At 37.9% G+C, this 144179-nt stretch overlaps 1 long non-coding RNA gene and 1 pseudogene across 2 annotated transcripts; both read left to right on the forward strand.

The window, feature by feature from the left end:
• Positions 1-22293: 22293 nt before the first annotated feature.
• On the forward strand, positions 22294-90621 carry LOC134477355 (uncharacterized). Of its 2 annotated transcripts, none has more exons than XR_010049358.1 (5): positions 22294-22425; positions 48413-48634; positions 54385-54541; positions 82622-82897; positions 90453-90621. It is a non-coding gene; the product is annotated as an uncharacterized LOC134477355 (long non-coding RNA). The 2 variants fall into 2 exon arrangements; XR_010049357.1 differs by lacking the exon at positions 22294-22425 and adding an exon at positions 47232-47363.
• Positions 90622-115875: 25254 nt separating this feature from the next.
• Positions 115876-116911, forward strand: LOC134477475 (cyclin-dependent kinase 4-like; annotated as a pseudogene).
• The last annotated feature ends 27268 nt before the right edge of the window (positions 116912-144179 follow it).

The following is a 144179-nucleotide window of genomic DNA, read 5'->3' on the forward strand; positions in this document are numbered from 1 at the left end:
CAGTTCAGTCTTTGTTGGTTCCTGCTCCATTTAAAAATGCATATATCCTCACGAAGAAAACAATTTAACATTTCACAATAATTCTCCACCAGAGGAACTATGTTAGCCACTTAAGCTATTAAAATGCTTCTTATACTTTTGTTTGTTTTCTTCAATATTTTTAAGGCCCAAGGGACTATTTACATCAAAAAGCAAAGCTAACAAACAACTCAGATGCTCGCCTTCTCACACTGGTGAGGTCACCTTTCTTGGTTAGCACCTGTCCTGTTTTCTAAAACAAACACAGTTAGAGCCACAGCAGTTTCTGTCGATGACTGACCACATCTATCTATCAGAGTGGTCCCAGAAGATTATAAGCGAGCTGAAAAATTCCTATCGACTTGTACATCATAGCCTTCATGATGCAAGTCATTATTCATGTGCTGGCGTTGAAACTGGTGGAAAGAAACCTACCGCACCACCAATAAAAGTACAGCACATACATGGCTCATGCCTGCAGTGCCAGTACTCCGGAGGCTGAAGCACAAGAATCATTGAGAGTTCGAAGCCAGCCCAGTCTAAGTGGTGAATTCAAGGCCACTCTAAACTATGTAATGAGACTTTATCTCAAAAACCAAAGCAAAAAAATATAACATTCAATTACGTCCCCACCTGACACATGGTAATGATAATGAATGATTATGATACTGGCTTATGTTCTTACTATACTATACTTTTATAATTTTAAGTTATATTACTAATTCTAAAACATTAAATATAAAACAGTATGCTGTGTTAGCCAGCAGCAGCCTCAGACAACTCATGGTTACTGTGTCTCATGATGCCATCATTTTCTCTTGTGCTTTAATCCAGTGTTGTTTTGTTTTACTGCAACTCTAGGAGCAATGAAGGATTACATATCACACAGCCTAGGTGTGCAGCAGGCTATAGCATGTAAGTTTGTGTAAGTACATTCTACGCTGTTCACAAGGTGACAAACTTGCCTAATGACCCATTGCTCAGAAAGTATTCCCATCGGTAAGCAACACACGACTGTACGAATAAGAGAGAAAACTGTGCTCCATTTCTGTAAGGGTAACCATTGCTGCGTGCACAAGAGGCAGCACAGATAAACATAACTACATTTTGGATGCAAGGTGACCCTATCAACTTCTTCTGACAGCAGAGTTGTTGAATGACTGCCCCGTGGGCCCCCAAACTCCATCCATCCCCCACTCCTTTCTTACACAGTGGCTGAGATTTTTTTCCCAGCTTCCCCATGGGCCTTTTCCTCCAGGAAAGCTTAAGCTTCAAACCTGAGCCAAGCTCACTCATACAAAATGTGTCAGTGATGGATGGCAGCAAGGATATTACCATTTTAATAAGGATCAAGGATTTTAACTAAGACATGAAACTCTAAAAATAGGTCTCTAGCACCAGTGAGTGACAGGGCTAGTATATATCTGACCACTCTAAAAAGCTCCTGACTATAGATTTGGACTCTGCTGGCCTAACAACCAGCTGATGCAAGGGTTGATAGCTTGATAGCATCAGAGGTTTATACCATGTTTTATACCATGGTCATCATACTGTATGAATTCAGGCTGTTTTCAATGCATTATAGAGTGACACCCTGAACACCTGCTCAACTAAATAATAATAATTATAACTGTAGGTACATGCAATCCATCTTGAGCTATATTGTTTAATAATTTTCTATCTATTGTATTGTTATTAAGAGTTTTGCATGCTAACATTTTTCTCCCTAGGGCAGAGGTTTTCTCATTAATCAGCTTGCAAAAAATACTGTTAGATGGCCTCTTGACTATTAAATATAGATTAATTTTTCTAGGACTTATTTCAAATGTAATTCTGTTCAGAGTGCTTTTCATGTTATTAGTAGTAAAAGTAATAACAGCAATTATGTCTACGGGACACTTGCCACGTACCAGGTGCTCTTTCTACATTTTACTCAGGCTCCTGGCAGCCTCCAGAGTAGTTATTATGACCCCCCTTTCTGAAGTTGTAGAAAACACTGAAGGTCACACAGAGAAACTGCCCTACATTTGCCTGCTTCTTTTGTGAAAGAGCTAAAGAGAATTTATCAAGGTTTTTGCTTCTGGACGGGTTTAGGGACAAGGCAGGCAAGATGCTGTATGTCTTGGCTGTTTCCCAGGACACGTGAAAGCACAAGGTTAAAAGATAGACAACTTTTAAAACCTCTGTTTTCTGGGGGATATTTATGAGTCTGGAGATGAGTCAAGAAGGATGCAGCCAGTTGCAGAGTGTAAGAACTATAATCAACACTATAGAACTCAGCAGAAATGGTTTAAGCGAGGGAACAGCTTTCCAATTTAGACTCACTTTTTCCAAAGCAGGTAATCACAGAGCACAGACCGACTGCCAGCCACAGGCTAAAAGCAGGGATGTCCGGATCAACCCTCTCTGACAAACCCAGCCTCGCCCCAGACTAATTTCTAAGCACTCATGCTCTACTGGATAATATTATTAACCTTGCTGTCACAAGATAAACTGGGATTTTGGTTAGAGAAGGCCTGAGGGTGACTTAACTATAGTTCTCCATCCTCTTCCTCCCTCCCACTCTCTCTCCATCACCCTGCCTGAAAGCCAGCCTGATATTAGTCCTAACTACCATTCCCAGACATCACCTCAGTCTCCAAAGTCCCATTCCATACCGTACTCCGTCTAACTTTGTGACGTAGGTGTTACCATGAAAATAGTTCAGGACAAATGTCATGATTTATTCCAAACTCCCTGCCCCGAAGAATCAGAAACAGAACTGGTTGATACTTTCCAACTGAAGAGTTCAAATCAAAGTTTACCAAAGAAAACAATATGATTATCCTTCACCCCATTTCTCTGTCTTTAGGAATGAAATGATTAATAATTTGGAGGCTTTTTCTGGTGTCTTACCATTAACCCTAACACCTCCAAACAAAAACACACTTCCTTCCCACAGGACTGTCCCTTTAGCATTTTATAGTTTAATTTCATTCAAGAGCATCTAGAGTGTTGCTACCCATTAGTTTCTATTCCACCCACTCAGAGGTTTGGAGACAATGTGCAAGAGTACTAGTGTTAGATGTGCAAATAAGAAAATAAACCTTCCTCCATGTCCTGTGTTTGCCTGAGATTAGTTTGTGTTGCTTTCTGTATGAACTTCTAGAGATAATTTTGACAAGCACACCCAGACACCCGGTCTCTATAGCATAGATGATAGGAGTCATTCTTATCACCAGCACAGAAGCTCATTCACAATAAAAACAGCTCTGCCTTCATTGGAAAAGGGAGGAGGGCATTTTAAAGTACCGCAATGACTATTTAGGTCAGTAGCTATTCAAGAAACGATTATCTAGTTTATGGATTTTCTTTGTTTCTGCATTTACCTCCATCTTATCATCTGCTTAGAGTCTTTAATATTCATTATCATCTTCTGCAGAGGCTGCTGAGGAAAAGATGGAAGATAGGATTCAAAGTACAATTTCAATAAGTGATCAACAAGCGCCTACTTTGTGCCAGGCACTGAGAAGGACCCTGAGCAATCCTTACTTCCTGGTGTAAGGTATAGCTGAGAGACCATGGCAGAGTGACATTATGGCACTGCCAATCCCAAGTCATAAAGACACTGTGACGCTGCCTGTCTGAGGTCACTTGCTGTGGAGGAAACTAGCTGACAGCCTGTGGGAAGGACAGTGAGGAACTGCAGCCAACAGTCATGTGCATGAGTCTAGTTGAGGTAGAACTCCCAGCCCAGTCACATACTGAGATGACTCAAGCCCACATCTACATCTTGACAGCAGCCTCCCCAAAGACCTGTGCCAGAATCACTCAGTGGAGCTACTTTCTGACCCTCAGAAACCATGTGAGACAGAAGCATTTGTTGTTTCAAGTGGCCACATTTTGGAGGCAATTTGTTCCACAGTAACAGACAACTAAAGCATTTAACACAAATGATTTCTTTATGTCCTGCTTGCCTTGACGGCTCATATTAACAGTCTGACTCCCAAGACAGCTGAGGTTATACTCCTGTTTTAGAAGAAAAATTATTATTGAGGGTTTTAAACAAAGTGAGGTCGGATCTGGTTTTAGATATATCATACGGGCACTTTTTTTGAGAAGAAAACATCAGCAAGAGGCTCAAGATCAACCCTGAGGCTCCTGAAAAGCTCCTAAGTAGACTTCACAGCCTGACAGAATGAGGCTGTGATGTATGCCTAAGAAAGCAGGCTCTAGATTCTGTATCAGACTATGTGTATTCAAATCTTCCTGTGATTGAAAGATTATACAAATTTGGCAAGTCACTTAGCCTCTCAGTTCCCTTATCTGAAAACTGGAATGAGTAATGCTTTCGGCTGCAAGTAATCAAATGTCCATCTTTCAAACAGTAGCTTAAGCAAAGTTTCTTTTCTCACATCACTGTAAGTACAGAGATAGGCAGTTTCTAGAGGCGGATTAGCTGTTCAACAAGGGCATCAGATCCCAGGTTTCTCTACCTTTTCACTCAGCATTTTGGCTTACTGCCTAGTGCCTCCAAGATAGCTGCTATAGCTACAACCATCACATTTGTGTCTATAACAGAGGAAGTTGGGCCAGATTGAGAGTTTTCATCTAGCTTCATGTGTCTCCATTTATCAGGAAAGAAAAAGCTTCGCAGAAGCCCAGAGCAGACTTCTGCTCTTGGCTACAACTAGATTACAGAGCCATTTAAGCAACAATAAATGCTGGGAAACTAGTTCGACATGTTAACATACAAGCAAAGTTGGGTTCTATTAATAGACCAAGAAAGAATCAAATTAAGTATTCAATTGCTTCTAATGATGCAAATGACCTAAGAATATCAATATAAGGGTTGAAATAATTTGATGAGTTTATTTAGGCTAACCATACCTACCATGTAGTAAGAGTTCAATAACTGTTGAAATTGCAGTGATCCAGATACAAAATGATTCATCTTGAACTAGAACATGGCAGAAGGAGTGATTGTAATACTCAAGGGAAAGGGTTTTAAAAGAAGGATAGTTGAAACTTGATAAAAAGATTTTTTAAAATGTTTAATTGCTATCATTTCTTTTCCCTTTTAACTACAAAACTATTTCCCATATTATTATCTCTTTTCTTTCCAGTTATTTTATAATTGTGTGCCTTTGTTAAACTTCAAGTACTTTATTATTTTAAAAATCTAACTATAGGAAATATAAACTTCAAGTCCTTACTCTTGCTCAATTAAAATGCCACCCACAGTACTTTAACTCCATCTCCCAATTAGTACCCGGCACAATTATGTAATCACGTAATGTTGCACCACTATGATCCACTCTTCAGAATATATTTGTTTTAGACATAGCTCACTTATGTGAAGTAGAAATATTGCCTGTGGCTACACTAAAAGTAATTTCAGGCTTGTAGTCATGTGACAATAAGCATTTCTGGAACTAGCAGGCAGCATAGCTCCCAGAAACTCAGTTGCACGTTGCAGAGCCGTTTTACTGAGGTCCACTTAGCTTGATTAGACCCTTGGTGGGCCCAGCACCCACTTTTCTACCCACAGATAATGACTCATGGCCATTGGCAACTTGGTGATTGCATGCATAGTATTAAAAGCAGAAAGACAAATAGTGTGGAATATACCTTTAAAACAGAAGGAAAGTTCCAGGCATATACTTAAAGAGGTAGTTGTAAACCCTTGTTCACAGTAGCATCATTCACAATAACCAAAAGGTATAAGTAACCCAACTGCCCATCAAGAAATAGTGCATAAGAAAATATAGTGTAGATATACAGTGAAATATTATTTACTCTTTACATAAGAAGGAAATTCTGACACACAGATGATCTTGAGGACCTGCTGGAAAATGAAGTCAGTCACAAGAACACAAATGTCGTAGGATTCCACATACACAAGGCGCCTAGGATGATCAAATTCATAGAGAAAGAAAGTAGAATAGTGGTTTCCAAGGACTGGGGAGTTACTTTTGCACTGGGACAATTTCAATTGGGGAAAATAGAAAACTTTTGGAGGTGGATGGTGGTGATGGTGGTGATGTATTAAGCAATGTAGATATGCTTAATACATCAAAACTTCAAATTCAAAAACGGTTAAGATTGTAAATGGTTTGAGGCCCTGTCTCAGACAAAAATCAGTGAGGGCTGAGCGTGATGGTGCACTCTTGCAATCCCAGCACTCGGGAGGCTGAGGCAGAAATATGATTGTAAATTTAAGACCAGTCTGGGCTACAAAGTGAGCCCAAGGCCAGCCTGAACCACATAGTGAAACCCTGTCTCAAAAAGAAAAAAATTGTAAATGTATCTTACCATAATTTTTTAAATGGAAAAAAAAAAAAAGAAGGACAGGAAATCCTTGGAGTGTGATACCTGCATTCCACACACTCCTCACTCCCCACCATCACCACCACCACATGCAAAGTCATCTGAAAGGCTGCTCATTTAGGGGAAAAGAAGGGAACACAATTAGGGAAGCACCTTCTAGCCTCTTAAGAGATGCAACAACATCTTTCAGCCATTCAGTATAGTGTTTCATCTTTTTACAATAAATGTGTGCTATTTTTATAATCGGGGAAGAAAGGGGAAGAATACAGCAAAATGAGCAGAAAGGAACAAGTGGCATAAAACTTCCCTCATCTCTGGTCAGCGCAGTCTTAATCCAGCCCATAAGCCTTGCATTTCTGCTTAGCAGTAGCAAAGGGCATTGCCTTGACTTTTCATGACTTGTTTCATGATAAATTAGGGGTCAGCAGTTACCGGCTGACCTGAAAAGATTTTGCTCCGCTGCCTGCAGCACCAGGCTCAGCAGTGAGACCTTGGAGCAGGCACCTGTGTAAGCTTCGGTGACATCAAACCACAGAGCCCCTGCAGACAACCTACTCTCTTTTTGTTGTTTCTCATTATATTCTTGTGGTTGTTGTTTCTTGGAGAAGACAAGGGTGTCTCATTGAAGCTTTAGGGAAACAACTGAATTTTAATGGAATCTAATTGGCTCCTATGGTTATCTCAAAGAAGCTGTGGTCATAAAAGTTAATTAAGTTAGATTCATTTGCATATTCAAGACCATTCCTATGCTCGCTTTAAAAGCAGAGAAAAAGAATATGTGTCCCAACCTCCCGGCTGAGATTAAGACACAAAACAATGTCCAGATCACTGTGCTCCTATGCAGGGACTGAACATGGTGGGTTATTCTTTTAATCCCCTTGCCAAGCTTGTACTCCACTTTTTCTAGGTGAATGTCAACACAAGCATTACATTGGTATGCATCGCAGTTTTCGCTTTGAAATTTAGAGCAGGTCTTTCATAGAGAGAGATTTGCTTTGCATAAAGACTAAAGGTAATTTTCAAAACAAAAGGTGAATCCAGAACATTCAATAGAAAATGCATTAGCAACATTTACAGCTAGAAGCAGTTTGGGTTTGTGTGTGTGCGTGGAAGTTCATTGGCAACCAGAGGATCCGGAGCTTCATTTATTATGGGTCAGAGGAACAGAACAACCGGACCCTAAGAGGATGTCTGGTCTACTGTGCTGCCTGGGGAAGCCTAAAATAACTGACTGAAATGGAACTCTGGCCTCTTTTCTGTAACCCTTAGGGGAGGCATTTTCACAACCTTCCTCTACTATCCGACCCATTTTAGCAATCCTTAATATCATACTGCAAAGTATTCCTTTGTATCAAACTTCTATTCTCTCTGTGGCTGATTTACCATTTATTTGCATAGGTGTGCAATGCGAATGTGAGCACTGGCTCCAGCTCTCCACCTGCTCATTTGTACATTTCATTCGAATAACAATTAGTGCCTGGGTATGTCTGTACAGACCGAAGGCAGCGTCTGCACTACTTCCTCCGGCCACCGCTGCCTGGGAATAAAAGCCAGAGTACATTATCACCTTCATTCTCCTCCTCAGGAGAAGACAGGGTTGATTTCTTGTTTTTGTTTTTGTTTTCTTCAATGAACACAAACACGTCAGATCCTCTGCTGAGTTTTTGGGAGACAGTGGTAACAAGAGAGACCAACCTCCTGCCCTTGTGCACAGAACATAGTCATGTGACAGAGAAGACTGCAAGTGTGACAGTTACAAAGATTACCAAGAATCATGCAACAAACTGAACTAACATAGGATGCGAGGATGAAAGAGCTGTCTGAATAAAGCGATGTTTCATCTGAAAGCTGAAGAGATGAATAGGAATTATTTTTATGTGGGGAAGAAAATTCAAGGCAAAAAGAATAACAAATGCAAAGTCCCTAACGTGACCATGTGCTGTACTGCAGGTTGCAAATGAAATGCAGCCTGCAGGACCAAAGCGACCATGATCAAGCTACAGAATCATCAGACATCATGCACCGATCACACCTGCTTGGCTGTGACTGAAACTCTACGCTTTAGCCCTGCCTTGTACAATTTTAGAGTTCTGAGCACCTTGATTCTTAGCAGCAAGGGCCAGATTTCACCATCTGTAAATGAGGAGGTTAAATCTGGACTCTTCTAACTCACCTTCTGGAATCAGTTAGCAGTGATAGTCCCCGTACAGTTCTTAAGTGGGTCACTTTATTTCTGAGCTGTTATACGTTTGGGAGCAGGAAGAGGCATGTTCAGATGTAGCCGGTAGGCCTCTCTCCAATGTGTTGTTTAAAATTATTTTACAAGGTAGATAACATGAAACTTAGCATTTTAACCCTTCTTAGGTATATGATTCACTATATTTACAACTTTATGCAACAGTCACCACAATTTCTAAAACTTTCTCATTTTAACTGACTTTTAAGTGACTCTGGGCAAGTTCTACAAGTATTCCAACAATCTGACATCTATCATGATTATTAATGGAAACCCTGAGAGAGCAGGTACTACCCTACAGCAAGTGATGTTTCTGATTCCCAGAAAATAGGTAAAAGAGAGGGGAAAACCTTTCCTTCTGCCTCTAAAGTCAAGAACATAGGCTTACTATCCAAATTTTACTGAGTCCTATCTATGTACCTAGCATCAAACTAGCATCATTATACAATAGGTAGGTAATATTATCACCCTTTCATGGATAAAGAAATAGGTTATGGTGGAACCCAACTTCTAACCCAAGCCAATTTGGCTTTCAAATTTGGCTCAATCTCCACATGCAGCTGTTTTTCTGTAAACAGCTATGTAGAAAACTTAAGAGCAGACCTGAAAAAAATTAATGAAAACCAAGGACAACAAAACTGAATGTAAACTCTCACTGTTCATCATGACTCGGATTTGCAATCGGTTTTGCCACCTACTTTCTAGCTTCTCTGCTTCTATCTTTGCTCTCTCACGCCTACGGGACTCGTGGTATTTACTGCTCCATTTTTCAAGGATGGCATGTGACTCCATTGCTTAATTAAGAACATCATTAGAGCATCAGGGAGCTTCGTAGTTAAGAAGGGTTAATAGCCTAAGGAAGGGTTGAGCTCCTGCACCTCAGGTGGTGACAGAAGTCGAGGAATAATGAGACTGGGGAAACATTCAGCCCCTGGAAGCCTTCTCTGTGAGTCAATAGAACAGAAATAAATGCAGAAACAAGGAAACTGTCAGGAAAATTAATGTGAAGAGTCCAGGTTTTGTTTTCCTCTCAACAGGTGAGAATTCAAAGCATAAGGCAGGAGAATGGGTTAAAAATAGTACAGCAGTGGCAGTAGAGGCTTACATAACAAAAGAATTAAAAAGCATTGTGCAGTGCACAGGCCTGGAGGAAAAAGCCAAGAAGCATTTTCAGGAACAAACCCACTAGCACTGTGGAGTATTAGAGACTCCAAAAGCAACCAGGATTTATAAAATCAAAAACTATATAGGGTCCCAAAGCAAGCAGAGGGTTTATGTTTGCTTGTTTGTTTTCACTTTTGTTTTGATTTGGGTGGGGTTTTTTGTTTGGTTTTGTTTGTTGTTGTTTTGTTTTGTTTTTTGAAACAGAGTCTTGCTCTGCAATTCAGGCTGGCCCTGAACTCACTATGTGGCCCAGGATGGCCTTGAACTAACAACAATCCTCCTACCTCAGCTTCCTGAGTGCTAGGATCATAGGCATGCACCACCATGCCCTGCGCCAGGCAGTTTTTAAACAAAATATTGGAGTAAAGTTAGGTATCATTATCTTGACCTGCACAGCCCCCTGCAGTTCACTATCCAGGCCTCTCCTCTCTACCTGCCATGCAGAATTCTGCAGAATCACCTGCCTGCCCTTGTCATGCTTTCTCCCTCCTCCTAAGCCCTCAGTGCTTTCTGTGACAGGGCCTCTTGGTTAGCCCTTCTAAGAACTGGCTCAAGACTCAGTCAAAGTGAAAGTAGATGCAGCTGGGAAGGAAAAGAGTCAAGGCCCAGATGCTGCTTGGCACCAGCAGAACCAATAAACAGATTAGCAATGACAACACGAGAGTTCTTGAATGTAGAATGATTCTACAGCATTCGTTTTCCTGTGGTATTTGGAATCTCTAACATCAGGAAGGGCCTACCTTAGACAATCTTTTTGAAGCTTTTGATTTAATAAGTCATCTCTTTTGACTAATTTATTGTCAGCTTATTAGGGCCTTTATGGCCTCAAAAATCCCTTCATAGCAGCACCTAGATTTGTGTTTGATGAAATCATCAGGAGGTGAGTGTATATACCAAACAGCTGCTCCTCCTTGTCATCCTAGTTGAATTTTTTGCAAGAAAATTTCTTTTGTAGGCAACTCTAGCCAGAAACATAGTAGAAAGGAAATTCTAGGAGATAGCATTCAGCCTAATCAAGTAACAACACAGGTTGTCTCAAAAGACAACTTTCTCCTTAGCCCCCAGTTTGGCCTCGAATGAAAGAAATTAACAGAAGCCAGTAATACTAAGAAGTTGGAAGGGGAAACTTTGCTAGTAGGATAGTACTGACTCTGCAGAGGGAAAGGAAATAAGAAATTGGAGGACTGTCCTCTGAATATGCTCCAAGAAGGAGATAAAGAATGGGGGAGCTCTTAGAGCCAAACAGCAGGTAATCAGCATGTATTTCTATCAAAACCAAGAGGCATGATGGTGCAAGCCTTTAATCCTGGCCCTCAAGAGGCTGAGACAGGAGGATCACTGCAAGTTCAAGGCCAGCCTGAGCTACATAGTGACTTTGAGACCAGTATGAACTACATAGTGAGACCTTGAAAAACAAAATGAGAATCCAGTTCCAGACCTTCCACCAGCTAGAGTATTGGTACTCATCAACGAACCAATCAATAAACACATGAATGAAAGCCAACTTCAAACTCATCTGATAAGAAAAGCACAAGACCCTAGGCTAAACTCTGGGAGTATGGTGGTATCTTTATCTGTTCGAGTTGCTGTAACAAAATATCTTACATTGGGTAACTTATTAAAAATAGAAATTTATTGCCCAGGATTCTGGAGGCTGAGAAGTCTAAAATCAAGGCTCCAGCAGCTTAGGTCTCTGGCAAGAGCTTTCTCTCTGCTTCAGAGCAGGTGCGTCTCGCTGTGTCCAGGTGTGATGGAAGGAGAAAGGCAGCATACTTCGCCCTCTCTTGTAAGGGCACAGCCTCAATTCTGGGCCACTCACTGGCATCACACTGGTTAGTAAGCTCCACCTTCTGAGGAGGCACTAACATATCCTAGCATGTGGTAAATAAAGCATATCATTCTCATTATGAAAAGTCTCTAGGGATGGGACAGTCGAGAGACACACAAGGGTCAAATACTTTAAGCCACAAGTCAGCGATTCTCCCAATAAGGTTCTCTGGCCGAGAGAGCAAATTGAATGCCATGAGGTCTTTAATGAGTGCTAGATACTTCCTTGTTGCCAGTTCTGCATTCACACACACACACACACACACACACACACACACACGACCCAATAAGTTTTGTACCACTGCCTGTACAAAATTAGGAGCAAAATGTCTAATTGACAATGACAATCTGTTGATTACAGAACCTAAGTATGACATGTCTTGAATAATCAATGATTGATTCATGTGCCTTTAAGCTTAGCCTATATCAAATGCCTCAGGGAAAGGTTAGGAGGGGGAAAAAAACCTTAGAATTTGCTCACTGGCTTACAGAGATTGAGTTATGCTGTGGGCTATGGTAAATTCTTTGCAGTACTAAAAATAGATGAAGGGCAGATCAGTCACCCTGGGGAATTTTATCTGCTTCATTCATGCATCTAAAGATGCTGCTTACATAAAGCCAAAATAAGCACAACCAAAAGGGCACTGAGGAAGACAGACAAAAGGTAATGATTCAAATAGAAACCCAGAAAACAAGCAAGCAGTTAATGACGAGTACATACAGCAGCCTCTATTGAAAACATCTGGGCAGGAATTGGGTCTACGGAGGTAATACAATATCTCAAAATTTCTGATAGCTTCTAAGGAGTAAATTTAGAAACATCTTCCTGGAGGAGGCTGCAGCCTTCAGCTGTTCTCTCTCTCTACACATTGAACACAGACCTTGTCACAGGCTCTCGAGGATTTACACTTCACACTGGCAGGCACCCTCATCATCCCTCCAAGAAATACTAGCTCCTCCTTGACCGCCAGGCAGGCGCCAGAAAGTCAGTCAAATACCATGGAACACAGAGATAAGCAAAAGTATCCAGAAGTTTCCAGGAGTTCCCCTTGGCCAAGTTCATCACCAAGTTATTTTCTTATATGAGTGCTTTCTAAAGGAAGTAATTTATCACAAGGTTGCAGGAAAGGTCAGTTCCTTGTCTCCAGCTGCCTGTAGAACTAGTCAAGGATTGGCTGGAAGTGAGTCTAAGAAGTTGAAAATGCAGTTCCTGGTCAAGTGTGTCAGTGTTTTAAAACATTCTCACAAACCCAACAGTACCATCTGTAAGGGCTTCACAATTTACAAAATTTCTCGCTAAATCAGTTGGTCAAATGCAGAACCAATTACTTTGGCTTCTATACAACACCATGTTGCAACCGGGAAGTATTTTAAGTGGATAATGAGTAGATTCTTCTCTCAATGACTATATCCAAATAACATCTTCTGTCTATAATATGCAGTTTCCCATTAAGGCTGACTTACAAAGTCCTGTTCCCTAACTTGGACTTTAATCTTCATGGAAAAAAATACTAGATCCCTCTTCTCTAGTGATATTTAAGAATGCAACTGCCTAGCAATGGCTGATACACTTTGCAGCTCACACAAACACATGTACAACACTGCAAAATGCACACGTCCTACTAGTTCTGAGTTTTGTACAACTCATACCCTGCATCCACGAATGGTGGCCAAGGTTTTTCTTTGTTTAGTTATCTCTCTTCTAAAATTATGGGGAGGAGCATCCCTTTTACTTGAGGAAATAACATATACGAAATATTTCCCTGCCTTTTTCCTCTGAGAAAAATATAGCTATCTATAGAAAATGTGCCCTCTCTCTTTTTTTTTCTCCCTCTCTTGCTCTCTCAGATAAAAGTAACAAAGCAGATGGACGCTCCTTCTGTGAAGAAATGAAATTCGACACTCCTTATACACAACCTCCACTAGTTATTAGCAGAAATGCAACCCATGTGTGATTGTTAGATTTATTAAGTTGTCCTCTTCCCCCAACGTACTTTGGAACTTTGCTGCTAAACACGTAGCACCCAGATAACAACTGGCATCCTGAGCTCAGCAGAAATACAGATTCTCAGACACCACATCAGACTCCAGGGAGCCAGAATCTGCATGATTCTCAGATTTACAAGTAACTAAGTTTTGAGAAATAGCATTTTAGAATATATGTATTCTTTGTAATTGATCTAGTACATTCTATAGCTCTTCAAAATCTCTGTTTTGCTATCGAGAACACTGTTTGAGGAGCTGATGTGTAAAAGCTAACATTATTGGGCACTAATTGTGCACCAGGGGCAGAGAGGGCAGAGAGTTAACAAGAGTTATGCAGCTGGTAAATGGTAGAGCTGGGTTGGAACGCAATCTGGCTTCTGAGTCCACATTTTCTACCATAAGGCTGCTAAGCCAGGTGCTGCCTGGCTCCTGTTGGCATTGGGAACCTGACAATTTAATGGGACTGCCCCATAGCCTGTATGTTGCTTGACATTCCTGACTATCATTCACTGGATGCCACACATCTACAGTATCCTGGTAACCTAAGAAAATTCTCCTCGCTTTGAACACTGGTCACACTAGGAACCATAGTGTTTTCTAGTGTTCATGCAGTAATTTTGAGAAATTAGTTTCCTAAGACTCGCTTCTGTCTTCCAGTGTTCAATCTATTTCAGTGTTCACAATCTTCCAACATTTTACATTTTATTTCATATTTCAACAGAAGGCTATAAGTAGTAAGATCCGCTCTATAGAGACTAAAAGATAAGTTCCCTCCTCCTGGCGGCCAACCATCTGGTTAGGAATCAGGCCCTAGTATATGCAATAGCTGAGAAATGATTCAAGGTACTGTAAGATTAAGTCCAGGATGATTAAAAAAAAATACCTAAAATCCTATTTTGCCTCTGCACCACTTACTAGCTGCGAGCTCACTGGCATCCTCTAAGCTTCTGCTCCCCTTTCTGTACAATGGGGATATCATTGAACAATACCTGCGGGTTGCCAGAACAGTGCCAAAAGCATGACATATGTTAGTACCCCCAGGAATCACCACCTCCCCTCATGCAGCGAAGGAGCAGGGCATAGCTGAGATGGAGAGAGGCCGTGGGCGAGGGAAAGACAGCTCACTGGGCAGGTGGTGCCACCTGAGCAAAAGCCTGGTGTCCAGTGCGAACTCACTGAGCAGAGAAACTGGACAGGACTCCCAAGAACACAGCGAAGGGTCCAGGCAAGCGGTTATGAACATGTAGATGTCTATTCTCCTTGGGATTTTAAACTGTCTTTAAACTGGCTTTCAAACACAGAACTGCAAGCTTACAGGAGAGGTGAAGAGGATCAGTACATCTTCTAGACATTCTCCTTTCTAGCCATTCTCACACTGGGGACCATAGTGCAGCTGTTTATTACCAATGTCTTTAACGTTCTTTATTTATTTATTAGTACATGTTTGCTGTACATACATTCATCTTAGGGAGTAGACAGCTGTACTTAACACATCTTGATTCCTTTTATTCCCCTTCCCTTACCTATCCACTTCTCTCTCTCTCTCTCTCTCTCTCTCTCTCTCTCTCTCTCTCTGAATTGCCTTTCTGCATTTCATTATTATTATTATAGTTCTTGTTTCTGACATATAATGATTACTTTCATTGTGGGTAGTTGGTATATGTACATGACACATCTTAAATCTTTTTAAGTCCCTTTCCCCTTTTCCCCCCTCCCCATTCTCTCTTCCCATGTGCAAAAGATCTATTTCCCTGTTTCCTTTCATCAATCTTCTGTTATTTTGCACTATATATGTACTTTGGATTGTTCAAATGAGATTAAACATATGAGAGTAAACAAATGAGAGTAAACAAGCATTTAAGCTTGTTTTTCTGATTTATTTCACTTAACATTGTTTTCAAACCACATCCACTGTCCTATATATATCTCTAAAGTATCATTCTTTATAGCTGAATAGTATTCCATTATGTATATATATCGTATTTTCTTTACTCATTCATCTGTTGATGGACATACAGACTGCTTCCAAGATTCAGTTATTATAAATTGTGCTGCTATAAACATTGGAAGGCATGTATAGATGTAATGTGATGTCTTTAACTCTTCTGGGAAGATAGCTAGAAAGGGACTATCTGGGTCAAATGGAATTTCTATGTTTAGCTTTTTGAAAAATCTCCACACTGAATTCCACAAAGGTTGTACTAGTTTGCATTTCCACTAACAGTGCAGAAGTGTATCCTTACAACCACAGCCATCCCAACATGTGTTACTATTTGATTTCCTTATGATCGCCATTCTTTCTGAAGTAAAGTGAAATCTCTGTTGTTTCAATCCGCATTTCTAATAGCCAGCAGTTAATGTCTTTAAAAAGCCTTAAGACAGCAGAGCATGGACTACCAAGGGCATATTATTATTTTTTATTTTTTATTGATATTCAAACCTGTCATCTCATTTCCAACTTCATAAAATACTTTTTAAACCCAGACTTGAACCAAGTCATATACACACAAAAGGAGATACTTAATTCTTCAATTTTATAAAGTCTAGAATTTCAGCATAAAAGGCCCCCAAAACACCTTAAATGGCCAAGAAGCTGTTGCTTACTACTGTGTTAAAATACTCCCTATGGCATTTCTGTTTCTGCTGCTCATTTGCAAAAATTCTATCACACCCAGCAGAAAAGAATAATTATCAGATCAATTAACTCGGGCCCTATCAACACTCCTCTTGCCACCTTCAATCACATCTTTGTTGTAAATAAGATTTTTTGCCTACATTAATGTCATTAGCTCCCTGTATATAAATAATAAGGTCCATGAATTTAAACTGATTAAATATCAGAGAACATATTTCAGTCCTCTCTGATCTGCCCCGGATATTGAAAACAAACAGCCATATTACCTTACTCGACCTAGTAAATTCAACACAACCGTATATAACTTCAGAATTCATTAATTTCCAAGTTCACCTTCCCTCCTCAGGACGTTCGCCAACATCTATCTTTAGTTATAACACATACACAAATACTATAGTAATTAAAGAAACCACCCATTTCCTTCCCCTTAAATTCCAGGAAGCCATGTTATTTCTGTAGACCAATTTGTATTTGCTGACTGTTCTCAGGAGCTTTTAATGGCAAAATAAAATGTACCAGAAGCAATTCTCCAAATGACAGCCAATAGCACGGCTAGTCCTGAGTCCTTTCACAGGGCAAATACACACAAAAACGTGTGTGTGTGTGTGTGTGTGTGTGTGTGTGTGTGTGTGTGTGTCTGTCTGTCTCTGTGTGTGTGTGTGTGTTTAAAACACATGCACTTAGCAGCTTTTTAAAACCCGAAAGATTTAAAGCTCTGCAGTCTCCTAAAAGAAAAATTTTTAAAACACTTCAAAGTGTCCAAAGTTAGCTGGATCTTTTGCAAAGTTCACCTCTTAATTTTGCTCCTGTAATTATCCCCTCTAATGCTGTTTATTTTTATATCTCTTCCCATCTTCCCTCATACCACATTGTTTACAGCTGGTTAAAAAAAGGTTTATATGTCACATACATTCTTCACTTTAAGTTTTCAGTGTATCCTTTTCCCTGGATTATTCCAGTGGGTTTTTGTTGAGGCGGGGGAGGGAGGGCTGTTTGGTTAGGGGAATTTTTAGTTTTTTGAGGGGTTGTTTTTTATTTATTGTTTGTTTAGGGGGTGTCTTTTATCATTTTTTTTCAGTCTAAATGGGAATGAATTATCAATATAATGTCTCAACACACATCTTAACTATTTTCCATTCCTCAACCTTCAGCCTTATTAACACAAAGATGGCTCTCAACTAAGAGTCACGTATGTATCACTTCTTCACGGCAGGCCAAGAGATGGAGGGAGGGGAGGAACTCAGACTTGTTTTCTTCTGATTTGGATACCAGGCAGATCTTATGTCACCCAAGAGAGAACTCAGGCAAGACGCTGTCCTGTAGTAATTCCTCATCTGACAATTTCCCCCTCTCTATTCACGTCCCCGGTAAATACCTTCTAGGCCTGGTTAGTTTTCAAGAGAAGCTTTGAGTGCTAAAACCCCAAATAGGACAAAAGCTTTCCACAGGTTTATGTAACCTACACTTTCCTTCTCAGAGGATGCCCCTGACTTCCGGTCCAGGTCACATCCTGTGCAGAGCCCCACCCCACCCCCCACTTCCTGCCCCCTTGTAGCACCCCTCATTTCCTGTGACCTTAACACCCAGTTCTCCCCCTGTGCGCCCCAGCCTGTCACATCATTTTGCTTACCTCTTGCTTGCTTTTACCTTTCCAAATGTACTGTCTCCCAGATCTGGATTCTCTCTCACTTCTCACCTTCCATAAAGCCACCTTTCTTCACTAAGTCATTCAGCAACTAAGGCCAGTCTGGACTTCTTAAAATCCTGTCAGCTCTGCTTTCTCCTTTTAGGTTAAGAGTGGAAATAACCACACTTGTCACAGGATCCTGTCTTTTAAAAGCTTACCACCTCTCACTGAATTAAGGCTATTTAATATCTGAATTGCATTGCTAATCAGCTCCCTCGGTTTAGCAGGGAGGGTCTTTATTTTGTTTGGGGTTGAAGTTTTTGTTTTTTACACTGAGCAAGACTATATCTACTAGCCAGCTCCTCAGACACCCTAGTTTCTCTATTTATTTTTCATAATACCCTCTATTTTTGTTGTGGATGTGACCAATAAAGAGCATTGAGTTATACATATTTTACCACAATTTTTTGAACTGGAGAAATAAATACATACTGAATAAATGAATGGGACCACCTCCCTTCTCCCACTGCCACTCTTCTTTTGGTGCCACACGTAGTTCTCACCAGCAGCCATGTAGCAAGTGGCCCCCTAGGCCTGGAGAAGCCCATGCCCCACCCACCGAGGGCTGTGCGGCTGACACGTTCAGGGCCTTCCTGGAACAGTGCTGGGGGTATGGCAGTGGCAGTAACACTTGGGCTTTAACTGCAGTAGTACGTCTTTTTAAAAATTTTCCATTGAAAAGATCTTCCCTTATAAACGGTATCTGCATTTGTAACATTATATAATCTAGCATCTCTAGGTCCTGTGATAACAGATTTTGACATACATAAGTGAAACTCTACTTCAAACAAGCAGAAGTTGGCAAAAGATTGCTTTTCTGCCCTGCTTTACAAAAAGTCACGCACGTGAAATGGGTTATGCATTTATAAATTATTCAGATTATAAATCTAAAGAAATTAGTTAATCATGATCAATACTCTAAGTGAATTGGTGTGTGGGATTCAATTTTTATACTACAATTAGTTTTGAAATATTCAAATTAAGGAGCAGTAAGATCTTCATAAGAAGCACTGAGTCTCTCGATTTCTAAGCAAGAAAACACTGCATTCTGCTCTTTAAACCAATAAATCTAAATTATATTCTTTTGCCACTTACACAAAAATTGCTATAATTTTTCATCACATCATGTCTGATTGTTGTCCCTAAAAGCCGTGATTGTTGAGAAATAGTCAGTGAATGATAAAAAATCACCTAAGATTATTTGCTGATGAATTGAAACTGTGCCATCATACTAAAATGTTTTAATTAAATCATTAAATTGTCCATGTTGAAAACGGTCCCACTGCCCCCTATAAACCACAAAGAAGTTTTCAAAAACCGACAAATTTTCTTACAAGTTAGAAACTCCAAATTATCATTCTATTCATATGTCCAGCATAAGCTTTGTCATTTCCTGATTTTGTACCCTAAACTGACAAAAATATATTGCTTCTTTATTCTCAAATTCTGTGGTTGGAAAAGTGATGTTTACTCTTTAAAAACGTACACCCCAAAAATTAATGAAATGTATTCAGTGATCCTCTTAATGCAGAGTTTCTCTACCTCGTCTTGTTGGCATTTGGACCAGAAGTTCTGTGTTGGGGGTCTGCCCTGTGTAACATAGGATGGTTAGACTCATCCTCAGCCTCTATAACCAGACAGCAGTGGCAGTTCTCCAGTTATGACAATCAAAACTGTTCCCAGACTTTTCCATCCCCTCCTCTTCTCAACGGGCTAGGTGAAAACTACTGTTTCAGTCTACAGATTCCATCCAAATGAGAGGGCATCTCCAAGTCATTGCTTTTATTTTCTCTTTTATTCTTCATTAATACTACCAACAAACCTTCACAGAAAATACACTGCATACTAGGTCTCACTTAATCCTCACCACCAAGCTATGAGGGAAGTGGCAATAGCCCCATTTCACAGAGTTCGCAGAAGGGAAAACTAAACATTTTTACAATTAAGTAATTTGTAAGGACACCATTGGAAAATAACCCCAGATCCGACTGACACCATGGCCATTCTCTCATCACCCCTCCCCACCTCCAGCTCAGAATCTATAGTAAGAACTCCCAAGCTCAGGTCCCAGTATCATACTTGTGTTTGGGAAAACCATAGTGCACTCCTAAATCATTATTTTCTATCTATAATGGTATCAGTTATTGTTTATGTCTCACTGGGTTGGTAATATTTAAAGAAATAACGTAAGTGTGATCAGCTCATGATTATGAGATATTTTTGGTATTATTATACAAATAAAAGAAAGTTTTTCTGATTTTTTAGTTCAACAATCTAGCTAGAAAGGAAAACATAATTCAAACAACATTCATAAAGAATTACTCTGAGTGTGCTGGCACACATCTGTAATTCTGGTACTTGGGAGGTTGAGGCAGGAGGATAGCTGTGAGATTGAGACCAGCCTGGGCTACATAGTGAGTTCAAGGCCAGCCTGAACTGCAGAGTGAGACCCTGCCTCAAAAAGAAAATATAATAATAATAATAGTGTCCACTGTTATAAAACCTTAGCTTCTTGGTCTGCAGTACTAATGAACTTTAAAGGACTTCATTATTAAATAGAACTCCCACTTAACTCCCATTCTTGTCTCCTTGTATTCCTCTTCCTATAAAACAGATCTAGTACACTTTTGTATTCCTGGAACATAGATTTATGACCACTTAGTACAATATCATGTCCGTTTCTTTCAATGACATTTCTTACAAAAAAAACATAATTTTAAATGACACTTCCTTTGTCTACTCTGATTAAGTCTATTTGCAGCAGAGAAGTATTCATTCTGCTTTCTTGGATGCAGATTACAGTGGTGTGTAAATTTATTCCCTTGGGATTTGATTTCCTCCTATAACAGATGAAATACTTGTAATAAGAATAGATTCTCTATGTTTTTTGAAGTCTGACACAAACATCCTTAAAGCAAATTCAGGAAACCAACATAACTGCAATAATTCCAGAATGGCAGAACGGAATTATGGCGGCAAATTATCAAGATTCTTTTGGGGATGGAAGAACCTTTATTACCCTGAATACCTCAAGCATCCCTGCCTCAGGTTCACTTCTGTATCAGATCATCAGAGTGTTAGCAACATGATGGGCAGCAATTGTCTGTTTTACTCATTTCTTCCAGGGTCTATAACCAGAGTCTACAACCTAATAGATCCCCTCAAACTGGTTAGACTGTTAACACTCTTAGACCCACCACTTGTAAACAGTGATTTTAGACAATGCTCAAAATCCTTCTAATCCTCACTTTCCTCATTATAAACTAGAAGGACAATGGCATCTACTTTAGGGTTATCACAAATACTTATTTAATACTATGGGTACAATGTCAGCATTGTGCCTATTAAGACCTCAGTGTTTAAACTAGTTGTTTGCATTATTGATTCTGCTTACAATCTCTTCTTTCCATTCTCTTCTTCTTGATCTGTCCAGCTCTGTAATCTTTAACTTGGTATCTCAACTTGGTATGACCACTTTCAGAAAGAGGTCTCTGGAGCTCATATGTGTTAGCTGCCATTAATATTTCATAATATCTTGGACATTTCTTCAGAAAGAGAAACTTTTAAAGACTTCTGTAGGCCTCAGGCATTCTGATTTTTGGAAGGCCCTTCCTACATCTTTATCAAAGATAAAATGATGCATCTACATCCTATGTAAAATAAAATTTAGTACAACCACTTGAGTTCAGTTTCAGTAGTTCAAATAATATTTTCTGTAGCATTCAATTAACACATCCTAGTTTTATTTTTATCAGTGTTCTTTTCATCTTTTGGGCCAATATTTTCCCCAGTACTTAAATATTACAAAGTTAATAGACACTGGAATTATATACTCAAAGGGCCTAATGATAAATTGTCTCAGGCCTTTATCCACTCCAATAATAATAATTTGTTTATAGAATACCCTTGTCCTTTATCAGCCTTCATCTTGATTAATCTGCCTAACTTTTGCTCCAAGTGATTCTAGGCTGGCATTTCCCAAATCCTCCAAACTTGGATAAATGAAGAAGGCAGAAAGAGATGTTTAGTGGTTGAGGATAGTAGGTATCCCCCGATCTACACAACCTTGACACCACTGTATCAGTGACTTTTTCCAATACCACCATCTCGCATCTCTATAACAACCAAGATTCTAGGAACCTGCTGGGACACAGCCCTTGATCCTGTCCTCTGCATCTCCCCGTTTTCTTATGAATTATTTTAATGATTGTGATATCAGTAAATTTAAGGAGTAGCTAAGACAGCAAATCCAGTAAACTATACCACGCTGTTCAGTTTTGCAGCAGTAAGATTACATGAGGTACCTGTCATGGTTTCTGTCTGTGGCCCCCAGGCCACATGAGTTTGCATTGTGCATTTGTGATGGTTCATTGTCTAGTGCTTGGATTGATGGTGTCAGTGCTCCACCCACAATAGGGGTGGAGCCAGGATGTGATGTAATGGCAGGAAGAAGGTGTGTCTTGCTCTTTGCTGGTTCCTGCTTGCTGTTTGCAGCCACCATGAACTGCGGCCCAGCCATGCCCACCTGCCTTGGAGCCAACTAAGTATGGACCTCCAAAAACTGTAAGAAATAAATCTTTCCTTTCCCAACTTGGGCTTCAGGTATTTTGTCTCAGCAATAAGTAAAAAGTAACTAAGACAGTACCCATGGAAGAGATTCCTTCTTGCCCATTTACTATGACCTGGGTAACAGACCTATTCTGGGGTGGCTACCTTGGCTGTCATAAAGTAAGTCCCACATGGCTTGCATATGAAACATATTGGTTGCTTTATCCAGGGTGTTCCCTCAAAATTTATAGAGCAATTTCCACTTGAAATTTTTAGACAGAGTTGAACAGTTCCACTTCTCAGGACATACTTTACAGTGACTTGTATCCACAGGCCGGCTGACCCCTCAGGAATAACCTTGTGTCTGCACACCACATAACCATCTGTGATTGTCATCAGTGTTAATCTGAAAATGCCTCTTGCACCCTGCAATCTCCAACTCTTACAATCCATTTTAGTTAGTACAGGATCTTGAAGAAGCAGATGAGACTGAATCTATGAAATGAGACAACTCCACCTTATACCACCCTGGATTTGCTAGTTGGTTTTTGCCTCTGTCCCAAATGGCCTACCTTCTTGGTGACCAGAGAGCTTACAAATACTTTCTATTTTCTCAGCGTAATTTACGCCTCTGGGAGTGGCCTTGAAGCTAGCCACTAAAGTTCAGACTGACCAAAATCTAAATCTGGTCAACTATCAACACTCAATGTTAATGCTTTTCACTTTCACTTTAGCAGTAAAGACAACTAATTAAAGGATTTTCTGTTTAGCAAGTTTATCATTATTTTACATTGCTTTACACATTCTTGTGTGTCAGATCTATCCCCATCTCCAAATTCCGTTTGGTCACTTAGCTTAGTGACAGAGCAGAGCCCACCTGCAGTACTGCTGCAGTGAAGCAGAAGGCGGGGATTAGAGGTTCCTGCTCTGTCCACTGCTCTGTCATATTTCCTGTTTGCCAACACCATGTGTCCATCAGCTGTGGCTGGTCTAGCAGATCCTTTATTTCTTGACATCAAATGAGTGGGACATTTTTCCTCCCGTGCTATCTTTCCCAACAATGTGACTCAGTTTTACTGACTCCTAGAATTAGCATCAGACTTCACAGGTTTAGAACACAATCTCACACAACCAACCGCCACTTCATGTGTCAGCTACAGATGAAGCCTAGACTACCCAAGTTTCCACTTGGCTAACTACAACTCTGCAATTCCTGCCACCCCCTGGACTCAATTTTCTAGAATGACTCACAGAACTCAGGAAAACACTTACAATTACTGGTATATATATGATACAGCTCTGAACAGCCAGATGGAGGAGATTTATAGGCCAAGATATGCGACAAACCACAGGGCTTCCATGCCTTCTCCTGGATGGATGTTTAAATAGAGGAAGGTAGCATGGTGGTACATGCCTAAAAATCCCAGCACTTAGGAGGCTGAGGCAGAAAGATTGCCGCAAGTTCAAGGCCAGCTTGGGCTACAAAGTAAGTTCAAGGCCAACTTGAACTGCACAGTGAAACTCTATCTCAAAAAGGCAAAATTAAAATAAAATCTAATTTAATTTAAAAATAGAATGGTCAGGGGATCTCACAAGCTGGTAACATTTGAACAGTTGTAAGGAGATGGGAGCTATTAGGAGAAAGTATTCCAGACAGAGAGAATAGCTAGTATTATGGGAAAAGCTCAAGATAATCAAAACCCAGCTGGAGGCCAGAGCAACCAAAGCAGAGAGAGCCAGCTACAAATACTAAGAAATGGGTTCAGAGAGATGCTGGAGGCGCCTGGCCATTCAGGGTCTTACAGAGCATTATGAGGGCTTCTGCTAACATCTCATTTTCCAGAATGAGGCCACTCGTTCATCACACTTGAGAGCAGGGGATCATCTCATCACACCTACACATGACCAAGATTGTTAGCAAAGAAAGGGTTAGAGAAACAGGTACCAGGGCAGAGACAGCCTGCAAACCAGTCTGTCCCCAATAACTGGATGAATGGATGAAACTCTCTGAGTATCACAAAGGTACATAATTTTGAAAATGTTATAATAACAAACCTTCTCAGTAGCATATTTAAAGTTGCACAAGAAAAATTCAGGTGGCCACCACTAAAACTAAGGAAGGAAAGCATTCATGAAGAAATAGTTTTCCCTTTTTTCCTGATTGAATAATTTTGTCTCCTGCCTCGAACCCCTACCCTTAGTTTGTCAGTGAATATTTGAGACTTGTTAGTGTGATAAAGGGTGCTTGGGTAAGATGACCGTAAACCCAAGTGAGTGTAGTATCATGATTAGTGCTAGGATCACACTGCTTTGTGCCTGACTTGGCTTAACAACTTTGTGCCTCAGCTTTCTCATCTGACACATGAGAGTAGTGATGATAATAGTACTTAATCCTTGCGTTTATGGCATTATATCAAAAGCACTGAAAACAATGGTGGATGTATAGTGAGTGCTTACTTATTAATTAGTTATAATGAAATAATTTGCCATGTCATCCACAGATTTGCTCTCTTGTCCTCGCTGCTACAGTGAGAACTTCCATCTAAAGCATAGAGGCATCGGCCCTCTGACCTGACACTTGGGGATTGGTGGGCTCTGCCTTCCGGAAGCGCATTATAGATGAATTACTCCCGGCTCTCATAGCTCTAGGGACATGTTCACCACATTTCTGAAAGATGATAGGAACTGATTTTTATCTTTAATTTTTGCTTACAAATAATTCATCTGTTATGAGAAAAAATAACAAGCTCCAGAGGGAAAATGCAGGCACTAGTTTATCCCCACTCTCCCTAGAGGCAAAGATGAGAATTATCTACCACTAATACACTTAATGAGAACCTGCAAGTTGTTATTCAAGTTAGTCTCTTTTATTAAAACATAGTAATTGTACATATTAATGGAATTTAGCATAATATTTCCACACGAGCATGTAACATGCATTAGTCAAATCCAACCTCCCTTTTTCCACACACACTTACTAAATACACACCGTTTCCAAACTCTAGTGATCACCACTCTGCTTTCAAGTCAACTTATTTTAGCTGTCACATGAGAGAGAATATACAGTATTTGTCTGTCTGGCTTATCTCACTTAACATAGTATCCTCCATTTTTTCCCTTATGACTGAATAATGCCCCATTGTGTAGACATACCACACCTTTTTCCACTTACCTGTTGATAACATATTTTATCTATTGTGAATAATGCTGTGGTGAACATGGGTGAGCAAGTGTCTCTTTTGTATGCTAACTTCATGCTCTTTGGATATACACCCAGAAATGGAATGGCTAGACCACATGATACATCTATTTTTAGTCTTTTGAGGAGCTTTCCTATATAATGGCTGTATCAATTTACATTTGCACCAACAATTATGAGTTCTTCCCCCCCACACACATCCTTGCCAGTATTTGTTTTGTTATTGTTGTTGATGTTACTTCTTCTTTGTTTGATGTGGTAATGGCAGTGGTGGTGATGGATGTATGGGGGAGACAGAGACAGATAGAAAGGAGGGATAGAGGGAAGAAAGAATAACCATTTTTTTTTTTGCTTTTTACTTTATTTTAAAGATAGTAAAATATAACTATACAAGACAGAACAAAGCCAATCAAGACAATGCAGTGAAACTGGTACAGAACTTCAGAGCAGGATACTAGGATAACAGCAATAGGTACCATAGCATATCTCGTTATCATCACAATAGTTGTCCATTCAACCAGGTATAGCAAAATCAAACCAAAAACAGAACACTAGAAAACCAATCACAACAGAATATTGACTAGAGCAAAACAATCAGAGCAAAACAAAACAGTGAAAATAATATTGGCCTTCAAAGAGAAGACAGAAGAAAATCCTCCATATTTGTTATATTGCATACAGTTATCCTCCCAAGAGATGCTCAGAGCTCTGGCCCAAGGTCAGCATAATCAACCAAACAATGCAAGCATTTAGTTGCTTAATGTACTTTAGTTGCTATCAACTCCGGCTGACCTCGGAACCGTCTAGTAGGGCAGGGGTTGGGGGGACATAGGACATTTGATTCTCAGCCCGCGTGCTGGTAGGCTCATGGGAGACACTGTCTTATTCTCTCCCCGGCCTGCCTACAGCTCACTGCTTACCAGGCAGGTTGGTTCGTTGCTTTCTTGGTTGGTCCTCCAGATTCCAGCATGGCTGATGTCAGGAGATGCTGACTTGTTTCTTAACTACAGCAAGATGGCATTTCATTGTAGTTTTGATTTGTATTTCCTATTTTAAAAAACAGTCAATGTCATTGGCCATCAAATTAGACTCAGTGGTTTGTAGCTTTTTTCACTGTGGTATTCTTCTAAAATTCACAGTGGTATTCTTCTCAAATTCCAAGCTAAATACAACTAACCCTGTTACCCTGTTATATTAGTTGGCACTCTTATTGATGCAAATGACTGAAATTCAACTAAAACTAACTTAAGAAAAACAAAGCATACTGTTGTCTCCTCCATGTTAGAAGTTCTTTCATACCCTAGCTTTAGATATGGGCTCTAGTACTATGGTCATTTGTCTCCCAAATCCTGCTTCTCTCTGTTGCTCAGGCTTCTTTCAAATATAACAAGGGAAAATAAATGCCAAGAAACCCAAAGCAGTAGCAACTACAGTAGCTAATATCCCAAATTACACATAATTGATAAGTAAATGAGTGAGAAATTGATTTTCTACATTTAAGAATACCAAATTTTGCTCTTTATTCAGAGTCCTAGTAAACTCCATCTCTACCATGAAGCCTTGTCTGATAACCTCAAGTTCCTGGTGATGCTACTTGTTCAAAATGCTGAAGCACTTATTTTCTACTTGGATTTTTTTAATGGAATAGATGTATCATTAACCTGACATGTAAAAAAAAAAAAGAACATGTACTTTTTATACCAGATCAATTCTTTTTTTACAACAACAATTATTTTTCTCATTATAAAAATTTCATGTACTTCAGGTTATATATAGCAGTTTGAATACTCATAATCATAACTTGTCAAATTCATTTGCCTTCTGCCCAAATGAGGAGAAAAGAATTTCATTTAAAATACACAGTACAGACAGGAAGCAATAGCAACAAAATTTTGGAAGCCAAAATTCAATAGTAATTGACTTATCAAAGGCACAGAAGCTTGCACAGCTTTTGGAAGAGCTCAGAAGTGGGCTGGCCTGTGCCATAAAACCCCAGAAAGATCCAAGAAAGAGATCTCAGGTGCCCAGCAGAAATTTTGATTGAGTGGCCATAGAAACACAATTTTCCCTAAAGCAAAACTACCTGATGAAGCAAAGCAACTGCCACTCCTTAACCCAGAAGAAAATTAGTTTCCTTCTTGAGGAAGTGAAGCAGAGAGACCCAGACATCAAGGTCACCAGGCCCAGCTTGGTCCAAGATCAAGGAAACTAGAGATGTAGTCCAGGGGTAAAGTATGTTTCTAACATTGTGAATGGGGCCCTAGGTTTGATCCCCAACACCAAAACAACAACAACAGCTGGGATGGGGATTGTTCAGTACATTCAAATGTATGCAAGTCTATCTCCAACAATTCTGACATACAATGCTCATTTATCATCCTTTATGTACTGACCAGTATGTTAAGCATTTTACCTGAATTATTTCACATCTAATCCTCAAGTAAATCTAATGAAGTAAGAACTATCTTATTGCCACTTAAAAACCAAGGAAATCAAGTCTTAAATTGATAAGTAACTGGTTAAAGAAACTCACAACTAGTAGTTGGAAAAGACCAACTTTGAACTCTAAATCACTACACTAAGTGACTTGCATATATCAATTTGTTCCTTTATTTCTTCAACAAACATTTACTATGTGGCAGATATTACTTAATTAAGGTTTATAAAGACGAATATATGGTCTCTATTCCCAAGAATATTTCAGTGTACGGAAGCAACAAAATAATAAGCAATGTCACTGATACACTGAACAAGTAGATCTTTAAACTGAGACTAGGATTGGAGGTTATATTCTTTCTTTTCTCTCTGCGAGTGGTCTAACCCCATTCTGTGAATTTTATCTTCCCTACATGGCAAGTAGATGAACTTGCAGACAGATTCCATAAATGCTACTGGATACGCTCAGTGCAGAGTCCCTCTGTCTCGGCCAGTCGCAAGAACAGTCTGATTTTAGTTCTATTTAATACTCCAACTGTCATTCCAAGCAGCACTTTTCAGCTCCCAGTTTGGGGCTGCCTCAGGCTACACTGTGAGGAAGAAAGTTCAGGGCCAGTTTCTCCTCTCATCCCCCTGCTCCAAGCTTCTCCTGCCTGTGTTTCCCCTCCCCACTGTGGGCCTGCTCCAGGGCTGGGGCCAGGAAAGACAAATAAACAGGTTCTAACCATCAAGCACCCTTGTCAGCATTATGCTTTCTGGCTTTGGAATGCTAAAGCTTACTTCCTATTGGGGTGCTCCCAGGGGACCCAGGCACTCCCACTGGAGTCTTCTGAAGATGTAGGAAATGCCTATTCCTTGGCTTCTGCTCTGGCCCTTACTCCATAGCCATCCACAGACAAATCTCTACTGGCAAATCTCTCTTCAGGCTGTCTTCTTGGGCAGGGTTCAAAACCAGTTCTAGGTTGTTCTACTCCAACAAGCCCCATTTCTGGTCAATGGGAAACACTCATGCACTCCTGCTGGTCATTATGAATTTTAGTGCAGGTTATTCCCCCCATGAAGACCTGTCATCCTCTGCTGGGCTGGGGCGCAGGTGGCTCCATCCCTCATCTCTCCCTCAGTATTCTCTGGCACAGAATCAATAACTATCCTTGAGATCTATAGGACTTCTGGTTTTCCCCGGTATGGTCCCGTGGAAGCCATCTTGCTCAATTTGAGAAAAGAGGAAATTTCCTCTCTCTACTCCCTCACTGTGGGTAGGGGAGGAGAATCATACAGCACACATTGTCACTACTCAGAAGAAAGCACCTCCCCATCTAACACTTCAAACCTTTTATATCTCAGAAGACGACAATGGACTCACAAAACCTGCCTTCCAGCCTGTCCTTTGCATTTCCACCACTGTGCCCAGCATCCCACATTGGCATATGGTGCTACGTAGTGCTTAGTCTTTCAGCCACAAACTCTGAGGTCTTAGCAGCAACCGAGGAATAGAAAGAAAGTATTCTATTTTGACAAATATTGATGAGGCATTTTGAGAAGTGTTGTTCTAGACAGTCATTATGTATAGACCTCTCCTTTTGCAGGGGGAGTTAGATACAATTTCTTAAAGGAGGTGGCCTTTGAACTGCTTTCTGGACAGAAAATATGTATAGCCATGACAAAAGCAGGAAGACATTATGCATGCATGGCACACTCCAGGAAGGATGCAGTGGGAGAATATGTGGTGTACGCTGGATAGTGATGGAAATGAACCTGAAAAGTCAGGTTATGGAGGCGTGGTGTGCCATGCTAAAGGGTTTGGCTTTGGGCTGGGTGTAACTCAGTGGTGAGGCACTTGCCTAACATGCACAGAGCCTTGACCTACAGCTCTGAAGAAGGAACATTTGGCCTTTACTGAGCTCAGCAGAGAGCCACGAGGGGCTTTAGATAAGAGACTAGTTCAAATAATCTAGGAGGCTTCAAGAAGGCTGAAGTAGGAAGACAGATGGGCAGAATGGCAGGCAGAAAGGGACTGCAGTGTGACTTGAGGGGATGGGTAGGCCCCTTCCTGGATATTTGCATATATTTTGACTTCTAGAGCATTGTACTTAAGAAGAAAACTCATGTTTTTGCTGAAGTTTCCACTGAAATCGTATCATTTTTAGAAATGTATTCTGTGCAAAAAGTATATATATATACATATATATGTATACATATATATGTGTATATATATATATACATATATATGTATACATATATATGTGTGTATATATATATTATATATATATATATATATATATATAATAAGTTCAGAGTAATGGCTTCAAGCACAGGGCCATGTAACTCGGAGAAAATGAATCTTTGGAGTCTTGCTTCTTGCTTCTGATGGTATTTTCACTTATCAAAAAGTTACTTGGGAATTCTTTTCTTATTAAAAAAAAGTGAGAATGTTATCCACATTGCAACTGTTTGTACTTGGAAGGTGATTGGGTCACTGGAGTGCAATAGCTGACTTGCTATAGAAAGGTGGGACCAGAAGGAGGTGGATCACTGGACACCTGATCTGGCTCCTCCACCATCTCTCTGCTTGATGACCATCATGATGTGAGCAGGTTTCCTCAGCTAAATCCTTCCACCATACCTTGGAACCGGCAGACAATGGATTGAATAAATTAAGAGCCAGACTAAACCTCTTCTCCCTTAAGTTGTATGTGCTGTGTATTTTGTCCCAGCAATGACAAAGTAACTAAGAAAAAATTTTCAGACAAACAAAATTTCGTGTAGTCATTAATATCTGAATTAGCACTCACTAATTCATTTGTGTCAAGTTTTTTTTGAAAATTTGAAAATAATGTACGTTTGATGTGAGTTGTTTGTCCCCAAAAACTATAGTTCATATGGACATGTAATATTTTTATAGAAATTTATAACTTGTATCCTGAAAAAAATCCTTTAAAATGCTAAGAAAAAATTTAACTAACCATGTAAGTCTACTCAATCTACTCATCTTTGGAGCACTCAATACGATCCACAGTTTAAGGCTGAAAAGCTCATTTCCTCTGTACGATCTTACCTCTATATTTCTTTAAGTGAATTCCCTATTCCCCATAATGTCAGCTTTTACTCAACATTATAATAATCTCACTTATTCTTTCAAGGTGATTTTGAGATTTTTCTTTTAAAAACTGAAATAAAGGGCCAGGGATGTAGCTTAGCAGCGCAGCATCTGCCTGGCAAGCACAAGGCCCTGAGTTTGATTCCCAGCGCCAAAAAAAAAAAAAAATGTAAATAAATAAATAACATCCTAAACTCACTAGAAAATGTGAAGCTTATTGTACAACTGTTTCTAAATGTCCTTGCTCTCAATTACAAACTCATTGGTGAGACGACCAAAATACTGCAATAAAGGTCATCATCTTATTGGTAGTTTTCACAACTGGATTTAGATTTTCCCTCCCTGGCACCCACCACTTTGAAGGCCAGGTTGTTATCTTTTTCACAGTGTCTCCTGAACCCTCTTTAAGCCCAGGCACTTAGTAGCTATTCAATAAATGTCGATTGAGTTATCCTATTGCATTTTATGCAAAGACCGACAGACCTCTTGGAAACCATGTCATCAGTGTTGAAGCTCTCTTCGCACAATCAACCATTGCTTTACTGCTTCTAAATTTAAAAAAACAAATCAAGGAAGACTCATTTATAGGAGGAAGGAGAGCCTGAATGACTTAAGTTCATTTTAACTTTTCTTACTTTAGCTCAGTTTTCTACTGAGCAACTACCCCTTAGCTTTAAGTGATAGAAAATGAGAGATTAGAGAGTCTGGATCAGCTTGTCAGAGCAAGAAACACTAACATTGTCTTAAACAACAGGAAACGTTTTGTGAGCCTTCTAATTTGGGTGCAACTGTGAGATCAGTGAAGTTATTTGGAAACCTCTGCTTTGGAAATGACAAGCTATAAAGAATAAAGAAGCATCACTCCATGACTTCCAGGAAGATTACAGAGTGATGTGCTGCACAGAAAGAGCCTCTCTGCGATTTAGTGTCCAGACTACCATTTCAGTAGCAATGTGAGAAGGAGAAGCAGGAAGGTCGGTACCCAGGATTCAGGAAGTATCTGAAGTGAGGATGAAGCAAATGAGGAGAAGAAAGAGAGAGACTTGGATAAAGAGGGAGAAAGAGGCAGGCAGCACTTTTTCCCTGAGCCCAAATTCACTGCATGGGAGAGGCAGCTCAAACCTGCAGGCACACAGTGACTACTGGTGACCGCAGAAGCCTCCACAGAGAAACATACCAGTGCAGAGGAGCAATGAACACAGTGGAAGGCACTGGCCGGTGAGTTATTCAGGTTCATATTCCCCCAGGAGAAGGCATTTGGCTGGGAACTATCTTGGAGAGAGGCCAACTGAGCTTGGAACTCAGAGCAACTGCTGGCTCCATCTAGTAGTTCCCATTACTGGAGTAAGGGAGCTGAATTCAAGTTAGCAGGAAGTTGGGGAGCCATGTTCAAACCAGAGGAAGCCCATGGACAAGTCTTGGCCAGAAAGTAGCCTGAAACTAGAGCTAAAGGTACAGGCTCATTGGAATTATTCAGTCCCCCACAGCTGGCTTGCTGGGGTTAGTAAACTGAGATCTGGACTCTGCCCACATTGTCTACCAGTAACAGCAGAAATACATCTTGAAGTAGATTTCCTCTCTCTCTCTCTTCTTGTTTTTGTTGTTGTTGTTGTGTTTCTTGATTGCTTGTTCTTGTTTTTATATGAAAATGAACATGTTTTCCAGGTTTTTGTTACTGTTGTTCTGTTCTCTTGTTTTTATTTCTCCCTTCTCTCTCGTTCCCTCCTATCTTCTTCACCAGCTTCCCCAAAGTTTGCATAACCTTCCTTTGTCCTCCAACTTTACTTCTGATCTCTTCCCCTTCTTCTATTTCTCTATATTTTCCCATAACCCCTTTTACATTTTCTCCCCTGAAGACAAAATCATTTTACTGAGGGCTTATATACTGTGTACAATTTTCTGGTTTGTTTTAGATTTTGTTGTATAACCACAAAGCTAGTTCATATGGTTAAAGGTGACAAATTAGTAGTTACTTCCATTTGTCATTTTCTAGGCTGTGTTTGATGCTGTTATTATCACTGATCATACTACTTTAGCCAGTGGCATAATTTTTTAACCAGTTGCTCTCCTGGTATATCAAGACTGAGACTGTCTAAGGGTCATAAAAATACTATAGGCCTCACAGCGCCTCACAACCAGGGATTGGGCCAAGAAATCAGCAACTGCTCATCTCCAATAAACTGAAGAGTTAAGATCTTGCAATAGACTCAAAACCTAAAAGCTAACTACACCTAGAAGACATTTCCGAGAAGTAGTCATTTTCCAAAGGTTCTAAAGACTAGCAATAAAGCTATAAACCATAGGGAAGTTACAAGCATCAACCTAGTAATTAAACTAAAAACAAAAACACAACAATAACAACAACAGAAAGTGAGAAGATACTTCAACAAGACCAAACCCAGACTTCCAGTTCACCAAAGGAAACCTCAGGGGCAATGAGGTGGAAAAATCCAAATGTGACCCACCTGAAGTGATAACAGCATAAGGAACAAAGCAAATAAATGAGACCCTAGAAAAAATAAAATGAATAATTCTATAGAAATGGTAATGATAGTGAAAGACATGCTTAGTGACTCTGATGCAGATACAGATTTAAAAGAAAGAAGAGCTCGAGCCATGAACACCCAACATAGGAAAGAAATGGAATTCATGAAACAGATTCAAACAGATATCTAGGAGGTTAAAAATTCCATTGAACATACATGCAGCACAGTGAGCCAATGTGAGAACAGAATCTCACATACGAAAGAGAGCATTTCACTTAGTGATCATGAAGAGAAAGATTACTTAAAAATAACAAGGGACCATGAGAAATGAATCCAGTACATTTAGAAGAACAACATAAGATTGATCAGAGTCAATAAAAAAGTAGAAAAATTATATTTTAAAAAACCTGTTCAAGGAAGTCATGACAGAAAACTTCCCAAGCAGGAAAAAGAAGCTAACATACAAATAAGGAGGCGTATAGGACTCCAATTAGCCACAGCCAAAAAAGCTACATAAAGGCACATAATAAAGATTGCAGAAATTCAGCACAAGAACAAAATATTAAAACCTGTTAGAGAAAAGAAACAAATCATCTATAAAAGAAATCCCAGTAGAATCACAGAACACTACTCAACACAGACTCTTAAGTCAAGGAGAGCTTGGAGGGAAGTATTTCAAGTCAAAAAAAAAAAGCCTCCAACTCAGATAAACACACCCTGCAAAACTATCTGTCAAAATTGATGGAAAAATAAGATATTTCCAAAAAAAAAAAAAAGATACTTTCACAACAAAGAACAACTGAAGAAATTTATGACCACAAAACTAGCACTCCAAAATGTTCTGATGGACATTCTAGAAAGAAATAACAAGGATTTCAACTCCATGAACACCAACAGAATGAATCCACCAGGTAGGACAAGTAATTAAGCAGAACGAGTAAAGGGGAGCCAACAAGAAGAAACTAACATGACAAGGATAAATCAACACATATCAGTTATAGCAATCAATGTTAATGGTCTCAATTCACCAATAAAAAGAAACAGACCAGCAAACTTGATTGAGAAGCAATTTTCTGACTACAATAAACACATTTAATTTAAAAAGAAATTCACAGACTGAAACATGCAACAGGAATCTAGAAAAAAAAACAGGAATAGCTATTCTTCTTTTGCAAAAAGCACAATTCAAGAGAAAAAGATAATAATTACAAATATATATTCCCAAATACCAGTGCACTCAACTATATAAAACATGTATTAATAGACACGAAAACTCAAATAAGTACTAATACAATTATAATGGAGGACCTAAATACACCACTATCATAAATAGACAAATCAACTAGACAAAAAATTAACAAAAAAATGTTAGAACTGAAACAAACTTTTGAACAAATGGACTTAGTAGGCGTCTACAGCGTGTTCCACCCCACAACATCAAAATACACATTCTTCTCAGCTGCACATGGACATTCTCCAAAATAGATTTCTACCTCACAGCACATGATTAAATAAATGCAAAGGAATTGAAGTTATGCTTGAATATTATCACACAATAGTGCAATGAAATTGGAAATCACAAGGTAAAAGAAACCACAAGAAGTTCATAAATGCATAAAAAGTGAATAACACCCTCCTAAACAACCAATAAGTTACAGATAAAATTAAAAAAGAAATTATATGGTTTCTACAATTGAATGATAATTCCAGTACAACATACCAGAACTTATGGGACACAATGAAAAAAGTCCTACTAGGGAAATTTGTAGTGTCGAATTTCCATAGCAGAAAAATACACCAAACTCAAACAACCTTATATTGAACCTCAATCTTCTTGAAAAAGAAGAGTGGAGTTGAGCAGGGTGGCACACACCTGTCATTCCAGCATTTGGGAAGCTGGGGCAGGAGGATTGCTGCAAGGCCAAGGCCACCTTGGCTACAAAATGACTTCAAGGCCATCCTGGACTGCAGAATCAAATCTTGTCTCAAAAAGGAAAAAAAAAGAGCAAGTCAATCCCAGAGCTCATATCAGGGAAGAATTTATAAGTATCAGAGCAGAAATTAATGCAATGGAAACAATACAAAAAATCAATAAATTGAGTTCATTTTTTGAAAGATTAAATAAAATTGATAAATCCTTAGCCAACCTTATCAAAGGAAAGAAAAGACTCATATCCATGCAATTAGGAATGAAAAGGGTGAGATCAAAATAGATTCTGTAAAAATCCAGATAATCATCAATTTCTACTTCAAGAACCTATATCCTACTAAGATAAAAAATACAGAAGAAATGGACAGATTCCTAGATACAAATGAATTACCAAATCTGAATCAAGAACATACACAATTCTAAATAACCCAATATCAGTCAATAAAATTGAAAATGTAATTAAAAATCTACCAACAAAAGAAGCCCAAGTCCCGATGGATTCACTGTTGGATTCTATGAGAAATTTAGAAGACACTTAATGCCACTACATCTCAAACTCTTTATTGAAATTAAAAGGGAAGCAATACTTCCAAATTCATTTCTGGAAGCAAGCATTACCTTAGTACCAAAACCAGATAAAGATCCAACCAGAAAAGAGAGCTACAAGTCAATTTCCCTAATAAACACTGACTCAAAAATCCTCAAGATAGTGGCAAATAGAATGCAGCAAATCATCAAGAAAATTAGACACCATGACCAAGTAGGATTTATCCCAGCAATGAAGGATGGTTCAACATACACAAACCAATAAATATAATATATCATATTAACCGAGTCAAGGACAGAAACCATATGATCATCTTAATAAATGCAGAAAAAACATTTGACAAAGTCCAACACCCATTTGTGATAAAAAAATAATAATCCTACCGAAAATTGGAATAGATGGTTTTATCTCACTTTGATAAAAGTCATCTATAATAAAAGAAAAGAACAACCAATATCATATTGAAATGAAAAGAACAGAAAACTTTGACTCTAAAATCAGGAACAAGACAAGGATGTCCATGGTCAGTACTCTTATTCAAAATCGCTCTAGAAACTTTAGGTAGAACAATTAGACAAGTGAAAGAAATAAAAGGAATAAAAATAGGAAAACAAGAAGTTAAATTATCATTATTCCAAATGACCTGATACTCTACATAGAAGACCCCAAAAGATTCTACCAAAAGACTTCTATATTTAATAACCAAATTCAGTTGCACAGTTGGATCCAAAGTCAGCACTCGAAAATCAATACTTTTTCTGTAAAAGAATAATAAACTCCCCAAGAGAGAAATTAGGGAAAAAATACCTATCACAATAGTATCCAAAAAAATGAAATGCCCAGGAATCAATCTAATGAAGAAAATAAAAGACCTTTACATTGAAAACTAGACCACTCTGAAAAAGGAAATTGAAAAGGATATCATGACATGGAAAGACATTTCTTGCTCTTGCATAGGAAGAACCAACGTAGTGAAGATGGTCATACTCCCAAAGTTTTTATACAAATTTAATGCAATCAAATCAAAATTTCAACAGCATACTTCACAGAATTAGAAAAAACAATGTTTAAAATAATTTGAAACTAGAAGAGACCTAGAATAGTAAAGGCAATTCTGGGCAACAAAGGTAAAGCAGGGGGCGTCATAATCCCTGACTTGAAACTGTACTACACAGCTACTGTGATCAAAACAGGATGGTGCTAGCAACAAAACGGACCCGAGGATCAGTGGAACAGGCTCAAAGATGCAGAAACAACTACAGACATACTCAGCCACCTTATCTGTAACGAAAAAGCCAAACACATTCACTGGAAGAAAATAGCCTCTTTAATAACTGGTTCTGTAATAACTGGCTTCCACATGCCAAAGATTAAAACTAGATCCATATCTCTCACTATGCACTAAACTAAAATCAAAGATTTAAATATTAAAGCAAACATTAATCTACTGGAAGATAGAACAGGAAAAACTTTTGAATACATCGGTGTAGGCAAGACTTTAGTAACAAAATTCTAATTTACAAGATAAATTCTAATTTACAGGATTAGAATTTACAAAATTCTAATCAACAACTGGTATCTCTTATTAAAAAACAATGTGGGAAAAAAATTTGCCTCCTGTTCCTCAAAGGATTAATAACTAGAATGCATAAAGAACTCAAAATACCAGAGCCACCAAATTTAAAGACTCAATCTAAAAATGAGACATCTAAAATGAATAGACAGTTATCAAAGGAAGTACAAATAGCAAATAAATACATGAAATAAATACATTGTGGACGAAGACAAAAGTAAAAACATGAGAAAAGAAGGAAAATTGGAAACAAAGCTTTTGCAAATAGGAAGAGGAAGAGGAGCTGACGGGAGGATAGGGAAAATGAGGAAAAAAAGAATCAAGATATGTCATGTACAAGTACAAATTCTCTATGATGAAAGGGACCATTATGTGTACTTAAAATGTACTAATAAACTTAATTAATTAAAACTCCAACTTGCCTGAATTGCTTATTTTAAAAGACCTAAACAATCTTAATAACCTTCCAATATCCCACTTATGCATGAAAAAGAGAACACATAATTGTTATGTGTTAAAAATATTCATCTTAATATGTATATTAATTTTAGGAAAAATTGTAGTAGTATAGGATATAATGTCTTTTTTTACATAAATTTTACATAATTCTAAGTCTCTTGTAGAAGTGTGTGTTCATGGCTATTTTATATAAGCCTTGGCCTTGATGACTATTTTATATAGGCCTTGACTTTATATTATTTTAGAGCACTGTGGTTATAACTTTGTCTTTCTGAAATATTAATGAATATGATTATATTTTGATACTGACAGCTTTCTTGGTCCATAATTTTTCCTTATTAGTACCTCTACCCTCTCCTGATCTCCTCCCCTTCTTTAGGTCTGCCTTCTACTTTCAAGTCATCTCTCTTTTTATTCTAGATTCTTGATGTGAGACAAAACATATGATATTTTACTTTTTTTGTCTGGCCCATTTCTCCTCCCCTCCCCCGGTCTGGCCTATTTCATTTAACAAGATCTGCCTTTAATTTTAACGGCGACATTGTCATTAGAGAAAAGAATGTTCTGTTTTATGAAAGGCGTGATTCCTAAAGACACAATATGGCCAAAAGAAGGAATGACTGTAAAATCCAGGAACGCATACTTATGACTACAGTCACAATGACAACAGGAAATGTCTGAAGAAAAAGAAGACTAACAGATTGTAAGACGGGTAATCTGCGAAGGCTTTTTGGAGAAAATAGGTCTCAATCTGTTACTTGAAAAAGAAAAAATGCAAAGAAGTCTCTGTAGGAGGGTACAGTCCCTGTTATTCGGCACCTGTTGAACAGAAGGTGGTTACCGCTTTGGCCAATCACTTTCCTCCTCCTCCCCTCATTACTCACCTGGGAAGAGGCTGCAGGTGGTATAGAAAGCAAACACCCTTGTTTTGTTTTGTGTTGGATCAAATATTTACTCTTGCCATAACCAAGCATCATCCTGGGGTCTCAGGTATGGACAGTTCGAACTTGATCTTTGTTCTCTTAAAGGCTCACAGGGTAGTAGGACAAACAGGCCAGAAAATAATACAGCAGAGTAAATCCTATAACTGCAATAAGACTGATGTTAAAGGAGTAGACACTAAATCTACACTGACAGGAATAAGGAAGGCTCTTCCTACCACCAAATTAAAAAAAATGTGCAAAATCACAGGCAGAGGAACCCTGACCCACTGGGGCTGCCAAGGGAGCGGCTTCTCTCAACATGGACACCTTCAGCCCATCCTTCCCCCACTACCAGGAAGCAGAAGAAAAGCATCCCTTCTAGAGCATGCTCTGCAAAGAAAGCCTGGAACCCTGTGCTTCTGCCAAGACCTCCTTCCGTAGCGCAGTGGCCCAACCGGACATCCTGGCTGCTCTGCTGGTGACAGATCTGACCCAGAGGCTATAATAGGCTCATCTGGATGTCCCCTCAAAACCTCACGGGGAGGTGATTTAATCATAGGAGCCTGAAAATCTGAGGATTACACCACTGATGAGTTTATAGCTAAATGTAATGCTGGGAAGGGGTGGGTCACTGGGGGGTGACCTGGAAGGATGTGTCTCCCTCCCTTCTCCCTTGCACTCTTTCTCTGCTTCCCACTGCCATGCCATGAGCTGTTTCTCCCCTGCCATGCTTCTCAGCCACGCCACCCTACCTTGGAGCCAGTGCTTGCAGGGCTAAAACACTGCAAACTGCAAGGCAAAATAAACCTTTGCTCCCTTAGAGTTGTGGGTGCTAGATACTGTGACTCAGCAATTTGCAAGTAACTAAAGACAGAACCTTTCATCTGAAACTAGCCAGAGGAAACAGTTAGCTTCTTCTAGAACTTAAAGGATCTAGCTTGAATATATGTAGTATTTAGAAAAATCAGGTTTATGTCACTCACATCTTCAGAAAGAATGAGGTAGGGGTGCAGGCTAAGGTTTCTTCTCAGGACCGCATGAGTCTCAGCCTGTCCAGTTGTTCCCTTACAATCCCACCTAAAGGAGCCTTTTCTCTCTGATATTATTATTTTTAATCTCTTCATCTTAACTGAAAATTTGCTATCTTTGTTCTCTGACTATATATCGCCTTGGAAACTAGAGACCCATTTCTAGTTAACCACACTTGGAATGAGAGGAGGGGAAAAGGGGGTGACCAGGGGTTCACGGGATAAAACAAGACTATACTTTTTAAAATCTACTCTTGTTTCACCATTCTTGCACACGTGAGTTTGGTGGTCTATGAACTAAAGAAGCTGATCAGAATTTCAACTGAAGAAAACTTAATATCATGATTGAAGGTTGAAGATTGTAGAATCAGATTCAACCTTGAGATGCATCATGAGTTGAGCAAAATTTCTTTGAGGTGACCTAGAACACTAATCACCAATTACAATTAAAAAACAAAGAGTTCCAAAGGGAAGATTTTATGTGTTGTGTAGATGATTTTGTTAATATGCATTCAGAGTCTGTTCCTGCAAACTGACAAATGCACATGGTAATGATTTGGGTATCTGTGGTTTAGGAATTTTTGGAACTTTGTTTCTATATTATCAGACATATATGATTCCTTTGCTCTCCTCTCCTTAAAGAAATCCCCCTAATCTGACAAAATTCCACCTAATTTTCTATACTAGGAGTGACTAGCCATTTGCCGGAAGATCTTTTAATTATAAAAAGTCTTTTTGTGTGGTTTTCTCCAATGACCCTTTTCAGTGACCACATGTACAAGAATACATAATTGCAAGCAGACCTCCAAAACAGGGGCCCAGTATTTACAGTAGCTGCAGCCATACAACCACCAAAACCCAAAATAGCTGTCTCAGTGATTACTGTCCTTTACTGGATGGATGGGTACAGATGTATTATATATTCTCATTTAGCACTAAGATGCTTAATGACCATAAATGTTTAACTAATTCCAACTCCAAATTCTTCTCCCTGGTCACTCTGTGCTGATACCCAGCTACCTACTTGATACCCTTACTTGATACCCTTACTTGGATGTATGCAAAAATACAGTATACTGACTTCTGCTTTTCTATCACCACATATAAAAGGTGTAGTGGTGTAAATGCACTCACACACAAGCACATGCATATGCTCCTCCCACGGTACTCCTTGTCTCTCTGAAAGGCGACTCCGCTCATCCAGTTCTTTCAGTCTTTCAAGCTGAAAATCTCGGACTTACTGTTAACGCTTCTCTTTCTGTAGGACCCAGCCACATTTGATCTTCATCTTCATCATCACTCTGACCTGTGCCACCATCACCTCTCACTTGCATTATTACAATAGCTTTCTACCTGGCCCCTCTTTCCCCACCATCCCTTTGTAGGAATGGCTTCCGCAGAGCAGAGTGAGTTCTGGAAGCATGAAGTCCTATCAGGCCAGTCCTTTGCCCATAACTCTCCATGGCTTCCTGTATCACACAGAATGATATCCAAAGGTCTAACTGTTATGACAAGACTGTTTCTCCTTCACCTCGATGCCCTGACCTTCCTGTCTCTGACTTCATCTTCCCCAAACCCCTGAACTCCCACTTTGCTGTGGCAGAGGCATCTGCATACTTCAGACATGGCACCGCCTGTGTTTGCTTTTGCTGTTTACCGTGCCTGGAATGTTCTCCCTGAGATAATCTTCAAGTTCCTGCTCAAATGTCACCTTATCAAAGATATCCCTGATGATTCTATATTAAAAAGGCGTATATGCTCTGTCTAGTCTTCCTTATCCTCCGTGGCTGGCTTGATTTTTCTACATAGACTTCCCACCTAAAGTATCATATCAGCTGCCTCTCCATAGTACTCAATACGCTCCGTGAAAACAGGCTTGGATGTTCCATTCTAGTCCATTTACAGCACACAGAGATTAGCATAAGTATCTTTAAATATTTATTGGATGAATAAATGAATGGATTTAAGATACATTGAGACACTGTTTTCCCTAGAGGCTGACCACACAGTTGTTGGCCATAGCTGCAGAATTGCACTAGACCTGTCATACTTCCACCAAAAGAGCTAAGGGTACTCAACCACCATGTCGAGCACTGACAAAACATCTGGACACTACATCATGTCCTGGTACCCAGACTAGAACACCTACACCTGGACATGTTGCTTTACCCATTATTGACTCGAGAAATGTCCCATTAAAAACAAGCACAAAGACCCAAGGAATGGAAAGGAATACTACACTGGAATATGGAGTTGGATGTGATAAAAGATAGAGTATAATAAAAATCTAGAAAACAAAACAGTTGAACTTATATAGTAAGTCCAAGAGGACAAAAAACAATGGAGAAGACTTATTTAAAACTTGAACATAGTACAGTGGGTAGAAATGCATGGTCTATACTCGTAAGCGAAATAAGTCAGACCCACGTGTGTAAACCTCATACTGTCTCCCTTGTGTGAGAGGCTGAGGGAATAAATAAGGTCTAAAATGTACAATAGATGTGAAATGAGAAGAAATTGTTTAGAAGGAAATAGGATGGGTGAAAGGGAAAAGGAGAGTAGAGAAAAATGCAGACAGTTATGCTATTAGGGTCTCTCAAATCATTAAAAAAGAAGGTTTGTACTAATACCAACTGGAGAAATTTTTATACCCATATCTTGTACCTTGAGCAACTACAAAAGATAATAACATATGTTCTAACAACTATTGTTATTCTCCTATTACTTAGTTATGAAATTTTGTTTTGTCTTTTTTCCATAAAATAAAAGAAAAGAAAATTTAAAAATGCATGGTCAATGAAGTAGGTACACTTGAAATTAAACCTATTATCGAGCTGCATGTCTTTGGACAAGTTGGTGAATCATAGTGACCTGGAACCTGTAGATAAAGTTAAGACAATGGTGTCCACATCACAAGGCCATCAGAAGGACAGCACACACACAACTGCACAGCTCATGCTGATTCCCTTCTTGTGATGAGGAAAGCATTGGAATAAATAAAAGGAAATCCTAAGGCAAAAGCAAACTTAAGTACATTTTCTTTGTAGGTTAGAAAGAATCTTGATGAATTTATATATTTTTTTACTGGCTCCATCTCTTTTGACTTTCATAAGCTATACTGTGAGGTAAGAAAGGCAAATATAATGAAACCCATTTTATACAGGAAGAAAATAAGTATAGAGTTTTTACATGTCTTAATACAATTTCGGTGATCCACCACTGCTCCACAGGGTCTCTGTATAGAATTTAAATCACTTCTCAGAAGTGTTTAGTTACTTGGGAGAGATGACCAGTGAAAACAAAGATGTCTGAGCAGTTAGTCTGTAAGTATTGTCAAGAACCACCAAGCTCTTTCTCAGCATACCTCTTAAGACTCTTGCGAAAATACCCAAGTGGATTTTAGCTATTTCTAATTCTCTGAAGTCTCTCTGTCCAGGGTTTGCTGCCCTTAACTGGGCATGAATGTGGCTCATCAGTGAAGCATGCCCGTGGAGATTTTCTTTTTTGCCTTTGGTTTTGGAGGGCACAGTGCTGTGCATTCCCAAGGGTGGAGGGCAGACTTGGGAAGCCTGGGTCTTCGGTCACAATAATCCCAGTTACCAGAAACAGCTAAACCAAATTTATAACATATGTTTCCACAGGCTCAGATGCCCACCATTTGTCCCGTGACCTTCTGTCTTTAAACAAATGCCAAACAAGGAGATTCAATTAGTAAGTCTAATAAAGAGTCAATTTGAAACTCACTGCTGAATTTATGTAATCTCATACCATTGGTCACGCTGAAAGCTTTACACAAATTTATAGCTGTAGTGAAGCGAGATCCTTACCTTTCTTTATAGTTGAATTGGTGTCAAGGCAGATTGGCTGCTATTAGGAGAAAAAGCTTCACAGGAGAAAAACCCAAATCATATTCTCAAAGGAGGAAAAATCAATCACATCACACCAAGTTTTGGAATGAGAAACAACAGAGCAACAACATTCATTCTTCTACTCAATAAATATTCATTGTGCTTTTTTGACATGACAAGAATCATACAAGCTTTCCAGAACACAGAATGGGAAGGATGGTCTTTGGTCTCAGGAATTCGGAATTTTATGTGCAGATACACACTAAATAGTAAGAGTCATTTACCACACAATATGATAAATATTATGATAGGAAGAATTACAAGGTGCAGTGAGAATCTAAATTGTATAATTCCTAAGTGTTGCTAAGAAATTCCATCTCCACCATTAAAGCAGTCAACAGATTACTTCATGGTTTTACCACAGATAGTCCTATGTCTTGGGAAATTCCCTAGTTTGAAGCAAATTAAGATGTTTCATCACTGTACCTACACTATTAAAACCACACTACCACCTCCCAAAGAGTTATATCATTCTCTTTGTGAAGACCACGTTCATTCTGAAAGCCACAAAGGAACAGAATGATTTCATTGGAATGAGGATCCAGTTGTTGTTGAAAAAAGTCAATCTTTCATGGCTCTGGTAGACCAAATGAGGGGTCAGAATGATGGTCAGAGAGAATTTAAACTCATACATGATGCCTCTGACCCTTGAGTACTCCTGAGTATTTAACCTAATGAACACTTGCATGTCCATTGATAAAGCTACATCAGATGTTGTATTAGTTGGAATAAACTAGGTTATACTGCTAAATCTTTGTGGCTTATAAGAACAAAAGTTTATTTGCAGAGCGAGCCAGTTGGGGCTGTGCTATTCATCTCACTCTGGGAGCCCAGCAGATGGCAACACCCCTCATTCCAACACTATCTGTTCCCGAGGGAAGAGGGAATAAAAAACACTTTTCCTGTCTTCAGTATGGTTGGCTTATTGTCTTCCAATTTCAGAAATTCTTAAACCGATATCAGATGATTTTAAGATTTTGTTTGTTTGTTAAAGCAGCATAGCATGATCTATGCTGACTGATGGGGTTAGTTTATGATGCAGATGCAAAACTTAGAGGAAATTAGAAAGATAGAGTGCTTGGTACCTCCTTAGAGGGCAATATGAATATTTGAAAATTTACCCTTCAACATTTGTCTGTCTCCTTAGATTACTCAAAAAGCAAGTTGTTTAAAAAATAAAGTTAGCGATGGAGTTAGACTAAGGTCAAGACACTGTGAAGAAGTCAGCATTCCTAATTCAAACTTAATGGGAACAAGTTTCTCACAAAGAAACACTTTTTCCTTCTGAACTCAAACACTGCAACCTGTGTGGGATGTGGTGGCTCAATTCCAGTACTCCGGAGACCCAGTGGGAAGATCACTGGGATTCAAGACCAGCCTGTGCTACATAGTGAGTTCAGGTCCAGCCTGAACCACATAGGGAGACCTTGTCTCAAAAAACAAAAACAAAACAAACATACAAAAATACTGCAACCTTGGTCCCACCCAGATAATCTCATCACATATAATGAGCATGAGCAGCCTGTTACACAGCCAGAAATTAGGGTTAGCACAGAAATGCTACCCAAAAAAAAAAAAAAAAAAAAAAAAACACCACCAAGGATGCATCATTCTCATGTTTTTAAATAGATTTTTTAAAGTCACTGGATCATTTGGAACACATTTCCCATCAGTTTTATAACATTTTAACTCTATTGCCCTCCATTTCATCATAAGCTTCCTGTTCATGCTAAAGATAGTCATAAACAATTCTGTAGCTGATATCTCAAAAAGGAAACATATGTAAAGTCCCAACTACAGTCACTTTTCTCTGAGACTGGAAGAGCTCTACTTCCTAGAGTATACTGTTCATTCGCAAATTGCCCTTTGACAAACAAAAATGGAATGTTTGTACAAACGGCTTCTCTTTTTTCAGAAATGCCCTTAAAGAATAAGGTCTGATTACAGAGTGAGGAGCAGGAAAGATTCTCCACTACAAATCATGGAGTAGGAGTTTCAGCCACTGCTGGAGTTTTGCATACCTAAAGCCATCCGTTAAGTTCTGATGAGTATGTTCACAACATATTTCCTCTGTAATTGAACATCAAACTGCTCTGACCTTTTAGTTAAACAAAATGAAATGTTTCTCTTAGTATGATGAATACATGAGTCCTTTTTAAAAAAAAATCCATAAAAGCTGAATTCTATTTAGGCAATTCTCATAATGATCTTGCTTGGAAATATTGTCCTATAACATGAATTTTATAGTGAATGATTTCTTCCTCTGATGAACACAGCAGTTACTTAGCAGTGTTCTTATGTATTAAAACACATTCTCTAGGGTTCAATTTGGTTAGTTCCACTCCTTAGGATACTTGAATTGAGATTGCAGCATAATCTCATGAGCATCTCTGGACAGGAAATTGCCCAACAATGTAACTCCAGGGAGGTGGCAAGAGACCAGTCTGCACCTGATGCTCTGAATATGTAGGATGATGAGACCCTGGAAGAAACATAGAGGAAAAGGCTCCTAAGGAGACAGCTAGTTTCCCAGGCAGCACTCTGCTCAGGAAATAATTACCTTTCCTACCAATACCCTTCTAAGTCTTTAAACCCCTCCTTTGTTTGTGGACAAAGGGCCTTCAAAGAATTCAGGCAACAGGAATTCTAAAGGACACGTTCCACATATGGTACTCTCAGAATGCAGTCTGAATATAAAGGACCACCAATCCACAATGCCTACAAGGTCTAAGTCCATGCAGTTCTAAAGAGGAATGGAAAGGAATTTATAGTACCCAACATGGGAGACTCAGACTCCTAAGATTCATGAAGGGACTTAAGAGAATCAGAGATTGTGCACAAGGAAAAAACAAAAAACTCTCATTCACTGAACACATTGATTCCTTTGACAAGTATTCATCCAAAACCCATGATATGTAAAGTACACTGCTAGGTTTTTTAATTAATTAGCAAGCAAGACAACTGTGGCCCCTGCCTAAACAAAACACATCTGGAATAAAACAACTGATTTCAAAAATAATCCTTTAATTTATGATAAATGATGCAAAAGAAAGATACAGGATAGTAAGAGAAACTACACTCAGGAACATGATTAGGTCTAAAATTTCCAGCAAGCCAAAAAGGTGGAGGAACATAACTAACTAGCAGAGCAAGAAAAGCAAAAGTGAAAAGGAGACTGGCACTGTGGAAAAACAATGACAAGTCAAAAGCAGCCAGTGGCTGGAGCACGTACCCAGCAGGTAGAGAGAGGGCAAGGCGGGGGGCTGGCACAGTACTGTGCCTGAGGCAGAGGCTGGGTAACGGCTGGCTGCTAAAGTCTATAGCATAGGAAGTTATACTCAAATATTTCAAGGAAAGAGACACTATGGTAAGTCGGGTTATCTTGTGGTGAAGCTGAAATTGTTATGCTTTGACCCATATTGTTATGTTGTTATGTCCTCTTTATCTCAATCTCCCTCTTTTTAAAAAAGTAATTATTTATTTATTTATGAATATTATTTTTTTAATTAAGGGAAAAAATCAAAAAAATTAGCAGGATGTATTATAGTAACTTTTTTGATTTCCTATTAACTTGATTTGAAGCCCTGTATTGCTCCCACCATCTTGTTTTGACTGATTTTACTCTGTTCTGTTGTGTTTGATAGTATCAAGTTTGAGGGTATAGGCAATTACTTTGAAGGCAATAAGATTCACTATTGACGCCCATTCTGGTTTGACTATTATCTTCTTTTGAAGTCCTGAAATGTCTCCAATGTTTAGGTTTTATTGGTCTTGTTCTGTACTGTTTTGTTTAATGCATTATACCTGATGATATAGGCAATTCTTTTTAAGGTAGCAAGAGGCATTATGGTAACCAGTGTTGATTACCTTGTATTCTGTTTTTACATCATGTACTATGTCCATCTTTTGTTTTGACTGACTGCTTTGTTTTGTCACATTTGGTTTTATTCTCTTCCAAAAAAAACCAGTAATAACTATGGGAGTAATAAAACCCAAAATGTGTAAATTTTGTTGTAAAAAAAGAGAGAAAAAAAAGTGCTCTAAAGGATACAACTGCAAGTGTGTTTAGGTGTGTTAAGATAGATGACCATATTACTAGGTTTTTGTTGGATCATTGAACGCAACTGTTTGCAGTCTCACTGTTTGAATGTCCACTTTGTATGCTTTAATCCTGTAACTTGAATAACTATTTCTAAGATGACAATATGTAATCTATTAACTAATGATTTCTTACTGTTTTTTTTAAATTCTTTATTACTTGTACCCTTATACTGTTTTGTTTTTTTCTCCTTTAAATAAAATTTTTAAAAAGCTTTAAAAATTCTATAAGTAATTTAAATTTTGTGATAATATCAAAAAATACAAAATATTATGCAAAGTTACATGAGAGGCTGTATTCTTTACTCTCCACTCCAGTCTTCCATCAGAATTAAATGAGACACTGGAAACTTCAAAAAGTCATCGGTGAAAAAGGAATCAGACACACACACAACCTACCAGGCCAGCACAGATGTGTAAGTTCTGCCTTGAGCCAGTGCCTCAGTGTCTGTTTTAAAAGCAGAGTCTTACTGCATAACTCAGGCTGCCCTTGAACTCAGAATCCTCTTGCCTCAGCTCTCAGCAGTGCTAAAGTTACAGGTATGTACCGCTATAACTACCCCTATAAGAAAAACACAGTGATGCAAATTTCCAAGACAGCATTCAAACTCAGGCGAACTTCAGGCTCATAAACACATTAACCTTTCTCTACAAAGACACACTATATTTTCATGAGTTTATATTCTTTTTCCTTCTTTCAGTAACAGTTTTAAAAGTTTTTAAATATGGACACAGGAGGATTTCAGCGAGTTCAAAGCCAACCTGGGTGACAGTCAATTCAAAGTCAACCTGAACTACACAGTGAAACCCTGTATCCAAAAGAAAAAAACTTAAAAGTCCAATGTTCTGAGCTGAATTATGTTGTCCCCTCTTAAAATTCATATATTGAAGCCCTAATGCCCATTATATCAGAATATAGCTAAAGATTATTTAAATTAGATGCAAAGCCATTATCCATAAAAGAAAAAACTTAAAACTTAATGAATTTGACTTCAATAAAATATAGCATTTCAGCACATCAAAAGATGCCAGTGATACAATAAAAAAGTAAAATACAAACCGGGAAAAGATATTAATACATGCAGCAACCAAGAAATTAAAATCCAAAATACATAACAGACTTCTGTAAACTGAAGAAAAGAGACAATGAGGCCACATTTTAAAAAACTGAAAAAAGACTTGGAACAGACACTCAAAAAGTGATACTCAAGTGGCCAAAAAGCACTTGAGGAAATTCTATTATGACAAGGAAACACAAAGTCAAACCACAATGAAACAACACTACATGACTAATGGAGTTGCTAAAATTAATATAATTGACCGTATCAACTGCTGTCAAGGACACGGAGTGCTGAAAACCGTCGTGCTTTCCTCACTGGTAGGAATATCCGACCATCTGGGGAGATCGCTAGTGTTATCCACTAAAGTTCAACATCTTTTCAGCAGCCCTAGTCTCAAATACATACCCAACAGAAATCCATCACATATGCATCAAGACACGTACAAGACCTCAGCAACATTGTTACTAATACCATAAACTAAAAATAACTCACATTTATAGCATGGAAAAATTATAAATATAGCAATTAAAAATTTAGCACTACAGCTACGCAGAGAACCTGATTAAACTGTACAAGCATAATGTTTGGGAAAAAAACAGAAATAAATATATAGTACAGTATTTTTATACATAATTTATATGAAGTCCAAAACCTGGCAAAGATAATCTGTGAGGTTAGAAAGCAGACATCCTTGAGAAGGGAGTGCTGGGTGCCAGGAAGGGGCTTTGGGAGGAGCCTTGGGGCGACTGGTAATGTTTGTTTCTTGGCTAGGATTGAGTAGGATAGAAGAATACTTATTTTAAGTTTGTGTGTGTACAACAAAAGGTAACTGATTAAAAAATGGAAAATAAGAGAGAGAGGGAACAAATACCAGGTAAAAGCAAAAGCAAAACAAGACATTTATATTGGGAGACACAACTAAAAACACACGTGACTCCAAAATCATGAAATCAGAAAATAAGCCATCTAAAGGTGGATTCTTATTCATTGGTTGGGATGGTTTTATTCTGTTTTACTTGATTTTATTATGTGTGATTGTATAAACAGCTACTTTGAAGAAAACAAGGCATATGGAAGCCATTGCTGATTTAATATCATCTTGCTTTGAAGTCCTACCATGCTTTTGTCCCTCTGTTTCCATTGGTTCTACCATGTTGTGTCTTACTGGATTTTAATATGTATTATAGTATAAACAATTTTTTTAAGGAAAATGAGATATTATAGTAGCCATTGTTCATTTACTGTTATTTGTTTTTGAATGTCCTGTAATACTTTCATTCTCTTGAATGGTTTTATACTATTTTGTTACATTATATATTATTGTGTGTGAAGGTATGCTCAACTATTTCAAAGAAAAGTGACATTATGGTAGGTACTGTTGATATCGAGTTGTCTTGTGAAGTGCTATGTTGTTTGCATCTGTTCTGATTTGCTTTGTTTTATTCTCTTTAAAATAAAATAAAATAAAATTTTTTTAAAAGATGAATTCTCCATAAAACTGCAATCACACACAGAAACAAATGCTTAACTAGAACTTCATTAATAAACACACAGATTAGCTTAAAGATAATTTGCCTCCTTGTAAAGTATTACATATTAAGTATTTACTATGTCACTGACCCTAGGTTGAGTGTTCTAAGCATACTATTTGATTCAACTCCCATATATGATATAGAAATTAGCTAACAATATCACTCTTACTTTGCAAACAAGGAAACTAAATCTTCCCACAGTGATGCAAATTTCCAATACAGTGTTCAAATGCAGGCAAATTTCAGGCTCGTAAAAACCACATTAAACTTTCTCTACAAAGACACTCTATATTTTCTTTTTTTTTATTTAAAGAGAAAAACAAAACAAAACAGTAAAAGGCTACAAGTAATACAGAATTTCAAGAGAAAAAATATACAGTAAGAATTCACTAGTTAATGGATTACATATTGTCATCTCAGAAACAGTTGTCCAGGTTACAAAATTAAAGCGTACAAAGTGGACATTAATACAGTGAGATTGCAGACAGTTCTGTTCAATGATCCAACAAAAGCTCAGTAATATGGTTTTCTATCCTACACACTTAAATATACTTGCAGTTATATCCTTTAGATCACTTTCTTTCCTCTCTTTTTTACACTAACAATACACATTTTGATTTCCATTACTCCCACAGTTCTTATAACTTTTTCTTTGAAGAAGAAAAGAGAAAAAACAAAACAGAACAAAGAAAAACCCAATGTGACAAAGCAAAACAGAGTCAGTTAGAACAGGATGATGGGCATAGTATATAATGCAAAAAGAGATTACTAGGTGATCAACAATGGTTACCATTATGCCTCTTGTTATCCTAAAAAGAGTTGCCTATATCAGCTAGTATAAAAGAATTGAACAAAACAGTACAGAACAAGACCAATAAAACACACATTGAAGATCTTACAGGACTTCCAAAGAAGATAATAGTCAAACCATAATGGGCATCATAGAGTATCTGGTTGCCTTCAAAGTGGTTGCCTATACCCTCAAATTTGATACTATTAAACAAAACAAAATATAATAAAATCAGTCATAACAAGATGACACACTATATTTTCATGGATTCATATTCTTTTCCTTTCAGTAACATTTTTAAAAGCTTTTAAATACCAATTTACATATTTTTAAGTTTTTTCTCTGATATTTTATCATTTTTATGCTATTCGAGTAAGATTCTTTTTCCATTACATTTTCCAATTAGTTACTGCTGCTTATTATATCCACTGATTTTTTTTTAGGAACCCTTGTAGCTGACTAGAGACTGTCACATTAGCTTTAGTCGATTCCCTTGGATATTCTAGGTAGTCAAGGTGAGGCACGTAAATAATGTCAGCTTGCTCTCTTCCTTTCCCCTTGACTCCCTCATTTGCCAATATTTATGCATTTGATGGCAGGGGGAAAGTTCATTAGAGAGGGCCGGGGGTGGGGGAGGCTTTCATATTTTCCTGGCAGAGGGAACTCTGTCGTGAGCACGAGGTTATGCAGCAGCCTGACAGTTTCCAGGAACCGGGAGCTGTCTGACATAGCTGCAAAGCACAAAGATGGTAACTTAAAAGGGAAGATAAGGGGTTCTGAAAGATGACAAGCCATTAAAAGACTTCAAGCAGGGATGTGGCATGGTAAGATTTACATTTAAGATAAAACGCCGCGTCAGCAATGTGGAGCGAGGACTGGCGGGGAAGGCCTCGCTGAAGAAGGGAGAGGGGTGGGGGCATCAGCAGTTAGGCAGCCAAGAGCCATCCATGAAGTAACAGAGGGAGGGCGTGGACCTGTGAGGAAGGAACACTTCATCCACAGGCTTCTTCAGCTGTGACTCTGACCCGGTTCCTTAATTCCCCCAAGCTCTTACCTGTAAAATTAGGATAATAGTGGGTTCAGTCCCAAGCACCACACACACACACACACACACACAAATTACAGTAACAGTAAAATCCAGCCTGACTATGAAGTTTAAGCAAGATAATTTGTGTGTTCAGGGGACTTAAAAACAATAGCTCTTAAAATGAGCTACACATGAGCAGTGTGTGAGAAGTTGAGGTCACAAATTCTAGGAATACATATCATCAAATGCCATCAAAGAGTTGCCACTTCCTCTTCTGCGTTATGATGTAGATGTATTTATCCATGATGATGTTACCCACACCTTAAGTTCCCCCTTTTCTCTGCTCGCTATGTCTTACCATTGTGCTCACCACCATAACTGCTGTAAGCATTGTATTTGCAACAAAACACAGCTAAACTACTTGGTTCATGTCGTACTATGACACCTCAACAACAAAAAATACACAACTCAATTTCTACAATGGTCCAAGGACTTGAATAGGTATTCCTCCAAACAAAATGTTCAAATGGCCAACAAGCACATAAAAAGATGTTCATCACTACTCATTAGGGAAATATAAATCAATATTTAATGGAGTACCATGTCACACTCACTACAGTGGCTATATTAAAATAAAGAACATAAAAGAATACTGCAGATGTTGGGAAAAGACATGAAAGAACAGGAACCCTCCTATATTACTGATAAGAATGTATAGTTCAGCTACAGTAGAAAATAGTTTGGTTTTCCTCAAAATGTTAAACATAGAATTACCACATGACTTAGCAATTCTACTCCTTGGTTTCACCCAACAAAATTAAAAGTAAGTGTGCAAATAAGTACGTATGTATATGTTCACAGAAGTACTATTTATAATGGCTAAAAAGAAGTAGTCCAAATGTCTACCAGTAGAAAACTAGATCCAACAAAAATGTAGTATATACACATAACGGAATATAAGCACAAAAAAATAATGAAGTACTGGTACATGCTACAAGACAAGTGAACCCCAAAGACATTCTGCTAAGTGAAAGAAGCCGACACAAAAGGTTGATTGTTATATGATTATATTTAGTAAATCCACAGCAACCGAACACAAATTGGCAGTTGCAAGAGCCATGGGGGAAGGGTGATAAGAAACAACTACTTACTTAATGATTATGGGATTTCCTTTAGGAGCAATGAAAATGGCACTAATTAGAGGTGATGGTTATACAACATTATAAATGTACTCAGTGCTACTGAAATTTTCACTTTAAAGTAGTTAATTTTACATTATATATAAATAAAATAAATAAATACATTTTTAATTGGTGTGAATGCCTCTTCAGAAAAAGGTAGATGTTATTGACTGCTGAAGTTCATCGGTTCCTGCTCAAGTCACCAATGAATAAAAGATGATCTGCATTAAACCACTGTGTACCCATTCTGGTCAGAGCTTTTAATGCCCAGGCACCAACAGCCCCAGTTCAGAGCAGTGCAATCTCTTGATGCTATCAATACCTTTAACCAGTTGACAGTTACACTGGTGTCTTTTTTTCTTTCCATTATCTTGTCTTCCCACAGTCTCTCTGAGCACTCTCAGATGTGGGCTGTTCCACAGGCCTTTTAAAGGCAGTTTTTGTCCCCCTGAGTCGCAAATTTTCTTTGGATGTGATGCTTCTTTGCAAGCCCTGACATCCTACATGTGAAGATACTAAGCACTTTTATGTGTAAACTATAACTCCCATGAGATTAGAAATTATGCTTCTTTTGTTCATCGCTATAGTTAGCACACAGCAACAGCCAAATTTAGTTTATCTGTTTACCATTTTGACTGTTTCTGAATGCCACAGCACTGGAACAAAAATTTTAACTTTGTAACTATCCTCTGTACACAGGGGGAAAAATGATTGACTGGCTAAGTCTCTGAAATTGCCATTCTCCTCCAGAGAAAAAATATCATTAAGGCTCCTGTAGTCCACCAATGAAACAAAATCCTGCTTAACCTCTTCCACCTCCGGGTCTTCCTTGGGACGCCTTCATGACTGCTTAAAGGTAAAACTCAAGAATACCAATTCAATAGAGTTTCAAAAGTGAATAACACTTTCATTTATTTCTTTCTGCTCATCATCCAAATCACTTGAGTAATTGCATTAAGAAAAGATAAAGCATCAAAAACTCTCATTTTGGGGTTTTTTTTCCCTTTTATTCAAGTAACTCACTTTTTTCCAATGACTAATTTCCCAAGAAATGTTGCCACCACTGGAAACTAAGATTGGACCATTTTATTGCTTTACATAAGCAAGACCTTAATCTAGCCTCAAGGCTCAAAGAAGATTTTGCAGGTAATAATTACAGACAAGTGGTGTCTCAAAAGAAAAGATATTTTGACACTGTTAAGACTCACCACGCGTAGGTGCCTCCTCTGCGTCAAGGCTGGTATGTGAGAAGAATGCTAATTTGTTAGTCAGAGAGCTTGGAGTTTGAATTGTAGCTATGCCACTTACTTACTATGTGAGCGTAAGCAAGTTTTTAAACATCTCCGAATATCAGTTTACTAATCTTAAAAAGTGGAAATAACAGTTACCTCATAGAATTATAGCATGGATTAAGTACGTTAGTGTATTTAAAGATTGTCTGGCACGTGTTATTCCCTCAATTAACAGTCGTTATTCTAAACAGGGCTCATCTTATTAAGGTAAAATTCTATTTACCCCCTGTTCACACACATACACCACAAGGACTTCCTCATCTGATTTTCTGGCTTACTTAATAATAGAACTATCAAAAGAGAAACATAACATTAACTGTATTATGTATAATAGCCATGCAAAGCTTTCAAAACAGCTTTCAATAATGCAATCTATGTATATTATGAAGTCAAACAAGTTTATATTAATTTTAACCAGCAGAGCACGGTGGCACATGCCTGTAACCCAGCAGCTGGGAGGCCGAGGCAGGAAGATCATCACAAATTTGAGGCCAGCCTGGGCTACATGGAGTATTCAAAGCCAGCCCAAAACTACATAGCAAGACTCTGTCTCCGAACAAAAACAAACCAAAATAACATTAATTTGAAAGTGGCAGGGCCCTGGGGCAGAGCTAAGGAGCAGCGTGGTTTCTCAAGGACACAAGATAACTTCTCTATCACAAGGCTGGAACAGTTGAAGGAAGCTATAACTTCAGAGATAAGAACAAGAGAGGTCTATGAACTGGTCATCCACAAAAGAGGATTTGGGGGTAGTGATGATGAGCTAGTTGTGACCCCCGAAGTGTTTCCTCACATCAAGCTTGGAGACACAGTGGAAACTGCTCACCACAACGATGAACACAGCCCTCTGCTTTTACAAGTCAAGTCACTTAAGGAAGATTTACAGAAAGCAGCTATCAGTGTGGACCAGACTGTGACTCAGGTGTTCCCGCTAAGACATTATCAAGATGTCTATGCGAATGTTGTAACCTTAAGGATGTGGCCCTTGACCTACTGGGACTAACTTTTAAGGATCAGTGTGTCAGCAGGAGGATACCTGGTGACTAGAGAAAAGTTTGGTCAGCACCTGTGGCTGTATCACCCAGACGGTGGAATTTCTGGCTTTAGGTCACAGGCCGGTGAGCTGTGGGTCAAGATGAAGAAGGTCATGTGTGGCTCTAGCAGTGAAGACACCGGGGTGTCCATTCCACATCAGCTATGGTTTACACACTTACCCCTATGAACTATGAAATGGAATTTTGATATTTATGGGGATCTTTATTTTAGAAAAGCTATGAATGGTTTCCTGGCTGTTCTGTTTAACAAGTGGAACGGTCTCACTTTGTAGCTCTGGCTGCCTTGAATTTACTGTGCACCCCAGGCTGGCCTGCAGCTAATGGCAATTCTCCTTGCATTAGTGTCCTAAATTCTGGAACTACAGGTGTATACCACCAAACATGGCCTGCAGATCTTTAAAATTTGACTGTCTCTGTTAAGCCCGCTTCCCTAAATTTAGGGTCTTAGCTAAAAGTCTGACTCATAATAAATACCCTGACCATCTCAACATGGTGAGAAACATTTATTAAAAACACATTAAGTGTGATATCACACTTAATGGTGAAAGGTTAAAAAGTTTCCCTAAGATCTGGAATAAAGATGCTTGTTTATCATTGTGCTAGAAGTTCTAGACAGAGCAACCAGGCAAACAAAAGAAACATAACTGTCTTTGCTCACAGATGACATGATTCTACATGTAGAAAGCCCTAAAAAAAAAAAAAAAAGTACCACAAGACAGGTGTGGTGGCAGATTTCTGCAACCTCAGCACTGTGGGAGGCTGAAGCAGGAGGATCACAAGTTCAGACTCAATCCTAGGCAGTTTAGCAATTCAATGAGACCATGTCACAAGTAAACAGTGTCAAAGACAACAAACACATACAAAGAAACAGAGGAAAGAAAAAGGGCTGCGGATGTGGCTCAGGGCGAAGGGCCTGGGATCGCAGTCCTGAGGAGAAAAAAAAGAAAGGTGAACCATCCACACAAAAAAATTTATTAGTGCTAATTTTAGGAACATTTCAGGGTATAAAATCAGTTGAGTTTCTATATTCCAGCAATTAACAATTCAAAAGCAAATTAAAGCATGTGCAGTAGCATCAAACAGAATAAAATATTTGAGTAATTTTCCCAATGACTCGCAAGACTTATATGTGGAAATCTATAAACATTACTGAAAGAATTTAAGACCTAAATAAAAAGAATCATGGGCTGGAAATCATGGACTGGAAAAAAAACATTAATTTTAACGGTATTTACCAAATGTTACCCAATTTTTATCATCTTTTTGTCACATCCATATTTTCCTATCATATATACCCCACACTTTAATAACATATATGGATCCCCGTGTGAAACGAAATCAGATAAAATGAGCATCAAGGAATATATTTTGTGAACACTGGTTGATTCCTGGGGGGCCCAGAAACCATTTTCATAACAAAACGAACATTTGACAGCTATTTAGAGAAGGCCAACTATGTTCAAGACACCAGAGATAAAGTGACTGCCATCTGCGCCCTCAAACAGCGCTCACTACAAAAAAACAGATACAACCAGTCCTACAGCAGCTCTTACTATTCTACAAACCCACTCTATCCCAGCCTGGCCTGCTCAGTGCATCTCACAGACACAAGTTCAGACAAAATACTTTGAAAACGATAAAGATAATTTTCTAGATTCTTTAGAGAAATAACCTTGCTAAAAAATAACAAAACAATAAAAGCTTTCTGAATTATCTCTTGCATCTACCTCTGTTGCCTGAATTCACCAGGTAATTATTCAATTATCCTTTTCTATGCGGATGCCATGGTTATATATGGGACCATGACAGAGAAATTCTGGCAGGATTACATGCAAAATAAGATTTTTCCTATTTCATACCAAACATGATGACATTTAAGCAACTCAAGGGAAATACACTGTGCTACTTAGGCTGCACTAAGAATTTTTATGTGGGACACTAGGTAAATTCCAGGTAAATTTTTTTTCCCTGACAAACAAAATGTGCATAAAGATGTCCTTGATTGCTTTTTTTCTTTCTTGCAGCTCAAAGGCTAATCCAAAAGTTGACCTTATAATCAATACCAGCACACAGCAAGCCAGATGCTCTCAAGTGAGCACTGTTCGCTGCTACTCTGTGCCCTTTGGGAAGAGAAGGAACAGTGTATCATCATTTCCATTATGCCTCTAGAGAACTATTTATGGTCCAATATTCTAACGAAAACCCTAGTGACTTGAAAAAGTTAAATGTTCCTTTCGAACTGCCTTATTTACACCCAGGGAATAATTCAGGATGTATACATGTGTTTTCACACACATACATTCAGCCCATGTGTTTGTCTCATTCAACATGAAAGCAAGAAAGAAATTCCACAGGCTGTATTTGCTTTGGATATCGCTTTACGTAGCCGATGATTGAAGACATTGCAGAATACAGAAAATCTACCAAGAACGTCTCTTGGAAAGTGATACATCAGATTTTGGAGATAATTGCAGTCTACAAAAACAATCACCACATTCCTCTTTAAAAACTTAATGAAATGAAAGTCAAAGGTTATGTTAAAAAGTGAAACCAATAAAATAGGTAATATATTCTGAAATAAGTTTAAATGTCAGTTACATCTACTTATATTATTAAAGTGACAATGTAATTATTATTGGCATATGTGCATCAATTTTACAAGGCCCTTTTCTTCTCTAGGTGCCCACTTAGGCTTCCTGTCTTCCATGTGACTCCCTGACTTGTAGCTGAGGTTGGGTACATTTTCCTGTTCTCCTTATCTTAGCATCCTCAAATAGACCTGGAAAGAATTCTGTAAAACTACTGGCATTTTGATCATCATTTTACAGATAAGAAAACAGAGTCCCACAGATTTCAAGGCAGAGGCAGGAGTCAAACTCCTCTTAAAGGATTGCAAACCTCATACTTGGACTGTAGTCACTGGGAAGTCATCCAGGGGACCTCTCTTCCACTTTAAGATTGTGTTTACTAAACACCAAGAGTCTCAAAAGACAAGCAATTGTTTGTTGACTGTGGTAGTGAACAGAGTACATGGATAATTATGATAACATATTGAGCATTAGTGTGCCCCAAGCACTCTGCTGCATGCTTATGCTCATTCTTTCTTTCAACCTAACCATATCTCATGAGAGAATGAACAATGATTACTACCTTCTACCCATTTTTTACAGATAAAGAGCCTAGACTCGAGAAGTCAAGTAATTTGCCCAAGGTCACATAACTAGAACAAGGCAGAGCCAGGCTCTCAACCAGGTAATCAGACTCAAGAGTCCCTCTGCTCAGCCATCGCACAAACTGCCTAATTCAGTCCTTTCCCCTCACTCCCCTACTCATTAGCTATTTGTTTAAGAAGGGAAGTGCAGCCTATGGATGAGCACCGTTCTTCATATCTTAATAACTACTGAATTCTCTTTTTGTTCGTAGTATATATAAACATATGCTAAAAGTTTTTTAGGCTTAGGTTCAAATTCTGACTTAGCTGTTTACTAGAGGAGTTTGTTCACAATACTGAACCTCTCTAAAACATAGTTTCCTGGTTTGTCAAAAGGAATTGCTGCACCTAATGTGAAAGGTAAGTAATGCAGGTTCCTAATAAGGAGCCTGGTAAGCAGAAGTCACTCAACAAATTTCAAACCCAGGTCCTTCTTTCACTCTCACTTTAAATACAGGTATAAATCAAACACACTAAATACAAAAAAAAAAAAATCTTCACTCATTCATTCACTTATTCATCTCAAAATGTTGACCTTCTTGGATCTTTCCAGGGAGGAGAGGTTTTAATATGACGATATCTCAAAATTCTATTTTTCAGTTCTACACCTGGATGGCAACAGCCCCTTGAATATTTTTTATTGTTTTGTATAAGTGTACAAATTTATCCATATTTTAAATGTAGTACTTTATTCACAATAGATATGCTCTTTAGTTGCACAAACATCTGCTTAGAGTGTATCTCTTTTGCCAACTGTACCTACCCATAAAGAGTTGCTTGTTTATTAGGTAAACAAACATATGAATAGCTAACACACTGTGTGATAATGGTGCCTTAACACAGGCAAATATCAAGATCCATGTCCATGGGAGCAATTATTCTTGCTTGAGGTATCTCATCGAGGTGTCAGAGGTTCGTTCACAGAGGAGGTGACATTTGAATTCAGTCACAATGGATGAGTCAGGTTCTCCAAGAAATGATGAGTGTTCCAACATCAGAGTCAAATTACAAGCGAAATATATTGTTAAAAATGCCACGCCAGAGGACACTGCTGTCTTTTCTCCTGTTCCAGATTACTACAGGCAAAAGTCATGATGATTTTCAGGGTTCTACCACTAGAGTCACGCAGGGATGGTTTTACAAAGCAGACGTGCAGTATTTAACTATCCCAAAGCTGCCATTGTGCAGCACTTGGGATTCTAAACAAAGTAAATTTCTCCTCTGAGGGTTCATGTATAATGAATGTGTGTTACAGTAAAGATTATTAAAGATTGTAAGCCTTTTCTGCATATGTAAAGATTGGTAGCTTTAAAATATTGATGTTTTGTACAAGTTATTTGACTTGAATTTTAAGATAAACCTAAGAAAGAAAATGTCAGATTTGAACAAATTTTAAATTAACTCTTGTCTTTGTCACTTTCTCACCCATTCGACACTGTATCCATGGCCTCCGGCTTTGAGGAGGAAAGGTTTATTGTGGCTCACAGTTTGTAGCAGTGTCAGTACACAGTTCACTGGCTTCAAGGCAGAAAGGCATGGAAAAGTGCATAGCAAAGGAAACTCTGCTCACCTCATGGCATCCAGGAAGCAGAGATTGAAGGAAGGAGCCAGAAAGGGTCACCACGTACCCTTCCAGGTGGTGACGTCCACAATCTGCCTCTTCTGACCAGACCCCACCTTGCTGTTAAGCAAGTCAGCCCTAATGCCATCATAATCCAGTCACTTTCCAAACACAGGAGGCTTCAGGGGTTATTTTAGATCTAAACCATAACAATTCCCTTTAAAAAAAAATACTTCTTAGAAACCAGCGCATGTTGGTGCATGTCTGTAATCCTAGCACTCAGGAAGCTGGAGCAGGAGGGTGGCTGTGAGTTCAAGGCCAGCCTGGGCTACACAGCGAGTTCAACTCCAGCCTACACTACATAGTGAGACACTGTCTGAAAACCTCCCCCACCTCCAAAAAAGCTTCTTGGAACAGATGAGCCTTGAGTATTAACGATATGAGCTGATCTATACATCTTATCTTAGAATTCAACAAATATAAAAGTGAAGGAAGCAGAAATAGGATGGCAGTGAAGACTTGAGGAAACATCCCTATTTGGGACTCGTTTGATGTATAACCCCTGTTTTGCTATATTTTTTGCTCCCAATCATTCTTTCTGCAAATATTTTCCATAAATGATCTCACCACTACTCACGAAGCATCTGATACTCTGTCTTCTGTGGTTTGTATCCTACCACGTCCTGAGATGTTGCTGTCTCCTGCCATCTAACAACACGGTACTGTCAGAGTGACAGCGCTTTCCAGTGCTGTGTTGCACAGTTGGGAAAATTTCTTTCTCGCTCCTTTCTTGGCCTGTTCTCTCTTAGAGAGAGAGGACCGCATCAGATGTCCTTGTGCCCCGGTGATGCATATTATCAGAACAACTTTCCCATCTCCTTTTGATGTCACTCAGTCACTCAGCTGTCAGTCATAAAGCAAGAGACAACCTAAGTGACACCACAAATCCCCCCTGCCCCTGCCACTCTAATAACTAAAGCTTTATCTCTGGGTCTAGCTTCTTGTGACGTGTGCCTTGTCCTTCTGGACAAGTACTCATCTGAGAAACCTTGGGAGTATCACATGGACAATCCATGACAAGATGAGGCCAAACTAATCAGAACTTCAGAGACCCACCTGGCTGGAGACGATCATGTTCTTGACGTCTTCCTGCTCACCTCAGTTACTTGGTAAAAATAGCTTAAGCCTGACAACAAGTCTTGGTGAAAGCTAATGTTCATTTTTATTTGGTAAAAGATGAATGAATAAGAGTTCTATTAAAACCATAAACTTCCCCAGATGAAAGTTTGTCAGAAATGGTCCATCTCTGTAACCTCTATATGTGGTTCACTTTTTAATTTTCAAATATTTTGTTCATTTTCCTTAAGAATAGTAACAGCTAACACTGATGTCACATTTCATGAAGCCTTTTCCATATATGTACTTTAACTTTGAAAAAGCTACTGTAGTGTATCCATTATTTAGAAATTTAAGCAGCCTATCTGGCCCATCCTCACCCCCTACTTTCATACTGAAGTTTCCTGACCTTTAAATATCTACTTAAATCATCATTTTCTCCAGGAAGACTTGGCTGATCGCATAGGCCTTGCCAGGCAGGTCATATCCTCTCTTCCAGGACAGGCAGAGCATCTGTAAATCAGAACAGATTGAGAGGGTCCTGGAACCTCCCAGATTACTCCAGCGAAGCCCTGATCTAATGCATCCATCTTCCCAGTGCCGCACAGGAGTGACGTAACTTCCACATGTGCCTGGATGTGAACAGGGCAGTGATGAGTCACTGCTGAGGAATGGCTCCCAGCATGGGTTAGTGAGATGCACCCTAGCTGTGTGACCTTGTGCAACTCTGAAACGTCTTTGGATGTTAGTTTCCTCATCTGGAAAATGGGGATAACATTAATGAACACTCACAGAGCATTCAGTACCATGAAGGTTTTCTCATTTTGAATTTGCAAGTCTGTAAAGTAGGGCAAGTATTCTATTTTTTCTTGTTTTAAATCATACAGACAGGAAGGTAAAAGCCACACAAATAACAAGTGGCCTTGTTTGATCACATCAATAGTCTAAGAACCATGATTCAAATAAGGCCATATTTGTATTTACTATACCACATGGCTGAACTTTCCTCGTAGAGATTTTGTAAGGACTATGTTTGACAATGCACATATATATGATGCTCTTGTCATCCCAGAATTATAACTGAAGACCAAAACCACTAAGTAGCCAATCACAGTCCTGCAGGGTTTACTGAGCAGTGCTACCCACTGATCTCTCCACTACCCCTACCACCTCAGCCAATAAAAGGACTGTCATTCCACCTCAGTGTAGCTAAAGCAGAGGGAAGATAATCGGAGAGACAGATACTGCTGACTGCTAAGGGAGGAATATCAGTTTTGTAATCACTGTCTTTTTTTTTTTATACTGAAGATTGAGCCCAGAGCCTCACGTGTAGACGAGTGCTCTACCACTGAGCTACATCCCAGCCACAGTTACGCTCTCCTAGGAGGATGGCTTCTGCACTTGGCTATGGACCCCAACCTGGCTGACCTCAGAAAGTGACTGGAATTAGAAGATAGCTCTTGCTGTAAATAGAACTTCCTGCTGGGCAAAGAGACTCTTGTATCAAAGTTCTGCAGCTGATGTCAGTGCAAAGAGGAGGGAGATCAACTAGAGAAGACCCTTGAGTCCCTAAGTCACCAGTGCTTGGGGAGACTGCACAGCAGTGATTCTTTCCTTGCTGGGACCTGCTAAAGTCCATACTAACCTATGAAATATGGGGATTTTAATACTTTATTCATGAGATTGTCAAGAAAACTAAATGAAATGATGCACAGAAGGCTCCTTTGCAAAGGAATCACATGATTAATGTTAGCTCTCTTGCTATACTATTGCTACTCAGTGTTTAAAGCTTGGGTAAATACACTGAGTGTGGGAAGAGAAGTGGCTTTTCAGAATGTCAGATTCAACCTAAAAAGGAAATTCCATGTTTGCAGAACTCTATCTCTCTGGATTACCAAGCAGATCTGAAATGTATTAACCTTTTCAGTCATTTGTGAGCATCAATGTAAGAAGACGTTTTTGAATAATCAAGAAACTTTCTCCTTCTGGCAGCCAAATAAAAAGAGGCCAGGTGTTCAGGATTAAAAAGGCATTACCCCCATTGCTGACTTTCTGGGGATGGTGTCAAGTATTTGCTCTTTCATAATATGTGCCATTTATAGAGTAGAAAGGGAGGAGAGGAATATGAACAGTGATGATAGTGGAATTTCAGGAAAAGTGGGGTTAGTCATAAACATGGATAGTGACAGCAGCTGAAAAGGGATACAGGAGAATCCCATCTTTCACCAGTTTGCAGTCTTCCTTTCCCTCTCCCTAAAAATAGGCTTTTTTCTTTCCCACAGTGAGTTGAATAAATAATATCTGGGGCCCCTAATATCATCTGTCTATTTGGAAGCATCTATTTATGTTTTTGTGACCAAATTAGGCTGGTCTTTCAAGACTAGATACATAACCTCCACATTCCCGGAACTATTTCCAAGAAAAATGTCCACATCTATGCTCTCAAGCTTGCATTTTTAATCAGCACAATAAGGATATCTTACAGTGACAATGTGAGTACATAATGCTGTTTGTCGCTCATGCATAAGAGACAAAAGTGGGTATTTTCTTGAAGTAAAACTAAAATAATTTTTGTTAATAATACTAATAACTTCCATCTGGAGGGGCATTGTCTGTGCCAGGTAGACTTTTAACATTCATGGGACCCTTTCTACAGCTGAGGTATCTGGGGTTTGAAAGGCTAATAAGTGTCCGGGGCCACAGAGCTAATGGCGGCTGGGAATCAAGCCCAGGCCTACCTCCAAATGCTGAACTCTTAACCTCTGCACTATTATCTGCTTTCAAAACTTTCCCTAGCTGTCACTTCCCTATCCAGCCTGTTCTCTTACATCAAGTAAAGGAAGAAAAGCAGCTCATGAGAATCTCAAGAACTAAGACAGCAGCAGTTGTTACACTGAAGGGGATTGTGTTGCCAAGAAGCCCTTCAATTTTTGTACACAACAAGCTTATGGTGCACCCGTTGAAGCCATTTTAAGGCTCAAGTATTACTTCGGAAAGGCTTCTGTAATTTCAGAGTTTAATAATATGAAATTAGACCCAGAATTCTCAAACAAACCCATTTCAAAACTACAATACCCCTGGAAATGAGCACTTCCATTAGATTTGAGATCATTACATAGCCATCTCTGTGTAGAGGAAATAGATGCTTTTATGTTGGAGCAAATACAAAACACCAGTACATTTTCATCCAGTACAACTCCTAAACTCCTTTTATCCAATTTCCCAATTTTGTGAGACACTTGAAACCGAAATAAAGCTCTCTCTTAGTCCAGTCTCTTGTTCACCTTAACTCTGCAAGAGAATTATTCTTAGATTTTACTATCGACCTATTTCTTAAATAGCATTTGGGTTTCATTATTTCAGCACAGGGTCAAAAAATACAAAGACATGACAGAAACAGACTTATTTTTTCCATAAGTATTGCACCTTTACAACATTTGTGCTCAAAATGTGAGTATTCACATCATAAAAGTATATCAGTCAGTGTTTACTAGAGAAGTGATATAACACAAGATACACAAATACACAGGAATCTGCAAGTCTGGCTCACAATGGCCGCCCATGGAGTTGGAAGAGAAAAGCACAGAGCATCTGTCTGCACACTGGAGACTGAAGGATTCAGTTGAAGGTCTGGAACTCACTGCAGTGTCCCACACAAGTCCACAGCTGATGGGTCTGCACTGGAAGCCAGGAAAGTGAAGACTGAAGCCTCTCTGAAGAAACAAGCAAATCTGTCTTCTTCATTTCACGTTTACTCCATCCAGGCAACAACCCACCCATGGATGGGTCTTCTACACCCCAAAGTGAAGAATTGCTGAACCCTTTTAGTTGAGCTTCTTTTATCATGTTGACACAATCAATCGACCATCACAAAGAGTAATAATAAACACTTACAAATCTACAGAGAATAGCTACTGATACTTAGACACTATAAACAAAGATATTTGCAACAGCTGAAGAGATCAAGTGACTTAAACATAAAGGAAGTATTTCTCCAGTCATATAACAAAAATTGCAAATGCAACAATTTGAAAGAGTTTCATATCTTTTGAGCACACAAGAATGTTTTTAGTGCTTAGCCCAGTATTTTTAAAAAATCTTCAGTTAAATGTGTTTGCTGTTTATATGTGCAGTAACTACTTAGGAGACATTCTATAAAATACCATTGGAGGACTAGAATAAATAAGAAATACACGAATGCTCATCTTCAAGAAACTTTCAGTCTTGTAAAGAAGGTAAGAAACACGTTTACACACTGTAATGTAAAGAAGTATTGAAAAATACCTGCATAACATCATGGAACTCAGAGAAGGTGCGATCATCTCTGTGTGAGAGGACAGAAGAGGTTGACAGGTCATTTCAGGCTTATGAAATGCCTCCAAAAAGGCAACACCAGGTGCCACTGGGCAGTACAGCTGGAATGTTAGCGTGAAATGACCTCGTAGAGTACACTGCACCTACAAGTTTGGAAATTATCGACAGAGAAATGCGGATTCATAAGATTTCACCAATATTTCACACTCTCTCTGTTTTCACCTACTTGTAGTATTCCTTTTTAAATGCATTTATGGAAGCAAAATTGATATTAAAATTGCATTTTAATGCATAAAATTTGATGCTTTGACACATGTACCCATCTATGAAACCATCACTATAATCAAGATAATGCACATAACCCCCAACCTCCCCACAAAAATTTCCTCATGCACCTTTATAATCTCTCTCTCCCATTCTATACCTAACCAATGTCTGATCTGTTTTGTATCACTATAGGTTCACTTGCATTTTTCTGTAAATAGAATCGTATAGTATGAATGACTTCATTCAGTATGATATTTAAGAATCATTCATGTTGTCAAGTATATCAGTACTTTCTTCCTTTTTCTTAGTAATATTCCATTATGTAAATTGCCACAATTTGTTTATTCACTCAGGTTATTGATGGACATTTGCATTGTCTCCAGGTGTTGGCTATTACAAATAAAGCTGCCATGAATATTTATGTATAAGTTTTTACGTGGACATTATGTCTTTGCTCCAACGAGGTAAATATCCATAAAATAGCTGGGTTGTACAGTAGGTTGAGGTTACATATCTTAAATAACTGATAGATTTTTGGCAAAGCAATTGATCATTTTACATTTTTACCAGCAATATATAAAAATTCCAGTTGTTTCATAAACTTGCAAACAGTATAGTACTTTTTAAAAATTGTAGACATTCTAGTAAGTGTGTTGTGACATATTGATGACTTTAATTTGCATTTCCTCAATCACAACCAATGTTGAGTGTCTTTTCACATCTTTTGTTTGCTATTCTTATAGTTTTCTTCATGAACTGTCAAATTTGAAGTGTTCAAATTTTTTGACCATTTGTGTATTATTGTTATGATTATCACCATCATTGAGATTTTAGTTATTTATATTTTCTATATACAAGTTTTTATATAATTTACAAATATTTTCTCCCAATGCCAGCTTATCTTTTCATTCTTTTAACAATGTCTTTCAAAAAGGTAAGTTCTTAACGTTGATAAAGTCTAATTAGCAGATTTTTCGTGGATCATGCATTTGATGATATATCTCAGAAATTTTTACCTAACTTAAAGTCACAAAGATTTTCCCTTATGTTTTCTTCTAGTCCTACAGTTTTATGTTTAGGTTTATGATCCATTTGGAGCTAATTTTTTGTAAATGGTACAAGGTATGGATTGAAATTTTATGAGGATTTATTGCATATGGCTATATAATTTTTCTAGCTCCATCTTTTAAAAAAATATTCCTTTTATACTAAATTGCCTTTATATCTTTATCAAAAATCAATTGACCATGTATGTATGAGTCTATTTCTGGATTCTATTCAGTTCTATTGATCTGTCGACTGTCTTGATTACTTTAGTATAATAATAAACTGAAAGGTAAGGTAGTTTAAGCCCTCCAATTGTTTGAGCTATTCTAGGTCCTTTACATTTCCATATAAATTTTGAAATCAGATCATCAATTTCTAGCCACAAAACAAAAACTTGCTAGGACTTTAGTTGCAATTGCATTGAATCTATACATTACTATAGAGAAAATTACTATCATTAATATTCAGCCTTGTGTAAAGAGAATATGTCTCTCTATTTTGGCATTCTTTCATTTCTCTTATCAATGAATTTTGTAGTTATGGTGAACAGGTCTTCACATGGTTTTTTAGATGAATCTTAAAAAATTTCATATTTTTAAAGCTATGATGAGCAGTTACTATTTTAGTCGATTAGTCATTAATAGTATAAAGAAATACAACAGTTTTGCATATGGTCTTATCTCCTATAACCTTGCTAAAGTCTCTTACTAGTCTAGAAACTATTTTTGTTGATGGTGTAGTGTCTTTCATATAAATGATCAGATTATTTGTGAATAGAGTTTTATGTCTTCTCCAGTCTGAGCACTGTTACATCTTATTCTTGCCTTGTCGAAAGAAAATCTTAACTCCAAACTGCCAGAGTCTCCCCAGGGCTTCAGGATCACGTACACTCATTCTTTAAGGGCGCTCCTTAGGAAGCTTTCGTTGGATATTGCTGAGTTTACATGAAACACCGGGAACTGCTCCAGCCATCTCACCACCAGGAGCTGCCGTGTGGACTGATGCATGTGCTGACAACGGCAAAGCCAGGATAGAGAGCCTGGGCTCTTGATATTGTCATTGAACTGCTGCATTAGTCAACAAAAGTATGCTATTTTCTGGAACTGTTTCTTATGAGATATCATACATTTAGCTACTTGCATTAGGATTTCTATTACTTGATGTTGAAATCATCCTACTGACCAAGCAAGTTTGTCCCTAATTAATTTATTCTCCACACCACCATTCTCTGCACTGTAAACTGAATGGTCTCTTTGACAACCCTTCTAGCCCTCATCATCCGTGACTTTATTATTACAGGTCAAAGCAGATGTGGAAAAAAAAAATGTGCAGCAGCCTGTTTAAAAAGGAAGAATTAGCATCTAGAGAAAGCTTAAAATAAAAATTCAAGTGCAGTGTCTGGAGCATGAGAGTAAGACTTGTGGATAATGAACTTGCCAAGTACATATTACTGACTGCTAAATACATTAATGACATCGCTTTTGTTTATCCTCATCATATTCTGCAAAGTTGGTATTATTGACAATTTCTATCAGCAACCCAAGCCACAAGTGTTAAAAAAAAAAGTATAAACAGGTCTCAGAAGCTGTGATTTTCAAGATTTCAACAATGTCACATTTCCAAGCAGATCAAAAGGAATGAGGATGAAGAAAAGATAATGCAACCTGACGAAGAGGAACGGGTTCTTAAATATTTTCAAGAAAATGATTTTTGGAACTCATAGGAGAGAAATAGAGAATAAAAATGGAGACATTAAAGAAGTAGAGACTATTTTTACCAGAAGTGGAGTAATCAAAGAAAAGGGAAAGATGAAATGCTACTTCAAGAGAGCACATGTTTGAGGAGAAAGTGGTTTGCTTTATTTCTTGTTCAGAAGGTGGAAAGGAGCAAAGTGCATTGGTGGACAGAGAGAAAGTATCATGGAATCAAAGAGCGTAGGGCACAGAAGGACCACTGAGGCAGAGAGACCTGTGGACCCAGGAGAGGCCCAGCTCTTTGCCTTCTCTCTGCTTATTTTGCTTTCTGAGCTCTGGCTGATGCAAAGGCTCTGAGGGCAGATCGATGGCCAGAATGAGCTGATGTAATCACTGATACAAGGCATTAAATAATGAATGAATGTTATTTCTTTTATGTCTTTTTAAATAGTTCTTTATAAGAGGGCCTTTGGAAAAAACCAATTTGTCTTTCCAAATTTTATTTTTAAAATACATAATTAATACAGACAAGTATCACTGTACAGTAAAAATCAACATTTATCTCATTCTCCTAACAGTATTAACTATGAAGGGGGAAAATGTTATTTGAAATAAAACAGCTTTATGCCTCAAAGAACATTGTGAGTTACCTATATCCACATTAAAGATTGCAGATTTAGTAAGAATTTAACATATGCTAAGCACTTCTACAGTATCTTACTGAATTCTTATAACACCTTGCGAGATAGATACTATTAACAGTTTAGTCAAAGAAAATAAGACTTAGATAAGTTATCTTTCCAAGAACTATCTACCTTACTGTTCTATACAGGTTCTCATAAAGCAAACAATTATTCTGGTTAGCAACATTCCAGGAAGCCAAGTGAGGCATCTGTTTTTACTACTATCACAGATGCAAGCACAAAGCCAGAAAGTCAGCTAAAAGAAGCTAAGTCTACCCTTTTCAACCAACGTGTTCTGTGCCTACAAAAATTTTAGAAAATAAAGTCAAGGGGAGTCTCTTTAATTTAAAAATGATTTTGCAGGATCATGAAGCATATCTAGCAAGTACAAGCTAAATCCCCAATTCTCTGAAAAGAATGAAGTAGAGTAGAAATTTCCAAAGGTGAACATGTTGCCTCTAGCATGTAAGCTTAGTACTGAAGTTAAAAAGTCTTCTGAGACAAAATTGAATGCTGTTTATGAGACATTAAAGTGTGAATGAAATGTTTAATGCTTTTTCCTTTCCTAAAAGAATCATTAGTTGATATTCTAAAGGGAAGAATGTGTTTGTTGTAGAGTACAATTCACTATTAACTTCCAAAGACACATCGACTTAGGCCTTTAAAAGCTTTCGCTCATCAGTTCTCAAAATTCAAAGTAATAACTAGGATAACTAGATACAGTGAAGCACCTTCTAACAAACCAATGTCATTGCTCCATTTAGTATAAGGGAAAGATGTGACATAAAAACCATTCTGGAGCGGCATTCCTTTGGTTTGAATCTGAGCACTGTCACTAACTCGCTTGTGTGACTTTTGCTGATTTTTATATCTACTCCGTGCCTCTTCTTCATCCTGTAAGTTGGGAATATAATGATGACTGCCCGAGTTTACACACGCAAAGCCTGCCACACGGTAAACACCATAAATACAGCTACTATTACACATTGAGATGTTTATAAGTTACCACTTATTGTGACCCTGTTCTCGGTTTTCTCATGCCTGGCTAGGTAAATAAACATCACAACTTTTTCTGGCAGGCTTGTTTTCAGTGTAATCCTGCAGTCTCCATCTCTTCTTCCTTCTCCTCTGTTTACACTTCCTCCTTTTACAATACTCTCCTGCTAAGTAGACACGCTGCACCATTTGCAAAGTGGTGATAAATGACTCGGTAGGCCCTCTTGCTTAAAAGTTATTAGGAATTTCAAGACAGCAAGGACAAAACACCAAACCAAGTGTGGACTTCTCAAGGACAGAACTCTTCAATTTCGCGAGTCACAGGCTCCACAAAGCCTGTGTCTCTACTGTCACTAAGTTATTTATTTTTTAGAATATCTTCTTTACTGCTCCTTTGTCTAGGAAAAAGTTTAAAGTAATTTCCTTTTTGTAGAAAACACTTAAGATTCCGCATGTTATGAGAAAGTCAAATTCTTGCTTAGGTCAGATATTTACTACGTCATTCAACGCAACAGTTCCCTTGGAGTTTTAGAAAAACTAGATCATCTTGGAGTTCATAGGATTGATTCCATTCAGTGAGAAGCACAGAAACTTTTTCCTGGTGTGGGGACTGCCTGTGCCATCTCTCATCAGGGACAGAGCAACTGTGAAGCTTAAGGCTCCTGGGCAATTTTTTTCTTTTTTTAACCTCCATTGGAGAGCAACAATTCTTCATTTAACAACTCCAGTTTCTCATGCCCATTGAGGAAACCTAATAAACTTTTCAAAGTGCTTTTTCCCTTGTGATTTTTCTCATGTTGATTCCTAAATCATTTCAAGATATTCAAAGCTAAATCTTCAAACATTACTTTTGAATCTATTACAAATGCTAATATCGATTGAATATCGAGAAGGGCCAAACCCCGTTTCTCAATGAAAAGTCTTGTTCTTGCTAGGCTCAACAGCTGAATAGGCAAATCATGCATAGGAGATATATACTTATATGTCTCTTATTTTTAAAATGTGTACTGTCTTCAGGTAGATATAGCCCACATGTCCTTCCTGTGGGACTACAACACAGAGTAGATTAATGCACAGGAGCCTTGTGCAATCACTCAGCCTACTTGGAACTCTCTTTGAACTGATAGAAGAGCACTATCATTTCTTTAATGTGCTTACTTCATTATTTTAACCCAACCCGGGTCTTCAAAACTCTAAAGATTGTTTAGAAAAAAGGCAACCACCGTCTTTGTAGCTATTGACAAATAGTGGTAAAATAGTAATGTCTTCTGAAATCCTCTGGTTTTTCTCACGCTTCCATTTATCAGCATTTGGGCTTGATCTGTGGTCAGTTAGGCCAAAGGCAGGCAGCCCTGCAAGCCAGATCATGAAGGCCAGGTATCAGTTACTGAGGCAAAAAAATATAAAACCTGGAGTCCAAAAGTAGATCCAAAACTAAGAGCAGAAGTAGATAAGAGTCATATGCTCTAGGCAAAGGAAACTCAAACAGAGGGGCACGTATTCAAGCAGCGGTGGGCAGATAAGCAATAGACAGCTGAGGAGCCTGTGATCAGCCGGGTACATGCGTCACACCCCTATGTATGCAGAACTTGTCCAACTCGATCATCCCCGACCCAGAGGAAAGGCTGAGGGAACTATCTGCATTAAGATAAAAAAAAAGAAGTCCAGAGCCATAAGAATTGAGGAACTGGAACCCACACTGAGCGCTAATGCTACTGTGAGAAGCTCCTTAGCCAATGCTTTCTGTAGTCACCTGCTTAAGTATAAGATTAGCCCTAGGAGGCGGACTTGAAGGGCTCTGTAGGAAAAGGGATTAGCGATGACACTGTGTCCTGGTGTCAACTCACACCAGTTTATTTGCTAAAATTTAAGAAATTTTGTAAGGCAGCTATTAAATATGGACATTGTTAAAAATTAAACTGTATAAATTTATATAATTAAAGATTTATATTAAAAACAGAGATAATAACTACTCAAAACTCATTGTTTCCTAATTATTCACTGCATTTTACTGTTGTATATGCTTTTGAGGTCACGTAACACTACTGTAACTATGTGGTGGAAATATTTCATAATGGTTTATTGCTGCACATCTCTTCCTACTTCCACATTCAGAAATGTCACATGGATAGCTTTAAATTGGCCTTGACAGAAATAGGGACACCATGCGATTTAAAAAAAAAAAAACTACATATTAGGATTGGAGGAAGGGTATAGTTGTTACACCTGTAACCGCATCCGTGATTAATGACCTAGGACTGTGTTCTCATTTAGAGGGAATCTAATATTCAGGATAAAGCAGTCTCTACGAGTGTGCATCTGGAGGAAGTGAAGAACATGAGAACTGAGGAATTGGAATGCAAATATTGAGCAGATAATAAGAAAGTTAATGCTGATTAATGACCTGAATTATTATAGGCATTATAGAGTTACAGCACTGAAAAGTCTAATGTTTGTACATGTGGAATTATTCTTACATGCCTTGTGGCTGTGTTTGCAAATTCTAAACTAGCGTTTAGCAACTTCCACAGTTTGATCCCAATCTACCTCCACTGCCTTAGCCCATACAGTCTAGTTTTGGCCCCACCTAATTTCTCGTCAGTAATATGACAAGCTTTTTCAAGCCTCCATTTAGTCAGTAAACTTTGATCAACCTCGTAGGAAACACTGGGCACCATGGTTTGGGTTGAAGAATAAAAGATGGTCGCAGTCCTTCCTGACTTCGAGGAGCTCACGGTCTAGGAAAGAAAGGGGATCAGTAAGTGAACAAATGCTTCAAAGAGGGTTTGGCAGCGCTGGGATGGAAATCATACAAATACTTGTTCGAAATGCTGGAGGTATACCAATTAGGAAGGACAAGAAGGAACAGTTTAAGTGAGTGTTGGTGAAACACTGTGTTTCACTGATTAAAGCACATGGCTCCCTGAGCTGCACTTCTAGGGGCGGAAGCCCAGTTCTACCAGTTTAACAGCTGAGTAATGTTGAGTGTGTCACCTAACCTCTCTCTCAGTTTTACCATTTACAATATGAAACCCTCCTTGACAAGCTTATTGTGAGAATCATTGTGTGAAATAATAAATGTAAAGCATTTAGATTAAGTCTTAGTGAAGAAGAAGATAAAAGATGTTTTCAGTTAAAAAAAAAAAAGATAGGAGAGGGAAAGGAAAAAAGTGAGGGAAAAAAAAGAAAAAATGGTGGAAACAAAGCTTTTATAAGTTGGGAGAAAAGGTTGAAGGAGGTAAGAGAATAGCAAAAATAATCAAGCTATGTCATGCACAAGTTATGTCAAGCCATCTATGATGACTGTGATCATTGTGTATATATAAAATATACCAATAAAATCTGATAGAAAAAAATGGTACTTGCAAGAAAACCTTACTATAATGTGTTTCCTCAAATGGGAATTCACACCTTTACAAAAAAAGAACAGCCTCTGTAGTTTTCTGTAACAACCATGTCCTGTTGTCAGAAACCTGAGAGTGACCTTAGGTTCCTTCCTTCCACCCACTCCCAATTCACTTAATAACCACCAAGTCCTAGAGAGGGGCGCTTCTCAGCCAACAGTGACAAGGTCCAGTTTGGATTTCCTATCCAGATGTCCAATGCTTTTATAAAATGCAATGAAAATAGGTGACTAGAGAAATGAACTGAAAGGCACACTTCAAAATGCAAGTCAAATTTCTTTTGTTATAAAATTACTCCATTGACGTGCCATAAAAATTTTGTAAGTCTCTCAATTTTTGCATTATCTCATAACAGAGTAGTAACAGACTGTCAGTTCAGCAACCACTTTGAAAACCATTGCAGATGCTACAGAAAATACTACAGATTTATCAGACATAACTCTGATAAATCCATTGCTACTTGAAAATATCAGAACTCTAAAGCACATATAATACTACCAAGTGCCGTTACTCAGGAACACAGCACACCGAAATGTGTCTGTCATTCACCCTCCCGACTGGCAGCTGATGGGAGCTGCTGCTCACTGCTGCTGCCCAGAATCCTAAGAGAAAGAACCATACAGCATACTGCTAGCTGGGAAAAGATCCAAATTCAAAATCTGAAGTATGGTTTGTTCTGAATGAGTATTGTTTTCGCACCACTGCAAAGTCAAAAATCATAAATGGAACCATCAGGAGTCAGGGACCTCATCCGCATTTCTAGAACACCCCACCTTCTCCAGGACAGGGACCTCATCAGCATTTCTAGAACACCCCACCTTCTCTAGGACAAGCCCTTAGGCTCTCCTCATCCCTCCTCTGAACAACAACCTCCAGAGCAGCCTCAGTGACTACTGTGTCTTATATCCTTCCCATCCACCTTCTGCTTTAGAGACAGTTCAGTTTTAAGTTCCAAAGCTACTTGTGATTCCTGTATCTGAACCCTGCAAATTACTTTCCATTTTCCATTATTTTCCAGGATAGAGTTTAGAACTCCATCATCTGATCCCTGCCTCGTTCTCCACATTTCCACACCCTGCTGCACTGCTCCACCATGCACACACACACACACACACACACACACACACACACACACCTTACACTGCATTCCACAGGCATACTGCAGGTACACACACACAGTGCACTACCACTGTCCCGTGAGCCACACTTCTACTCCTTTGCATATGTTAATATCACTGCCTGAAACACCCTTCTCCATCTGAAGAAGGAGGAGGAGGAGAAGGAAGAGGAGAAAGACGAGAAAGGGAAGGAAAGGGAAGAGAGGAAGAAGTCCTAGTTCCTGTGGAAGACTCAGTTCAAAGATCATATTCTCCAGGAAACCTTTCCTGATTGTATCTCTCTGTCATTCCCTCCCTCCAACACCTGAAATTTATTCCTTTGTTTATTCGCTACCCCCAGTACACATTTTTATGATTATAACATTTACCTTACTTGTTCATGTCTATTTTGCTCACGTTTTAGGTTTCTCTTCCACAGACAACTTGACTAAAGTGCTCGTGTTTAAGTTTCACGTCTACAGATAAATTATCTAAACTGCTTTCTATTATTTTGCTGGCACTTAGTTTCCACAGTTGCCAGCAGACTGCAGGCATTCATAACAGGAGAAGGGAGAGAGGGAGGGAGGAAAAGAGGAAGGGTGGAGAAGCAAATAATGAGAAAAAAGCACAATTGAAAGCGCACAGGAACTAATTCAAAAAGTTCCTTATATATCTTGCACAGGAATTTGGATTTTGTCCTGGAGACAACTGAAGGCTTTTAAATAGTGTTATTTTAAAAATCCCTAATTGGATTTTTGGACGACTGTCTTGGTAGCAATGCAATGGATAAATTACAAGTGGGAATAAACAAATGAGCCAGAAGACTACTGTAGCAATACAGGGAAAATATGAAGGAGAGACGGAGACAAGAAAATTGACTCAAGAGATGCCTAAAGGGTTGAAGTATGCGAAGTGTATTGATCAGTAGAAATGGGGATTTCCAGATTTCTGCTTTGACTCATCTGTGCCAGTCTTTGACTAGAGGAATAAGAACAAGAGTCGGTTTGGGAGGGGAAATGGCACAAGAGCACTTGGTTTTGTGCACGCTGTCTGCCTCAAAGCTTTACGTTCTTCTCAAGCTCCACAGGACTCTAAGCAGAGAAACTCAGCAGTCAGTCTTTCAGGGAAAACAGCGGCATAAGCAGGCTGTCTCCAGCTCCTTCTGCCTGCTGACTGATTTGTCCGCATCTTCCTCCCCGGCCACAGTAGACACTGGTTCCTGCTGCTGCTGGAGTCTGTGTTCTGGGACCTCAGTCCCCAGTGAGAACCTGCTCCTACAACTGGACACCTCTGCCTGTCCACTCTTCCCACAGCATAGGGTTTTGGATGTGTGTTTGTTTTGTTTTGGGTTGCATTAGCATTTTTTAATTATTTTGGTTTTTTATTGGTATATGTTGGCAGTACAGAGTGATTACATTTGTTGGGGGGCTTGACACATGTATATAACACCTCTGAATTCCCCTTCCCCACCTCTTCCCTCGCTCCCCGCTCCTTCCATCTCGGTCACCTTCCCTTTTGTGAAAGTTCTAGTTTCTTATTATCTATCTTTTACTTTGCTCTTTATTTATACTTTGGCTTTCTCATGTAAGAGAAACCACACAATATTTAAGCTTGTGTGTCCAATTTATTCTGTTTACACTTCCGGTGTCAAAGTGTGCCCATTTCCCTATGTTTATGGCAGAGTGGTACACCACCAGGTAAAAATACAACCTTTTCTTTCCTTTACGGCACCCACCAAAAAAGGTATACCCACATCAGCAGTTCACCATACTAATAAATGTCTGAAGATAATGGCGACCACTTTGAGCACCTCTTGTAATTGTAGAAGCCAAAGATAACTTGTACTAATCCCATGATGCCAAAATAAGTTTAGTATTAAACTATACAAGTTTTTCTTTTTCTGATGTATACATACTGGTGGACTCTGTATTTTGCTCTTTATTTATACTTTGATTTTCTCATATGAGAGAAATCATGCAAGTTTTAAGCTTGTATATCTGATTTATTGCCCTTAGCATTATGTTTTCAAGGTACATTCATTCTCCTACAACAACTCAAATCCATCTTGCTTAAAGGCACAGTGGTACTTCATTGTGTTATAAATATTATATTTTTAATCCACTCACCTGTTGACAGACATATAGGTTGCTTCCAAAACTTGGCTATTGTAAATAGTGTTGCTATAAACATTGGTGTGCTTGTACCACTGTCATATGATGTCTTTTACTCTTGGGGAAGATACGTGGAAGAAAATAGCTGGCTCAAATGGAATTTCTAATTTTAGTTTTTTGAAGATTCTCCATACTGATTTCCATATGGCTGTACTAGTTTACATTCCCATCAAAAATGTAAGAGAGTTCCTTGCCAGCATTTGCTATTATTTGATTTCTTGATGTTTGCCCTTCTTACTGGAATAAAATGTAATCTCCATGTTGTTTTAATTTATATTTCTCTAATAACCAGAAATGTTGAATATTTATTCATGTATGTATGGGCCATTTGTATTTCTTCTTCTGTGAAGTGTCTGTTCATTTTAAGTGTTCATTATTTGATTGCATCTTTTATTTTGGTGGTCTAATGTTTTCTAGTTCTTTATATAGTCTAGATATTAGTCTTCTACATGGAGCAGCTGGAAAAATTTTTCCCATTCTGTAGGCTGTTTTTGCACTCTGTTGGTTGTTTCCTTTTCTGTACAGAAGCTTTTTAATTTTGTATGATCCCATTTATTGGTTCTTGATGTTGTTTCATGTGCAGATAGGGTTCAGTTCAGAAAGACTTTGTGTATGCTTATGATTTCAAGTTTTGTCTACCTTATATTCCAGCAGAGTAAGTGTTTCTATTTTGATATTTAAATGTTTGATCCATTTTTGTTTTAGTCTAGACATGGTGAAAGATATGGGTCTAGCTACAGTCTTCTGTATGTGGCTAGCCTATTTTCCAATCACCATTTACTGAAAGGGCTACCTTCCCTCCAGAATACATCTTTGACTCCTGTCAAAGATCAGGTGGCTGAATGTATCTTAGACCTTTTCTGTGTCCTTTATTCTGTTCCCCTGACCCACCGGTCTGTTTTTGTCACAGTACCATGCTGTTTTTATCACTACCTCTTTATAATATAACCTGAAATCTAGGATTATGATGCCTCCTGCTTTGCTCTTATTATCTAGGATTGCTTTTCTTATTGTGAGTCTCTTCAGGTTCCACATGGCATTTCCATTGGCATTTAGCCCAGGATTGCATTCAATCTGTGTATCCATTTTGGTAAATGACTATTTTGACAACATTGGTTCTGCTTATACAGGAACAGGGGCTATTTTTCCATTTCCTGATGTCCTCTTCAATCTTCTTTTTCAGAGTTCTGTAGTTTGCATTGTAGAGATGTTTCACTTCCTTAGTTAGATTAATTCCTACGAATTTAATTTGTTTATGTTATTGTAAATGCTATTGTTGTTCTAATTTCTTTCTCAGTATGTTCATCACTGATGTACAGGAGCACTATTTATTTTTGTGCATTGACTGAATTTGTTATTAATTCTAGCAGTCTTCTAGTAGAATTTTTGAGTCTTCAATATGAAAGATCATGTCATTTATGAATAGTGATAATTTGATTTCTTCCTTTCCTATACATATATTTGTACTTCTTTCTCTTACCTGATTGTTCTGGCTAATGTATATTGAACAGAAGAGGAAATAACAGGCAACCTCATCTTGCTCCTGATTTTGTAAGGAAAGCTTCCCACTTTTCCCATTTAATGTAATCTTGGTCTTTGGTTTGCCACTAATGGCTTTCATCAGATTGAGGTAAGGTCCCTCTTACCCATTTTCTTTGTGGTTTTATTATGAAGTGGTGTCAGATTTTGTCAAAAGCTTTTTCTGCAAATATTTATAAGATCATATGATTTTTGCCCTTGCTTCTGTTCATGTGGTATATTACATTTACTGATTACATATGTTGAACCATTCTTGCAGCTCTAGGATAAAACCTACTTGGTCATGATCTATGATCCTTTTGATGATTTGATACATTCGATTTGCCACCATCTTATTGAGAATTTTTGCACCTATATTCACTAAAGAAATTGGCCTGCACTTTTCTTTTTTAGTTGGGTCCTTGTCTTGTTTTGGAATCAGTGATGCCAGATTCCATTGGAAGCACTTCTTCCTTTACAATTTCATTAAACAGTTTGAGAAATATTAATGTTAGAATCTCCCTAAAGATCTTGCAGAATTCACCAGTAAGTCTATCAGGTCCTGGATTGGTTTTGGTTTTGGTTTTAGTTTTTGTGTTGGTTTTGATTTTTGGTTTTTTATTGCTACCTCATTTTCAATGCTCATCCTTGGTTGTTCAACATTTTTGTCTTCTTGGTTCAATTTTGGTAATTCATATCCACAGCATAGTGTCTAGATGTCTTTCACCTTAAGAACGACCCAGCCAGGTGTGAGAGGCTGAAGCAGGGAGACTGCCATGAGTTTGACCCCAGCCTAGGCAGCTTAGCAACTTAGCAAGACCCTGTCTTAAAATTAAAAATAAAAAGAAAGCTAAGTTTGTAGCTCATGGAAAATCCCTGTGTTCGTTCCCCAGAGCCATCCTCAAAAAAAAAAAAAAAAAAGAAAGAAAGAAAGAAAATCTTTCTTCTATCTATTGCCTGATTCTTGCTGCTCCCTAGCAAAGTTTCTCTTACATATTATTGACTTCAAGTCATATTTTCAGTAAATTATCATTGCTAAAAATGAAAAAACAAAAAGGTGTAGTGGTGCACACTGTAATCCCAGCTCTCGAGAGACTGAGGCTGGAAGACTGTCATGGGTTTGAGGCCAGTCTGGACTACATACTGAATTTTAAGGCCAGTTTGAATTATAGAGCAAGACTGTCTCAAAGAAATGTAAAAAAAAAAAAAATAATAACACTGTGGTGAAATTGCTCTGTAGAATTAGTCCTTGCTAATAAATGTTATTTCTTTCTGATGCATTTTTCTGCATATGTACATGTATACATAAAAGTCTATTTTATAAATACTGTTTCATTTCAGATTACAGTGGTATCTCAATTCATGAATGCTTTTGTCTGTGAACAATTTGGTTCACAAACAGACGCATTTGGAAAACTTTTTGTTTCTGTTTTTGAATTCTGCATTGAGTGATAAATACCACTTGGCCATCTTCCCTGCACAAATACAAACATGGATATCTTTTCCAGAATCATAGGACAAATTAAGTTCATGAACAGAGATACCACTGTATATAGTAAGTATGTTACCATATTATTTTGCTAATTCCATTAACATAATGTTAAAAGAATATGTAATCTATTTTCTGACTATACTACAATTTGTTGAATCATCTCTTGCTACTGGATGCTTAAATTTTTCTAGTGGTTTGTTAAGATAAAGATCACTCTGTAGAACACTTTTACTTGCATTTCAAATTGTTTGCTTTAGATAAATTTCTAAAAGTGGGACCCTCATGTCAAAGAGTGTGATCATATTTAAAAATTTTAATACATATTCCCAAATTGCTATCCAAAAATGTACCAAAATACATGCTCTGTTTCACTCTGTTTTCTCCAGGTTTATTTTCACTTAAAACAAAGAAAAGAAAAAGAACTTTTTTATCTAATTATAAAAATGTTATTGAATTTTTTTTATTCTGTACTTATTTAATTAAAAGTGAAGCTGGGGTTTAGAAATGTAGCTCTAATGTAGAGCATTTCTCTAGCTGAGTTCAGTCTCCATCACTGCCACCAAAAATAAATAACTAAAGTAAAAGTGAACAAGCTTGACATACATATTAGCCATTTCTACATTCTCTTTGGTGATATACGTATTCATGATTTTTGCCCACTTAACTATTGGGCTCTTGATATTTTTCTTATTTATGGTTCTTCATATTTGAAAGTTATTAAATCTGTCAAGTTTATCAAAAAAATTTTCCCTATTGAGTTATCATTTAAATTTATTTAGGAACTTGGATGTTTGTGGAAGAGGAAGGTCATGTGGAGGCATATATATATGTAAAACATTTGAATATATATATTCAAATCTTTCAATAATTTCCTTTGAGATTTCTTCCATTGCTATTGTATTCAAAAAGTCCTTTTATATTCAACCACCAAGTAATCATTCATCCACAGTATTATATTACCAATAACTTCTGGCTGTAAAACAAAGGTGAAAACTCATTTTCTGAAACCACTGGTCAGTAAGTGAGATAGGCAAATACACAGATAAACATAAATGCAACAGTGCTGTTCAATCTAATGAATAGGTTCATGACCAGGTCGGGGGCCAAATTTGCCTAACGTAGCTCATCTCCTGGTTTTATCATTTATTAATTTTGATTCATTTAACACATACATAACACTGTGCTGTTTCTAGAAAAACATGAAGTAGAAATATGATAGCCCATCCCACTAATCAATCCCTTCTTCCTGGCTCTGGTAGTTTTAAAAACAATGACTCATGAAGTATTTCCCAGGCAACCATCCTTCCAGTCTTCCCACAAGTCTGAAATAGTTGGCCCACTGCAATTTCATCTGAGAAATTCTATCTCAATTTTAATTTTATTAGCATGTTTACTGGCTTGCTGGTTTTTTTAGAAAACACTTCAAAAGGAAATATGTACATTATAATGAAGGTAAACAAGAATTGGAAAGCTTCAGGTACAATAGCCATGATTGTTCATAACGGCCATTAGCAAAGGTTTTGAGACATTAATTAACCCAGCTGATGTAGAAATCACTTATTAAGGAAGTCTTCATAGAAATGCCTTGCTTTAAGAATACTGGGAAAAGCTGACTTTTGTACAGTGCTGACAGGGTTATAAAATTGGCACAACCTTTCATGGGATCATTTTCAATACCAGTTAGGGGACTTACAGATGTTCATATTCTTTTAAGCAATAATTCCATTTCTAGAAATCTATTTTAAAAGGTTACTTAAAGAAATAACCTTATAAAGGTTATTTAAAGAGGTTAAAAAGGTTATTTAAAGGTTATTAAAAGGTTATTTAAAGAGGTTAAAAAGGTTATTTAAAGAAATAAAGAGATTTATGTGATCACACAGGTGATTACTTTAGTGATATGTATTATAACAAAACTCAGAACAGCCTCAAAAATAGGAAATCATTAGGTGAGTTTCTGGTAGGGTTATACTACAGGAAATATCAACCATTCAAAATCATATTTTAAAATATTCCTCAAGGTGGCCAGAGGCAACCATGCAGGCTGGGAGGAGAACCCAGAAGAAGCTAACCCTTTCCTGTGAGCCAGCAGCAGTTGTGGGCCAGGCCAACCCTTTCCTGTGAGCTAATGACAATCATGTGGGCCAGGAGGAGAGCCAAGAAGAAGCTAACCCCTTCCTGTGAGCAAACCAGCAGGTGGGCTGGGAGATAAGAAGTGCTGAGCTACCACTCCCATCCCAGGCCCAGTAAACACCTGGCTGATTCAGAGAAACACAAGCTAGATGGTAGCTACTGAAGTAAGTAAAAAAAACAACTTAATGCTTGTATTGTTTGATTGACTTTGCAGACCTAAAGCTGGTAGTCTGAGCATCTATTTAGAGGATAATAATATGTTATATAGCAACTATAAGGGATTTATGAATGTGGTAGTCATTGTTAATTCCCTATTATCTTGTTTGAAAGTCTTGTATCATTTTCATTGTTTTGCTTGGTTTGTTGTTTTATTCTGTTTTGTTTTGTTTGATTTTATTATATCTGTTAGCGTGGGAAGTTAATTCAAAGATAACAAGATATATTATGGTAGCCATTGTTGATTTCCTATTTTGTTTTGAAGTCCTATGTCACTTTCATTGTTTTACTTTGATTGGTTTTATATATTCTCTCTCTCTCTCTCTCTCTCTCTCTCTCTCTCTCTCTCTCTGTACCAGGGATTGAACTCATGACCTCATGCTTGTCAGATAGGCACTTATGCTGCTGAGCTAAATCCTTGGCCCTGATTGGTTTTATTCTGTCCTATTTTGTTTGATTTTATTATATCTGATGGCATGGGCAGCTATTTTGAAGATAACAAGAGGCATTATGGTAGCCTTTGTTGATTTCCTATTATCTGGTTTTGAAGTCTTGTACCACTTTCACTGTTTTGTTCAGATTGGTTTTATTCCACTTTTATTTTGTTTGGTTTTACTCTCTTTAAAATAATAAAAAAGAAAAACTTCATCATGTTTAAGGATATTAGAATGTGCTTCCTGTATAGCACTCATATTTCAAAGTCATATTACAAAAGATACCTTATAATATAAAAATATGTACTTTGGTTTTGCAATTTAGATATATATTACACAAAAAAGATGGCAAGAAAATACAAACAATGTGCTTATAGAATCCTGTCACATTCTGAATTTTTAAAATTTTCTACAGTACAGTAAGTTCTATGGGGAGAAGTGTTATTTTTATAAGTGTTTTATAAATGAAGTAAAAGACCAATCTTCGTGACTGATTATGATGTGACCTATTGTTTCCAACCTGACTCAAGACACTGGGTGATGGTTAGAGGTATAAAGCCAACAACACTTCCATAGAAAGACATGCTTCACCCTTTACCTAAGAAATGAACAAATATGTTCCATATTTACCCATATCCCACTCAATCCCTATAATGTCTCCTTACAGACACTTCATTCCATAGAGAAAACAGCACTTTGACTGCCTACGATATGGCAGGTAATTTCATATACACTATGTTTTTCAGATTCTGGCACTGAACCATCTAAAGCCTCACACATGTTAAACATGCCCTGTACTACCGAGCCACACTCCAGACCCTCATATACATGATCCTATGTGATCCTCACAGAACTTGGAAACACTGAGTTTGAATACATTGACAACCTACATAAAGTTATAAAAGTATGGAGAGCCAAAATTTTGAAATCAAGGCTGCTGACTCCAAGTCAAGAGTGCATCACATTCTGTACCATATAATTATTCTGTGCCAAATAAAAGTACAAAATTTAAAAAGAGCTCAGCTGTCTCATGTATGTGTACATTATATATATATATATATATATATATAATATATAGTCAATGTATATATAGAGTCAAAAAAGTATACATGGTATTTCAATTATACGTCAACTTGGAAAAATAAAACATTCATATTTTGCACAGATTTGCTACATATATAATACATATATATTCCCATATATTTATTTAAGCTTCTACTACCCATTATCATCACGATAATAAATAAATAAATTTCAAACTGTTACAGAAAAATACACAGTTCTCAAACACTCCTTCTCAACATTTTAATGATAATATTTTTAATTGGGTCACAGATTATACTGTTAAATTTATCTTTCCAAATTTGCCTTATATTATTTCCCATGTCTCTAGCATGTTCACTGGCAATTCCTTTGTACTCAATAGCCCTCCCCTACCCCTATATTTCTTGCAACACCAAACAAAATTGATCCAGCTCATCTCCATTAATCCTAAACTGAAATGGGTTTCAAATTTTGCCAGTTGACAATTGTACTTTGACCATTTTCCCTGAATTTTCCTATTAGTGTTGCTTTAATATGCTAAATTATTGCACACTTTCCTGGTTATAGTTTTGTATTGTTCTCACTGGCTTTATTTCTTCTGATGTACATTCTAAGATTCCCAGGAAATGTGATCATTTCATTTGCTCTTCTCCCATCCCAGATGCTTTGTGAAGTACTACATACATGAGTACCAGTAACTAACTTAACTGTCTTCAGCTTGCTTGTGCTCACCTACAAACACACTTCCTCAGGAAAACCAATAAAGCAGAAAATGGAAAGAGAGACGAGTGGACACCACATTGAATTAGCCTATAAACCTCTTTTTTTTTTTTCTTTACCGGTTCTTTTAAGTTGAGGAAAATAAGTTTGGTAGATCTCCCAGCTTTTATAAGATTGCATATTTCAAGGCCAATTTCAGAGCACTTCGGTGTTTGTTTTCAATTTTGATTCAATCTTTAGCAGAAATATTATGAAAGTTCAAATTACGCTGGTTAAGTAAAAGATCCCCAGTTCCCAAATGCATTGTACCTAATTTCTCTGAGCACCCCCACTCTGTCCTCAGGTGTATCCTTTATCTTCTTCTAATAAATCCTCTTCATAAGACCAGGGATTTAGCTCAGAGGCACAGATGCTTGCCTGGCAAGTCTGAGGTCCTGAGTTTGATCCCTGGTACCAAAAAATTAATTTATTAATTAATTAATCTTCCTCAAGCTTATTATTTCTGGGCCTAGTTGGTGAGCCTTGATAAACCATTAAAAGGGTGGGTTAAATTCCTTAGTTCTGCCTCAAGACCCTCACATTCAGCCTGTGATAGAGGGTACAGGAAAGTAAAATAGAATTAAGATGTGCCAACTCCACATGATGAATGTAATCATTATGTCCTACAAACATGTACTAATAAAAATTAAAATTTAAAAATATTATACTGGTTCAGTTCTCATATGGAAAAAATTCAAAAATATTCAAATTCAAAAATATCCTCCTTGTATTAATTCATGCCTATAGCTGTGGAACATGTCACATTTTTAAAACTGGTCTGATCTAAAAGATTTTACACATGAGAATTTCTACTTACATAGGTATGACTTTACTTAACCACTCTTACCTGTAGTTCCATCTGCCCTGCAGGGATAACAATGCAGTGTTCACCTGGATTGTTGGGAGGATCTTATGAGAAAATATACATAAAATATATCATAAACCGATGAAGTACACAAACACAGTAGATCCCCGTCTCTCATCATCCAGGAATACAGTGCAGGACCTCAAGTGAATGCCTGAAACGTAGTTAGCACTGAACCTAGACACGCAGCATTGCCACAGAGTACCAGAATCAATCTTCCTTTGATGTTTTGTGCCCTGGTGCTTCTCCTGCATCATAACCTTACGTTTTTAGGCACTGAGTAAAGCAGGGGTTACACAAACACTAGTGTTACAATAGTGTAACAGTCAGTCTGATAACCAAGACAACTACCAAGTAATTAAGAGGTGGGTAGCACATACACTATGGATATGCTAGACAAAGGATAATTCACAACCTGAGTGGGACAGAGGAGGTCAGGGAAAGAGCCTGTTATACCATTCAGAATTTTGTGAAATTTACAGCCTACAAAGTTTTTATTTCTGGAATGTTTTAATTAATGTTTTTGGAATATGACCATTAATAACTGAAACATTGGAAAGTGAAGCCACAGAAAGTGAGGGATTACTGTATGTGATTACTATATAAAAATGCAAGGTACCCCATATGCTTATCTAATCATGAGTTTAATATCTCTAATATTTGTAATGCATAGCCACTAGTCTTCATAGGGACCATTTCTACCTCCTCACTTAGTATTGGCATTATTAAACAACAATCATTGTGTGCCATATGCTTTGAAATAAACAGATCTATTATGCACTGTTATCAATCACAGTATGATCCTTATAGTACAAGATTTATCCTCTTAGGGACAATAAAACATCTCTATTCAGTTAAAGTCATTGCAGAGTCTTAAGGGCACAGATAAAGCCCATTCCAACTATGTAACTTAAACAAGGTTCCCTAAATGGATTTTTCACTAATTTTACTGTATTTTATCAGTTTTATCAAAATTTCACTTTTAATGGGTTCTGAGAAAATTTTCAAATATGTCCTCTTCCAAACGTTTAGTTTTTTAGCTTTAGACCCCTCAAAGAATCCCAACGTGATTAGAGAAAAATGGAAAATAAATTATTTAAAATAAGGTACTAAAGTTATTTGCAGTGTGGTGACTTGGACATGCATTTCCAGCAACTCTTCTCCCATAAAATCTTTGAAATGACTGAAGAAATAAAAATACACAGAGATGAGCATACTGACATCAGCAAAGGAAACTAGGGTAAGGTGATAAGCACACAGTAGCAGCAACAAAGATACTACAGCAAGCATGAAGCAGACTAAGCTGAGTCTTTTTGTCCCTTTTGTCCAAAGGGAACATGAATACAGGAGACCCCAGAGAATGAAGACAAGACTCACACAATCAAGGGCATTCTAAATAGTGACCACAAAGACTGCAAACAAAGCACAGGTACCCCCACGTGCACAGGGACTTGCTCTTGACACAGATTATTTTTAATTCAAATGTAATTATTCACTGCTCTGCTTTGGACATTATCTCCTACCAGAAAATATAGGTCGACCCCATTATTTCTAAGGTTTAATTCACATTTTATTTTATGGCTGTCTTATACCTGTGTGTATTTCTGGAGATTAGAAAAGAAAGGTATGTGAAATTTCTTTCAATTACTAATGTAATTTTTTATTTAGCTTAATAAAGTAGTTACTACTGAGAGATTCTTATCAATGAAAGGTTTAAGAAGCTTAACTAACAGTTACATACTTTCAGTTAAGTAAAAATTTGTAAGGAACTCTACTATTACATTTTCAATAATGGGCTCAAATTGAAATGTTTAGACATTTTCATCACTTAGCAATTTTCTTTATTAGTATACTTCTGTGATACATAATAATGGGCATGTAAATTTGTAATTTTAATACCATCTAATTGCCTTCCTATAATGTCACAAATCTATTTCTTAACAATAATATATAAAAACACCAATATCCACAAATCCCTAATAATTGTAATAATTTTATAATATTTATTTTTCATTTTATCTTTCTCTTTGAATCTTTCACTTTTTTACCAATCAGCGCAAAGAAGACATTTCATGTTGTTTTAATTTGCATTTATTTGATGACTAGTGAAGTTTAGCACAGAGTCACAATTTAGAGGCTTCCGTATTTCTTTTTCGATGACTTTTCTACTCTTCTCCTTTTGCCTATTTTTCCATTGAGGTTGTTCTGCTTTTTAATTGCTTCATAAGCAGGAGAATAGCTAAGGGAACATATGTTGAAACCAGCCAATCTAGATCCAAATTTCATCTCTGTCACCGAGTACATGAGTTTGGAGAAGTTACCTCACCTCCCTCCACTTCTATGTCCTCATCCATGACAATAACAATATTTCCTACTTTGTAGTTCCTGTGGGATTTTTTGGTGGCTTAAAATTAAAAAGCACTTAGAACAGTGCCAGGCACATAACAAACTTCCTGATAAATGTCAGCAATGTACACAAGCTTAATGATTAGGATGAACAGGAATCATTTATTTGCAGTGGTTATTTTCTTCTATTCTGTTGTTTTTTAAAATTTTACTTTAATGTATTTTACAATTCTAAATTTTTTATTCTGCAGCTTAATTTAGCAGTTTAAAGTTATTCTTCCACAGTTGGACACGATGATACATTCTTGTAGTCCCAGCTGTTTGAGAGGTTGATGCAGGAGGATTAAAAGTCTGACCCTGTATCAAAATAAAAAGGGCTGAGAATGTATTTCAGTGCAAAAGTCCTGAGTTCAAACCCTAGTAACACACACAAAACAGTAGGCTTCTACATGTTCTTCGAATCACTTTGTAATTTCATTTTTAATATTTGAAACTTTAATGTAGTTTTATAAATATCATAAATTTTAAGACATTGGGTGAAATAGACCAATCTTCTCCACTCAATTAGAACGTTCAAAATATTAAAGCTGCAAATGGAATTGCATTAAATTTTCTTATTACCTTGAAGAGTACTAACATCTTTACAGTACAATTGTCTTACCTTGGAACATAGTAATTTCTAGATTTGTTCAGATATAATATTATACCCATAATTAGTTTTGTGGGTTTTCTTTCCATATTTCTTTACCTATTTCTTGCTCTTAAGCATTTCATCTTTAATTTAATAATTCACTAATATGATAAATTATAATATCATCATAATATCATTTCCCATACTGAGTCATTATCCTATATTATAGGATTCTATTCTATGATTTCTTCTAAAATGTGTTAAGCATACAAAAAAGTATATGCTTAATTTATATTTATACTTATTTAATAAACATGTTAAATACTTTATAAGTTTAGCATCTGTGTATTTGTCATCAATTTTCTCAAATATTAACATTTTGCTAAGTTTATTTAATTAAAGGACAGATGAAAATTTCTCAATACTATGTAGCCAAAGTCCCTCATATGCCTCTCCCAGATTCCATTCCTCTTGTTTCCAACTCAGGTATAACCATTGTCTTAAATTAAAGGCTTATGATGAACATATTTTTAACATTAATGTTTATGAAGAACTCATAAATTCTATTTATTGCTATATAGTATTTTTCAACTTCTATATAAATTGCAACATAATATATTCTGCACCTTGTCTTTTGGGCTCAAAAATTTTTCATACTTATAATTATCCCTACAAGCAGCTCTGGTTCACTTATTTTGATAGATATACAATATTTCAACTGATAAATACAATACAATTTTATTTGCTACTTTTCTGATAGCCATTTGTTTCACTTTTTGCTATATGTATGATTTGTATAGGCTATGATACAATTTCTTATATAAATTTTCCCTAAATTTGCAGTGTCCAATGGAATAGCCACCAGCAACCTCTATAAATACTTCATTCATGTTTTTTACCTATGTTTCTATCAAATTGTTTGCTTTACCTTTTCATATTTGTAGAAGTACTTTACCGATTTAGAATTAAGTCTAATACATACTATAATGTACTATTATATTCCATCCTGTAATTTTTCTTTCAACTTCATAATATCTTCTGATAAACAGAGATTTTTATCAATCTTTATTCTATGGTATATTTTTAATGTTTTATTTATCAAATCCTTAGATTTATTTATCAAATCCATTAGAACAAAAAATGTATCTCATATTTTCTAAAATAATTCAAAATGTTAAAAACTTCTCTTTTCATATTAGGTATTTAATCCCTCTAGAATTAAAAACTTTAGTGTGGTATTTTATCAATGTGAATAAACAGTTATTCCAATGTCAGTGCCTTAGATACTTTGTTCTGTCCTGCTCTCATTATATCTATGTATTTCTACATATGTTTTTTATTTTTGATTTTCTGTTTTGATCCATCTATACATTTGTATAACCTCACAATAATATGGTATTATTTTAGTTATCTTTGGTTTACAGTAAGCATTGGCCAGCCAGGTATGGTCCAGCATGCCTATAATCTCAGCACTCAAGAGGCTGAAGCAGGAGGATTGCTGCGAGTTGGAGACCAGCCTAGGCTACAAAGTGAGTTCAAGACCTGCATAGTGAAGCCCTGCCTCAAAAAGAAAAAAATAATAATAAAAATAAGCATTGGCAACTAGTAGTATTAATTAGCCTAATTTTTGTCTAATGAACTTTAATTAATTAGCCTTTTGTTGTCTAATGAACTTTAGAATCAGACTGACAAGTTCCACAAAAAGCACTGAATTTATAAAGCAATTTAGAGAAATAAAGATCTTTATACTATTAAATCTTCTCTTTCATGAAACAGTAAATAGTTCCATCTATTCATAACTTTACTCTCATTGAGTAACATTTTATTTCCTCCATAAATTGTTATAAATATTTTGTCAGATTATTACTATTATGAATTACATGTTTCACATTAACTTTTACCAACATACCAATATCATTTTATCTAGTGAACTCAATTTTTCTTATTCATTCGAGATTTGGTAAGCATATCCTTTTGCATATTTAAAAGAAAAGATTTAATCTTCCTCTCCAATGTCTTCTTTCTTTTCTTTATCTCATTATGCTTTCTAGGGCCACTGGTACAGAGCGGAAGTAACAGAGGGCTCTTAGAGTTGCTCTTAACTTTATTAAGACTGCCCCCAAGTTTTTAACAGCTACATGGTGATGTTAAATCATTTTAAATGTTTAGGCTTTCCTTTTCTATTTTTCCAAGTGTGTGTGTGTGTGTGTGTGTGTGTGTGTGTGTGTGTACATGGGTGTATAAACAAGTTTTGACTTTTATCAAATGTATTTTTAGCACCTACTGAGATGACCATATGGTGACCAGGAAGGCAGGGATAGCACAGAGATGTTACTGTGTATCTTTGTAGCTGTTAAATTTTGTACCAGAACTTTTGGTTCCAGTAAGACTAGGCTACATAACTGGAACAATCAGATAAAATGTTAATAAAATCTTAAAAGCATTAAAGGAATGTTAAGAAGAAATTATAAGAAGAAAATTTTAATGAAAATGGGAACTCAGATGTGAGTGGGATACTGGGCCAAACCTGGCCAATCCATGACCTTAGAAGATGGGGAGGAACACAAAGCTCAGATCGCCTTGGTCGGTGTAATAGGGTACTCAGATCAAAAAGGACTGGTGTAAGTAGGAACCCTTGCTTTAAGGATGAATCAAAGACAAACTCCACTTTTGTCCCGAAGGAACTACAAAGAAAGGCCTCTAGGAAGCCCCCTGCTAAGCTGTAATGATGACAAGCCAACCCTCATGAGGACTGACGGTCCACAGGCACATAAACTGGATGACCCCGGAAAAAGTCAAGCACTGATTGCGTCCCAGACACGCATCCAAAACATGTCTAAATCACCGCTGGAAGAGCCTAACGTCACTCCAGTCTCACAAATGACTTTTCAAAGAAAACAAGTATTCACAGTCACTAAAGAGACAAAGAACTTCAGCAGGGAGCTGAAAGCAGAAAAACCTGAAAACTATCTGATAATAGAATTATCAGATATATTACACAACAACTACTACTGGTACTCTGTGAGATAAAGGCAAGCTTGAAAACAAATCCAGATAAAAAGAAACTGAAGAATGACCATGCAGAATTTTTTTAAAGAATCAAATAGAACATCAAAAACTGACAACTATATTAATAATAATTAAAAACTAAATGGATGATTTTGACAGCATATTACCATAGCTGGAGAAAGATATTAAAATGGAGAGTAAATCATAAAAACTTCTCTAGAAGGAAACAGAGAAGCGGAAATATAACACATAAAAGGCACAGAAGATAGGTTGAAAAGATAACATGCCCCCAATTAAACTTTCAGAAATAAAAAAGAATGAGTATGAAGTATTACAGGAGATAATAGCTGAGAATTTTACAAAATGGTGAAAAACACCAATCACAAGCTTGAAAAGTCTAACAAAACTCAAGTAGGGTGAACTTTAAATTTTTTAAATGTATCGTCTCTGTTAAAATTTTTTATTTAAATGGCTTTTTAAAAAAATTAACCAAATGGGGAAACAAGGTTAGGAAACAAATCAAGAAGAATGTTATACATTATGGGAGGCTTTCTAAATTAAATTTATTCTGATGAGTTAATTTGGACATCGGAGGGTATACCAAGAATACATGGGGGACTCCTGTGACTAAAAAAGTGTTCAATGACCCTTTCACTTCCAGGAGAACAGTGGGCTAATAAACAACTCAGCCTCTCTGTGATTCAGAATCTATCAACTGGAATACAACCACTTGGGGAAGAATTAAAAGGTGAAGGGAGTAGATCCCTGGAAACTGGATCTGAGAGTAAAATTAAAATCCACAGAGAAAATAAAGACCTAGAACATGATGCAGAAAAGGGAAAAAAGAATCTGTACTTTCTCCCTGGCTCCCAGCTCCTGTTCTGCTCAGAAGAAAGGAAGATCACATCTACAAAGACAAAGTGAAAGTGGGGGGCTCCACAGAACCTCTGGGAGAAACACAGCGGTGGACCGGACCAGCAGACGCTGTGAGCTGCAATAGCTCTTAGGAGACTCCAGTCCAAAGCCCCACCGCAGCCCCTGGGGAGAGAAGGTGGTCGGATGTCACTCCAGGGAGGGGTCGATTGCTTGGACCTCGAGACTCAGTGCAGCCAAGGGACAGCTTCGATTTGGGAATCTCAGTGTTACATTTCCACAGCGTCTGGGGGAGGGACAGCAGTCAGGGAGCCATGGTCAGGCTGGCAAGAGACACACCAGGTGCTTAACCTGAAGAACACAGGCCCAGACCCACTCCTGGAGGTCGGGCTCAGCCTGAATTGATTGCTGTGCGTCTGAAAATCCTAGAATCGCTGCCCTCACCCTAGTCCCACTGTATGCCAGTGCCCGCATCTGGCACAGATCTGGGGGTCTGACTGCCTTATCTATCAGCAGGAGCAGGGACGTGTCTTGACTTGGACAATGCCCCAAAACTTGATAACAGAAGAAAACTTAGATTCAGAATCACAGAGAAATTTCTTTTTCTCTCTCTTTCCTTTTTTTAAACTTGATTTTGGTTTGGGGTATTTGTTTTTTCTGTTTGTTTTTGTTTTCTATTGGTGTGTTCATCATTTTTAATTTTGTTTTATTTTATTTTTGTTCTTCTCTTTTCCCAGCTGCTTCTCACTTCTTTACCTGTGTATTGAGGCTTGCAGTGTTGTTGTTGGTATTGGTGTTGGTGTTGATTTGTCTTCCCTTTTTCCTTATCTCTTTCTTTTCTTTCTTTAACTTTTCCTTTTCTCCCTTTTAATTTTTCTTCCTTTAATTTTTTCTATTTTTACTCTCTGAATAATACTTTATTTCTTCCTCCTTTTCTGTTATCAACCATTTATCCTCAGTTTTTCTCTTATTAACTATGTAAATATCCCTCTACTACCAAATAAAATGCTTTGTATCACTTCTGTCTCTTCCTTCTCATACCACAGAATTTAAGGTTTCAAACTTTTCCTCTTGAACTGCCCTGTTCCCAAATCCTGTATCTCTCATAATACAACAATAAAGCTTTGTTAATCTTTGGCAGTCAATTCTGTAAAATTACTCTCAAGTTCTTTTCAACCATTAGTGGAGATATGGCTCCCTTATTTAGTACCCATTAGGTGTAAGTCAGTACCTGGGTTGTCTTAATGTGTACAGCATAATTACAAATTTGTTTCTAGAATTAAGGTTAGTATGTAATTGGTTTTCATGATATATTAATATCCAGTTTGTCTTGGATGACATCACCACAGCTGATTCACTTGATATTAACATGGTTACATTATTGTCACTATTTCTCTATAAACTAACTCTCGGAATACCTTTTGTGACATTAACAGTACTAGAATATATCCCCCAAAGAACTAGGTTGTTGGGTCAACTGAACTGCATCCTCTCCTCCCAAATTAACCAGAGTGGTTTGATCTTAGGGCTCTGCTGAAGGATTACAGTTAGCCATGCCCAAAGTACATCACTGAAAAGCAACTGAACAGCTTTCTATACTAGCAACAAAGTCTTTAGGATATAAACATTCACAAACCTCAGACAAAACAAACAAAACAATAGATACCTGAGAAGACAGGCAACAAAAATGCCTCCCCAAATTCCCAACTCCCCCAAAGGCAATCCAGGAGGCACTAAGGGGCAGAATACATAAGCCACACAATTCACAAGGATAACAGTGGAGGTTAAAAAGCAGATCAAACAGGTACTCAGCAGGGTCACAGAAGATATAACTAAACATATCATGGACCAAAGTGACCAAAGAGATACAAAAACTTGCAGGAAGCACTAATTTAAAAGCTAGATGGACTAAATGAAATTCTACAAAACATGAATGACCAGTTTAAAAATTGGAAAAGTTTCAATTAGAAATTCAGAAGATTCAAAATCATATTGAAAGTATAGGTAATAGAAGCAATCGATGTGGGGACAGAATTTCAGACTAGAAGACAAGATGTGTTCAAAGACCAGCTACTCAGAGACACCTTGAAGATAACACAACATGTAAAATGGATTCAATAGCAGCCAGATGACGTGAAGAAAACTAAGCTTTAGAACCTGGACCAGGAAGAACCAGGAAGGCAGCCAAGCTTCTGCCTGTGAGCTAGACTAAAGCCAGGAGTCCGAGCAACTATTTAGAGCACAATAATGTGTAATATAGTAACCATTATAGATTTCCAACTGCTTTATTATTGTTTCTTTTCTTTTTATTGTTTTATTCCCTTTAAAATAAAAATAAATACAAAACATAAATAAATAAAATGAAAAAAAAACAAAGAAAACTAATCTAAGAATACAGTGGAACCTTGGTTCACAAAATTAATTCATTCCATAATTCTGGAAAAATGGCCACATTCTTGTTCCCATGGCAAAGATGCTATGGTCATATCCATAACTTGATGCGGAGTTTGCGAACAAATACAAAATTTTGTCAAATGCTTCTGGTTATGAGCCAAACTATTCACAAACAAAAGCATTCATGAACTCAGGTGCCACTGTAATTGGAATAACTGAAAAACCAGAAGAAAGCACAAATGGTATTTGGGGGGGGGGGGACCTGTTCACAGAAATGATGGTAGACAACTTCCCAAATGATGGTAGACAACACCAAAAAAAAAAAAAGAAAAACCTCTCTTCCGGCCACATTATACTCAAAGTACCAGAAGTCCATAACCAGAACAAAATCTATTTTTTTTTTTTTGGCTTTTTGAGTATTTTGTGCCTATGTAGTATAGACTGGCCTTGAACTCATTATGTATTTCAGGCTGGACTCATAATTGTGGCAATCCTCCAGACTTAGCCTTCCAAATGCTGAGATTTAGGTGTGCATTGCTGCATCCGGCAGACAAAATTTTAAAAGCCATTAGAGAAAGACAATTTAATTAAAAGGTAAACATAATAGAATTACAATGGACTTCTCTATGACCTTAAAGGCCGTGAGGTCTTGGGGTGAAATACTTCAAGCCCTAAAAGATAAAACTTCAACCCCTAGTTATTGTATCCTACAAAACTTTCCTTCAGCATCAGTGAAGAAATAAGGTATTTCCAAGATAAGGAGCACCTCAAGAAATTCATACCCACAAAACCAGTATTATAAAAATTCTCAAGGATGTCCTAGAGACCAGCCAACAATGCCAGTAAGCCAAAGAAGGATGGATGTACCTTGTGGGATGAGTAGCTAACAAAATGAAAAACAATAAGCAAATCAATGACTGGAAAATAATGCAGTGACAGGAATAAATCAACAGCTTTCAGTAATAATTCTCAATGTGAATGGTCTCAATTGTCCAATCAAAAGACACAGATTAGCAGAACTTGACAGTAATGAAATCCAACAATACACATTATACTATAAATACATTTAATTCAATTTTAAAAATTTACAGATTAAAAACCAAAGGACTGAAGAAGGAATCTAAGCCCCAACCTGTGAGGCAGCTCACACAGGCCAGGGAGAAAAGAATAGGCCCTCCTGCCACCCACCCCATGAGCAACCAGCTGATTTCAGAAAACTGTATTGTTTGATTGACTTTGCAGGCCGAAAGCCAGTAGTCTGACAACTATTTAGAGAATAACAGCATGCAATATAGTCACTATTGTAGATTTCCTACTCTTGTTTCAATTCATTTTATTGTTCTTTTTATTCCCTTTAAGATTAAATTTTAAAATTTAAAAAGTAAAAATCAAAGGACTAAAGTGAGCATGTGGTGCATGCCTAGAATCTCAGCAGTCGAGAGACTGAGACAAGACTGTGAGTTCAAGGTCAGCATGAACTACAGAGAGATCTTACCTCAAAAAAAATAAAAATACAAGAAAATAATATTCCGTGCAAGAGGAACCCAAAAAAAAGCAGGAGTAGCTATTCTAATTTCAGACAAATTGGATATCAAGTCAAAACTGATCAGAAGCAACAAAGAAAGTCACTATATACCGGTCAAGGGAACAATTCAATAGGAACAGATAACAGTTGTAGGTATATATGTACCAAATACTTGTGCACCCACACAACTTCATAAAATAAATACTACTGCACATGAAAAAGAAGGTAAGCACTAATACAATTATAATGGGGGATCTCAATACCTTACTGTCACAAATGGGTAAGTCAATTAGAAAAAAAATCAATAAAGAAATATTTACAATTGAACCAAATCTTTGAACAACTAGACTTAATACATATCAACAGAATGCTCTGTCCAACAATAACAGAATTCAGATTCTTCTCAATAGCACATTGAATTTCTCCAAAATAGACCATATTTTAATTAGTGCATAAAGTATTCATAAGTAAGTGCAAAACAATTGAAACTACCCCATGCATATTATTAGATCACAATGCAAAGAAACTAAAAGTCAATGCAAAAGACACCATAGAAACTAAGCAAATACATGGAAATTAAATAACAAACACCTTCTTGAACAACCAATAGGTCACAGATGAAACTAAAGAAAAAATTAGAGAGTTCCTACAATCAAATGATAATGCCAATATGATATATGAAACCTATGTGACACAATAAAGCTGTGCTCAAAGAGAAGTTCATACAGTGAATTCCCACATCAGAAAAATAGAGTGCAAATAAATAACCTAATTATGCACCTCAAGATCCTAGAAAAACAAGAACACTCCAAACCCAAAGCTAGAGAGCAGGGTGTGGCTCAGAGGGAGAGCAGGTGTCTGCCATGTATGAGACATTAGATACCAGCATTGCAAAGACAAAAAACAATAAACAAAGCCCAACTTCCCCCCAAAACAAACCCATAGGTAGTTCAACAAAGCAAACTATAAAGTTCGGGACAGAAATTAATGAAATTGAGACTTTAAAAAAAAAACACAGGGTCAGGGGTTTAGCTTAGCAGTGTAAGCACCTGCCCTGGCAAGCACGAGGTCATGCGTTCAATCCCCGGTACAAAAAAAAAAAAAAAAAAAAAAAATACAATGCATCAGTGAACTGAAAAGCTGGTTCTTTGAAAGACACAAAAAAGACCCTTAGCTGGTTTTACCAAACTAAGTAAAGACCCAAATCCATGCAATTAGAAATCACACCATATTTTGCTAAAATCCAAATCAACTATTTTGAGCATCTGTACTATAATAAAATGGAAAATTTGGAAAAAATGTCTAAATTTGTAAATACATATGAATTAAGCAAAGTTGAACCAAGAAGAAATAAAAACCTTGAATAATAATCCAATATCAGTCAATGAAACTGAAGAAGCAGTAAAATAAAAATCTATAAAAAAAAAAAACCCACCAGATCCTAACAGATTCACTGTTGAATTCTATAAGAACTTAGAGAAGATCAAATGCCAACACTCCTCAAACAAAATCAAAGGGAAGAAATACTTCTAAAGTTATTCTGGAAAACAAGAATTATCCTGATTCCAAAACTAGAAAAGTACTCAACCAAAAAAGAAAACTACAGGCCAATCTCCTTAATGGTCTAGATGCAAAAATCTTCAACAAGATACTGCCAAATGGAATGCAGCAAATCATCAGAAAGATCATATACTATGATCAAGTACTATTCATTTCAGTTACATAGGCATAGTTCATCATATGCAAACCAATAAATGTAACATACCAGATACACAGAAGGACAAAAATCATATTATCATCTTGATACATACAGCATTTGACAAAATTCAGTATCTACTCATGATCTCTTTAAAGGCTGTGAAGAAAATAAGTATAGAAAGTTTTTCTCTCAGTCTGATAAAAGCTGTCTACAATAAACCAATGAGCAACATCATACCAAATGGAGAGAATCTGAACACTTTCCCTCTAAAATCAGGAATAAGACACAGATGTACATATTACTACTCCTGATCAACATGTTTCTTGGAACATTAGCCAGAGCAATCAAACAAGAGAAAGAAATAAAAGGGATAGAAAAGGAAGAAACTTAACTATCATTACTTACAGATGACATAATCCTTGTCTAGTAGGTGTGAGGCTTTAGGTTTGATTCCCAGCTCCTTAAAAAAATGAAGGAGGAAGAGGAGAGGGAAGAAGGAAGAAAAAGGAGAAGGGGAAGGGGAAGAAGAGAAGAGAAGGAGAAAGAAAAGAAGAAGAAGCAGAGGAGGAGGAAAGGAAAGGGAAGGGAAAGAGTCAGGGGGGTGAACAGAAGGACGAGGAGGAACTAGCTAAAGAAATCACGGTGAGAACTTTGTTTTGACCACAGAAAACGTGACTGGATGTAAAGCCTAAATCAAGAACTGGCAGAAGGCCAGGTGTAGTGGCACACACTTGTAATTCCAGAACTCAGGTGGCTGAGGCAGGAGGATTCCTACAAGTTCGAGGCCAACCTACAAAGTGAGTGCAAGACCAGCCTGATTTACATAGTGAAACCCCATCTCCAAAAAAGAAGAAAGAAAGAGAAAAGAAAAGAAAAAAAGAGTAACAAAGAATAGCAGAAATATATAGGAAACAAACACAAACATAGCACAGAGGCTTTTTTTTTCATAAAAGATCTCTCAGAAACTCATTTGTTTGTGCTGAGTTTTGTTTTCTTTTTTCTTTTTTTTTTAGAAATTACATTTCAATATCTTTAGGAAAATGTTATCCAACATGATTGTATGTACTTAAGAAAACAAACAAAATGACCATTCCACAGTCCTCTCTAGAAACTCTCGCACACTCAAGTCTGAGCAACAGGCAGAAAATCAGATTTCTGAAAACTAGGCGTTAAAGCGAGGCATTGAAAAGGAGTTTCCAGAGAAGCCTGGAAAACGTAACTAGAAAACTAAGAAACCACAAAATGGTCTAAAAAGGTCTAAAAACTGGCAAGAGGAAAAAGTTAGTCCAGTTGCTGGGCTCTGGTTTCCTTTCCTCCCCTCCGTCTCCTGACCTTCCCCCTTTCCCTGCTCTCTCTCTCCGGACCATGTTCCGCTCTGCTCCTTTGCCTGTTCTCCACATACTGTATGCCCTTCCTCTTCTGTTATCCCTCCCTTTCATCTTCTCTCACCTCTTGTACCCTCTGCACTTTCTCTGCTCTTTTTCTACTTCCCTTTCCTTCCTCTAGTCCTTATTATTTTCCAATTTCTCCCTTTTCTCCATCTTTTTAAAATTATCTCATTCTCTGACCAGAGCAAAAGATACTTATTATCTTATAGAACAGTTCTGATAATATTCATTTACTTGGTTTATCCAATGGAATGATATATATGATTCATTATAGTTTGGGGGAAAAGTTATTTATACATTTATCAAGACTTTTTGTGAAATACTATTTCCTTTTTCTACTATGACTACTCCATAATTTGCAAAGCACATTTTAGTAAAAAGTAGAAATCAATCAAAATATATAACAGTGGTAGATTTTAAGATAATCTTGAGCTGGGGATTTAGCTCAATGGCATAAGCATCTGTCTGACAAGCATGAGGTCATGAGTTTGACACCTGGTACCACACCAAAGAAAGAAACAAAGGGAGGGAGGAAGGAAGAAAGAAAAAAAGAAAGAAAGAAAGAAAAGAAAGATAGATAATCCTGATGTTTCCCTCTGGAGTATTCACCTTCAAGATGATCCCCAGTGATTCTTACCCCCTCATGTAGTCTTTTCCCATGTTGTATTAAGAGTGGTTTTTTTGACCAGTAGAAATTGGTAGAAATGATGAAGTGTGACTTCCAAAGATAGAGCATACAAGATTTCATGCCTATATCTTGTACTCTAAGCAACTACTATAAATACAACAACACCAAATGTATTCATTATTGTTATTCTCTTACTAACCTGTTTTGAAACTGTTTGTTATTCTTACTTTTTCTGTTTAAAAGAAAAAAGTCATAAAGTAAATTTTAACTTCCACATTGTTCTTTGGTTACATGTTCCAGGGGAAGCCAACTACTATGTTGTAAAAAACATTCAAAGAGCCCTGCAGGGTGGTTTGTGAAGAAGTGTGACCTCCTGTCATCAGCTAGCACTGATTGCAAGCCATGTCAGCGCACCATCTTGGAGGCAGGTCCTTAAGCCCTGTCAAACCTTGGTGAACATCTGGGCTGCAGGTTCATGGGAGACCTCCAACCACTACCAGCCAGTTGAGGGATCCCCTAATTCCTAATAGAAACTGCAAGAGATAACAAGTGTTTTGGATTTTCATCTGCTAAATTCGTAGTGATCTGTTACATAGAATAGACAACTAATGTACTTCTCTGCTTTTGGGGGGGTTTGGTGAAAACAACAACAACAACAAAAACTTGTATATAGATAAATACCAGAAAACACTTCTTTCTGTAATCTGCTAATAACAAATATCCACATACCAATTATAAAAAGGAAACTTCTTTTTAATTTCTGGAATGTTACTTTATGTGTTTCACCCAGTGGTACTTTTGCTGTTTTTCTTGTAGAAGGGCAGAGAAAATAATGTACAGGGAATAAAATTAATAATTTTGATGCTTAAATCTAGTCACTTTATAAAACCAAGGCTCTGTAACAAATAGATAATAAACAAATAAATCACCCTATCTCTAAAAAGCCAATGATATGTTATTATATAGAAACTAAATTCCACTCTGCCAAAATAATGCATTTGTATTAATTATTAAATCTTTTTTAATTTCCATAATATGATGCTAATGAACAATTTTGCTTTCATTTAAATATATTTACTCATATATTTCCTGTTCATAATTATGCTTTAAAGTAAAATTTAAATCTATGAATATTAAATTTACTGGATCTTACAAGGATGCATTGCTATCTAGTTTCCACTACTGACTTTTTTCCTGAAATTAAAACTTATTCTTCTAGTGACCCAATAACAAATCTAGTTATGCTACTAACCTAAAACTAAAATTGAACATCAAAACATTCCTCTATATTAAAATTGAACTCAGCTGTTATATCATTTCTTTGAATTTCTAGATTCACTGAGTGCAGAGAATACAATTGTGAAATTTTTCTTGTAAAGTATCCTGATGTAGTGTGATCATCATTTACACCATCCAAGTTTAAGTTGATAATAAAAAGAATTAGACCAAATATTAGCAGAGAATCCCTCATTATGTATTTCCTTTATAAAAGTCATGTGCTATATTTGCAGTAGCCTATTAGGATTTGGATCATCTCTATGGATTCAATGCTGAATGAAAGTCATTAAATGATTCAACAAACATCTCCTGTACTGAGCTCTGATTATGAGCCAGGTGTTATACTAGAGCTTAAAGAAGCAGCAATAAACAAGTCACATCAGATTCCTGCTTTCATGATTGGCAGACAGACATTAACCAGTAGAAAACAAATGAATAAGATCACTTCCAGTGGTAATAAATATCATAAAGAAAATCCAAAGTGTGGTATCCAGGGGAGCACTTGCAAGAGGTGGTCAAGGAAGGCTTCTGAGTGGAGAGGAGACAGACTCTGAAACTTAGAACTATCTAATGCATACTGAGTCATTTCTGAAGGTGATAAATCAGCAGTTTAAAACTCACTAGCACTGGCACAGTGTGAAGCCATAGTCAAGTAGTTTCTGCCCTTTGTCCATTGTTTCTTCTGCTGTTCTGTAGATCTGGTCCTCACACAGATCCGATGATCATCTGCAAAGGGGCCAATGTGTGTGCATCAACCTTCACTTGCCCCTTAGAGCAACCTTGATGACAAAGAACCATTTTCAGAATACTATCTAGAATATTAGATGTCTTTCCGGTTCTGAATTTATCTCATCCTCAAGGGTTTTTAATTAACTTTTGAAAATGAGTGCTGAGTACCTATAAACTGTAAATGTAGAATATAGAAGTTTGCTATTCTACCAAATAATCATAATATTCCACCAACTAGCCTCTTGACCTAAAGTCTGAACAGTTCACAGACTACAAAAACAGCTGGGGATGCTTTAGAATTTTGCGACCAAATACTCCGTGCGCCAGGCATGGTGACACATGCCTGAAATCCGAGTACTCCAGAGCCTGAGGCAGGAGGATTGCTACAAGTTCAAGGCTTTGCAACATAGTGAGTTCAGGGCCAGCCCAAACGAGACAGCAAGACCCTGTCTCATAAAACAAAAGGCAAACCAAAAAACAAACAAACAAACCAAATACCTGTCCACAAAGCAAGTAAGACAGTGGATTTCCACCCACCCCATAGTGATTCCGATCGAACAGAAGCTACCAGAGGTTACTGTCCCTTTCAGAGAAAAAAACCAAACCCATCCAGATCTGGGAGCGCATAATTTCTAAAATATTCCTCAAAGCTTATTTTCAGAGGCCCTTTTTCCTTCCTCCACTCAGGTCGACTTGTGTCAACTCTGTTCTACTCAGCTGATGTAGGCACAAGCCCAACTCTTAGGCAAGTTTCTCACAACAGCCACAAAAAGTTACTTCCACCAAATATTTCTGTAGTTCAGTAACTTCAGTGCAGACTTGCGTGCGCCGACAGCGGACCAATCCCACGCTGCGGAAAGCCCCGGCGCGCCCGCTCATTGGCTACGACGGTCTCCCCGCCTCGCCCCGGGCGCTAGCAAACTGCTGCCAAACTGCTCTCCCTTTGTCTCAGAAACTTTCGGTCCACACCCTTGGCCCCTCCAGATCGCTCTCTTGGGCTCCAGTCTCTTTGAGTGTTTTTCAAAGTAAATACATTTCCCTTTCTAAGAGGAGTTCTCGTGCCAACTGTTAATAAAATAACATTCCTCTGCCCTATTGCAAGAACTGCTCCCATGTTTTATATTGGAGCGGCTGCCCGTGCTAGAAGAGCCAGCGGGCGATTTCATTGTAGGGTAACTTCTACCAAAAACAAAATGTCTTAAGAACAGAGTGGAACCACAGGGAGGAGCGCGGAGAGGCAAGGAACTAAAAAGTGGTTTTCCGCATTTGCTCAGAGGGGAATGGTTGACCTGGGTGGCTTGAACCGTGAACTTCCAAATTGCATAAAAGAGCAGTCCCTTTCACTTTCTAGCGGATTGCATTTTGCTACAAACTGACCGTGCATAATGAGCTTCTAGTACATTTCTTTTAAATTACTGAAGATAGCCGTAGGGTTTTGCGTTTTCTGGTCCTCCCCTCTTAACTGAAGGATTGCGCTACACGGGATGACATCACGAATTCCTTAGTTGCTCTACTCAGTGCTCTTCGGTTGGGTTGGGAGGATTGCTTTTTCAAAGGAAATGCACTTATCTGGAAGCCACAGAAATTTTCTAAATATAGGGTAGCTTACTCAAACAGTAGGAGCTAGCGCCTTCGGGATATTTTATTTACATAACATAATGAAATGTGATTCCTTTGAATGTGACAAGGATATAGAAACAAAAGAAAGTTGACTGTCATTTTTTATGGCAACATTTCACGGAGATCTTAAGTTTCTCATCATTACATATTCCTTGGCTGAATTAACAATGGGCATTAAATTGTTTTATGCGGTTGAAAGGGAGATAATTTTCACATAGTTCGGACGTGACTGTTATTTCAATATTTAGGAATAATTATAAACACCCTTAGAATGAATTCATCTGGTGTACATTCCCATGGCCAAGTCCCCGTAGTGTTTCTTGACTCCTGCTTGTCATTTTTTGTGACTCGTCGTAGTCACATTTTATCCTCATCGTACTTATTAATAAAAGTCAATTCTTGCCATCTCTATAGCAAAATGTTGTTCCAGAAGCATAGTCTGACACCCTGAACAATTTCAGCAGTCAGTCTCACAGTCTGTCTCAGGAAGACATGGAAAAGCTGCATTGTTTTCTTTTCAGGTGCTAAAGTCCGAACCCAGGTCCTTCCACATGCTAAACTCACACTCTACCACTGAGCTACAGCCCCACCCCAATTGTATTCCCTTTAAAGCAGTTCTCCATAGCAAATGCCCAATTCATAAGGCCTTTCTAAAATAATAAAAATGACTTGCCCACTTAATCTCTCTGCCTCTGTGTGACCACTGTGACCACTGACTGCATTGAAAAGCAGGAAGAAACAGGAAAAACTGTTTTCTCACCAACTGGTTCAAAACTTCATATGATTTGCAAACTGTGACCCTCCTCATTTACCCAGACTCCCTACCAGGTTCATAAAACTCAAGTGCCTGGGAAAACTCTAAAATAATAAGATCCAGTCTAGCTGGTTCTTGTTCAAAAAATAACATTTGGATGTGTGAAATATGCTTTGGAGAAATGCACCATAAATTAATTTTTAGAACAGTCAAGCCCTTAAACAACGAACCTGATACCTGACAATGCGTTTAAAGAGAATGTGTAGAGTTCTAAGATTTTAGAGACATTTGAAGGTCAATTGCACTACATCGACTATTGTTTAAATGTAGACTCCATTTCACTAACACTTACTAAACATCTACTCTGTATAGGGAATCCTAAGGACCACAGGATGCGGAAAATAATCCTTTCCCTCAGGAAACACATATCTTCCTGGAGAGTGGAAAAGATGGCAGTAATAAAAACAACTAATAATCTACCATGTGTCAGTTGCTCTGCATATATTTCTTATATAATTTTCATGACAACCACAAAAAGTAAGGACTGTTGCTAATCCTGACCTACAGGTGAGGAAAATGTGACAGAAAAGTTAGATACTGTGCAATGCCAGCGACAGACAAAGTGGTATAACTGAGATTCAAACTTGCACACTGGTGTCAGCAGAGCAGCCCCAGCGCTTGGCATTCCCGTGGTAACACCTGAACTCAGGGTGCTAACACACAAATGGGCGTTAGCCTGACCGGAGGTGGAGAACAGATGAGCTGAGAGAGAAATTTTGAGTTTAGAATACTGTAATAAATGGCGATTCTTGGTGATTTCCCTCACTGTCACATTTTCCTATTCTAAATGTCTACTTTATATTTTTATTCTTGTTTTCAAGCCTCTCGCATCTTGACATCATCTGATCAGTTGTTGACTTTTATTGTTTTCCTGAGCCACAACCAGAAAAAAAGAAAGAAAGAAAGAGAAGAGAAAGAGACAGAGACAGAAAGCAAACCAAACCTCCCAAGCACACCCAAGACTACATGCAGCGGCCTCCCTGGGCTGTCTCTGTGTCCATGGCCCATGCTTTTGCTACAGTGGACGAACTCTCCATGCTCTTACTCTGAGCTGGCCTCCACTGCACACTGCGCTCCAGGCTTTCTCATCTACTTGAGGAAAATAAAGACACCGCTTCAGCAAAGGTCCTCTCTGCCCCTGGGTTATCAGCCAGCATCCTCATCATCACCAGCTACGCCATGTTTCTTACCTTATTAAAGACACACCTCTTTTGTGGTACTGATCCTTTGAGATACTTCCCTATTGCAGTTTCTCATAGCAGCAAAGTTCTGAACTAAAGGACCATCTTGCAAGGTGCGATGGCACACATCTGCACTCCAGCCTGGCTCAAGAAGGCTGAGGTAGAAAGATTGCAAATTCGAGGCCACCATGGGCAACTTAGTGAGAATTTATCTCATAATTTAAAACTCAAGTAAAATAGAAAGGATTGGGAATGTAGCTCATCCTTCCCTGGGTGAATTCCCTGCTATACAGGGTTACTTCCTTGGGTGACCCTGAGTCTCTTCCTTGTGCAAAAATAAATAAATAAATATTTAAAAAATTACTAAACCAACTCATGACACCCCATTGTACTTCTTCCAACAATTTCCCACCCCATTCAGAACTAAATGATTACAATAGATGACAAGACTACTCCATTTGCCCCACACCTCCATCCTAACCTTACCTCTGTGATTGCCACTTATTATGGTCAAGCCACTTGCAAACTATCTTGTCTATTCCCTGATCCCAGAAAGCCCTCACCTTCCTCCTGGACTTTGCCCTCATCCCTCAAATTTCATCTTACTAGGGATATTATCCCTCAGACTGTTATCCCCAAAGAAATTATTTTCTGTTCCCTTACTCTGTTCTGATTCTCACAACTTACCAACTAAGAAATAATTGATTGATTTAGACCAGCAGCAAATATTTAATTCAACTGATGTTGAATTAATGAAAAGGAACTTATTGAAAGTTTCTGAATCAGGTGAGCACCTTGGTGCTTGTTTTATGCACACATCACAGAAGCAATGTCCAAAGCAGATCTGAGTGGACGGGAAACTGGACTCAGGGAGATCATCTGGGAGACATCCGCAACCCAGACCTAAACCAGCATATTTGCAGTGGTAATGGAAGAAGAATCCAGAACCTGTTCTCCAACCCATTTGGGTCACTTCCTTGTGCCTACCATCGTCCCATAACATTCCTTCTCTCATGTTAGCCAGGAAATATATTACATTATTAAACTTGACTTCAAACCTGAAATGTAATAATTCCGAAGACATTAGACAAAGCTTTACAGTATCTGGCCTCACTCTATGTGTTCAGTCATATTCCCCAGTGTTCCCAGATCAGTCCTTATAATGTTATATACATGCCTCACTGTATGGGATGGCGACCAGTTTTTATTCATTATTGGGTTGCTACACCTAGTTCAAAGTAGGGACTCTATCTCTGCACCTATTGAAACTTTCTTCTGGAGGTGGGCCAACTTGAAGAGAGCCAGATGTTAGCCCTCTCCTGCACCATTTGTGGACTGCAGGGAAGGAGAGCAAGAAGTCAACAAGAAGCCAAGACCTGCTACGAGTAGGCACCATGAGCAGGCTGACTGGAGGAGAGCCAGACACCAGCCCCTTCTGGTACACGGGCAGGGAGACAAGAAGAGCCAACGTACCTCCTCCCACCCCCACTACAAGCAACCGGCTCATCCGGAGAAACACAGCTATGATGATAGCTAGTGAGGTAAAACACAATTTAATGCTTGTAGTGTTTAGTGTTTCACTGACTTTGCAGGTCTAAAGTCTGATCATCTGTTCAGTGGATAACAATACACAATGTAGCATACATGGGGAATCTTGTTCTGAAGGTGGTGGCCATTGCTAATTCCCTGTTATCTTGTTCCAAAATCCTGAATCATTCTCTTTGTTTTGTTTGTTGGGTTTTATTCTGTTTTATCTTGTTTGATTTTGTTGTATCTGATAGCATGGGCAGCTATTTCAAAGATAACAAGATATATCATGGTACCATTTTGGATTTACTATTATCTTGTTTTGAAGTACTGTATTGCATTCATTGTTTTGTGTTTACTGGTTCTGTTCTGTTTCTGTCTTGTTTGATTTTACTGTGTCTAAATTATGGTTGGCTATTTTGAAGACAACAAGAAGCATTATGGTAACCATTGTTGATTTCCTATTGCCTTGTTTTGAAATCTTTTGTCACTTACACTGTCTTGTTTTGATTGGTTTTACTCTGTTTTGTTTTGCTTGGTTTTATGCTAAAATAAAATTTAATGCCAGGGATTTAGCTCAGCAGCATAAGCGTCTGCCTGCAAAGTGCAAGGTCATAAGTTCAATCCCTGGTACAAAAAATAAACAATAATAATAATAAAATTTTTTTAAAAAGAAACTTTCTTCTGGAATGTTCTCTCCCTGGCTCCTATTATAACCATATACATTTCTATTAATCAATTGGATATGATCTAATTTAAATCAAATCATCTCTATGAAGATTTTTCTGGCAATATCAGTCTATCTTTGAGCAATATATTTATGATTTTTATCTCCAAATTTAACAATGTTCACAACATGCTAACCACTAAATATGTCATGTATGTAAGAGTATTTCTTTTATGATACTAGAGATTGAACCTAGGGTCTTATGCATACTTGGTAAGCACTGTACCACTGAACTATAACACCAGCCATGTACATTATTCTTAACTTTTGCATTTAATATTGTAAGAGGTCCTTTTTGACCTCCAAGGGTATGACAATGAAGTTGTCCCTTATCATTCATTTTAAGAGGAACCCTACCTTGTTGATACATAATGTGTCTATCCCCAAATAATCAAATACTATCATTGCCTTTTTCTCTCTTTGGCTTTTTGAGACAGGGTTTGAAACAGGGTCTCATTATCTAGCTTAGCTGATCTTGAATTCACTGTGTCCCAGGCTATCCTCAGACTCAAGGTGTTTCTCCTGTCTTGGACTCTTGAGTGCTAAAACTCTAAGTGTGCACCATCAGCTTGCAATTGCCTTTTTTAAAGAACTCATTAGTTACAAGCTAATTAAGACAACAGTCTTGTTCAAGGTTGTAACTTCAACAATCCTAATAACACCCAATGCAGCCAGTGCTGATTTCCTGCTGTATTGTTTTGAAGTCCTGTGTTGCTTGCATTGCTCTGTTCTGATCTGCTTTGTTCTGTTTTATTTTTTTTATTTTCTCTAAAATAAAATAAAAAAGTAAAAAAGAAATAGCACACAATGGATAAAAATAAGCAATAATAACAATGATTGACTAAAGGTCCTAACAATTATTTCTGATACAAAGGCCACAACATTGTACACTTAAATCCTATAGTATCTAAGGATTTTCTTCATTTTATGTAGTTTAGAAATATATTTTAGAACTCAGATAATTGTACTTCATCATAACTGTCATAGCAAATCTTTCTTGGTTTCACTCAAAAGTATTTTTTATTCATCTATTTTCATTCAGTAAAAAAACATTCATTGGGCGTCTCATGAATATTTCTTAAGTGAAATGAGAAAGCAGGCGAGGCAAGAAACCTGGGCTCAAAGCACAGGCAAGACAGAATTTCCACACAAATACTTATAAGGCAATAATACATTGCCCTAAGAATTTAGAAGGAAAAGGTTCATTATGGCTGATATAACTACCGAAAGTACCAAAAGATTCAAAGGAGAGCTTTTCAAAGATAATAGAACCACAATAGATTACCATTAGGATCAATCAAGGTACAGAGAGCTGTTTGAGAAAAGACATAAATCCAGGCTTATTTCGGTTTGGTTTGATTTGGCCGTGCCGGGATGTGCCAGACTGTGTGAGGCCTGGCCTGACTTGGCTTGACTTTTGAGCAGGGTTTCACTATGTCACCCAGGTTTGTGTCAACTAAACTCCTGAGCTCAGGTGATCCTCTTGCCTCAGCCTCTCAGGTGGTTGGGAGGAAAGGTGTGTGCTGTCACATCTGGCTCAAAGCCAGGCTTTGAATTGAAGAGTGTCCAACTTAAAGTCTTTAATCACCTAGCAGTGTCCCTTACTGTGGGCAAATCCTCATTTTATCCCAGCATTTTAAGTCTGAAGACACTGTCTAAACTACACACACGCACACAGAAAGAGAGAAAGAGAGAGAGTTCCTAAAACTAAAAAATGCAGTGTTACTCAAAAATAGAAAAGAAAATGAAGACAAACATTTCCCTATTCCTGATGGATAACATTATATATCATTATGTAATGATATAACATTATATATTCCCTATTCCTGATATATAACATTATATATCTGCTTATTTTGAGGAAAAGGTTTTGGTAGCTAATTTATCCTAATAATTAGTTTTTCCACTTTACTTGTAGTCAAAGCCTTGCTCCAGAGCCACTCCCTGACAACTTCTACAGGGAAAACAGACTCTATGAAGTAGAAATGGTTTTAGTCATGTTTTATCCCAGAATTCAAACTCTCTTGTATTCCTTTAATGTCCAGGGTTGATTTTTAACCATGGTCCCTGTTTTAGGAGTAAAGTTCCAAGCATCTTCATTTTCACACATCAGGACCAACTAACAACTTAACCTTTGTTAAGTTTATTTCTCAAATAAATGTAAGGTCTTCAGAGTTAACTTAAATCTTCATATAGATAAACATTAGTAACAGAAGAATCTTAGATCTCATGCAGTTAATTCAAGTCTCAGACTTGTCACAAGCTCACTTCTAATGTTTAGACTAATTTAGATAGAGAAACACAGATAATTAGTTCATGCACACAAACATATTGACACAAGATTTTAAAATGAAGACAAACAAGTTAGAGAAGATATGAGTCCTAGCAACAAAAAATAAATACAAATAAACAAGACTAATGGCAGAGTCCATAGACCTCAGTCTCATCAACTTCCATTTTTTTAAACATTGTTTTGAATACGAAGGTCAAGGCCACTGCTATAGCTGAACACTTTCTACCTCCCATTTTCTTTGCTTGCTCGGTCCCCCTTAAGTTCCTCTTTAGAACAACCCAGCGGGTGGTTCTTTATATCAGCAAGGTGTATGGTCCCTGTAGGTTTATAGTTCTTTTCTATAGAAAGCTAAGGAAGAGTCCAAAAGATGCTCCCTGATCAGCCTCGTCCTTTCTCTTACAGTGACACCTCCTAATACAGCAAGGAACACACCCAGTTTGCTCAGTATTTAGATCTGGCCTTGTGTACGGTACAGTATTGAAACTCCCTCGGCCTCAGTTTCCTGGCAAAGAAAACCTAGACAATACCCCATAGGACTGTCACATAGAATTAAACCAACATTGCTTAAAAATTAGTGTGCCAGAGACATTGTAGCATCCAAGAAGCAATAACTATTCAATTAGCCTAATTGCCTGCACTTACGAAATTTTCTTCCTCTTAAATATTTCTCCCATTTGTGTGGCGGAGGGCAGCATGAAGGATTTGTCTTCTCGGGGTCACAGCACCTACACTAGGCTCTCCTTCTCTGTCTTTCCCTCCATCGGAACACCCTGTCCTCACCTACCCAGCTAACCTGACACCACTGTGTCTGTTACCCCCTCTTCTCTTGTGAATGTTACCTCTGATAATATTATTTACACTATATATATATTTATATTTAATGACTTGAATGAGTAACCTATACTTGTTTGGCCCCAGTTTATAACACACTCATTTGATTCTCCTCAGGTTCTTATGAGATAGGCAAGCTAAGCATGGTTTTGCCTCATGTTATGTAAAGAAATGGAGGATCTAAGTGATGAAGGGATTTACCCACAGTCACACTGAGAAAGAGGCAGAGTTGGCTTTTGAAGTCCAGTCTCCTGCAACAAATGAGATCCCTCATGACAGATATTTGTCATATGCAAACTTGGCACCAGGCACTATTCTAGATCTGATGACAAACATCAGACCCAAACCAAAACAGTATCTCCCAGAGAGCTCCTATTTTAATTACCACAGATTTATCAAAAATGAACTAATTATATAATACATGATTTGTAATGCCAGAGAGTTATAACTGCTATTAAAAAAATAATAGGCTAGACTTAGTGGAGCATGCCTATAATCCCAACATTTGGAAGGCTGAGGCAGGAGGATCCCTGTGAGTTCAAGGCCAGTCCAGGGTGCTCTCTTCAGCAGTACATATACTATAAAAAAGGTCATCTTGGGCTACACAGTGAGTTCAAGGCCAGGTTGAACTACATAGGAAAATCCTGTCTCAAACAACAACAACAAGAATAGTAACAAAGTCAGTAGATACAAGTAAAGAGGCTAATCAGGTTGTCAGAGAAGACATCTCATGAGCAGGGGTCTGGACAAAGTGAGGCAATGAGTCATGAGAAGATTCATTCCAGGCAGAGGGACCAGCAAGGACAAAGGCCCTGAGGCAGGGGTGTGCATGGTGGATTTAAAGAACAGGACGTGCACTGAACACTAATTTTACTGATTATGATTAAGTGTTACTTGAAAGTATTACTGATTATCATTAAGTGTTACTTGAAACATTCTGTGGTACCATTATGTCTGGAAACTGAGTGAAGCCCAACTTCAAGAGAAGCCCAATTCTAACTCCCAATCTCACAGTAAATCTACAACAAGCAAAAGTGTACTGCATTGCACAATGTTATTCAACCATGGAAACCTTTCCTTCAGAAGCATCTCTGGGGATTCCTGTTACACAGAACACTCTGGAAAATGCTGCACCACACCCTGCATTCACTGGAAAGAGGAAGTGGGCTAGGAGCTAGAACTTCAGGCACTGTGTGAAGCCAGTAGAAGACACAAAAATCACATCAGACAATGGCTGGCTCCACTTAGCCACAAGTGTGAATGTCCCGTCAACCCTGTTTTTCATCAACTGTCTGAAACTACACGAGGCCCCCATTTCCTATTTGGAGCTCTGCAGTTTTCCATGATTTAACCCCGGCTAGCTGGCTTTGAGCCGTGCTGACTTTCCACAGTGTTCTCCTGTGGGGAGCAGGACCAGGGCAGGGCAGGGCAGGACCTGTAGAAATCTGCTCGGAGGATACTTCAACTCTGTCTGTGAATGGGAAACAGGGAAAGGGTAGAAGGGGGCTTCCATTGTCCAGAATAAAGTATGGAAAGTCTCTCTACCAGGCTTGAGCAGAAATTCAGCTCAGGCTGTGTCACTCACACCCTGCTCCAGTTGCCATGGGCATCTCCAGAGCGACGTAGCTGTGGGCAGGTGAGGAACTCTACAAGAGGAAGCCTCACTGGGCAGGAAGATTGCCAGCCATGAAGAATGTTGGTTGATCACTGCCTGACTTGAGAACAATTCCCAAGCCTTCTAAAAACTATGAAGCCAGCAAATGAATGAGAAGCAGCTGGAATGAGCCAGGCCAAGGGCTCAGCAGCAAGCAAGAGGGGAGAGGCGTGTGCTGACCCCAGGGAGGAGCTCGGCAGAGCTCAGCAGGCTGCTTACTCCTGAGGAGGTAGAGAGGGCTAAGTGGCTGATTCCCGGACATAGCTCTCAGGCTTGGACAGTCCCATCAGGAGAGTGCCAGAAGGAGTCATCCATTGGCTTTTATATAAATTAACTACACAAATAAAGGATAATTCTGGATGTTGCTTAATCCTAAATTACCTAAGTGGTCAAGGATGAATTATTTCTTCAGGACTTTCAAAGGAACCCCAAACAGAGCTGATGAAACACTCAGCCATAGACTAACAAACACATCCTGAATAAAATTAAAAGTGTTCTTATGGTGATGCCTCATCTAAAGGATTAAAAACATTATTTCAGGATTATGAATGATACACAACTAAGTCATCCTACTAACAGCAGCAAATGCCCAGTGCCCTGGGCCAGAATTTGTAGAGAAAATTTTCTCTTCATATGAGAGAAAAAAATAAGACTAATGATGACAAAAGTATTATAATTTTTATTACATGCTGACAACTTACTAGGGTCAAACATTTTACACATGGTATTTAAAACTAGTTTCAGTAGACTAACATTGCCATGTGTGTCAATTAATCTTAATTGTCATCTTGACTGGATTAAGAGACTCTGAGGAGGTGACTGGATCACAGGGATGATATACTCAGTGGATTAATCCTTCCCCCTCCAATGTTTACAATTGAATGTGCTGTTAGGGGCTGGGCCCCAGTTGGAGGTGGGTGTGACTGGAAGGTATAACTCTCCCTGACCCTCTAGCCAAGTGCTCAGCTCCCTAGCCACCATGAAATGAGCAGCTTTCCTCTCCCTTTCCTTTGTCCATGATGCTTCTGTCTTGAAAACTGCAGGCTGAGACCTCTGAAACTGTGAGCCAAAATAAACCCTTCCTCCCTAAAGTTGCAAGTGTCAGGTGTTCTGGTCCAGCAACGGGAAAACTGGTCAACACACTATGTCTGCTTTGTGGGTAAAGAAGTGGAAGGTCCACTGCCACATGTTTAATTAAGCAGCTGGTGTGGATGCACACCTCGTTCTCTTTGCCTCAAAGGTCAAACTCTTTTTTTCTTGTCACATGCTTTAGAGCAGAGCAGTTAAAGGACAAGAAATCATCAAATTTCTTCTTTCTGTACCATCCTCCCACTAACGATTTATAAAATACAGTCATCCCTCATTATCTGCAAGAGATTGGTAGCAGGCACCCCGTGGACATGAAAATCCAAGGCTTCTCAAGTCCCTTATAGGAAGTAGTGTTTACATAGAAACTTATGCACATCTTCTTTGAAGCATCTCTAATATTTATAACACCTAATACAATGTAAATGCTATATAAATAGTCACTCTACTATGACAATAAAGTCTATAGATGTTCAATATAGCTGCAGTTTTGTATTGTTTTGTTTTTGGACACCAGGAATCAAATTCATGACCTTGCACTTGCCGGCACGCTCTGTGCTATTGAGCTGTATCCCCGGCCCTAGGTGCAGTTTTCTTTCCAAACAATTTCAGTCTACATCCCACTGAATTTGTGCACCTCCAGACATGAAGGTTAAATTGTGCATTTTTAATGTCCTCTTTACTAGATCTTGGTAAGATCAGTAAATATTTATATGGCATTTTAAAAGAACTAGAAGACAAATGATAGATTTTTTAAAACCAGGAATCGAACTCAGAATGTCTTAGAAAATAGCTCAGTGCTTCCAGGTTTATGCCCCAATACTCACACATGAAGCAGTGAGACAACTATCCAATCAGACCTTGCAAGTCTATGTAAACTCCTTACAGACCATCATTACTGCTTGTGATCCCTTTTTTGCTCTCTCCAACATACAATGCCTTCCCAGAGCCAATGTCATTCACATTCTTAACCCAAATTTAGCTAAATCCTTTCGTTTAATAGAATTTTATTTTAACAAAATATTCAGTTATTAAAGTCACAGTCCTATCACTATTGCCAGCCACATATTCCCACAAAAAATGCAAATAAAAATGAAATCATCTATTGTCATTGTTTATGCAATCTGCTTTATTGACAAGACTTTCACTTACAAGTCATTGCAATGCACAACCAACCCTGAAAATAATGCATAAACTCTTGACCACAAAGATAACTTGGATAGTACATAATTCAAGTAATTCCTTAAGGTTGCCTAGGTAAAGTTAACTTTAAAAAGAAGTATCTGTATTTAAAAAAATCAAAGCAATAATACCCTTAGTAACTTTGGTTTAATATGCATAATGACATTCATAATCATATTTTAGAAAGAATGTAGTAGTATAAAAACATTTCCCAGCCATTCCCATGTACCTCTTGGCCAGCTGGTCACACGGGGAGGGTGTGGTGAGGCCTGCAGCCTGTGTTCAGGTGCGGCTGATAGCACCCAACTGTCCCAGATCAAACTCCAGTGTTGGCATGGTGGGGACCAACTCTGGACTTGATAACGTGCTATCCCCAAGACTTGGCTTAAAGATCTCCCCTGATCTAAGAATGGCTACTTCTCAATACGAACCAGTGGCTGAAATTGATATTGATGCCTATGAGAATGTGTACAAGACCTGTGAGCCCCACAGCGGCCACTTCATGGCTCTCAAGATTATGAGAGTTCCCAGTGGAGGAGGAGTTGGAGGAGCAGTAAGTGAGGTGGCACCCATCAGCACAGGAAGTGAGGTGGCCTTGCTAAGGTGACTGGAAGCATTCGACCATCCCAATGTTGTCAAGGGTGATGGACATCTGTGTCACTTCCAGGAGATCAAGGTGACCCTAGTGTCTGACCATGCAGACCAAGCCTGAAGGATGCATGCGAACAAAACACCTCCACCAGGCTTGCCAGCTGAAACCACCAAGAATCTGATGCATCAGTTTCTAAAAGGCCTACATTTCCTTCATGCCAGCTGCACTGTTCACCAAGACCTGAAAGCAGAGAATGTTCTGGTGACAAGTGGCGAGACAGTCAAGCTGAAAAACTTTGGCCTAGCCAGAATCCACAGCTTCCAGATGGTGCTTACACCAGTGGTTAGTGAAAAGACGGTAGCCAAATAGGTTCTGATTAGGGGTAGGACGGTGATTGCCCAAGGCAGTTGAGAAGGCCTGTGTTTTACATATTCAGTCAAGAAATGGTGATTCATAGCCAGATTCATCATTGATAGGATGGGCCTCATCTACTCTTACCACTGCCTTAAAGTGGTAACACTCTGATATCAAATTCCCAAAGTTCTTCTGCAGTCTACACACACACACACACAACACACACCAGTGGGCATGTGGAGTGTTGGCTGTATCTCTGCAGAGATGTTTCATTGAAAGCCTCTCTTCTGTGGAAACTCGGAAGCTGACCAGTTGGGCAAAATCTTTGACCAGACTGGGCTGCCTCCAGAGGATGACTGGGCGTGAGATGTAGCAACACCCAGGAGCCTTTTCCCCAGAGGGCCTTGTCATCCAGTGCAGTCAGTGGGACCTGAGATGGGAGAGTGTGGAGCACTAAATGCTGACACTTAACCCACACAAGTGAGTCTCTGCTCTCTGAGTCTCCTCTTACTTACATAAGTAGAAGGTGACCCACAGTGAGCGAGGTAGCGGCTGCCACAAAAGGATAAGACACTCTGGACACTTGAGGGGGGATAAGCCCCACTGAAAAGGGGACCTCACCATTGTCTCTGAGGCCGTGGCGCTTCTGCAGTGTTATACAGGGGGTGTTTTGCTGCCTCAGTGACGTTCCCCACCCACTCTCCTGCTAAGGGATATCTTTCTCTTCCTGAATTCTCTACACTAAGGAATATATCCCCCCACTTTGATACTGGCACTTTTTTATACAGGAAAACAACACAAGACAAATAAATGTGAAGAAAACATTTTTCCTAGTAGTTTCATAAGCAGGCTCCATAATACCCACAGATTTAAAATATTTACAATTTTTAAAAAAGAATATATCTACAATTGAAAGAGAAATTGAGGGACAAAGTAATCCATTTACATAAAGCCCTCAAGAGAAAGGTAGTCAGTCTGTAATCTAGATCAATTTAGACTTAACATTAAAGCTACTGCATAAAAGTTCCTTTGTAGTAAGATGACTGTTAATTTTTAAAGGCTTCACTGTAGCCATTCTTCTGATCACTCGTGGTCAAATGCAACAAGACTGAAAACAAAACTTCCTATGAATGCAATAAAATGACAGATTTCCTTCCAATCTTTTCTCTGCCTCAAGGAACTGAAGCTAAGCTTTCTCCAGTCTAGTTATATGTAACTATATCCACTCTTTGCTTGACACTAGATTTGTTATAGCTTCAAGTTTGAGGTTTCTGGTTTGGTTTGGTTTGGTTTGATTTGGTTTGGTTTGGTTTGGTTTGGTTTGGTTTGGTTTGGTTTGGTTTGGTTTTGTGGTACCAAGAATCAAACCTGTGACCTCAAACATACTAAGCCTGCCTGTCTGTCCTACCACTAAACCACAATCCTCACACCATCAAATTTTTCATTTCAGGATGAAGTAACATCCATTTTATATACAGGTGGAGTTACTTAGTTGTACAATCTGAAAAACACTAGAATTACTTCCCTTTGTCATTAATAATCTGAAATTCCACTACACCAAAATGCATTTCTTTGAGTCAATGTATTGTCCTTTGTTAAAACATAAGTGTAGCTGTGTACAATAACACGTGTTTGTAATCACAAATATTCTGGAGGCTGACGAATCAATAGTTAGAGGCCAAGCCTGGGTGTTACAGTTTGTGTCTAGATGTCTCCCCAAACCTTCATGCAGTCATAGGGTTTGTTTGTTTGTCTGTTTGTTTTTTGGAGTGTGACTGGTTTCTCTCTCTCTCTCTCTCATTGTTTTGCTGTCTTCCACTTCCACTTGCCATGAACTGTTGCCCCTCTGCGATGTGCCAACCTGCCTTGAAGCCAGTCAATGAAGGATCGAAACCTCTATAAAGTGTAAGCTAAATAAACCTTTCCCCCTTAAATTTGGGTGTCAGGTATTTTGCATCATCAATGAGAAAAGTAACCAAGACACTGGGCAATTTAGCAAAGCACTGTCTCAAAAATTTAAAAAAAAAAAAACTACAGACATAGCTTATTGGTAGAGCACTTGCCTAGCATGTGTGAGGCCCTACATTCAACCTTCGGTACTACAAAAACATAAATATTCCCTTTAATTATGCACCAGAGGGGCCTGGGGATTTAGCTCAGTGGCATGAGCGCCTGCCTTGCAAGCGCATGGTCGTGAGTTCGATCCCTGGTACCAGTTAAAAAAAAAAAAAAAAAGATGATAATTATGCACCAGAATCAGCTAAAACATTTTAATCCATTAAAAGACAGAGTGCTAGACCCTATGCCAAGAGTGACTGATTTTACTGTTAGGACCTGAAATTTTTCATTTCTTTTTTTTTTTTTTTTTTTTTTTTTTGTCTTTTTCATTTTTATCGGTACCAAGGATCGAACTCATGACCGCCTGCTTGCAAGGCAGGTGCTTATGCCACTGAGCTAAATCCCCAGCCCCCGAAATTTTTCATTTCTAATAAGTTCCCAAGTAACATTAATGCTTTTGTGTGGGGACCACACTTTGATAACCAAGTGTAGATCAACCCTGAAGATCTGATGAGCAGCTGACAGTGAGGCTGGGGTGACATACTAGCCCAAGCCACAGCATGTATAGCCATGGACTCTGGACTCAGAGCCACAAAATGTCATGGACACAGAATAAAACAGGAAACAGCATCACATAAATAAGAAACATGAAGGCAGAATGGGAGAAAGTATTTCTGAGAAAAACATGATCGTTTACAATTTACAATTTGGATGCTTGATACAGCCTTTACCAGAAGAAAAACAGTTACCTTGGTGTTATACTTTAGGGTCCAGACAGACCAACAGTAGTGTTTTGCTGAAAGAGAACATTCTCAGGTTGAACAAAGAATAAAATGTGTAGATGTATCCCAGTCAACACTTGGACAATCTTGAAATCATGGCTAAGTTTAATATTTTTATATATTTAGTTCCTTTTTTATTTGTTTTTGATGTTGTTGTTCCCACCTCTCCCTAACTGCTGAGTAAGACTCTGTAAATGTAGCTTTACCTTTCTAAAAACTGAAGTTCTAGAGCAAAACCATCTAAGTTCTTATGTGTTTTTCTTTGCATTTATTCTCCAAGCTTCTCAGAGGTCCAGGAAAACAAATTCGCTTTACTTTTATTATCCTTAGCTTCTCATTCCATTAGAAATGGAAGAAATAATTGAATGAAATTACAAAATTCCATAAACTTTTACACAGTCACATGAACATTTGGCAAAGTAATGCTTCTAACACTGTCTACTCTGTCATCCCCTCACATACACACACATGCAAAGCAACATCCTATTCACGGGATAATTGCAGGAATTTTGCTAAAATAGCAATGCATAATGATGCACGCTGGTAACAAGATGAGCACTTCAGGTTATAAACTGTATTCTGTCACATTTTACCTTTGACCACATCTGGGAATGTGTCGTATACATCTACAACATATGGCACCTCTACAACTCAAATTTTATGCCATTTATATGACTCGTGATATCATCTTCATCGCTACTCAAAGAGGTTTGACCGTAATTTCTTCTATGAAAGCTTAGATTTGATTTTGGATGTCCTCTTGGGTCATTCAAATTTTAGCTAAAAGGGAGTTTAAGTCTGAATTCTTTTGAAAACACAGTCCTATCAGAAAAAAGTTTATTAAATATGCAATTATTTCTTTCATACCGCCCAACTCAACAGCATAAGCCCTGAAAACAAAAAAGAGAAAGACATTACATGTCAGCCATATCAATGGCAGAGCACAGCAACACTCATGCTGTGCATCTAATGTTACAATAGTAGTGACACAAAAATTTAATTTAATGATAATGATCCTCTCTTAAATCACTAAAACACTATACAAGTATAGTTTAAAGATAACTGCAAGGCTAGGGATATAGGTCAGTGAACAGTATGTGGTTGAAAAGCACAATGCCTGAGTTTAATTTCTGGTACCAAAAAAGGATAAAACAAAAAAACCTGCAAGACAATATTCTAAGATGAAAAAATTCTAAGTATGATATTATTGCTTCAGATGATTTCTCATCTTGGCTCTAATATTGTCAGTTAACCTGTTGCCATGTTTCTTTGTGTGTTTACAAATTGTATGGCTCATTTTTCTTCAACATTTCCATTTTGCTAGAAATGCTGGGCAACAGGAGTTGCCAAATGAGTTCATGATACGCTAGTTATGAGGCCACTCTTAGCAGTAGCTATAAATACTGCCATCAGTCTCATTTTTATGATTATGACAGAGGAAGGTAACCTGTGTAAAGAAGTTAGTTAAATGAGCCAAAATGTCATTGCTCAATACTAGTGATGCAGTAACTCTTAGTCCTGTAATTGGAAAACAGGATATGAACTCTTTAGTGACTATCTGGCCAGATGGTCAACCAAAGAGTACACCATTATGACAGCAGAAGGAAATGTCATGTAATACTTCTCTAAGTGCATCATAGGGCTTATTCTGCAAATGCATTTCTCTTTCTCTTTTATTGTTCCATTTGCAGTGTTTATTTGCTTTCACTTTTAGCTGAAAGATGCTTTGTGATGACTGTGTCCCTTCTGAAAATTATCTGTACTCCTTTCCAAAGGACAATTTGTCTGCTTAGCAATATGAAATAATGCTTGTGGATACTTTGGAAAGAAACATTGTTAATGAGATTACTGTTGACTCAATAAAGTCAGTGAAATGAAGAGACTCTAGTTTTAAGGGTTTTCTTCTTACCACACTGTTTGACACTTTATGACCACATTCTTTCAAATAATTATATAAACCACACAATATATAGAAACTTTAGAAACAGATATATAAGCATAGAACACAAAAAAACATTGGGAAGTCAACATCTATATTTAGAGATTAAGATAAAGAAATTGTTGATAAAAAGTTTAATATTATGTTGATACAATGATTTAAGAAAATAAAGTCAGTTGTGATGGTTTACAACTCTAATCCAACACTTAGGAAGCTAAAGCAGGAAGACTGCCAGGAGACCAAGGCCAACCTAGACAAATAGTAAGTTCAAGACCAGACTGAACTACATAGACCCTGTTTACAAAAACAAAACAAAAATAGAAGAATACAGATTCATTAAAGAACAAAAGAACAGAAGAGTACACATATCAAGAGACTCAATAGGAATGATCACATATATTATTACATAGAAATCCATAAGATTAAAAAATAAATTAGATTGTCCTTGAAAATAAGAGAAACTTTATTTTCACAGAGCTGAAGATGAACTAGGTAAGGTGGTACATGCCTATGATCCCAGCACTCTGAGAAGGTGAGGCAGAGTATCATAAGTTTGAACCCAGACTGGGAAATTTAGGTGAGACCCTATCTCACACAAATGGGAATATAATTTAGTGTGAGACCCCTGGATTTAACTGCCAGTCTTATGGGTATGGGGCTGCAAAAGGAAGACCATGAACAAAAAATTATTTACTATAGAAAAGAGCTAGCTTTAAGTAAGACAGTATATTCAACTAAACAACAAACATACTTTAGTCATCTTGTGATAGTAAGTATAAAGTAAAAAAGGACCAACCTAAACAAGATTTTAAAAAGAAAAGAAAAAGGAACAAAAATAGGACAAAGAAAAGACTGTAGTAAAAAAGCTTTGGAATTATCAAAAGATTTCCATAGTCAACACAGCCAAGGCCCTCCCAGTGGTAACTTAGAAACATTGTTTATTAAAGCCAAAATCTCCTGTGCTTCACACAAGAAGCCTTTAATTTCAAGTAGCAGCCTGTGGTGGATAAACCTAACTTGCTAAAGTAAATGCTAACCCTTGAGCTATAAACCATTGAAGACTCTTCACATTCAAGAAATAATTTCTGTGTGTTTTTGAACTTACAATTGTGAGATCCTTCTAATAACACTTTCAGAACATACACTCACTTTATAAAGTTCATGAGTCTCCAAGAAAGAAGCATTCACAAATGCAGCTCACAAATCTACCTATCAGTCCCCAGAGAAATTCTTTATTTTGCTGCATAACTACAGTTCAGCCATAATTGAGAAAAGCTAGGATGAAGATAATCCCACAGCCAGGTTCCTGGCCATTGTAGTGTCATCACCTCCAGGAGACTGCTGTTCACACACCAGAGCAGACAGAGACCCTGTCACCCTTCTAGCTTCTCCCACACTCTTGGAGTCAGATTGGTAGCAATATTTGCCTTCTCAAACCCTACCCACCCGAGTAGCTGCAAACTGCTGCTGGGGCCCATCCTCACTGAAAATGGAAAGACTTACATGAAGATAAGTGGTCTTCTTACCGGCCCTACCCCAACTCAAAGGCCACCCTGCCACCTGCTGCAAGGTGCTACGTCCACAAAGAAAGAAGGCAATAAAGCCAACTGAAGCTCATTTAAGAATTATGAGATTAAGTTATATAAAAAATGTATATTATTCCACCATAATTCTTCCATTGTGCTAATATAAAACCCTATAGACATTTCTCTAAAATATGCGAAGACTTAAATTTTTATTATTTTTAAAATAATTATTTACATAACTAAATCTATTGGATAATTTTTTGAAAGTTTTCTCTATGTGCCCAATAGCAAAGTAAGCACTGGGGAAAGAAATATACCACAAAGGGCTCTGTATTGGAAGATTAAGTGCCCTGAAGAAATAGGTAACCAAATCAATAAAATATGATAAATACTCAAATATGCTACTGTTCAGTTTCATTGACTGATATTGGATTATTTGAATTTTTTTTGAATTTTAATTTTTTAAAAGTTTTTTATTTAAGGAGAAAAAGAAAAAAACAAAGGGTACACGTAGTACAAAATTAAAAAATAAACAGTAAGAAATCACTAGTTAATAGATTACATATTCTCATCTTAGAAATAGTTGTTCAAGTTACAAAATTGAAGCATATAAGGTCGACTTTCAAACAGTGAGAGTACAAACAGTTTTGTTCAATGATCCAAAAACACTCAGTAATATGGTTATCTATCTTCTACACCTAAACATATATGCAGTTATAACCTTTAGAGCACTTTCTTTTCTTTTCTTTTGTACCACGACAATTACACATTTTGGGTTTTATTACTCCCACAGTTCTTGTTACTTTTTTTGAAGAGAGTAAAACCAAATGCGACATATCAGAACAGAGTCAGTCAAATCAAAAGGATGGACATAATAGATAATGTAAAAACAAAATATAAGGTGATCAACAATAGTTACCATACTGCCTCTTGCTATTTTAAGAAGAATTGGCAGTTATAATAAAATTGAACTAAACAGTAAAGAATAAAACCAAAGCATTGGGGACATTACAGGATTTTAAAAGAAAATACTAGTCAACCAGAATGGGCATCATAATGATTCTTATTGTCTTCACAGTTATGCCTATACTTTCAAACTTGGTACTATCAAGCAAAGCAGAATAGAGGAAAATCAGTCAAAACAAGATGGTGAGGGCAATACAGGATTTCAAATTAAGTTAATAGGAAATCAAAGTAGGTTACTATAATTTATCCTGCTATTTTTTATTTTTCCCTTAATTAAAAAATAAAAAGAAAACAGTAAATAATTTTAAAGAGGGGGATTGAGATAAAAGAGGGTATAACAACAGAACAGCGCAAATCATAACCATTTAAGCAAAATAGTGTTTCACCACAAGATATTCTAACATAAAAATAGTTACCATAGTGTCTCTTTCCTTGAAATCTTTGAGTATAACTTCTTATACTATAGCACCAAACATATCAAGACACTATAAAACCATTCAAGAGAATGACATTATTACAGGGTATTTAGAACCAATTGACAGAAAATGAACAATGGTTTCTATATAAACTCCTTGTCTATAAAATTTTTTGCTTATATTTTCATATATAATAAAATCCAATAAGATACAACCTTTTAAGACCAATGGAGACAGAAGAATACACATTTGATGGGACTTCAAAACAAGATGATACTAAATCAGCACTAGCTATTATGATGACTTGTTTTCTCCAAAATAGCTGTTCCTACCTTCTGATTTTCTCTGCCTCATTTCTGTTGAGCTCTTTTTCTGTCGTTTGTTGTCAGTTTGTCTTCTTCATTTCATTTTCTGCTCCATTCATGTGGCCTCTCTGCCACTATTTCTGGAATCTTGGTATTTTCCTCTTTTAGACTATCCTGAAGTATTCTCTGTAGAGTTGAATTAGTGGTTGCAAATTCCCTTAGTTCCTCTTTTTCCTGGAAGCACCTTGTTTTTAATTTAGAGGGACAGTTGTACAGGATATATCAATCTTGACTGGAGGTTATTATCTTTCAAAGCTTGAATTATTTCTCCCCACGCTCTTTGTGATTTGATGGTTTGTGCCGAGAAGTCTGCTGTAATTCTGATGGTTGTTCTCTTGTAAGTGATCTGTTTCTTGTCTCTGACGGCTTTTAATATTCTGTTCTTATATTGAATTTCTGGAATTTTGATTATTATATGCCTGGGTGTAGCTCTGTTTGGATTGTAGGTGGCTGGGGTCCTGTATGCCTCATATATCTGAGTATCTTTACCATTTGCCAAATTAGGGAAATTCTGTTGGATTATTTCTGTGAATAGCTTTTGTAGTCCATTTGTTTGTGTCCCCACTTCTTCTCTTATGTTCTTAATTCTTAAGTTATAGATCCTCTTATCATCTTCTAGTTTTTGTATTGTTGCTGTTTGTTTCTTTGTTATTTTAAAGAAGTTTTTCATTTCATGCTCCCATATTACAAATCTGCCCTTCAGTTCAGATAATCAATCCTTAGTTTCTTTCAAGCTGTTATGCCAGTTTTCGATAGAGTTTTTAGTTTCCTGGTAATCTCTTTGAACCTGCTTTACGTATTCTATGTTTTCTCTATCTTCTCCATCAAACAATTCTCCCCTTTTTTTTCTGTTCTTCCATTCCACCATCTGTTTTTTCTTGGGCAATGCTTAGCATTTCTCTAACTATTCTGCTTATGTCTTGCTTCAGGTCATTAATAACTTCATTCATGAACTCGTCTATGAGGCTCTGGAGATAGTGCTTTATGTCTATTGGTGCCATGTCTGCTATTACCTGTTTCTCAGGATTGGGGGCCAAGGACCCTTTCTTGTTGCTCCCTCTTCCCATATTCTTTGTTCCTTATATTTAAGCATGTATAGGAGGCCCAGCTTCCTTCCCTGTTGGCCACAGTCTGTTTGAATTGCACCGGCTAGGTGTTCCCACCCACCGTAGCAGCAGCAGGGAGACACAGACCTGGGCAGCCTATGCTGGGCCCACCCCTCCAGGTCAACCTACCGAAGGCTTCACCACTAGGGTGTACCTCCAGGCGCTCAGACCTGAGTTGGGCTAGCCTATTGGGTCTCAGCCAGCAGCATCTCACAGGCCAGGCACTGCCCACCAATCCCGCTTGAGAGGGGGATATGTGACTGAAGTCACTGCAGCTTCTCGTTCTGGGAAGTCTGCCTGGTCTAAGTATGTCCTCTGCTGAAGCCTCCTTCTCTATGGAAGGGTCCTGATCTGCTCACTCACCGCAGGTTGATGGAGGGCACTGGCCAGTCCCACTCCCAACTCCTTTCCTATTTTGAATTTTTATTCCTCCTTTTTTTTTTAAGACAGGGTCTCACTATGCAGTTCAGGCTGGCCATGAGCTTAACTTGTAGCCCAGACTGGTCTTGATTCATTCTGCCAGTCTATATTTTCTGATTAGTGAACTGAGACCATTTACATTTATGGTTTTAACTGATATGTATTGTCATGTTACTTTTTGATTGTTGGCTACTTCCCCACCCTGCCCCATTTAATTGCTTGCTTTGCCTATGGATTCATTTTGTTGAGGCACAGAAGTTGTAATTCTTGTTATCTCTTTCTAGAATGTCTATTAGAATATTTTTGAGTGCTGGTTTGGTGGTCATGAATTTCTTCAGGAGTTCTCTGTTATGGTAGTATATTATTTCTCCATAAATTTTGAAAGATACTTTTGCAGGGTACCCAATCTTGGCTGGAGGGTGTTTTCTTCTAGGACTTGAAATACTTCACTCAAAGCATTCCTTAACTTGAGGGTTTGGGTTGAGAAGTCTGCTGTGATTCTGATGGACATCCCTTTATAGGTGATTTGCTTCTTTTCTCTAACAGTTTTTAATACTCTGTTCTTGTGTTGAATTTCTAGAATCTTAACTATTATATGTCTTGGTGTACATTTTTTTTATCATGGCTAATTGGAATTGTATATACTTAACCTATCTGTTTGTCAAATTCTTTTTCTCTGCTTGGGAAATTTTCTGACATTATATCTGTGAACAGGTTTGTTTTTTGTTTTTAATTTATGTGCTATCTCCTACTTTTCCATTGACTCCAATCAATCATATGTTGTTCTTCTTTACATCTGTTCGATTGGGTTTTTACAGTCCTTTACTGTTTTTAAGAAATCTTTTTTTTTCAAGATCACTAACAACAGTCCTATTTTCTAGATCCAATAGTTCTCCTTTCATTGCCTCATCTACTACACATACTTCCAATGGAATTTTTAATCTCCTGGATATCTGATTGAATCTGTTTCATGGATTCCATTTCTTTCCTATGTTTGGTGTTCACAGTTTTAATGGTTTTCTTAATCTCCTCTTTTTTTTTTAATCTGTTTCTGCTCTAGAATCGTGACCTTTCATTTTGGTCACCATACTTGTAATTACCTGAGAAATTATTTATTTGATTTTTTTTTCTAGAGCCTCATTCATGTGCCTTGTTTTGATTGGTTCCATGTTCCATGTGCAGGAGTCCATGAACCATTCTGTGCATGCATGCTGGGACTTTGTAATTAACAGATAATGCCTTCCTCCCCAGCTAGCCTACCACCCCCTACTCTCCTGCCTCAAGTTCATAACTTGATGAACTAATATTTTTCCAATGACCATGAATGATGCTAATCAAAATTGTGATTATTTCAATTGTTATTTTTTCCCATGACTCTAACTAATCTTATTTTTGAATGCTTTATGTTTTAATAGCTAACAGTCATTTTCAGTACAGGATAGACTGACAGATTTTAGTGTGCCAGAGTACAAATAATTCATTGGTAGGAGTACAAATTGTAACTAACCTTTATATTACCATGTAATGAAATCATGGTTGTTTTAAACAAATAGCTTCAAATTTCTCAGCTTTTTGTTCTAACTTTAGATGTGATAAATCTTAATAGGTGTGAATATTTGATTTATGCAAACAAAAAGCTCTTTGGAGGACCACAATGATTTTTAAGAGCTTAAAGAATCTTGAGAACAAAAAGTTGAGAACCATTCTCCCAAGGAAAAACAAAGCAGGTCTCATGCATTCCAGGCAAGTGCTGTCTTATGAGCCACAACACTAACCCAAAAAAACAGATTTTAGAAAGAGGGACATTCTGACAGGTCCATTGTCCTTCAGTCATCCCTTCCCTGTTTCTCACTCTATTATCCTGCTTATCTGCGTTCAGGAATGTTATTCTAATTCTTCCATCCATTGGCCATCTTTTTCTACTTCCCTGATACCCCAATCAGAATGAGGTCACAGCTCTACTGCCAGAGAAAATTATGCATTAACAGACAGGAAGTCCACCCTTCTCAGAAACTGATCTGACTTACAGCTACAAAACTGTATCTTCACACTAACAAATATGCTTTATTTTCCATAATATTTTTTCATTAAGAACAGTGATTACTTTCCCATGACTCAAACTAATCGTATTTTTGAATGCCTTATGTTTTATTAGCTAAGCTGTTCAAGCAGAAAGATGAATGCTAGGAACTCTCTTAGTCAATAAAATTTCATTAGATTATCTCTATACATGCATTGAATTTTAATTATTCTGTTTACATCATGATGTGTAAATAATGATGTGTAAACACATTAAAATGAGTAAGTTATTCTGTTCCTAATCAATGGAAGTAAACAGAAATTTATATATAAGAGCAAATAATATTCTTAATAAAACATTCACATGCCTAAATTGGCATGCTAGGGCAAATTTATTAATGTAAGAATATCATGTGACAAATATATGTATAGAAATGTTTTCTGTTTTCTGACTCTCTCATTAATTCACATTTGAGTTAAATAAACTTCTTCTCCTGTGATTGCTACCCTAAAATTATTTCATTTCTAGAACATGTTGCTTGTGTTTTTGAACTTTAAATAGCACTTTACATTTCATAGGGACACTTAAAAATCATTCTGACAGATACTGTGGATTGGCACATAAAACATCTACTCCAACATATTTACAACATATTTACAACTAGCAGAAGTTGTAAATACCAAAGCTGTATTTCTCAGCATTCCTTAAAGCTAGCATTCTAAACTGACTAAAGCTCTATCAGTGAGAAGCAGTCATGTAGTCTTGGTTTTAGGTAGGAGATAAAAGCAAGGAGAAAGGGTAAAAAGACTTCTTGTTCCTGGTGTAGGTCAGGTTGAATCTATGGAGGCTGCTGCAGTGGAATTCTAGAACCTAGACCTCAAGTAAGACTCTTTATTTAACAGAGGGCTTCTTGACCATGGCTGGAGCAGCAACCCAACTCAGGTGGGGGAGGGATTTTTGAATTTAACCCATAAAAGCTCAGCCCCTCCAAGGCTCTTTCTTCTGCTGTTAGTCCCCAATGATTTGTAAGCCATTTTAAACCCTACAGTGCACCTCTTTGAGCTTCTCTTAGCATGAGTTGATTCTATCCTGTCAATGGTGAGGAAGACTTCCTATCTAAGACACTGGCCATTAGACATGATCCTATATTTAAAACTTGTTTCTTTACTCCTGTGACAATCATTGTACATGGAGCTGGTAGAATTTAATGGCCTGGTGACAGAATAATTTCATTACCATCTAAACTTAGAAAGTACATTATCAGACATTGACAAGTCTATTTAGAAATGGGGGTTGTGCCTTGGCTCAGAGTTTTTGGCACTGTGGTTCACTAGGAGAGTTACTGAGCCCTTTCTCTGATTACAGCTCCCACGCTTCCTGAAGAAACAAAATATGCTTGCCTTTATGAAAGCTTTTATAGTTTAAAAAATGCTTTCATATACATTGCCTCAGTTACAATCCACCACAATTGAAAAGCAAAAGGAAAAGAATTATCATATCTACATTAAAAATGAAAGAGCTACACTTCAAAGAAGCTAAATAATTTGCTCAAGGTGTAGTAGATAAAAGGCAGAGGGAGGACTGGGACCTCGGGCCTTTGTCTGCTATTCTGGTGCTTTTTTCTTGAGTACCTCTCTGAAGCATTGTACATTCTTAATTGAAAATCCCCACGTATATTCTGCAACAGGATCTTAAGTTGCTACATAATATCCATTCCATTTTCTTCTTACAAACTAGACCTAAGGGTTGATTGGAAGCAATAATATACCTCAGTATGAAATTCCACTTCCCATTCTGCTTTATACCTATGTAAGGCCATGTTCTGGTCATGGAAATATAAACAGAATTGTTGAATGGGACTTACTAAAAAGGTACTTTAAAAAAAAAAGGCAGTTCAACTGAAAGAATTCTTTTTCCTTCCTTCCTGCTCCTTGGAATGCAGGTGTGATAGCAAAAGCTTAATCAGCATACCTAATCATTAAAAACTAGATGTCGCTTGCTAAAGGTGGAGCAGCAAAAAGATAGAGGGGTTCTGGATCAATGACTTTACAGGGATACAGAGCTACTCATGGACTTCTTATGTTTAGACTTTTTCTAACATGAGAGAGATAAGCATTTATCTTAAACTAATGTAGAGTTTCCATTTATATGTAGCATATTTTAATCCTAACTGATACACATAATTTTCCCAAATTATTTTTAAGTTTATGCTGTCTGAAATAAATTATTTAACCAGTGAGTAATCAGAGAATAGAGTGATTATTTCAAGATATGTGCAGTGTCAAGTCATAGCCTCTGTGAATATACTATTAGATCCATATTACATTTTGAAAAGTGAAGTTGTATTCTCATGAACAGATGGTTACAAATAAGGACTTAAATTCAGTTTGTGTTTTATGTATTGCGTCTCCTAAAACTGAACACAAAAGAACTTAGCAACATAGGCAGCTTGGTGCAGAAACTAGAAGACCAGTGGTGCAATCAGTTAGCATGTGATACTTATACAGCTTTGTGCAAAAATCATAAAAGGAGTTATCTGGAGTGGTCCTCAGATGCACACAGTACACTAGTCTCATGGAAGCACCATTAGCTGCTAACCTCTGGGATCTGCTAATATCCTTGGCTATGGGCTGGCTGGTTTTGTTAATGTCACAGGGCTTCTAATTCAGATCTGTTAGATTAAGTATCTGTCTTCCTTGTTAAAACCTGGGAGGACAAATGATGCTCTCTCTTCCTTTCCGACAATTCTCTGGATATCACTCAGAGAGACTGGTTTGGAGTCTGTATTTCACCAGAGTTCCTGGCTCCACATCCTTTGAATTATCTCTGCAGGAGTTCTTGACTTATTTTGTGCTATACATCCCTTTGGAAATCTGAAGGACCCTTTTCAAAAAATAAACAAATTTTAAATCTATAAAATAAATAACATTAGGTTGTAAGCCAATTATATTGAAATGTGGTTATCAAAATAGCTTTTGAATTTGATGTTATAATATCTACCTTTATTAAGATACTAAATTTTAAGATGTCACAGTAGGCCTAATAATTACCATGATCTTAAAATAGAAAGGATGATAAGTGATATTTTGAGACACTCGTAACATCTGTCACATAAAAGAATAATGCCTGTTATTTCTACTAAAGATGGAATCACAGGTAACATTAATTCTATTGTGGTTTGTGGCTTACATTCATGATGAAAGAAAGTATTAAGTTGCAAGTAGAGATTATGAACATAAATATGTAGAGTTTTCCCCCTCATATACACGGATCCCTCAGTTCTAAACACAAACCTGTAGACTCTCAGGTTAGGAACCTTGCTTTACATAATGAAAGAATCCTTATGATTCCTCTATTCTATCAGAAACCACACTACAGTTATGGTTTATATATAATTCGATAACTTGTAGGATTGGTCCTTAACTTTAGCACCTTTCCCCATTCAGGAATCTGGCAAAAGTTGTAAATGTATTAATGTCTGATTCTAGCCATTGTCATCCAGAAAAGCCTGTGTTGTTAAATGTTCACTTCAAGTGACAAATGATCTTGGATTGCAGCTATAGATTTATACATGGGAAAATCAACTAGCAGTAGCCCCTTGAGCATGCCTTAGTAGAGGAATGAGACCCAGGAAAATGGCTTTACATGTACCCTGTGCAGCTTGCTTTTGTCAGTCTGCAGATAAAAGACTTCAGTCTCAAAGGCCTTATTTAGGACATCACTCTGAACACTAATGTCAAATAAGAAACTAAGAAAAATATTAAAAATCAAATTCCTTTGAAAATTCCCCATAGACATTAAGCTTTAAGCTCTCCCCAAAATCCAACTTGTACTACAATAAAGCAGTGCTTGACAAGAACAATTTAAGGAAATAATTCTGGGTGTGTTGTCTATTATTAAAAAGACTTACACAAATAAAATATGATAAAGTACCTATCATAAAAGATATGTTTTGAATTGCTTTCAAAACCATAGGAGATTTAAAGAACAGCCTTAGTATTATTTATGGAAATAGACTCTAACCCAGTCTTGGAGTTGTTTTTGAAGCCTCTCTTCAAATCAGTTCTGTGAAATTAAGAAAAATAAAAAGAATGTAATTCTGAATGTAAAAGATACTTTGAAGTGGAGAACAATTTGAGGATAAGATTATCTTTTAACAATAAGATCTGTTCTATTGAGACAATTTATCAAAAATTTCATTAGCAGATATAGAAATGATACAGGAAGTTTCTAGATGCTTCTGGAAATTCTGAACACAAAAATAAACTATGTAATACCAAATTTAGCAGCAGAGCAACCTCTTCTAAACTTTCAGTGAGCTACATATTTAACTGTATGAGCTTAGGCAGCTAACATAGTCTCTCTGATCCTCAATTTCCTCTTATGTAGGAATAATAATTGTACCTACCTCTTAATTCTCTCGTACTGAGAATTCAGTGAGTAACTGTAAAGTATCTAGAGCAGTAGCTGATATATATTAAGCACTTTATATTTTATCATCAAAAGTTCTTTTAAGGATTATATGTGCATACGAAGTGTGACTGAAAATTTTGACATAGGAAGTGTGATTGAAAAGTATAGTGAATGTTTAAATTTTTTAAATGTTATTGCTATAAAAGACATTGTATTAATCCTCCTTGAATATTACCCCTCGTTTTGCTCACTTTGAACACACTTGTCTCTTTCTTTCTTCTTTTTTTTTTTCTGACAGTGTCTCACCATGCAGTTCAGGCTGGACTTGAATTCTCTATGTAGCTCTGACTTGTCTCAGACTTGCAGCCGTCCTTCTGGCTCAGCCCCCCAAGTGCTGGGGTTACAGGCATGCGCTACCGCACCCAGCATTTTGCCTCTCTCTGAAGCAGTTCTGAAAGTCCTTTTTTGTGTCTTTAGTTGTGTTGTCATGGCTGCCCCCATGTCCTGAACTGATTCAAATAATTTACCTTTCTTGGTAATTTTGATTCTGGGGAACACCCAGAAGTCAAACATTGTCAGATCCAGTGAAGAAGGTAGAGAGGACACATGGTGATGTTCATATGAGCCTGCCTTTCTGCTGCACGGCACTCAGAATTTGTTTTCATGGCTACAGTAATGGCCACAGACTGAATGTCATTTTCTTTAAATTCAAGCAGTAGGGCCTCGCAATGGTAATAATACAGCCATGCCTCAGCAACACCCAAGGCCTCACCCGCAGGCAAGGACCAAAGGACCAAATTACATATGACACAGTCCCACTCCCTGCGTCCTTAATAGCACCAGGACAGCTCTGAAAAGACCAAGCGACTTCTGTCCTTAAGTTCAGTTCATTACAAAAGGCTCAGTAGTCCAATAATTTATTGATTTGTTAATGAATGAAAACTTGTCCATAAAATTCTACTAAATAGAATGCCTAGAAATAAAATCTCCCACTTGCTACGTTTTCTGAGAACAGAGATTGCCCTAGAAGCCATCATAAGTTACATTCAGCTATAATAAGGTCATAAGAAGTGTCCTAGTTTCCACACCAAACTGAGAACTCTGACCTAGCTCTCCCATGTTGAAAAAACAATGCGACCATTTAAACAATGAGTGTAAACACCATTAACTAAAAGTTTATTATAGTCCTGGTGTCTGTCATAAAACACCTCCATTTCTCATAAGATCTTGTCAAGGCGGTATTGTGACTCCAATTTATGAGTAAAGAAACAAAGTCCCTAATTTTAAGTAATTTTCCCAAAATCAAAGAGTTACTAGATGGAAAACCTAGGATCTAAATTCAAGTCTTCCAAGCTCCAAAACCTACCCATCATCATTTGAAAGTTAGACTATGGGGCTGGGGATATAGCTCCATGATGCAGCACATGCTGTACCATTGTGAGGCCCTGGTTTGGTCTTCAGCACCACAAAATAATAAAGTTTCACTAAACAAAGGTGAAAGAAAGAGTCAACCCCATCCAGGAGCAAATCTCTCTTCCCATTCCGGAGTTCTCTGAGCAGGAATAGTTAAGCTGGAACAGCAGTGCAGACAATATTGCTGGTGGTGTCAGCAAAAAGAAGACTAAAGCAAGAACAGTGAGCATGGCAGCCTGAGCGACAGGAACAACTAGAGAGCTGGGAGTGCGACAACAGCTGTGGGAAGCCACACTTGCCATCGGGTCCAAGTAATGCAGCCCAGGGGCCAGAAGCACACCTCCCACTTAGACACCAGATACACACACATGCACACTCGCACACAGGCACGCACGCATGCACGCACACACGCTCACACACACTCTGCCTGTGCAACCTGAATAAAGAAGTCAGGCCTATCGGTGAGCATAAGTGCCGATTAGACCCAAGCAAAGCACAAAGTCCCACAGGTGACAGAGTTCCAGCTCAACTGTACGTGGATATAGGCAGAAACTATTTCACGCACACTTTAAGATACGCACTCACCCACTGCCCAAAGACGGTCATGGGTCTGTCTCTGCAAAGACGTTTATACAGATCATCTTTGAGGGAACGATCATGTAGTTTCAGCCCTCCAGAAATAAGGCATGTTTGGCATTTAATCAGATTTAAATACTAGCCTTTTTTTTTTTTTTTTAAGAAAGAGTAAGGAGAAAACCATAAGTAAAGGACAGGGAGATACTGGAGAGATTTTGTGGAAACGTGAAGTTATTCTTTGGCTGATCTCCTCTTGCATTTGCACCTCTCCGTTCCTTGGTACACTTTCTCTCCCATCCCGCTGTCTGATGACCAAAGGTCCCCAACAGGGACTCCAAATACAAGATGCTGTTAAAACTTCCATCACTCATAGTGGCCACTTCACACTTCTCATCTCTCAATCCCCAACCCCAGAAGTCTCTCTCCTTCAGTTTATGACTTAGAAAACAATGTGATTAACCTAGTCTATAACTGGATATTTTCCTCCAGAAGAATATCTATAGGGACTATGTGTTGTGGAAAAAAACATCTTTAGCCAAGATCCTTTTCCTCCATCACATCTTTGACATAGTCCTGAAAGAGCCTAGAAAAGGATTCCTGTTGGTAGCAACAAGAGAAGGAATTGGAAACCTAGAGTTTTCACCAAAGAACAAAGAGGTAATCATGTACCCAAGTAACTCACTTAGTTAAGGTGAGGCATGCTCCATGAATCAGGCATTCCCTGAGGTTCTCAGTGTATCAGTGCAATGGTCACAAGTATTAGGGATCAGGATACAGTGATAATGGAAGACTCAAGTCAACTTGGCTAAAAGTATTACAAAGCTATTCTATCACTGGCTCTGAATGTTGCTAAGGAATAGGTTCAGGTAGCTGTAACTGGGATCCAAGCTAGACATCCATGGGAAAAAAAGAACGCTGCCTGAGTCTTCCATTAGAGAAGAGATATTCAGTAGAAAGCCTCTTGTCTGGACTCCTAAAACTACTTCTCAGCCTCCTATTTCCTACTAGAAGTACAAGTACTTCCTCCACTCTCAGCCATGAACTCCCCAACCCTCCTGTGCAACACATTCAAGAGCCTTAAAAGAGGCTCTCGGAGCAGTTTCCTTTTGGTGTGACTGTACAAAATAATTACAATGACACTTGTTCATATGAACTTACACTTGTGCCTTGTTATTATGCAGCACAATAACAATTGCAGCTGCCACTAAATAAATATATGTTTAACTTTATCATAAGTATCAAAAGATTGGAATCTTAACCTCTATTCGTAGATGCTCCCACTTTATATTTTATTGATAAAGTGATCAGATCATTTATGTACAACTTCCAAAAACTTAGAGGAATCATTAATTAAGAATCCGGGTTCTAGTCCCAGATCTGATTATAATTATATCTGCATCAATTTAGGCAATTCCCTTAGTTTCTTCTGAGTCTGTTTCCTAAAGATAAAAGATGAAGTAGTAATTTATCTGGCCACGGCAGTGCACACCTGTTATCCCAGCACACTAGGAGGCTGAGAGAGGAGGATCACAAGTTCTAGGCCATGCCCAGTGACTTATCGAGACCCTATCTCAAAAATAAAATAGAGCTGGGGGTGCAGTTCACTGCTCCCTGGATTCAGTCCCCAGTACCACAAACAAAAAAGGGGGAGTAATAGAACTAGAAAATTTTCTAACTCATAGCTCATCACTAAAATTTCCTGGTTTTTCTTTGTTTGAGTTCTGTTTTGTTTTGCTTTGTTTTAGACCAGGTTTCAACATGCATTTCTGGCTGTTCTTGAACTCACTATGTAGCCCAGGCTGGCCTCAAACTTGCAGCAATCCTCCTACCTCAGCCTCCCAGGAGCTGGGATCACAGTCATGCACCACCACACCCAGTTCATCACTGAGTATTTTCATTTTCTTTCTCTTCTCTACTTTTTTCCCTATTTCTTAAGCTAAATTTCTCTATTGGTTAATATTTTAATCATGTTTCTTTATTTAAAAATGCAAATGTTAATTGGCTACAAATCTTAATCTTATGGAATTAATTGGTTTTGAATATCTGATAAATTCAAGTTTTATTTATTCTAAAAGTCAAAAATTATACAGAAATATCCTGGCCGGGTGTGGTGGCACTTACCTGTAATCTCTCAGCACTCGGGAGGCTGAGGGGGAGGATCACCATGAATTTGAGGCCAGCCTGAACTGAAGCCAACCTGAACTATACAGTGAGAGCCTGTATCATAAACCCAAAAGATATATATATATATAGATATAGATATAGATATAGATATAGATATAGATATACATAGATGTATATGTGTGTGTATACTTTAATGAACAATAATATATTTGTGAGGTATAAACTCAGTGTACTATGGCACACAGGTTTCGGAAGTAGATAGGTGAAGTTTATTTATCAGTTCTGCTGGCAGAAAGCTCTGTAACTTGGGTCCAGTACTAAAGTGAATTAATTAATGGGTTTACTCATCAATTAAATAGATGCAATAATATCTGCCTCACATGATAATCATGACTGAAGATGGGGGCAGATAGCTACAGCAATCAGAACTAACACTTATTAAATGTTGATTAGGAGTGAGGAAGTCTGCCACATGTTTTGTTGAATTAATTAATTCTCACATGTACATACGTACTAAGCCCTGTCATTATTTCCATTTCACAGATGATAATACTGATACAGATGGTGTTGTGGTGTGCTCCCACAGTCCCAGCACTCAGGAGGCCAACACAGGAGGATCCCTGTCTAAAAATCTGATACCAGCCTGGACAATATGGAGAGACCCAGCCTTAAAAAATAGAAAAAAGCAACTCAGAGCAGCAAGACGAAGAACCTGTCCAGATCACTCAGGTGGAGAGTGGTACTGCAGTGTGATGACGTTGGGTCGTAGAGTGGAGGAATAACTCCTGCCACGGAAAAGGAACCTGGTGAGCTTTTCTTTCACTCCTATAAATGCTTTACAAGCTCTGTGGTAAGAAGCTGGTCAACACATTACTTGCTGAAGTAACTTTAACTTCCAGCTTTCAAAGTCATAAATTTTGTAAGAAATATTGCATCTGGATGTTGGAAAGTATAGAATGACCCACTTCACACAAAGCGGCTTTAAATAAGATCTGTTTTAAATAGCATGGCCTAGAGTATTCACCACAAAAATTGCTGGCCATTTATCAAGGGAGGGATGAGAGAGAGACAAGAGAGCTAGAGACAGACAGACAGATATAGACACAAACACAGAGAGAGACAGACACAAGCAGAGAGAAATGGACGGAGGGAAGGGAATGGAGGAAGCAGGAACCTCACCCACTGATTCCTTCTCTTCATTTGGTAAACACACTGTTGCTATGGCCTTTGTCTTTTTCTTTTCTTTCTCTCTTTCTCTCTTTCTTTTCTTTCTCTGTTTCTTTCTTTCTTTCTTTCTTTCTTTCTTTCTTTCTTTCTTTTTTGGAGACAGGGTCTCACTATGCATTTCAGGCTGGCCTTGAGCTCACTTTGCATCCCAGATTGGTGTCAAACTTACAACAGTCCTCCTGCCTCAACCTCCCAAGTGCCGGGATTACAGATGTGAGCCACCATGCCCGGATTATTTTAGATTTCAAATGATTTAGTGAGAACTTCATTTGAGCTTGAAATCACATTTTTAGGGAAAAATATTTAAATATCGAGGACACATTAAATTTTGCTTCATGCTATTTTGTTATCATCAAAATATATTAACCCCACAACTAAAAGATGGGAGAGAAAAGGAAAAGGTAAGAAAGGGGAAAAGAAAGGAGTGAAGGAAGGAAAGAGGACAGGAGGGAGAGGGAGAGAGCGAAGAAAGGGAAGAGAGGGTACTGAGGGGCAGGGGAAGAAGGAAAAAAAAACTAAGCTAAGCCAGAAGAACGCAGCCACAAATTCCCAAGTCAATAAAGCCAATATTTCTCCCAGAAAAGTCCATCAAACATTTCCAAGATAAAAATAAATGAAATATCTTACTGAGACGCGAGTACTATTCATATACTCACATATATATTAAATTCAGATATTTATTCTGTAGTTCTGAGGATGAAAAAGTAACCAAGGCTGGGGCAGGAGGACAGCTGTGAGTTGGAAGCAGCCTGGGCCACAAAGTGAGTCAAGACCAGCCTGATCTGCATAGTGAAGCCCTGTCTCAAAAGAGACAAAAGAAAGGAAGAAAGAAAGACAAAGGAGGAGGAGGAGGAGGAAGAGGAGGAGAGAAAGAAGAAACCCACCTAATCCAGCAAATGAGAATAAGGAGTGGTTTGTTGGAAATAAAATACATCACTAAATAGGAACTGGGAAGGAAGTCTTTCTTCAAGCTTGTGAATGTGAGACAAGCAATGTGACATGATGACATGGGCAGCAGGACACGGGGCGCCCCTTCAGTTCCAGAGTGCGGGCTCTGGGTTTTGCTTGGCCTCCTGTTTCGGTTAGTCTGTCGTTGGGAATAAATGACCTCAACTAGTGCCTGAGGGGAGGGACTCTTCAGGAAAGGGGATCTAGCCCCTTGGTCTTTCCTCTCAGTTTTCCAAGAGAGATGAGATCTAGAGCTAGGCCCGGGCAGAGAGCTTGGCCTTCAGGTGAGCCTAGGGAAGACACGATAGGCATCTAACCCCCGCGGGAGACGGCGGGCCGAGACAGAAAGGATGCGCATGGGTCTGTCAGGACCTCTGACCTGAAACCAAAGACTCCTCTGCACGTCTGATTTTTCTTTCTGTGCTTTGTTTTTTTTTAATCACATGTCAGATTCTGCCTCTTAGGTTTTGTGTTTTCTCGACATCTATTTAAACCACATAGCTTTAAAAATGAAGACCAAAAGCTGGCCATGGTGACAAATGCCTATAATCCTACCATCCAGGAAGCTGAAGCAGTCCAGCCTGGGTACAGAGAGAGTTCAAGGCCAGCCTGAGTTACATAGAGGGACCCTGTCTCAGAAAAGCAAAGAAGAGAGAGAGACAGAGACAGAGACAGAGAGAAACAGAGAAACGGGGGGGGGGGTAGGAAATGAATGAGACAGAAAGAGAGGGAGACCAAAGTCTCCCTTAAGTTAAAAACAATCTTTTATTTTAATAGAAATGATGATAAAACCACAATTAGACTATATAGTATACTTTAAATCCTTGCTTTTGAAAAATAATTTGGACTATCAATGACATCTTTTTTTCATTTCTGTCTGAAAAATTGTTCGTTTTCAGTGTATTTAAGTCAAATTGAATCTAAATTTGTATAATTTCTAATGTGACTTTATTCCATATTTGAGACAAACAAGAAACAGAGAATCCTTGCTAGCTGGTCTCCTTTTATTACAGCTATTCTTTGTGTTCTAGAAAATAAAGTGCATAAAACTGTGGAAGTATGAAGTTCATTGGATGGGAGAGTGTATTAGTAAAGAATAAAATAGAGCTCCTGGCTAATTGCACAGCCTACAGCCTCAATTTTGTTTTCGTGACTAAAATTAGATATTAAAAAATGAAAATGTTAATTACAATGGAATTCAACAGCAGGCAGGAGGAAAAAGCAACCAAAATTGATCACAACTTTATTTTCATTTAAATCAGTGTGCTAATTGGGTTAGAAGCTTGCTTCTGAAAAGAGAAGGGTTATAGAAGATTGGTTTATTTTTAGTTTGCCCCTATAAAATCTTTCAATGCTTATTTGTCAACTGGGAGTCAAAAGAAAAGTAAATGTTTTCAAAAGTGACAAAAGGTGCAAGTTGCCCATTGGGTCTTTGTTCTAGTGAACAGTTTGATTTGAAAACATCAAACCTACCTCTGCTGCTCCACACTGCTCTCTACCAGTGATGGCAAATCTTTCAGAGATAAGTACCCAAACTGCAACCCAAAACCCTCTTATCAGTAACAAAGTGCAAACTATGCAGTTAAACCTGAATACTGAGGTTTCAGTTTTGAAAAAAAAACAACTCATACATTAACATCTTTTGTCTTAAAAGAAAAACAAATAATACATTATCCTTATGGTCGCACCATGGCAAAAGCCTCTAGTTTAAATCTGAGGTGTTGTGCTTAAGCTCTTTGTACTTTTAAAACATAGGCCACAGTTCTGTATATATATTTGTTCCAAACTATGTAGCAACTCACTGTTCTTGCTTTTGTTCTTTTGTAGTACTAGGGATTGAACCCAGGACCTTGGACATTGTAGACAACTGATTTATCCTTCAACTATATCCCCAGTCCTCATTTAAAAAAAAAAAAAAAAAAAAGGAGTCATAGGCCAGGCGTAGGGGCACGTACCTGTAATCTCAGTGGTTGGGAGGCTGAGGCAAGAGGATCACTGTGAATTCAAGACCAGCATGGGCTACAAAGTAACTTCAAGCCTGAACTACTTAGTGAAACTGTCTTAAAAAGACAAAAAAAAAAAAAAAAAAAAGGAGTCATTTCATAGTTCATAGATAAAGTAAAAGAAAAATAGCCACTTGCTGAAGCTCACAGGTTAAACAGAGTGGCAATTTGCAAAGTGCCTTATGATCTTTGTCCTAGTAAATGGACCAATACAAATTATGTTACTTTATCAAGAAACTTTTAGTGGAAGTTCTAGGATTCCGTTGGTTGTATACCTGACTTGAGGCCATTCACTGTAAAGCCACAAACCTCATAGCCTCTGAGGCCACTGAAAGCTTTACTTCTGTTTTCACAGGAAGTGATCACCCCAGGAATGTTTGATTCTACTCAGACTTACCTCAAGCAATATGTTTCAGCTGTCACAAGGTGGGTGGGGCTGGGCTGCCCTAACCAGTACTTGGTGGAAGTCTTCCAAAAATATCCAGGTAATGCAGGAAGTGGCAGGCAACTCACTGTGAGTAGCCCCATCCTGAGTCATTCTCCACTGAACTCTCCAGGACAGCGCTAAGAAAAACATATCATGACCTCACATAATTGTGAAACAACTTTAGCTTTTTCTCCTATTTCCACTACAGTCTGGGCTTCCTTCCTGGTCACACACACCCCTCCTCCATTTCAGGCTCCAAACCTTGTCACTACTGTTCTTTAGTTTTTTAATTATTTTTTTCAGGGCTGGAGATCAAACCTATAGCCTCAGGCGTACTAAGCATGTACTTTACCACTGAGCTATAACTTAATGCCACAGTCACTGCCATTCTTGTCTTCCTCTAACTCCAATTCTTCTGATTCTTCAGAAACAGGTATTCTTGTCTTCCTCTAACTCCAATTCTTCTGACTTATGAATGAATGAATGAATGAATGAATGAATGAATGAATAGCAACCTCCTTGTGTTTCTTGCTAGATACCACACTTGCCTTATAGATCACCTTTAGAGTTCATAAGACTGTTTTAAATTTCCTAATCCAGTAGGTTTTATCTTGCATTAATTCCAACTGATTAGCAGTGGGTCCTGGAAGACTGAGCTGATCCAGTTGCTGAAGCCTTACCTAGGCTCAATGGTAAACAGCGTTAGAATGAGTAAGTGGTGGTGCTCTGGGTGGGTACGATGTTTGTCATCCCTGACCTCATAGGGAGTCTCTTCAATGCTAGGATTGTCTAGTCAGGAAGGAGGAAAAGAGCTATCATAGAAGTCTCTTGTGATGGGTGCAGTAACTAGAGCACACTATGTGACATTCTGCAAATCATGTAACTCAGGAACCTGTGCACGGTTAATTTAGGCTTAACAGCAAATGTATTGTTTTTATGACATCTTAACTCTTAAATTATCTAAGGTACTCTTCGATTTTTATATATTTTCATTGTTTTGTTCAAAAATAAAGATTGGGGCTGTATCTTTTCATATTAGTAATAAATTGGATATTTTTCTCTGTGGAGACTCCACTGGACATATTTTTTTCCTTGTATTTTTGACATAGGATCTTACCACGTGGTTCAGGCTAGATCTGAGCTCCCTATGTAGATCAGGCAGCAATCCTCTTGCCTCAGCCTCCTGAGTGTTGAAATTACAGGCATAAACCACCATGCCCTTATTTTTAGTTTCTCTTTCTGTAACATTATTTAATGTCATTGCTTAGCTACCACATACTGCTCCGCCAAAAGTACTGCAGGAGTTGATTTACTATACAATCAAGAAATATGAAATATTTAAGAAACAAGTGTGTTCTCATTTCTTGGGGAAATTATGGCACAAAAGTGTTCTAGTCACAAAATTGATGTACTTCTAAGGAAGTACAAGAAGCACTTTTCCATTAAAGGACTTAAGCTCTCATCTGATTTTGAGTTAACTTACAGAGGTGCTGGAGACACCATTGACAATGCAGTCATTCCAAAGCTCTCGTGGCCTCTGCTAAAAGACTTGTCATTAAGAATCTGCTTCAAAAAATGATAAAGAAGAATAAAATGTAACAAAGTTGCATAAACAGGGAGGGGAAGAGGGCTTGAAGAGGGGGAGGGGATTGAGAAAAGAATCAAGATATATTGTAAGATACAAATTCACTGTGGTAACCATAATCATTTTATATTTCTAAACTACAAATAAGTTCAATTTTTTTTAAAAAACAAATTTCTTCATAACTCATCCCTTTGGAATTTAACATAGTGACTATTGTCAAGGAGTCACAAGAAATACCATCTGGCAGCTTGGTGACCCTCTGTTAGCTTTCTGTCATGATAAATTCCCAGCATAAACAAGGTAAAGAAGAAAAAAGTTTGCTTTGAGTCATGGTTTCAGAGGTTTTAGTCCATGGTCAGACAACTCCACTGCTTTCGTGCCTTCCAGAGGAATATGTGATAGTTTGACACAGGAAGTAACTATTGAGTGAATGATTTTTTTTTTTTAAGTAACAGAAGAAGGCTTTTTGATGTGGTACTCAACCTGAAAGTTGTTTTCTTCCTGTCAAGTTAGGAAGTTGAACATTATGATGGAGGGCCTGGTGCAGGAAACCTACTCATGGCAACCTGTAACCAGGGAGGGGAGAGTCACAACCCTGGGAGCTACGCCATTCAACTAGGCCCCAAGTCCTGTTTCTGTCACCTTCCAATAATACCAAAAAATTATAATCTCATCAATGGAGTACACATTCATGAAGCTAGAGCCCTTATGGTCCAATCATTTCCCAAAAGTCCATCAGCAATCAAGCCTGCAACACCACAGGCCTTTGGGGAGACATTTTAAATAGCAATTATAACACTTACAGGTCACCTGAGATGTTACCAGTCGAGCCAGGAGAGAATCAAAAATAGCATACTAGAAAAAAAAAATTAAAAACTGTGTGTTTACCACTGAACTTCTTTGTCACTGGAAAAAAGACCTTAAATTCTGCAAGTCTAAGGACCATGACTTATTTATTGCTGCTCAGTATCTAGCTCAGTATACAGTGCGGATGAGGTACTCAAGAAATGATCAGTGAAGTGTACATGAATGAATGGATAGATGGATATGTAGGTAAATGAGTATCATTCCTTCCAGCTGCCTATGTTAATAAGCTACATAAAACAGACAACAGACCCCCAGATGGCTGCCTTCCAGAGGAATATGTGATAATTTGACACAGGAAGTAAGTATTGAGTGAATGATTTTTTAAAAAAAGTAACAGAAGAAGATTTTTTGATGTGGCACTCAACCTGAAAGTTGTTTTCTTCCTGTCAAGTTAGGACAGTATGGCACCTTGAAGGCAGAGTAAAGAAATTCCTGAGTAATAGCAGGTGATTGTAGAAATCAGCACTGGCCAATTTCCTTTTGAGAGTAATGCTTGGACCTGTGCAATATCAAATAGGAATGGGAATAGCTAAGTGCAGCTCATAAAGACTACTTCAGGTCTCAGTATAGTATACTTTTAGACTTT

The sequence above is a fragment of the Cavia porcellus genome, unplaced genomic scaffold (assembly GCF_034190915.1).
Source record: "Cavia porcellus strain 051 isolate PalLab524CR breed Dunkin Hartley unplaced genomic scaffold, mCavPor4.1 scaffold_8, whole genome shotgun sequence".
Taxonomy (NCBI): Eukaryota; Metazoa; Chordata; class Mammalia; order Rodentia; family Caviidae; genus Cavia; species Cavia porcellus.